At 42.2% G+C, this 144,179-nt stretch overlaps 1 protein-coding gene across 2 annotated transcripts; it reads right to left on the bottom strand.

Moving 5' to 3' along the window:
* Positions 1-27,552: 27,552 nt before the first annotated feature.
* Positions 27,553-135,070, bottom strand: LOC148477016 (atrial natriuretic peptide receptor 1-like). Of its 2 annotated transcripts, XM_088457331.1 has the most exons (23): positions 135,017-135,070; positions 134,374-134,479; positions 125,893-126,025; positions 123,845-123,968; positions 121,445-121,549; positions 118,333-118,435; positions 111,933-112,078; positions 110,078-110,150; positions 104,314-104,455; positions 99,755-99,841; positions 99,172-99,315; positions 95,157-95,278; positions 87,228-87,369; positions 84,324-84,372; positions 82,236-82,337; positions 81,162-81,281; positions 53,032-53,125; positions 50,417-50,504; positions 45,721-45,860; positions 40,102-40,254; positions 37,194-37,292; positions 28,802-28,893; positions 27,553-27,714 (listed from the first exon to the last, which is right to left on the bottom strand). In XM_088457331.1, exons 1-23 carry the CDS (start codon positions 135,068-135,070, stop codon positions 27,553-27,555), a joined length of 2,580 nt encoding a protein of 859 aa, XP_088313457.1. The 2 variants fall into 2 exon arrangements, with proteins under 2 accessions (XP_088313457.1, XP_088313458.1); XM_088457332.1 differs by lacking the exon at positions 135,017-135,070 and having other exon boundaries at positions 104,314-104,443; positions 134,374-134,389.
* Between the last annotated feature and the right edge of the window lie 9,109 nt (positions 135,071-144,179).

Raw genomic sequence — 144,179 nt, 5'->3', positions numbered from 1 at the left:
GAGCTAACAGAGCAGGAAGCTCTCCACTGACATCACTGGTGATGTCAGTGGTGCCTCCCACAAACGGCAGGCGTTCCTTCGGGAATGCCTCCGTTTGTGTAGCCACCCCCCCTCCCCGCCTACAAAACGGGGCGAGCTGTCGATCAACATCGACAGCCGCCCCTTTTGTAGTGAGTCCCGGAGCGAGAAAGACTGGGGGTTTGCACATACGCGCGGCGCGCAGTACCCCACCATCGACCCGCTTGCGAGTCGATGGTGGCTCGCGAGTGTGTCTGAATCAGGCCCTAAATCTTTTCGTGTTGACATCAGGAGGAAAAACCACTAATGTCATCTACAAGGCAATCTTATAAGACCTCGGTTAAAAAGACTATTGCCGTAAACTCAAAATTGCTCCCATGCAAAGCTGGGGTGGGTTGTTAGTATCTGTCTATGTCATAACACATCTCAGATATGACTCACTGTACAGAGGCAGTAAGTAGGCTACATTTATGTTGTTAACTAAAAATGTATAAATACACACTGTACTGTATGCAAATGTATAAATATGCATATTGTACTGTATGCAGAGTAACGTTCACAGATAGTAAATGGGATTAGTAGCAGATAAAACACTTTTTTACGATTGGCAAATTTACTTTTCAGGTAAACCCATACAAACATATACCCAGTGTCTAATTAGGCTAATTACTTATTAAAAAGCACTGGTCAACACATATTAAACAAGAATTTAAGATTTTTATACCTTTTTATAGAAATGTGTTTTTTTTGGTCTACTAACATACAGATATGTCCTCAAACACTGTTGCACGTCACAGCAAATAGCGCTCAAGGCTCTGGTCTAGAGCTGTGGGACATATCGGGGGCTGGCGCTGGGACAGAGTATCGTATCCCAGCACCAGGGGAAGTAGAGGCTACATTTGAAATTTGAGCTGTCCATGAGCCAATCAGGAGTGGCCACAGCGTGCCAATGACAGCTTGCTGCATCATCGCTCTGTCCACTTGCTTTATTTAACCAGCATGAGCGGCGAGCAGGGTGAACGCCGACGGGAAGGGTGGAGAGACCTCCAGAAGAAAAAAATAAAGAAGAGCTGGCCAAGGAAGGAGTCCATACGGGAGGATGAAGATAAGCTACGCTGGCTGGAAGAAGAAAAGAAGAGAAGGCCCCGCTGGCCAGGACGGGTGAGCAGCAATAGAAGCCATCCCCTAAGCCCTGTGGACAGCGGTGGGCTTTTGCGAAAGAGCTGCTACTAGCCCTCTGCTGTCTAGGTGAAGTCTTTGCTGGGTAAAACCCAGCTGACAGACAGCGCTCACCCCTGCCAATGACAGCTTGCTGCATCATCGCTCTGTCCACTTGCTTTATTTAACCAGCATGAGCGGCGAGCAGGGTGAACGCCGACGGGAAGGGTGGAGAGACCTCCAGAAGAAAAAAATAAAGAAGAGCTGGCCAAGGAAGGAGTCCATACGGGAGGATGAAGATAAGCTACGCTGGCTGGAAGAAGAAAAGAAGAGAAGGCCCCGCTGGCCAGGACGGGTGAGCAGCAATAGAAGCCATCCCCTAAGCCCTGTGGACAGCGGTGGGCTTTTGCGAAAGAGCTGCTACTAGCCCTCTGCTGTCTAGGTGAAGTCTTTGCTGGGTAAAACCCAGCTGACAGACAGCGCTCACCCCTGCAGAGAAGTGCCGTGGCATGGGATGCCCCCCTGTGCCTGCCAAGGTTGGCAGAGCTGGTAAGTACTTCTCCCTGCTCCAAAAATCCCCCTAGACCACCAGGGTTGTCGGGCAATAGGCCTGTAGGCACAGTCAGGCCTTATGCCTTTGACATCTGTTAGGTGGGCATTAGACCAGTGGCCACCAGATAAATTCACGCAATAGGCCCATGGGACACCAGCGTAAATTCAAGTATTAGGCCTGTGGCCACTATTATATTTGAGTGTTAGGCCCGAGGCGGCTATAGAGTGTGTGAAGAGCTGACTGACTCTTGCACAGAGCTTCCCCATTTTCCCGCCAAAATGTCACCCCTGTTTTCCTGCCTAAACAAACAATCCCCATTTTAAAGACAGGAGCCGGCCTTAGATAGGAGAAGGCAGGGACAACACTACTGAGCTACAGGTCTTGAGAAGGATTGGTTACACTGTGTTTGTATACTGTAATTCTTGTTTGTTGTGATGCTTTCATCTTCTTGCTTTGTTTTATACAACAGGAATTGCTATGCTTTGGAGGAGACTAATTTGGCTGTAGATTGTATGGTGCTATACCAGGTTGTGGTTTAGTTATTGCGTACTAGGTCAGTTTTCAGCTGTGTGTTAGTTGAGATGCCCTACCAAGTGGAAGAATATTAGGTAGTTATCAATATTGTAGGTAGGCTGCATTGTATATCTTCACAGGTGTTGCATGATCTACAAGCAAGAGGACAAGGATAGTTTAGGTGAGAACCTCTATGTTTGTGTTGTCTATCTTCTGTCCTAATGAAACCATTAATACCAATTACATTCATGTGCTCTGAATTGTGTTTAATATGTTTATGTAACATTTTATGTCCATACATTTAGACGTGTCTCTGATATTAAGTACATTTATTACATTACCATCAGAGATTTATGTGTACCCTATTCACTTCACTTAAAAAAAAAAATAGAATTTATTAGAAAAAAAAACATCCACAAGTGAACAAATAATTCCTAACATATTTTTATATACAAATACATTTGTGAAAAAATGTGTGTGGTGTCCTCCAGAAAGTCAATAATCTGGAGGATGTTTCCCAGGCTTCTGTTGATGTCAATGTGGAACCCCTGGAGGTAATCCTGATGACTCTCCACAAAGCCACTGTGGATAGCTCCATTTCCTCTGCAACAGTTGAAACACAATGTATTTTTAAAGCAGCCATGATTATGTATCAATAAGACATAATTTTACACTACATCAGTTGCCTCCATAGGGCTTGGTCGCTTCACTTGTTAACTTGATTGTTAGTCATTTTATTACAGGGTCTCACAGAATGCCACAGAAGGATATTCTAAAAAAAACAGGGACTTATTCCTTCTTAAAAAGAAATGTACACATTTACATACCTTCAGCAACTTTCACAGGAGCTTCAAGGCAATCCTTCAAGTGTGCAGCATCCACCTGACTCCTCAGATAAAGTCCCTGGATTCTCCTCAGATTGACCCATCTATGATAGCCCTGGCTCTTCTTCCTCAGATCAGCCCATCTCTAATGGCCCTGGGTAGGTCAATTTACTGTGAAACACATAAGCAAAGGAGTCATTGCTGGTTTTTATATGGAGGAACAAATAGTAACATTTCGCTAAATGATGTCCAAGGATCCTTAATGCAGAGATTTACAATTTGGAAGACATCAAGCTTTGAAGACTGGCTGGCTTACATACACGTGATGGATGTCAGGGTCAGTGACTTGTAAAGGGCTGATCATACTCAGTTTTACATAAGCCATAGACCAGACCTTTTATTGAGATTTGTGAAGATTTAAAAAAAAAAATTTAAATCATTTCTTGCCATAATGACACTATGCGTCTGTCCCCACACCCTCCATCACCAGCCTAACCCTAACCTCCCCCCACAGCCTATCCCTCACCTCCTCACACAGACTAAATGTAACCTCCTTACACTGCCTAACCCTAACCTTTCCCCACAGCCAACGATAACCTCCTCCCAGTCTAATCCTCCCGCCTACAGCCTAACCATAATGTCGACATTCTGACAATGTTGACATTTCACCTGTCTACATTCGACTCATTGCCTGTTGACATTTTAACAATGTCGACATAATAACTGTCAACATTGTGGTGTTGACATTTCTGCAATTTTCCAATGGAATGCGATGAGATAATGTTGCTCTCGGTCATCATTATGATTATGGATTGTGCCTATCCTATAGCAGATTGTACGCAGCCTTTCATGTGTATCTCTGCAAATTTGCAGGTGTGCATAGCATCGCCCGTACTTGCAGTCTCCCAGTTTGTGCTGTACAAAAGGCGTACATTCATCTCCCGATATGCGTCCAACTCTGCATCGGCCCCGATATGCGTCCAACTCTGCATCGGCCCCGATATGCGTCCTACCCTGCATCGGCCTCGATATGCGTCCTACCCTGCATCGGCCCCGATATGCCTCCTACCCTGCATCGGCCCCGATATGCCTCCTACCCTGCATCGGCCCCGATATGCCTCCTACCCTGCATCGGCCCCGATATGCCTCCTAGCCTGCATCGGCCCCGATATGCCTCCTACCCTGCATCGGCCCCGATATGCCTCCTACCCTGCATCGGCCCCGATATGCCTCCTACCCTGCATCGGCCCCGATATGCCTCCTACCCTGCATCGGCCCCGATATGCCTCCTACCCTGCATCGGCCCCGATATGCCTCCTACCCTGCATCGGCCCCGATATGCCTCCTACCCTGCATCGGCCCCGATATGCCTCCTACCCTGCATCGGCCCCGATATGCCTCCTACCCTGCATCGGCCCCGATATGCCTCCTACTCTGCACACGCCCCGATATGCCTCCTACTCTGCAACGGCCCCGATATGTGTCCTACGCTGCATCGGCCCCGAAATATGTCCTACTCTGCATCGGCCCCGATATGCGTACTACTCTGCATGGGCCCCCGATATGCGTCCATTGGCCATGATATGCGTCCGACTCAGCATCGGCTCCGATATGCGTCTGACTCGGCATCGGCCCCAATATGCGTCCAGCCCTATTGTCAGTAGTTTATAACTACCAAGATTAAAGGGTATTAATTTAATAACAAATCATCTCTCATGGCAAAAAATGTTTAAGCACAAATGAATGCAAATTATTTAATGTGTTTCATCCTCTGATGCATTCTCAATAGGGTGTAGTGTGTAAAAACAAATTATACATTATTTTCTTTCTTTGTGGGCTGAGGGTAATGAGGTTTTAATTCTCTAAGGCTGGGAATTAGATTCTCTTACAGTTTACCTTAATGATGTGCCAATTACTACAGCTGGAACCTGTCTGAAGTATGCCAGCATTGATTATATTTCTGATGAGCTCCAGAGATATTTTAGTGAATGGCAAACATGAATTAGTGCAAATAAATAGATTTTTAAACATTGCTTTCATTGCTCCAATGCAAAGGACCAGTAAACAATAACTTAGTCATTGTCTCATCCTCCACCATAAAGGCATGAAAGGGACAAGGAAAATGAATTACACACTGTCAGATTCCTGCACCGTTACATGTTTTCACAGCAAATAGGGCCAGATCTCTTCCTGAGTTGTATCGCAGCTCATTTATACCCCTTTTACACCAGAGCTAAAACCCGGGTTTTTGAAGGGTTAACCCGGTCAGCTCCCTGGTGTAATAGGGGAGAGAGTTGGATCGCCGGGTCGAGTGACCCGGCAATCCAACCCAGGTAACTAGCAGGGTTTAACACGGGCGTAGCCCGTGAAACCCTGCTGTGAGAACAGCGCACTCCGGGTCACGATGACTTGGAGTGCGCTGCTAGCCGGCCGATTGGTCCGGCTTCAGTGGCGCTTGGAGATGACGTCATCTCCAAGCGACCACTTTCACTCCGCAAAAGCCGGGTCTATGCAGACCCGACTGCGGTGTGAGCGGCGCTGACTCGGGAATATCCCGAGTTGGCGCCGGCAAAATTCCGGGTCTGATCCGGATAGGAACTTTGTTCCAACTCCGGGTCAGACCCGGAATTTAGGTGGAACAGGGGTATCACACAAGCACTTAGACAGAGGTTGCTCATGTTGTGTTCCAGATGGAATGTGATATGAATACACCACTCAGAAAATGGAGTAGGCATTGTGCTTATTGATCATGATGTTTATGTGCCTTTGACATTTGGGAGAGCAACAGCATACCATTCATAAATCCCCATTGCTTTGCTGTTACCTGCTGATTTCACTGCCCTATTTGTGAGCAGCAAAGGAGTGCAGTCTCAAGGATCAATGATCACAATCCCTTGGTGATTTTCAGAGCAGCTGCTCAAGTAGGATGCAGTGTGAACAAATTCTGACTAAGGGCCTGATTCAGGAAGGATCACAACTGCGATTCCGCACGCACTCAGCCGATTGTTGTGTTCTACGCATGCATCACAGTAAGAGCGCGAACACCATTGGGAACGGGACTGCGATTGCATTGACTGCGCAGACCTATCGCAGAGTAATTGACAGGAAGTGCCATTTGTGGGTGGTGGCGGGAGGTGGTCGGTGAAACGCAGACGTGCCAGTGCGTTTGAACACCGTTGCAGGGGTATGCATAAATTAGCCACTGCGATACCATATGCAGCCTGAGCTTGCACTGCGTCCAATGAGGTTAGCTATTCCTGAGTAAGGTCTGACCTTGTGTAAGTGTGCATGAGGCTGCGATGGTTCTCGATGTTACTGATGGTTTTGCAGTCTTATTAAACATTACGAATGTGTGTAAAATAAAGTGGGCGTCCTTATGTAGTGCTGCGGCAGCATACTATTGCAGTGAGACCGCGTGTCTAATTGCATTCGCAGTTGTGATCCGTACTGAATCAGGCCCTAAATGCTTTTAACAGTAAAGTTGCTTACACGCGTAATGATTTGTCGATAACAACATCGTTATTATTAAATCGTTCAAAAAAATTGTTCAGTTTATGAGTTATTACGATGAACGATAATCACAAATGCGCACTCCCGTTTGTAATTATCGTTCATCATCCATTTCAGACTGTCCAACATGACGATTTTCATTAAGGGAAGGAACATTATTCGTTCATCGTTCAAAAAATCGTTCATTACACTTTAAAAAATCGTTCACTCTTTCAAGGGAAAATCTGACAGAAAATCGTTGGTTACAATATCGTTACGTGTGTATGCACCTATGTAATAATGCAAAATAGCTTTTTTAATTGTTTTGTGTATACAGGGAGATGAAGCATGAAAAAGTACTAGTGAACTGAACCTATTTAGAGTATAACTATGATGACATATTTGAGTATCTTAGTTAACAATATTGTCAGAATTAAGCTGCCCATACACCAGACCAACTTTCCTCCAACCATCCAACTAGTTGATTGGTTGGAATGAAAATCCGGTAATGTATGGGAGTAACTGACAATAAGCAATCTACTCCTAAATGCAGAAAATGGATGAAAGCTGATGTTCAGACAAGTTTTTTAAATCAAACAGCTTTAACCAACTTGCCTGAACGACCTTTGTTGTGTTTTCTGGTCTGTGGGAGCAAATTGCTGATTGTCATTTGCTCCCATGCATTAACGGATTTTAATTCCAACCAACAATACAGTACGTCATAGGAGCTCACTATATTAATGATTACCTCTGTGTTGGCCCAGCTGATTCGATTTGCTGTACTTTTCTTAAGTTCTCAATTAAGGATCTTTTTCTATCAAGTTGGGGTTCCAATCGCTAGTGAGAACGAGGGTCCGATGCTTTGTTTTTCATTATTAGATATTAAAATTGATATCCGTCTCTCTTCTTCTATTTGGTCTATCTATGAGCGGGATGTACTACGCATAGCATTTTGGATACGGTACATCCAGCCAGTTATCGGGTGCATAGTGACGTTAATAACGCCAGTATGCAGTTAATATTGTAACTAAAATAGCAAAGGACAGCTCTGAAAAGCGAAGATAGGTCTTCCTCTTCCAGGTTTATGACCCAGGAGTCCCTCTGTGCATGCGCTGGTTGACGCGCGTGCCGCAGGGGACACTGGAATCCTTCTCAGAAAACATTTAGTATAGAAGCCCATAGGCTCCTATTGTTATCATTGGTGAGGGGTCGGGACATTGTATGCTGCAGCGCAGGGCCGGCTCCAGGGGTTGGAGCACCCTGTGCCGGCCCTTAATAATGCACCCTTACATTGCGATGACATTTGGGGGCGTGACCTAATTACCATAGGCCACACCCCCTATGGGATGCCTCCAAATAACGTCAGGCTGGGGGTAAAGCCCAGCACTCAGTCACTGGCTGGGCTTCCCCCAGCCCTCTCCCATCAGTGAATGGATGTGGCATCCATTTATACTCTGTGGGTCCGGCACCGCTGCACAGCTGTGGCAGTGGGGGTCCCCAACCTCCCAATTTGACCACCTGCGGGCCACTTCGGGCCGTGGGTGGAACAGCGGGACAGTGCTGTCCCGCTGAAATCGGGATGCTGGGGAGGGGTGTGCCCTCTACGTGTGGCGCCCCTGTGTGACCGCACTGGTCGAACACCCCTAGAGCCGGCCCTGCTGCAGCGCCCCAAAATGAATCAGGGAGGGGGCGATGGTTGTCATTAGATGCTCATTATACACTTATGAGTTTTTCCAGTTGCTCTTGCTTAGAGGTATGCTGATATCCATCCGAACACTAGCAGATTTGGCTGGAGCTTGCAATGGCAGTCCCCATGCCATATATCAATTTGGTTGTATTTGAAGTGCTTTGTCTCTAGTATTGACCTCTCGTCTAGCTGTTTCAGCATTCACTCATTTCGCATTGGTGCTGCAGCTTTTTCACCCCCGAGAAATTAAATCCTTAGGAAAAAAGAGCTCTAGACTTGCAGTCCACTATTGTGGATGATTTCACCCAGATTTTGTCGACTTGATCATCATGTAAACTGGTGTGGCCATTTAGAATTCACAGAAAATGACCAATGGTGGTACTGTGGTCCAGCATACTGTTAATTAGATTCCAGCATGGTTATCGATGTAGACCTGATGGTATTCACTTGCCTCCCGAGGGGATTTGTGATATACAGTATAAAATGTAAATTGGACATAATCAGTGTATTGGCCAATTATAGGTGCATGTAAGACAAGGGTTTATCTAGACAAGAAAAAACACACATAATTCTCCCAGCACACTGCAATGGGTCAGCAAAAGAGACATGCATCCTACATTATAATAAAATGTACTCAATCACAGAGCTTATCATATGTCTGCAAATATACCCGCCACGTCAAGGTTCCTTTTCTCAGGTGGTCCTACACTACATAGTAATAGTGTTCACTATGGGTCATCTATTCATGTGTTTCTAAATTGAGAGCTAACTCACCTGGAGGCATTACAAGATCCTATAATTTGTTATTACAAAGACCAGCATTCCCTCCTGCTACTGATCCCATAAATGCATCTCAGTGCAGTAATGCACAAAATGTATGTTGTTTACAATCAATTTATTGGCCCATCACAGCCATCACAGGTGTGTTTGAATGGAGGGAGTTTATGTGTTTGGTGTTCATGGGCAGTTAGGTTAGGTCTGCTATGGTAGCGGTGCAGCAATTCTGTTACCAGAGCCATGCTTTGGCAGGAAAGAATGTCAGAGTGCCGTTGTCAAATTAGGGGTGCACTCACCTTTTTTGACGGGTAGTTGACTGTACAACTGTAATGGGGACAGCATCGTCACACTAAGGGTTGGATGATGCTGCCAAGTTAGAAGGTCGAGTTGGTTACCCTATTAATAAATTTGTTTAGTTTCGGCATCCGGGCAATATCTGCCTACAATGCATGTTGTGTTCATTTGTAGTTCATTGATGGCCTGCTCAGGTTCTGGCTGTCCTTTCTTCATATATTGTTTATTACATGACATGCACACATGACAACTCTGAGCCACTAGAAGGTTTAATCAGGCGACCTCTTGCCCTTAACATCAGAATGAAGTTGTCAGCAACCAAGTTTTTGAAGCACATCATGGCATGATCAAGAAGCTCCTGAAAAGCTCCAGAGAAGACATATATGTTTATCAGTCAGGATAGAACTGCAAACCAATTTCGAGGCTCTGGGGACTAAAAAAACACATATGGAAAAAGAGATGGCTTCTCAGGGTTGGTCATTCTGCCAAAACCTCTCCAAGAGTAAAATGAAAATCTCTACATGAATTTGCAAAGAACACTAGAAAAGTCAGCTTCTGTATGTGATGACTCCTACAGAAAGACACAGGGCAAAAATTGGATCTATGCTTACTTATAAGAATACGAGTGTCCACCTGACATTTGCCACAATTCTTTCTGGACCATTACCAAAATGGTTTATTATTATTATTATTATTATTATTATTATTATTATTATTATTAGTCTGTGATGTATATAGTAACCCTAACACTGAAATAACCTTATACCAATGGTCAGCCATGGTGGTGTTAGCATTATGGTTTCAGCAGTTTTTTTTAATAACTAATAATTCTGTAACAGATGATATTACAGGAGAACATCAATCCATCTGTCCATGAGCTAAAGCTGAAACATCATGTACTATGATGATGATCACTTACACAAATAATTACTGTATACATCAAATAGTTAAAGTATAAAAAATTTAGATATTTGGAATGAATTAAAGTTCAGGCACAAACCCCACTGATATGTTTTCAGGACCAGAAACAAGCAGTTAATTCTCAAACAATACGAAATGTTACTGAATTTATGCAACTCAGCATGGAGCAGTGGGTCAAAATCCTCCAAAGAGCATAGTCAGAAAAATATTTAAAGGAAATGTCTGGCTCGCAATTATTGCTGCTAAAGGTGGTGTAACTGGTTACTGTGTTTAAGAGGGCAATTACATTTTAAAATATGACCTTGGTCTTTCATACCTGAGCAGGGGACTTTCTGCGTGGGCATGCTCTGATCTTCTGAGAGCAGGGCTGGAGTATTGGAATGGTGGACCCGGGAGTGCAGGCAAGTGGTCTGAATTGAAGGGACAAATAATATATTAGAAACTGTTTATTTAATCATTCATTTGAAATCGGTTAAATTATTTTTAAATAACTTTGACAACTACATGAAGACTAGAGATGTAATGTGCTCAGTGGTGTTCTGTCTTGCACACACACCCTGCCTGGTGATCACAGGCAAGAGACAGAGTCACCAGGAGAGCAGTGATAGTGCCAAGACATGGGCCTCATGGAAGTTGGAATCAACATAATGGCCGCTAACTGCATTACCATTAGGGTGTAGTTAGTGGCAAGAAAAAAACAAAGGCAGGTATCCTTTCTATTAAACTAAGTCTATAAAGTAAGGATGGCCATTGCAAGAAGGCTTTTGGAATAGTAGTGGCATTGCTTCATCGAAACATATCTTGCGTTGGCAAGTAGCCACCACAAGGTATCCATTCAATGGTTTAACCATCGAAGGTTAGTTTGGGTACATGCCCAGCGGAACCAATACTTTTGCAAATATGCAAAGGAGCTCTGATGTCCCGAGCAGTATGAATGTAATCAGTCATTGGATGAACCATTGGAAAGGAGCATGGAATGGTGACTACCATCACAATCCTGGCATGGAATAGAAAAAGCATTTACATTGAACCAGGAACATCGATGGTTGCCAACCACACGTTTCCAAAGGCCAGCCCTACTATAAAGACTTGTGTTTCCCAGGGTAGAAGACTCCCTCTTAGGGCCGTATTTAATTACTTTCACACCCGCAATACTTTTTTCCATGCCGGACTTGTCGCCTACTTTGCGTGTTTTGGACGCGAAAACTTTTTGTGCGCGCCTCCGCTATTCTCCGTATTCAATTCCAAAGGACACGAAAACGCCTCCCGGGGAAACTCAAACAGGCGAAAAGTGCTGTCAAAGATAGGGAAATAAGCCTAACACCCCCCAAAAGATGCACTAACATTGGGGATCAGTATAGATGTCCCCGAATAGACACCCTGAAGCTATTTGGGGTACTTAAGTGCTTTCAATTGCCTCTAAATAGCGTCTTTGCACAAGTGGTGAAGAATAGCATTAAGCAGCATTTTTTCATGACAATAAGTAGTCTGTCAAATTTGGGGTACTTGAAAATTGGTGCAAGCATGGTTTAAATTTGCTAAAGTGAAGTTTTAAGTGACGGCAAAAATGCACCTTCAGCAAGCACCTGCCCCATACTTGCATACTAAAACACCTACCCCATACTTGCAGACCCCCTAAACGTCTATTTCGCTACTTTTTATGTGTGTACCCCCACTTTGTACTTTTTCACCCCCATTTTGAAAGTAATTTTTTGGGGTCTTCCTGTTTTTTTTTTTATTTTATTTTTTTTTGTTTTTTTTAATGCAGTTATTCTTTGGGGGGCTGTCCCAAGGGTGCAGAGTGGTTTCTGCACCTTTGTACCCCAAAACTGCAATTCTTCACTTTTTCCCGCCTGCTATTCATATGCGAACAGTCTTTGCAATTGAATACGGCGAAAAGTTTCCGCCTGGCGAAATAACGTCATTCGCGATACTTTTTAGCGGATTACGGATTTTTGCCACTAATTGAATACAGCCCTATTGTATGTAGTGGACTCAGGGCAAAACTGGAGGATGTCCCATGCTTCCACAGCACTCTGGGAAGCAGGGGCACATTAGCAGCCATGACAGCACTAGTGGTAAAGGGAGATGGAGGCTGCAGTGAACGTATTCGAGAATGAGGAGGGAAAAGTCACCATGTATTATACTGCAAAGAGTCTCTGCACCATAAGGACTCATGCAGAGTACAATGTGGATACAGTGAAGATGCCATATTGGGACAGCGAATTCCTTTGAACTAAAGTAAGTGGGAAGGGGTCTCAGATTAAATGAAGTGAAGAATCCCTATTAAAGAGCCAATTGGGAAGTGCCAATATAATTACGGGGACCACCGCAAGTAAGCAATGTTTACAGAAAAGATTAATGGGTGAGAACCCCTATGTAAAAAAGGCTAGCATCGAGAGGGTTGCTGATCTTGAGATGGCTGTATGCTTGCTGTATGGGAAGAGCTGTGACCTGACATGTTGTGGAACTACTCCACCCAGCTACACCAGGTATGTGACCGTCATTGTATTGCTGCACCTTTTGATGTGTGCTGAAGGAGTAGATATTATTAGCATGTACTGATATTAGTATGTATGTTCTGTAATTCTACCATTACTTTATATTGCTATCATTTACGTGCTGGAGGATGCCTTTTAGAAGCTGTACTTGTAACCACCATGATTGTTGTGCTGGAGTAATCTAATAAACGTATTATGTTCCGCTTTTAACATGAGGTGGTCTGGTGCCCAACATTTATTTGACTTTGCACTACACCTACAGTACATTGTCCGACACCTGTTCACTACACAAGTTTTTATGTACTGAGCATCAAAATATTCAAGGGCCTTCTTGTCGTGGATACCATAGGTGGAAACAACAAGACAGTGTGCTACAGTACATCCTGGTGGATGAGCTCCTTTATGCGTGTTTCAGTTATATTTTAAATATTTTTGCATTTTTATTTCAAACTGCAAACATCTATTTTCAATATTGTGTTTTTCTACTTTAAAACAATAATTTCAAAGTGAACAGTGAACCCTGAACTCCAGCAGAAACCAGCGAATTTGAACAGGTAAATAGTCTTCAAATTATGAATCTATGGTTTGAATCAAGGTCTACTGTTAACTGAACAGTGACCATATTGAGGCATTTAAACTGGTGATATTCTATCTAAATTTAAATCATTTTGAAATTTCTGAGCATCTCCAATGAAAACCTATTATACGCAACATAAAGAATTCTAATTTTTTTTTTTAGGTCATTTCACGTAATTTAATACTTTTAATTGTGATGGTGTGATAACATTTTTAACTTTTGTGCAATCTAAAATGAGATAAAATGTCTCTGTGGGTGAGTTTGGACAAATGACAAAAAAAATATCAAATGATTAAATGCGTCTTCACAATTCGAAAGCAAGAACATTACAACAATCGAATTAGAGATCCTATGGTGGAAGGCTGTTGGCATGTAATAGCTTTTGATTGATGACTTTGGTCCTATAAAACTCTCTCCATAGTAGGTGCTTGCATTATTGTAACTTTGGCTAGACAGCTGCCTGCAGGCTGGTAGCGTAATACAGATCCAATCCACCGCAAATGTCAATTATATTGATCATCTCAAAAACTAACTGTGCAGGTCAGCTAAAAGGATTGTATACTATATTTCTGTGTGATAGGTTACATGCTCACACAGTCACCATAAACTCTTTCCTCATCAGGTTTGAATACAGGACTGATCCCTTTGTGTTCAGATACTGTAGCTGCCAGAAATTTCTAATTGACCTAATTTTCGACCTAATGTATAGCTTTGCATGAGTTACATGACTGGTAACTGAATCAAGCTCTATTTTTACATTAAGAAAAATAATTAAATAGATCATGTATTTTTTTAGCATTTATCAAAATCACCTATATAAAAGAGCTACTATACAGATGCTTTACACGGATATTCAGTAGTAGCTACATTAATTCATGTCATCGTGCCGATATTACAACAGCATGTTTGAAATGGAAAATACAAACCTTACAATTGTACTATAGCTAACAGAATGGTAAAGGTAAGCCTAGGGCGTAAATTTACTAAGTGTCAGATTTGTCAGGGTTTCTCAACCCCTGCACATCACCGGCAAATTGAAGCACAAATCCACTATTTACTATTCAGTGGTTTTGATGGGGTTTTATTTACCAGCATCGATGTCCATCTGTTTTACAGCAGTCTTGTAGCAGGGCCGAAACTAGGATATCTGTCACCCGGTGCAAGGCAGGAATTTTGCGCCCCCTCCCTTCCTGTACCTGAAGTTTGTCTTTGCTCCTCCAAAAGGCAGTGCACTACTCAGACGTCCCTGGTATAGTGACTTACATTATTCCACACACCATAATGCCCATTACACATTATTCCACACACTGTAATGCCTATTACCAAAGTGCCACTTACATATTTGCCCGACACCATTTTATACCCCACAGTAAGGCTTCTAATTACTTTAAAATTACCTGCTCGTTGTCAGGGGTTACATGCTCGTTGCCATGGGGTTACATGCTCATTGCCAGGGGGTTTCATGCTCGTTGCCAGGGGGTTTCATGCTCGTTGCCAGGGGTTACATGCTCGTTGCCAGGAGGTTTATGCTTCTTGCCATGGGGGTTTATGCTCGTTGTCAGGGGGTTTATGCTCGTTGCCAGGGGTTACATGCTCATTGCCAGGGGTTACATACTTGTTGCCATGAGGTTTGTGCTTCTTGCCATGGGGGTTTATGCTCCTTGCCAGGGGGTTTATGCTTGTTGCCAGGGAGTTTATGCTTGTTGCCAGGGGTTACATGCTCGTTGCTATGAGGCTTATGCTTCTTGCCATGGGGGTTTATGCTCGTTGCCATGGGGTTACACTCATTGCCATGAGGTTTATGCTTCTTGCAATGGGGGTTACATGCTCGTTGCCAGGGGTTACATGCTTGTTGCCATGGGTTACGCTTGTTGCCATGAGGTTTATGCTTCTTGCCATGGGGGTTTATGCTCGTTGCCAAGGGATTTCATGGGAGAAGATGCAGCTTTCAGCATCTTCTCCCAGCAGCGCCAGCGTTCCCAGTGCTGGGAACGCTGTGCACATTGCGCTGGCCTAACAGAAACTAGAGGTCCAGTAGGACCTCTAGCATCTGTCTCCTCCTAGGCGGCGGCCATTTTTGGATGGGCGTTTTCAGCAGAGTTCATGCGGACGGCATGGAATTTGCTGAAAACGGCCATCCAAAAATGTCCGCCGCCAAGGAGGAGACAGACACTAAAGGGCCAGTAAGGATCTCTAGCATTTGTCTCCTCTTTGGCAGCGGCCATTTTTGGATTGCCATTTCCTGAGTCTGCAGCCCCCAAGCCACCTCGAGCCAGCTTTTTTCACCCCCTGCAATCCGGCACCCAGTGCACCTAGCCCCCCCCCTAGTTGCGACCCTGCTTGTAGTATATATATTATTGTAATGAGAGTTTGATTATGCTACCATAAAACCACCATAAAATAATTTAAAACCACTGCATCTATCTGGCCAATTAGAAGGTGAGAAATCACAATAAACTTATAATATAGGGAATAATTATGTATTGGATAAGGATGCAGATACTATAATACCCCTTGCAGACATAAGCAAAAACCTAGGAATTTGCCTGGGCATGGCGAGTAGACCCGGGTCCTGCTTATGTCTGAAAGGGTCTGGTCCGCAACCCTGAAATCGATCAGGGTTATTCACTGGACTTGCAACCTATGTCATTGCCCTGGCTTATGTCTGAAAGGCATAACCAGGGTCTTGATGACTCAGCTCATGACTCAATGGGACTTGATTGGCAGGCACAGTAGCGCTTGGTAGCATCATCTCCAAGCATCTATATGGAAGATGCAGGTCACTGGAAGACCCAGGTCCGGTGTGAAGGGTGATGACCCAGGAACAGCCCAGGACCATCACCCAGGTGTGAAAGTGGGTAAGTACTGAAACCCTGGCTTCAAACCGTGTTCAGTGTCAAGGGTCTGAGCCGGGTTAAAGCCGGGGTTTATGTCTGAAGGGGGTAATTCTCTAATGAGGGTAATAGTATTTATTAATACTTTATTGGGAAAATTATTGATTACATTTATTAAGAGAGCAAATTATAAATTTTTTAACTAAGGGGTCATATTCACCAATTGTTACTTGGTATTTAAAACTGTTTTTAATGATGAGGCAACATTTATTATTTTATAATGTGGGTGTCATTTATATAGACATAAAATAATAAATGATTCCCTTGCCATTAAAAACTGTTTTAAACACTGATTAACAAATAAATCAAAATTACCCCTTTAATATTATTGATAAATAATATTACTCTCCTAATACAATGAAACAATAAATGCCCCCCCCACTAATATATTAATAAAATAGTATTTACGCCATAAGAGAACTATCATTGTACTAAGCATTCTTATTTACGTGATTGCCCTCATTATAAGTGTATTGTGATTTTTCTGATTCTGATTGACCAGGTAGTGCAAACATACTGCTTTTAGACCTATCTTGCCTGTCACAATCACCTCATTTATATAGGCTGATTTGACAGCAGTTTTTCTTCAGTTTCTAAAACCACCGCTTAGTAAATAAGGGGCTTCTATACTTCTCATACTAACGTCATTGACGGAGAGCCGTTTTTCTATTGTAATATAAAGTCTGGTTTTCCATCGGTTTGGACTTTAGCGTGATGCAATCCCACCTAATAAGTCTGGGAAAAATGCTGAAAGGGCAAAACCAATGCTTAGTAAATATACCCCTAAATGTTCTATGGTTAGAAATATAATCACAGCATACAGATAGCTATGAATCATTTTGCATTGTTTCAACATTGTAGGAAAATTGTGAGAATTCTATCAGTATAGATGGCATTGTGCTAAATTTATCTGCCTCTGCCATGTGCACAGGTTCTCTAGTAGTTGCTGGTGCCTAGTTTTTATAGTCATGTGTTTGCTGGTCTGATAGTTGAAAAATGACACGTGTCTCTCCTTCATCTGCTCTTATGCTGTACTCCATGGTTGCTCCAGTTCAGTAAAGGACATTGTGCTTGAGTGACGCAGTCCTCTGCCTAACAGTTACTGAAAGGTAATATGGACATGAGTGAATTTAATATGATTTATCTTATTGCTGTATACATTCATTTAAGAAAATCCATATAGCCCCATTGCTTCCTGACCAACAGCCCCAGAGCCTCTTCCACTGGAGACAAGGGGAAGGACTGATAGATGTACTAAGCCATGGAAAGAGACAAAGTGGAGAGAGACCAACCAATCAGCTCATATGTCATTGCAATTTTACAGGCTGTGTTTGAAAAATGTCAGTTAGGAAGAGCTGATTGGTTGGGACTTTATATCTCTCCACTTTATCTCTCTCCATGGCTTAGTACATCCACCCCCAAGTGACTGTTCTCTTCTAATTCAGCCCCTCTCCTAGTCTCCAGCAATATAGGCAACCTGGTTCCCATGGACAAGAGGTACAGAAATGTCCCATAGGGCATGAGACATCTCTAACAAGTCACAGTCAGAATGCAAAGCAATGCCTTGTGGTGTAGTTCAACAGACCTGAACCTGAAGAGGAATACAAAAGGGTCTGTAACACCAGGCAGTATTGTGGGCTCTGAGAGCAAGGCAGAGGGAGCACCATGGCTGCACTTTATTTGCCCCAACTGCACCTATTCAGCACTCCATAAGCAGCTGTCTGACCTCCGCCATTTACTTAACATAGTGCTCATCACTGCATACAGTATGCTATATACTTGCACAAAGTCCCTGGATGCCAGCTGTGAACCCTGACAGAGCAGCTCCTTGGTGAAAAAAAAACAGACTTGCATGTGAAATGCGAACCTGCTGAAATTCAGTTAACAAATAAAGAAAAAGGAGAAACACCAGCATTTATTCTATTTAGTATATTAACTCATAGACTGATAGCTGAGATCTTATTGTCCCTGCCTTTTTTTCTGACTTCTATGCTGCTAAGCATAATGCCGCATATCCACTAGATGATCAAATGGGTGATTGAACGATAGCGACATCATTATCTATCAATCGTTCATTAATCGTTCAGAAATCGGGCATTAAAATGTCAAAAACGACCAGTGATGCGCGCTCCCGCTGGTCGTTTTCAACATCAATCATCGCTTGAATATGCTGGTCAATCTGCCGATAACGACAGATTGGGCTTGTTTGGGGATGAGGGGGGGTGCCTACACTGAACGACATATAGGTAGGCACTGCATATAGGTAGGCACTACACATACAGTGTAGGCACTGCAGGGGAAGAGGAACGAGTGTACGAATACAATGTTGTAATCATACTGTCGTTCCTCTATCGCCTAGCGGATATGCACCTTAAGAGAAGAGATGGCCACTTACAAATAATTCTGGACTGAGGGCCTCATTCATCAATGAGTTTTATAATTCACAACAACAATTTCAAACAGATGACAGTTGGGAGTTGATTGGCTGGAGCACCATTATTATACGCAATGAGTTTTATCACTTGTTGTGAATGATAAAACTCATTGATAAATGAGGCCCTGAGTTTGAGTAGATTCACACTATAAAAAGCAAGTTCTGCATTTTTTCATTGAGGAGAAGCATGGTCAAAGTACACGTCTGTTTATTATTCAAAATACAGTAACTTTGTACAAGTATATTAAATTGAGTCAACTTAATTCTGACTATTTAGGAAAATGTGTCTATTTCATAATTAGTTTAGCCTGCATTGCATAATTACTGTACACCGTAATTCTCCTATTATTTACTAACTTCTTAGGAGTGCATATTTTTCAGCTTGTCTGTGTACATATTTTTCAGGTCTATTTTATTAAAGTGATTATATATTTTTCTTTATGCCAACCCCTTGTGCTGCTCTGTGAATTGCAGAAAGGCACAATGTATTCTTTTATTAAGTATTTTACACCAATTGTTTCCACTCAAAGATTAGTGTCTTCTTTATTTTACATGTTGATTTTGTATGGACCCTATATACTGACAGCCATTGAGTGGTTTTTGTATAATATAACAGGAGCAGCAGTGGAAAGAGAGGGCGGCCTGAGATGTACTGGCAGTGACCTCCCCAGTGCCGGATGCCATTATCCCAGACACCACCCATCTAGTAGTGGACAAACTTCAGACTCTGGACACAATTTTGGAAATCCGGACTGTCATCTTTGCAGTTCATGTTTGATTTTTGATATATGTTTTGGATGATTATTTTGCTGAAATATCCATCCTCTTTTCAGCTTTCATTTCTTCACTGACTAAGACAGTTGCATCAGTTCTTCCCTCCAAACAGATAGTATTTCCTGTGTACTACACAACCTCAAAGAATAATACCGCTTTTCCACCAAAATCCAGGGTCTGGCCTGGGATTTGGAGCATGCTGTTTTGAAGGCAAACGGTGGTCACACAAATATTGATTTGATTTAGATTTCTGTTCATTCACTTTGCATTTTGTTAATTGATAAAAATAAACTATTAACACTTCTATTTTGAAAGCATTCTTACTTTGTAGCATTTTTCCACACCCACACCTGCCTAATACTTTGCACAGTATTGTATATATCTTGCTGCAGTCCTGTACCAACCTGAAACATACACTGAAGAAGCCAACTTCACTCCATTTCATTGCCTACCACCAACTGTATCATTGTCTCTTTACACATACTGGTTTTCCTCCCTCCCTTCCCTTGATCCCCCTACTAGTACCCCGAGCCACCTCCTCCCTTTCTAGGCCTCCACTCGCTACTCTCTTAGTCGGCCACCTTGTCCCTGTCCCATATCCATCTTCACCCCTGCACTAATCTCCCCACCCCCATATCTAGTACACCCCTCCCCGCACCAGCAACCCAGAATATCTCCACTCTCACCTCCTTCCTGTTCTTCTGTGCCAACTACAACGCTAGATCCCTCCACATAAACTGTCCACTATACCCACTCCGCCATTCCAAACCCCAACCCTGGAATTCCAAACGTATCTGGTTTCCTCAAAGATGCACCTGTACCAACGAACACCCCTGAAGGAACTCTCGCTCCTTGGCAGACTTCCTCCACTTCAGACTTCCTTTTCAAGTCCTCTCTTCCTACAGCTCTGCCTTTTCCCTCGCTAAGCAATCCTTTTTCAAGTCTCTCATCTCTTCTCAGTCCTACAATTACGCTGCCTCTTTGCCACGTACAAAATACTCCTCTGCTCCCCCCCCCCCCCCCCCCATGCTATCACACTGCTTCGAACTCTTCGCCAGGATGGATCCTGTCTCCTGGGAAGGAGAACAACAGGATCACTGGGAGCCCAAACTTTTGCAGATGTTAAATTCACAGTTTATTTTTTCAGGCGATTATATTCAGCAAATTGTTAGTAATTGTGTATTCAAATGTGCAAAGTGTGATGCAGAGGTTGTGCTAATTTATTTCATTTATATAATTCAATGAATCTTGCAATGTGGCCACAAGTGCTGAAATGTGGAAATGTACACATTGGGACTGAGGCAGAGATGAAAGCAAGTCTGACATAATTATACCTGTACAGCATCGGCCCTATCCTGTAAGAGACCCATCTGTCAATTCGCTCTCTACATGCCCTCACTATACTTTACTATCTGCAAACCACCCAGTTATGCTGTTCAGCCGCAAGTGAGATGTGACTACAGTAGGTTGCATACGTCTCAGCATTGCTAGCAGGGTGCGCTTTACTACAGAGTAGCAGAAGTAAAACAAAACTTAAAACTGACTTGCATTCAATTCTCCATCAGCATCATTGTCTGGCAAGTAAAGGTCACTATTCTTGTTGCTACAGCATTGGTAATGAGAAACGCTGCACTCATCACGTAGTTTTGATATTACAGTATTCCAAATACCTTCACATTTTTATTATACAAAAACTTACACATTTCACAAAAAATATAATTGGCAAAATATAATTGTAATTAACATTTTAAATTGCACTTTGTAACAGTTAAATGCAACACTAGTTTTATGAATACACTTAAAATGTATTTCAAGTCAGTCTTATTACATACATGTGTTAGATAACTGTAAACAGATATTCATGTTTGATACACAGTTCAATATTATGTACAGTATTATATTTTATTCTTTACATTTAACTCCATGTAATGTCATTGTTTTTCATATGACCTATTACTCAAATATGTCGTGTGTTGTCCTCTATTGTTTTAAGTTACACAATTACGAACAGATAAAACACATTGCTACTGTTACCTTTGTATAGTACTGTTCCATCAAATGTCAGACTGACAGTGATGGAAGGGGACTATTGCCCAATAAGCTGACGCTTCTCTAACAAAAATGGGCAACATGTGTCAGTAAGGATTGTCTAACACTTGGTTCAGTTGGGTTTTGCTTCCCAGGCTGCAGGTTGCCTGCCAGGCTTACATTGTGTGTGTGTCTGTGTGACATGACATTAGGAAACTTGAATAAGGGATCAAATAACACTCATTTGACATGCCTGATAAGTCAAATATATACAAAGGCAAAAAAGCATAAAACCTATTTTGCAGTAATCTACATTTTTCCATGCTCTGCAGCCATTTCAAATTTAGCCCAGTCATTTCCTTTCATGCATATAAGTCTTATTTATAAATGTCACAGTTGAGATTTCATATTGCTTTATATATTACATTTCATTATTTGCAGCTCTGTCGGCTTCTTTCATCTGTTACTTCTCTTAAATAGAAAATATACAGTATCGACATCAGGGTCACCTATAGTTTTTTAAATGTGAATTATATAGTGCAATAAGTGGAAAGCGACATAATAAGAGGCTTTATATCTAGGCTATGGCAAAAAAAAGAGATACACAATGTACTTGCAATGCTGAAAAAGGTGGCTAAGTGCTCATAAGAAATTGCACCCTAATAAGGGTAATTTACACACTGCAAAAGTTCATGACAGAAAGCAAAGGCTCTTTTGTGATGTGATACAGCTATTTTCCTTTCAGTCATTGGGAAGTGTTATGGTCAGAACTGTTCCTTACTAAGTTCAGATTTGGCACATACACCCCCTTGGCTTTTTACCTTTTTTGTTACATTACAAGCTGTTATTTATTTATTTTTTTAATCTGAATTATATGTGATGGATCTGCACAAAATAGTCTAATTTGGTGAAGTGAAATGAGAAAAATATATATAAAAAAGAATCTTTATAAATAAAATTCTGAAAATTGGCATGTGCATATGTAATCACCCCCTTTGCTATGAAGCCCCTCAAAAGTTCTGGTGCAACCAATAACCTTCAGAAGTCACATAATTAGTGAAATGAAGTCCACCTGTGTGAAATCTGTCACATGATCTGTCAGTATAAACACACCCTTTCTGAAAGGCCCCAGAGGCTGCAACACCACTAACCAAGAGGCATCACTCCATGAAGACCAAGGAGGTCTCCAAACAAGTCAGGGACAAAGTTGTTGAGAAGTACAATTCTGGGTTGGGTTATAAAAAAATATCCAAATCTTTGATGATCCCCCAGAGCACCATCAAATCCATCATCATCAAAAGGAAAGAACATGGTACCACAACAAACCTGCCAAGAGAGGGCCGCCCACCAAAACTCACAGACCGGGCAAGGAGGGCATTAATCAGAGAGGCAGCACAGAGACCAAAGGTAACCCTGAAGGAGCTGCAGAGTTCCACAGCAGAGACTGGTGTATCTGTGCATGTGACCACAATAAGCCATACACTCCATAGAGCTGGGTTTTATGGAAGAGTGGCCAGAAAAAGCCATTACTTAGTGATAAAAATAGGAAGACACGATTTGAGTTTGCCTAAAGGCATGTGGGCAACTCCCTGAATGTATGGAGGAAGGTGCTCTGGTCAGATGAGAATAAAATTTAACTTTTCGGCCACCAAGGAAAACGCTATGTCTGGAGCAAACCCAACGCACCCCATCACCCCAAGAACACCATCCCCACAGTAAAACATGGTGGCAGCATCATGCTGTTGGGATGTTTTTCAGCAGCAGGGACTGGGAAACTGATTCGACTCAAGGGAAAGATGGATGGCGCTAAATACAGGGATGTTCTTCAGCAAAACCTGTTTCAGTCTGCCTGTGATTTGAGACTGGGACGGAGGTTCACCTTCCAGCAGGACAATGACCCGAAGCATACTGCTAAAGCAACACTCGAGTGGTTTAAGAGAAACATTTAAATGTGTTGGAATGGCCTAGTCAAAGCCCAGGTCTCAATCTAATTGAGAATCTGTGGTCAGACTTGAAGATTGCTGTTCACAAGCGCAAACCATCCAACATGAAGGAGCTGGAGCAGTTTTGCCTTGAGAAATGGGCAAAAATCCCAGGGGCAAGATGTGGCAAGCTCATAGACTTATCCAAAGCGACTTGCAGCTGTAATTGCCGCAAAAGGTGGCTCAACAAAGTACTGACTTTAGGGGGGGTGAATAGTTATGCATGCCAAAGTTTTCTGTTATGTTGTCCTAAATATTGTTTGATTCACAATATAAAGAAAAACACAACTTCACAGTTGTATGCATGTTATGTGAATGAAATGATTCACACCTTCAAACTATCCATTTTAATTCCAGGTTGTGAGGCAACAAAACATGAAAAGGGGGGTGAATACTTTTGCAAGGCACTGTAAATGCGCCTACTTTGTCCAACATGCAAAATGTACATTTAGTGATTAATTAAGATGAATAGAGGAAGGGATTTAGGGAGGATGCACAGCCTTTTCTCCACGCAAAAGAACTCTTCTTTATTTTTACTGAGATGAATGACAGTTAAATATCTTTAGAACATTTTGATCATAGTAGTAAAAAGCTTTAAACACACAAACATTATACTTGTATCCTCGGAGGATAATTTAAGACAAGTGAAGCTATGCTAAAGCAGTATTGTCAGGAGGAAAACTAAAAAGAGTAATTGAATAAAGGGGATGTTCTAAATTGTTTGGTGCAACTTGATTTTCTGGGAACGGTTCCAAGGACTGGGCATGAACTTTGATAGCACCAGCTGGACAAGTAGACGCACTTGAGCACATAAGAATCACTGCCATTCTGCAATTTTTCTATGTCATAAATGAGCATTAATGATCATATGCAACGGCATCTGCATTATGACATCATAGCATTAGAGGGTATTCAACATAGTTCAATTAGTAAACTGCTTACAACCAGTTCACACTATATCTAAGCTATTATACTAACTGCATTTTGTGGCATTCCTAGGTTTCGCTTTCCTGTGCTTCCCTGCCACCTATAATAACAATATGCTATGCTGTGATTGCACATCATAATATATTCCCTCACAATAATTATTATTTGTTAAACAATGCAAGTATGATAGTTTATGAAGGGTTTAAAACATGGCAGTGGCTGAGCACCCTGACATCCAGTTATAGCCCATTACCAGGCTGGACCATTGGTCATCATATCCTCTAGATTCTTGAGTTGTCTTGAAACTGAGTGATCTGGAAATAGAATAGCTAACATCTAGGCTTGTTAGTGAAAACATTTGTACATTGTAGCTCTGTGGTATATTACCCATATGACATTTCAGATAGAGAACTTGCCAGTGTTAGCTTTTAACTATTTTATTTCCAGATTGCTCAGCAGTTAAAGCCTATAAAAGTAGGATGAGGTTCTGGAGAAAAAAAAACCATTTAATTCAATACTACAGTATATTTGATATGAGAGAAAGGACAGCTATCAAACTTCATCAAATTGAGCTAGTAAGTAATGAATAATTATTTTCTTTTATTACTTTGCGTGAACAACCTTATAAGTGACAATGGTCTGCTTTGGTTTCCTCTCACTTATTTTTTAACTGCACTGATAAAGTCATTGCTGTGAAATGTTTTCTTTTCTTTTTATTTACACAAAGTATTATTATTGAGCTCAATGTGTTTTTAGTGCTTTACATGGATGTTTTCAGGCACTATCAATCTTTAGTTGGCAGGCTGTTCTAAATAGAGATATTAAATGACTTGCTCAGTATCAACTGTACTGAGAAAAATTAGCATTTTGACATAAATCTTTATATACTTATATTTCTGTTATATAACCTGTACACAAGATCTGTATAGCGCACACACTTGTGCCTATGCACATTTGGATGAGGGTGGGAAGGGAAGGTACCATTGGAGGAGTACAGTAAGGGCATGTATGGGTATACACCAACCAGGGGCATAAGTTCATACCAGAAACTCGGAGGCGAGATAGTTGTTGGTGCTTCCCTTTGCTCGCAAGCACTACCAACACTACCGTCCTAGCAGCACTCACACGCCTCCCCCAAACCCACAATCACTACCAATACCCCATTCACACACTATCCTCTCCCTGCATTCACTTCCAACACCCCAACAGTGTCCAGACACACTCTCCGCCCCCTGCATTCACCTCCAGCACTCCAGCAGCACCTAGTCACAGATGCTCCTCCTAATGCTCCTTCTACTGCATTCACTGCCAACAACCTAGCAGCAACCAAACACACAACCTCCCCCTTGCATTCACTACTAACACCCTAAAGCACCCAGACACACACTTTTTCCTCTGCTTTCACTGCCAACACCCAAGCAGAACCCACACACTCTCCTTCCCTGCATTCACTGTCATGCCAACAATGCAGCAGCAGCTAATAGACACACACTCCTCCTCCAATTAACTACAAACACCTCAGCAAACAAATACTGTCTGTTACTGATCAGGGTATTCTGTTCTTGCTAATCACTGCTCCTGCAGCAACAGCAGAGGGACCAGGTACCACTTGTGTGAGGGGGAAGAACCAACAACGGAGGGATGGGCCATGCACTCCAGCCTTTGCCATGCCCCTTTTATGTACATTGGTGTATTTCCTTGCTGGAGATCCATCCCTAGAGACTCAACTCCAGAGTGGGGGCCCTGAGATAGGGAGGACCATGGCACATGCCCCCAGGGGTCCCAACTTATTCCTGTGCATAAAGCCGGACCTGGAGCAATGGAGAAGGTCAGTGTGACTTCTTCAGGGCTGGGACCTGGAGGCGACCGCCTTCCATTGCCTTTTGTATTTATGCCCCTGGTGCCAAAAGATGCAGACACATGCAGTATAAGCCTGTCAGTGACTGAATCAGTTGCAGGTGCCTGAAGCTGGTGCAAAGATACAATGAGATGATGGTCACCAGCATAAGCTAGCAAATTCTGATCTGCTGATTGTGAATTGCAATGCAGGTGATATATGGCCAACCTGCATTCAACTCTGCATTTGCCCCTTAGACAATAAGCCTCACAGGCACGGCCTTCCTATCTCACTCTCTCCTGCTCCCTATTCCTGTCACCAGTGTTCCCTTAGCTCTGCTGTTTTGCTTCTTACTCCCTCCCACCTCTAGCACAACCCATTATTACTTGCTTCTACAGCCCATAGTGAGTCACTCTACCCCATCCCCTATTTCCTCATGCCCCTTCACCCTTTGGTTGTATTGTGTTATAGTTATCCTATATATTTATGTAAATTGTGTTGCTTATCACTGTACAGCACTGCAGACATTGGGGGCGATTAAATTCAGTGTGATGCTGAATAGCCCCAGGAGGGAGCGCCCGGAGCTATTCAAATCACTGCGCTGTTTGGTTAGACCTAAGGATTTCTTCTTGCACCCCACTGAGGGTGCGAGGAGAAATCCGACTAAAGTGCCGGCAGCGTGGCTGTTTTCCTGCTTAGCGCGGCGATGACAGCTGCTCGCCTGGCACTGTAGACTGAGAATGCTGGTTCTCGCAACTAAACATCCAGGTTATGTCACGAGGACCGGCATTCTCCGACGTAACCTCTCCCCGACTAAGCAAACAGTGCGGTGAATTGAATAGCTATGGGAGCTTCCACCTGGGACTATTCAGCATCACACTAAATGAAATTGCCCCCCATTGAGCCACCTATAACTAAAACATAATAATAATAATAATAATAATAATAATAATAATAATAATAATAATAAAAAAAAAATTCCATTGTGAACAGTTTCTTACAGATTTAAGTGCATCTCATGTCAGCAATAATCTTGTATAAGAACATAATTCTCCTGAACTTTTCCTTTCACTGCAAGCAATGCACATTTAAAATATTGCACATTTTCTCTTTTTCAGGCAGTAAATTTGTAGGTTTCAATCTTTTTTTTTAAATATGGATTTACAAATAAATTACTCTTTCCACTTGTTTGTAAATAGTTCATAGTGGACTGTTAGCTGCCATTGCCTGTTTTGCTCAGCGTCCGGACACAATATTCCCAGCTACTATCTTCCTTTCCTGTAGATCTGCATATAGATCATAACAGATGACCAACCTATTGCTGTATATCGGAATCACACAGAGGTTAGTTAAATAAACATTTTTCAGAATGAGGTTGACAGGACATCATTAGATAGTACTCCAGGTATCAAATTAAATGACTCTCTTTCATTTTCTTGAATAACTGCTGATGTATTTGGGCTGATTATCCTTGTTGATGTGCCGGTCTTGCCTTCAAGCCAGTAGGTCGTCATATCCCCTTTACCCTACGTAAAACAAATATACGTTATGTAGGTAAATAATGAAAATATGTGTAAATGTTGGTCTTTACAAATAGTATGAAGTTTGTTTAATGTGTTTTGCCTTTGTTATTGTCTGATATAAATATTAAGGGATCAATATATATTGTTATAAAAATGTACCTAGTTTCTATGATAGTGCTAGGAAGTCTGCTTAAGAGCTCACCATTCAGCAGTGCCGTAACAGGGCTCTATGCTGCCCTCTGCCCGGCAAGTAGAACACTGCTCCATCAGCTGCATTGGATGCTCTGGGCGGCTCTGCAGTGAAGCTAGTGGCTGCGTGCGCCATATGCATTAGGTGTAGATACAATATATACTGTATATATGTAAATAAGTATATATACCAGCCTCTTCTAGAACCTTGGCTACATGCACATAAGCACCCTTTATTTGTTTTAATTATTGTACTGTATTTCTATATTCCATATACTTTGTTATGCTTTAATAAATACCCCTTTGGAAAATCACCACTGATGTTGGGTCATTTCTGTTTGATGTAAAGCTTACAACAAACCCATATGACAAATTGCTGGGATTGCTAAGGGATACTGGAGGAACGATTAGGAACTTTCAATTATATGCCGTTATTCAAGTGCTATCTGGTACGCATACTATGCTTAACAGCACCATGCACCTGTTACAGGATGTACTGCACTATATGTTCTTTTCATCTGGTTCTGTTTGAGCCCCTTCACTTAAGGTTTCCTAAGTACCAAGAGCCCCGGATCCATCTCATCCATCGACCTCCTTGTGTGGAACTTCAGATAAGCATAAAAGATTTTTCATTTGGTACGCACATTCACTTTGGAGCACGTGCACCCCATTATTTAATATACTACACTATTAGGCTCATGTCTTCTACCCCCCCTTTTTGTTATGTATATATGTTCTTATACACACTCCCCTACAGAACATTCTCAGAAATCTTTGAAACTTAATATGGAACATAATTTCTATATTGTTATCCTTTTATATAATAATAATAATAATAATAATAATAATAATTTTATTTATATAGTGCTTTTCTCCTAAAGGAGAACTTGTATAGAAATACCTTGATTGATAATGTCCCGCGGCATACCAGTTTATACCCTTCAATTTTTTTTAGGAGATCATAAGCACTAGAGCTGCACTGGATTTTGAGTGCTGAAAAATAGAAGATATTTTCTTGAATACATATTAACATTATTAATGGAATCACTTATTCGTACCAACAACACTTCTTAGTAATATGTAATCTATGGCCCAACATTTTATGTTGCTTAGAGTGCCTTGTAAAGTTGTAATACTCATTGAGGATCAACAATGCAGTAGCTACACATATTGGGGCAGATGTATGAAGCTTTGGGAAGTGACAAAGTGCAGAGTGATAAACGATCAACCAATCAGCTCCCAACTGTCACACAGCCTGTAACAAGGCAGTTGGGAGCTGATTGGTTGGTCGTTTATCACTCTGCACTTTATCACTTTCCAGGGCGTCATACATCTGCCCCATTATTTTGCATTTCTGAACAATCAACATTAAATTTTTTTTGTTTGCACAAGCATTTTAAATGACATTTTGCAGATGTTTTGTCACTCATACTATGTGGAATATTGTCCTGGATGGTAGGGGGAGGATGAACCTAATAGTTGTAAGCAAAGTCAAGTAGAGAGACTGATCAGTCGGGAGCTCAGACACTGCAAAAAGGGTAATAGGCCCAGAATCGGTCCCACATGCTAGGAAGCCGATAAAGAGAAGACCTGGAATAAACATTCCAGTCTCTGGGAGGTGGCAGTCTCTAGGCTGGAGCATAGAAACAGTTTAAGGGGTCTATTTACTAAGCAGTGTTAAGAGGCAAAGAGAAATGTGATAAGGTACCAGCCAATCAACTCCCAACTGCCATCTCACAGGCTGTGTTTGAAAATGACAGTTGGGAGCTGATTGGCTGGCACCTTATCACTTTTCACTCTGTCTCCTAACACTGCTTAGTAAATAGACCCCTAAGACAGAAGAGAACAGATAGTCTTCAGTGGTTTAAGGCTTCCGTAGCAAGCAGACGTACTTCTTGTGCAAAGGAGATACTGTGTTAAGTGTGTTTGTAGATTAGAACTTGGAAAGGAGAAATGTGAATGTTGTTGGCTGTCTTTTCTCTTCACAGGTATAGGTATCTCCAACACTGGTTTATAAAGAGGTGCACACTTTTCCTGCTGCTGAAATAAAGTTTATTTGCTGGGAGAGGGTAGTGGTAGAATAGGGATAACGGCGAACACAAGATATAGCTGGCTTGTGGCTCCTTCAGATAGGGTTGCTGTAGCAGCTTGCAACAGGTAGCAGCACTGACACATTGGAAAAAGCACTGTGGGCATGTATTGCCTACACTACATGCTGTGGTAGTAGTACACATAGTACACAAACAGAATTGACTCTCGAGACAGTAAACACAGCAGACATTCAAGAGGGAAAGTTAATACTAGTTACTACTAATCCGGGACTTTTATATTAGGTGGCTTTAGGAGTCCATTTGTTTGCATTACATTAAGTGGTATCAGAGTTATGGACTCGCGGGACAGGAGCATACAGTAAGTGATCTGATAGGTTGATGAGTGATATGACAATAGAGGGTGGAGATGTAGTAGGTTAAGATGACATTTGGTAAGATAAATAATTTATGGGGGATACAGCTATCAATGCAAGTGATGTCAGCATCGCATGTGCAGGCTCCATGAAAGTAGGTCAACACTTGGGACAACATCTAGCATCAAAGGTGAGAAGAACCTACAGGAATGTTTCTCATCATTTAAGTATATACAACATTTTGATAAAGTTAAACAATTATGGATTGGAGGTCGGCGCTACACTTGGTGTAGTACGTAAAACTGACACAGTGGGTGAAGATGAAAAAAGGATATTTTATTCGTAAAATTGGGGGTCACAATGCCCCTATGTATATTACTCAGTGCAAAGTGGTGAAGCGCAGTGAGGGAACTGGGATTCGAGGCAGGGTGTAATTGAAATGGTGGGGGGTATGTATCAGCTGGGATACAGAACAGTCAGTGATACTCCCTGGGGTAGTGTACCGTGGAGAGATGCAGCTGTGAGTCAATAGAAGTCTTAAACGCGGGGTGTCCAAGTCTGTGTCTGGCGGGGCGGTGTCCCGTATCCCCCCGGGTGCACAAAACTTACACTCGACGTGCTTGTCTATTCACCCCCGGGTGAAACAAATCCTCTTCTCCCGTCTGGGGTCCTCCGGTCCTTGGCTCCGCTGTGTTAGGCAGTGCGTGTCAAGACGCGCCGCTGGTGAGCGGTGTCCCCACTGGTAGTCCGCGAGACTTCCGGGTGTATGCACTCTCACGAGATTGTGCAACTCCCGGGCTCAGCAGACACTGCACGGCGGCTCAACTCGTAGCCGCGAGGAGACTAAGGAGTGGGACTAGGCTGTAGTGATGAGTCTATGATCAGATCGGTGTGTGGTTTCCCAACTCGTATAGGCTTTTGCCTTCCTCAGGGGTTAATGCTTGACCTCTTGTTTGCGGTTTATATAGTATGTTGCAGCCGCCATCTTTGTTTAGGTCTTGTTAATCATGCATGGGCAGCGGCCATCTTGTTTGTGGGCATATAGATGTATATACAGCATCAGTGTTTGTTATTCCATAATCTCCATACGTAGGTGAGTTGTCAAAACTACACCGCGCCTAAAACTCTATACGCATATTATATATACATGCATATAAATGTATGTCAACATATACATATTCGTGGTGCCAGTCTATTGGTGTAATGGTATGCATCCTGTTTATACATGCACATAAATGTATATGTACACATACATATTTGTGGTACCAATCTATTGGTGTGATAATATACACCATGTTGGTATACGACCTCCATATTCAAGATAGAAAGAAGGGAGGGGAAGGGGGGGGGAGTGTGGCATAGTGTGATGATGGTTTATTGTGTGATAACGGACTTCACTTCGTTATCTGCATTGAGGCCATATGGTGTCAGGGTTTTAAGTGTGTAAATCCACTTTAGCTCTTCTCTATTGAGTGTACCCTCGAAATCTCCTCCTTTCCAATTTTTCTCTATGTGGACAATACCCATATATCTCATTCCTTTAGGGTCCTGTCCGTGTACTTCTTTGAAATGTAGGGACAGACAGTGTGTTTCTAGTCCTTTCTTTATGTTGCAGCGGTGTTCTGATATACGTGTTTTCAGGTATCGTTTGGTCCGTCCAACATATTGGAGGCCGCAGGGACATTGAATCAGGTAAATGACCCCAGTGCTATTACAGCTAATATGCTGCCGTACTTTGTATGTCATGTTTGTGACGTTAGACTTAAAGTGATCAATTCTCTTCGTTGTGCTGTGTCCCTCTCTACAGTTCTTACATGCACCACAAAAATAAAATCCTTCCATGATACTCGTATTGTCTAGAGTGATTTGTCTTGCAGGTTTAATCCTAATATGATTCCTAACTAATTTCTGTTTTAGATCTGGGGCTTTTCTAAAAATTAGTTGTGGTCTGTCTGGTAAAAAATCCGATAAAGTTCAATGAACCCTGACGAAACGTGTCAATGGAGGAGATATTGTGCATGACTTGCTGAGCACTGCAGGAGGTATTTACGGGCACTCTATTACAAGAATGCGAGCCAATTGCATAGGGAATGGTTTGCTTAGGATTTTAAAATTTGGTGAAGAACTTGTTTTTCTTCGGTACATATTGAAGTTGTTACAAATAAATTGGCTCAGTAAATGGACCATTTAACGTTTGTGAGTAGAATTGTTCCCTCAGTTATGAAAAAGGTCATGAAAGCGTGGCTATAATTATTAGAGGAGTATAGCGGTCATAAAATATGGAGTAAAGATAATATATACCATTCTGAGTTGCAACTATATGGTGATGTAGCGGGGAGTGATAGGCTAGGAGTATATTTTGCAGGAATACTTTGATGGTGACATTATACAGGCATTAGAGAATTACTGTTGAGATGTTTAAAGTAGATAATTTCCGTGAGATTCAGGCACATTACACTTCCTGATAAATAATGAAATACACTATCAAGATTTAAGTTTTCAGAACCTTACTCACACTGGTGGTTAGTGATCATAAGACTGTTGTTGCAGACACTGGGACACCTAAGTGGCTATCACACAGGTCAAAGGACTATGGTACCCAGGAGTTCCCCAAGTAAGGGCTGTTGAGCAATTCTTGTTGGTATGCAGAGACAGTGCTGAAGGGTATCTCATTTGGTTTGCACTCACTAGGTTTACCAGATGTGATGAGATAATTTAGAACATTGGTAGGCTCTCTCAGTTCTATATATCAGATGGCCATTCACACCGGAGATGTTTAAACAGAATACCAACAGCCTCAAAAGGGAGTACTGGTCTCAATATGAAGTACAATAGCATTATTTGGGGCAGCACTTGTGCTGGCATTAGTTGGGACTATGAGCAAAAGTGAATTGGTCAGTCCCAATAAAAAAAGAGGCAAATGAGCTGTATATAGAATGTGTCTGGTTTAGTGAAGGGAAGTTAGTCTTCGTTATTAGGAGATAAAAGACTCATCAGTTTAACAGTTGGAGATGGGTTAAGTTGAGAAAGCTACAGGAGTCTTCCATATGCTCAGGTGATAGCGTAAAAGATTTTGGCACATGTGCTAGAAAGTTTATTACATTACACTTCCTCAGAATGTAACAATGTCATAAAATATCATTTGCAAGCATGATGAAAGCTAATGTGGGTACTGCAGGTGTAGAAGCAACAATTTTGAGTACTCATTCTTTCTGTATAGGCGCAGCCACGGAGGTGGTACGAGTGGGTTTGGATGGTGCAGCCCTTAAAAACATATAGGTAGATGAAGGGCCACCAGCCATTGCTGAGTGGGAATGGCACTAAACTCAGTGTGCAAATGGAAAATGAAATGAATACAAAAAAACACGCAAAAGAGTTTGGGGGAAATGTATCAAACCTTGGAGAGAGATAAAGTGGAAAGAGATAAATAATCAACCAATCAGCTTCTAACTGAAATTTAACAGGCTGTGTTAGAAAAATGACAGCTAGAAGCTATTGGTTGGTACTTTCTCTCTCTCTTCAAGGATTGATAAATGTCCCCTTTTCTTAACAGAAATAAATTGAACAAATAAAAATAGAATAAAAGAAATCACAGCACTGCATGTTTGAGACATTGGGGCCTATTCATCATAACTAAACTTTCCCTGGCGGTATTTAGGTTTAGAACTTGCATGGAGTTCTACCTAATTACCGGAGGAATTCATCATTCCTCCTCCCTATAACTATCTATTCTGAAAAGCTGTCATTTTTGCGATGACAGCTTTTCGGGAAATAGTTATCCCTGCCTGCTCTAACTTATCACATCTGTAGGCAGTGCTGAGCATGCGCTGTTACATCTGTAAAACCAGCGCCTGCGCAGCACTGCCTACAGATGCGGTAAGTTTGTGTCCCCCCTCCGCTCACCTCCCCCCCGTTCATCACTTACCTGCTCGCGCAGCAGCCTCCGGCTCCGTCTGCTATGCGGTCATGTGGTCTCCCAGCAGCACACAGTACTGTTTACAAAAAAAAATTTTTTTTTTCTAAACTTTATTGTGTTCTGCTGTTAGAACACATGACCGCATAGCAGACGGAGCCAGAGGACGCACCAGAGCGCCGGGGGACCTGCACAGCTGTAAGCAGGTGTTACCTGCTATTCGCCACTTCACAGTGGCGAATAGTAACTACATCAAATTCCGAAAATACATAATTTTCGGAATTTGATGAATACCATAATTTCCATATCCCTATACTAATCTATGGAGAGTGTGGAAATTAACGCAGGGGGACTTAGCAAGGAGATATCAGTGTTATCTCCTGTGCTAAGTATCTTCATGAATACTAAAATAACGTTAATTAAGGAAAATGTCCTTAAAACCGTTATTTTAGTGTTGATGAATAGGCCCCTCAATGAAACAACAAGTTTCATATTGCTGGAGATTAAGCTATTCAGCCTTAGAAATGGTAAAAGATTTCAATGTATGGAATACAAAGCTTCCTATTTGGAGTGTTGATTCCTCAATTGCAGGTACAGATTTCATCATACAGTTAGTAAACTGCTCCAGTGCAGGGCCATAGAAAGCTGGCCCGGGCACCGGGGACGTGGCCTAATCATGGGAGGCGTGGCCAAACCCTCTACGAAAAAAAAAATATTTTGAGGCACTGTGCGCCGACGTGGGGGCCACTGTGAACCCCCAAGCCAGAGGGAACTCCAGGAGGGGGGTGCGATCAGTGGTCAGTATGCAATGAGTTTGTTCTCACCCAATTGGAAGTTCCTTTCAGCTTTGTGCAACTTACTATTTCAATATGCCACTGATGCTGAAAATGTGGAGTCACAAATCAGGATACAGTCTGCTGGTCACGATCACACAGGTCAACGCGGTTTGTTCACAGACAGAACTTTTTCAAGACCTTACAATCAGAGAGGCATAACAGGGGTGGGAGAAGGAGTTTGCATGTAGGCAATGTTCTGTGGAAGCATGTTCACACAAATATGGCTCATGCAGACCCAGGGGCGAATTGGGAAAGGAGGGGGCATGTGTGCAATCTCTATCTGGGTCCTCTACTTTCTCGACATTGGCACAAGCTTGTATCCTCTGGTGCTGTGCCAGAATCTACTGTGTGTGCACAGGTCTCTGGGAAAATGGTGCAGAGACCATTTTCCCAGTGATTTTTCTACTGCACATGTGCAAATCAACAGGAAAATGGCTACAGTGTGATTGTCCTGGTGATTTGTGCTTGTGTAGTGCTGCCGCTGCCACCGTGGGACTACAGAGAGGTAAGTATTAAAGTACATGGATTCAGGGTATGCAGTGTGGGCTCGCCTGGATGCATGGGCCCATGTGAACCACACACCCTGCACCCATTATAGAAACGCCACCGTACAGACCAGAAATGATAACCATATATGTCTCTAGAAGGCATATATTTTCCACAGTACACACTTATGATGATGATAATGCAGGAGCTTATACTGCAGATAGATACGGACATTTAGTTTTCATAAACTTATTGTTTTAAGTAATTTGCACCCATTTTACTACCAAATCTGGATCAGCCCCTAAATGGTCACTATTGCCTGAGGGGTTTCATCCCCATATGTATGATTTCTTCAGGGGTGTACCAGTTCAAATTTGGTATAGTCCATGGTATGCGTTCGGTGTCCCGGCGGTCGGGATGCCAATGCTTACATTACCGGTGCCAGAATATCTGGATACCGAAGGTAAGTAACGAGGTGGGGGGGAGGGTTAGGCACTAGGGGTAGGGTTAGTGTTATGTATTAGGGGGAGAGTTAGCTTTAGGGTACAGGGTGGGGAACGATGGGTTCAGGCACTAGGGGGGGAGGTTGGGGTTAGGCACCAAAGAGGGAGGGTTAGGGTAGGGAGAGGGGGAGGGTTAGCATACTGACCAACAAGTGTCGGTATGTTAACCCTGTCTGGATCCCGGCATCGGGATTCTGACCGCCAGGATACCAACTGTCGGTATTTCATACCGATTCCATACACCATTTGTCTTTACTGCCATCAGCTTATAGTAGTGAGTATTGCAGAGGAAAAAAGCCTATAATTGTCTTTATAACCATTAATAAAATATACACAAGTCTCATGTTCTAGCCTCTAACTTGCATTGGTATCAGTAGTGTTCCTGCAATTTTTGTAGGGGTATGTAAACAGAGGGACCCGCATTCCTTGTAAGCTTATAGTTCACAGAACAACCGTCAACAGACACTTGTCACATTTCACAGCACCCTTGACAGCTTTGAAGTTATGTTTGGTCTCATGGTGTAAGACAATGTTGTCAGGGGAAGAGTAAGAGTCTTTTATCTATTCACCTTGTTACAGACATTGCAGTCACCACTTCAAGTTTCACATTCATGCATTTTAGTAAGCAGGCCTCCAACTGAGTCTATAAAAATACTATCACTATAATATTATCATTTAAAAATATACTGTTTATATTTTAAATATGATGTATTTAACATTAACTGGATAAAAATTAATATGAAAATAAAGCTGTGCATAAAAAAGTATTGTTTTTCAATTTTACATGTATTAAAAATAATGTTATGTTTTTCATAAATAGAAACATAGAATTTGATGACAATACAGTGGCTGGAGTATGTTTATATATATTTTTATATATGTATACATATGTATATACTGTGTATATATACTGTATATATTAGAGACGAGCGGGTTCGGATTTACTCGGATCTCAAAAACGGCATTTTATTGGCTATCGGCTATCACAGGTTTTGGATAAATAAATCCGAACTTATGAAAATTTTGGCGTAAAGAACCGAGTAAATCCAAGTAAAACTGAACCTGCACATCTCTAATATAAATATATATTTATTTACACACACACGCACACCTATATCGATCTGTATCCATCCATCCATCTGCAATATCACCTTCACTTGTTGATTCCATTCTTGAAGCGGTGTTCACTGTGTCCCCAAACAAGCAGTACCGGGGCATTTTTGTTCCAACAACTCCAGCAACCACAGGTCCTAAAAATTATAATAATTACTTAAATTATAAATCAGTTCTTTATTGTTTACATGGTAATGTGCCCATATTTTGGACATGCTCTTCTGTGACAAGTGTGGCATTTTATGTACTCTGTTATTTATGTGGAATGTTTTTACCTCACTGTGGGGCAAATTCATTATTAAGTCTCCCGTTAATTAGATATCTTATCCTCAGGATGTGCCGGGTGGCTGTACACACTACATTGTGCATGTCAGTGTGCATGCCTGGTGCGCATTTCAGTGTGCATGTCTGGTGCGCATGCCTGCTGTGCATTTCAGTGTGCATGTCTGGTGCGCATGTCAGTGTGCATGTCAGTGTGCATGCCTGGTGCGCATTTCAGTGTGCATGTCAGTGTGCATGCCTGCTGTGCATTTCAGTGTGCATGCCTGGTGCGCATGTCAGTGTGCATGTCTGGTGCGCATGCCTGCTGTGCATTTCAGTGTGCATGTCTGGTGCGCATGTCAGTGTGCATGCCTGGTGCGCATTTCAGTGTGCATGTCAGTGTGCATGCCTGGTGCGCATTTCAGTGTGCATGCCTGGTGCGCATGTCAGTGTGCATGTCTGGTGCGCATGCCTGCTGTGCATTTCAGTGCGCATGTCAGTGTGCATGCCTGGTGCGCATTTCAGTGTGCATGCCTGCTGTGCATTTCAGTGTGAATGTCTGGTTCGCATGTAAGTGTGCACGCAGTGTGCATGTCTGGTGCGCATGTCAATGTGCATGTCTGGTGTGCATGTCAGTGTATATGCAGTGTGCATGTCTGGTGCACATGTCAGTATGTATGCAGTGTGCATGTCTGTTGCGCATGTCAGTGTGCATGTCTGTTGCGCATGTCAGTGTGCATGTCTGGTGTGCATGTCTGGTAGGCATGTTAGTGTGCATGTCTGGTGTGCATGTCAGTGTACATGCAGTGTGCATGTCTGGTGCACATGTCAGTTTGTATGCAGTGTGCATGTCTGGTAGGCATGTTAGTGTGCATGTGTCAGTGTGCATGTCTGATGCGCATGTCAGTGTGCATGTCTGGTGCGCATGTCTGGTGTGCATGTCTGTATGCTCCGAGCAGCAATTCTGGCTGCAGGATGCCGTTCCAGGCACCCTTATAACCAGATGCAGGAGCCGTTGGGCAATGACAGTGCCGCTCACATGGCTTGGTGCTCTGTGCAGAGTCACCGCTCGCACACCCCTAGTTACAGCCCTGGGGCTGATGCTGAGTTGAACGCATATGCTTCCAATAAATTAAGCTCTAAAATGTTGCACATAAAAATAGCATATGACTTCCCTAATGTTGAACAAGGGACATCGCTAGATGTGTCCAGCTCACTAGTAGCTTATGCAGACCGCGGGGATTCCAACGCTCAGAATCCCGCTGCCGACATCCCGACCGCTGGCATCCAAAGGTAAGTAGCGGGGTTAGGGGGAGGGATAGTGTTATGGTTAGTGGTTAGGCACTAGCGGGACAGTTAGGCACTAAGGGGTGTGGGTTAGGCTTAGGGTGCCGGGAGGGGGAAGTTAGGTTTAGGCCCTAGGGGGAGGGTTACGTTTTAGGCACCAGAAAGGGAGGGTTAGGATAGGGTGATGGTTAGGATACTGACCGACAGGTGTTGGTATCCTAACCCTGTCGGGATGCCAGCATCAGGATTCTGACTGTCGGGATCCCGAGTGTCGGTACCCTGTACCCAACCCAGACTAAGGGGCCTATTTATCAAAACTGGGCAATAACAAATATATTTTTTACAGTTGCTCATTACAGCAACAGAAAATCTTTTTTCATCCAGTTCACCTTAAAATTATTGCTGGGGTATGTCACTGGTGATACTGGCTGGCAGTGGCAAGAGGACTGTTACCGATTCGCCAGTCAATCCTGATCCTCTCGGCACATGTGTGATCTGAAAAAGGCTTATCTCTGTTTAATAATTAAAGGACTAATCGTTTGAGTTACAAACCAATTGTGTTCAGTCCCTCTTTGTTACTATTTCTTGTTAATAATTTTGGAATCACATAAATAGTATGCCAGTAATATAGTTGACTGTGGGGCTGATTCACTACCGTACTAGCCACTGCGATCGGAAATGCAATTGTAGAGGCTATGCAGACCCATCGCAGAGTGACTGACAGGAAGTGCCATTTGTGGATGGTGACGGGGGGGTGGTCGGATGAAGGCAGGAGTACCAGCGCGCTTCAACGCTGTTGCAGGGGCATGCATAAATTATCCACTGCAATGGCCTACGCAGTCTGAGGTCTCATAGCATGTGTGGTTGTAGCAATTCCTTATTAAGGTCAGAGCTTGTGCAAGTGTGCGTGAGGCTGCGATGTTACTCGATTGTACTGATGGTTTTGCAGTCTTACTAAACATTACGGATGTGTGCTAAGTAAAGTGGGCATCCTTGTGTAGTGCTGCAAAGGAATAGTGATCACAATGAATTAGCATGCTATTGCAGTTTAACTGCGTGCGTGATTGGCATTGCATACGCAGCGTACGGTAGTGAATTAGCCCCTCTGACTAAATTTTTATAAGTCACCAATAAAAAAAACAAAAACTGAAAGGTTGGTTTAGATTTCAGCCTATATTGTGATGTGCGGACTTCTGAAACACACTGCCAGTATAGTATCAATTTGTAACTTAGGTATTTAAAAAAACTACTCATCAATTTAAAGACATCGCTATATCTGACAACTAGTGCTGACACAAGGGAGGAGCTATGTAACCTTTGCTAAATGAGTGAATGCCATATAAATAAGTGTACACAAACAAATTATACACTGAGTTCTGGTAGTGTAATAGAACATACCTGAATGAATTCCAGCACGGATCCTTAGCTGGGTGTTTGGCTTATGTGGAATTCTAAAGGTCTTGCAAACAGCAACTAAGTCTAAAGCCATGCTTGCGATTTCACTGGCATGGAAAATACCATTCTCTTTGGGAACACCAGAAACAACCATGTCTTGTGCACAGGATTATAGAAAGAGGAGGAACAAGGAACAAAAAGCAAAGCATTATTTTTCATCACAAAACTAGGTGCATAATAGAGCAAATTAAATTATAATATGTAATAAAGCCATACACTGGAGTTTTTAGGGAAGCAGTCATGAAGACAACATTGAAAATGGCCACAGCTACAATGTCAACATGGTTAAAACTGAAAATGGAAAATGTCGACATTTGCATTAGGCTTATGGTTAGCACTAGCATTGGGGTTAGGGTCAGGGTTACCATTAGGGTTATTGTTACTGTGATGGTTACATTCCGAATGTCGACATGATGAATACTGTCATAATACACTGAACCTGAGTTATTATTAATTATAGTCTATCTGTCCATGCATGCCTATTTATAAACACCTCATCTCATATTTCATATTCCACATCACATATCATATGAGGTTTTTTAGCTGCCTTGGCAGAACTACATTTTTTATTTTAAAGTTTAAACAATTTTGTATACATTTATTTTAAGAAGAGATATGACTTCCATTAGGTAGGTTAATTCCATCACTGAAGGCATGACTTAAGTCATCCATGTGCTCTTAACTAAACTCTGACCATAATATTGAGCCCCATACTTACTGGTCCCAAATAATGTAAAAGAGTAATAGGAACCAGCAGCAGTTCCTACCATTAACTCCTGGGGGTCATTGTCCACTGCCGGTCCGGTTAATGTGTGCATGTACGGGACTGGAATCCCACGTATGCACACAAACCAACAAGCAGGCTTCAAGGGACTGCTGTTATAGCAGGGGGGTGGCTTCCCATGGAAGTGCTCTCTCTGCTAATTGCAGTCCGGACTGGCAGTCCCAGGGGGAGAAAACACTTACACCTGAGACTGCCTGTCTGGCTGTGATTAGCAGGGAGTGCTCCCAATGGGAAGCCACTGCCACCAGGGGCAGATGTGCAGGAGACAATGGAGGCGGACGCCTCCGAGCGCCAGCCCTGACGGCAGCACCTTTCCTCCATTGTCCCAGCCAGCTTCCTCCATCCCCTAATTAGTGCCCGCAGCTACCGCTACCCCCTGTATTCATAATATCTGTGTTAAATGTGGGTCATGGAATCGGTATGTAATGCAGGCTGTCGGGATGTCTGTTGTCAGAATACCTACAGCGGCTTCCCAATGGTTGGTATCCCAACAGGAGTCAGGTAAGTATACTTACCCTTCCCCCCCTAACCCTCCCTTTTTGTAGCCTAACCCTAATCCTCCTCACCCCGCACCCTAACCCTCCCTGTTAGTGCCTAAACCTGTCTCCCACCTTCGTGCCTAAACCTAACCCTCCCCCTTAGTGCCTAACCTCACCGGCTAACGCTAAGGGTGCCCCGGACTTAGATAATTCGGGCTGGCGTCCTTTGGTGTTCCGGCGTCAGGATTAAGATAGACCTCGGTATTTCGACGCCTATCTTAAGTCCCTTGTCAGGATTCCCCTGTTGGTATTGAGACCGGCGGCATTGCGGCCACCGGTCTCATAACTACATCCTGTGGGTCACTGCTGATGATTTATGCATTATATGGCAGTTACTGCGACACTCTCCGCATTACATGGCGGGCACTGCGACACTCTGTATTATATGGCAGGTGCTGCAACACTTTCTGCATTACATGGCGGGCACTGCAACACTCTCTGCAATACATGGCAGGTACTGAGACACTGCATTACATGGCGGGCACTGCAACGCTCTCTGCAATACATGGCAGGCACTGAGGCACTGCATTACATGGCGGGCACTGTGACACTCTGCATTACATAGCGGGCACTTTGATACTCATTACATGGCAAGCACTGCGACACTCTGTGTATTACTTGGCGGGCACTGCGACACTGTGAGGGTATATGAGGGTATATGAGGGAAGAGCAATGCTAGTCTAAAATTTTGCCCAGGACACCTTGCACTGGCCCTGAACATAAATGCACCATGTAACAGCTAAGTTGGAAATGTATAAAGAAGCTAGTTATGATAATCAACTTTCTTTATGGTGATTGCAATGTTGCAGGTAAAATGAAAACCACAAGAAAAAAAAACAATTATCTAAGGGATATCAAAAGCACCACATTACAAATCTGCATCTGACCTCTAGCCATTTGAAGAATACACATTGTGTGATCTATGGGCTGCAATTCTTCAAAACATTGGATAACCACCAGAAAAACTGCTATAAATTAAAAACATAGGTGCTTCCCAGAAACAGGCAGTTTGAGCTATCTTGCTTGTCAGCATGTGTTAAGAAAAAAAGAATGAACTTTCAGACCCTCATGGTGCCCATAGCCTGGGTAAAGCAGAAAATTATAATAGAGAATAGTATCCCCATATAACTTTTAACCCCTTTGTTAACCCAAGATTTGAAAGTGATGTTTTAATTAATGTGCTTTGATGTTTGGGCTTTAGAAAATTGCAGATTACAAACCATTTATCCGAGTGCCATGTCTATCTGGTTTGGCAAAACTGACCCTTAGTAAATCTCCCTGATTGAGGGCCTGATTCAGCAAGGATTGCTATTCTGCTTATACGCATGCAACGCAGTTGCTAATATCTGTGGTGATATGTTAATGTTTGCATTCGCATTGCGATCGCAGCCTAACATAAGGATGCCCACTTCCCCTTTACGCACATCCCTATACTTGGGAAACATAGCTGAACAATCGGTAACATCGAGTAACATCGGACACATACACACAGTTAAGGCAGGTCAGGCCTCACTCAGGAATTGATTACTTCAGCGCACGCTATGAGGCCTCAGACAGCGTCTGGTATCGCAGTGGCTCATTTATGCACACCCATGCAACGCCGTCCAACGCACTGGCATGCCTGCATTTACCCGACCATCCCCCGTCACCACTCACAAACTGCACCTCCTGTCAATCACTCTGCCATGGATCTGCGTATACTTTGCAATCGCAATCCTGATCAAAGCGGTACGCAACAATCGTCCGATTGCGTACGTATAAGCAACTGCGATCCTTGCTGTATCAGGCCCTGAGTTGATTGTAGCGAAATTGCACAAATGCATAGATAACCATCAATGTGCATGTGTTTGCCAAGCAAGATGGCAGTGTGGGCCTGATTCCTGGTTAATACGTAAACCAGATGGCTTGCTTACTAACCTGATAGTGAAGCATCTGAGCATGCGCAGGACCCGTTCTATGAGTCCTATGATCACGCTCGCAGAGTCCGACATAGAAATGGGGACATGTTTTTACTGGAGTGCCGAGACACAGATTTCCTGGCCTCTGCAACGCAGGTACGATGGCCATTCTGAGAAGCCTTTGACTTTTTCAGATGATATGAAGTTGCAACCAAGATGGAGTCTGATGCTGATGCTGACCTGAGTCTTTGGGCGCAGCTATTTGATCGCAGATAATGGTAGGAGGTGCTATTGTCTTCATATGCCTCCTGCAGCATTACAATATTTACACATCGCAGCTGTATCCAAAGACGCACATCAGAATCAGGCCCTATGTACAGAGGAGTAGAAATCTGCTCTGGATCATGGCAGTAGTTTAAGTAAGGAGCAAGTGCACAGATGAACCTACTTATGCTGAGCGGTAATAAAAACTAGATTCCATTTTGCACACAAGTATTACTGAAATGAGATGTGGAGAGGGCACAGGAGACACAGCCAATTACTCTCAGGAAAAGGACTTGAATTTTATACAAGATCTGAACTGGCAGAGATCGAGTCTCAGCCTACACCTAAATTTTGTGGCAATTTCAGAGGTGAAGTGCAGGGGCTTATTAAAGCCAAGGGGTCATGACAGTGGTAGTGCCAATGATGCGAAAAGCCCGGGCTCCTCCACCTGAGTGGTCATCTGCATCTCCTCTGCGGGCTTCTCCCGGATTCGGCAAGCATGCTCTAGACAGCACCAATCTCAATACTCAATTTGATTACGGCATGATCACAGAGGCTGAGTGTCCCGTGAGCTGTGCACTGTCTGTTACAGTTGGGTGGAGTGAGACATTTTCTCGAAAAGTACAACAAGTTTATTAAGCCACCCAATACCAGAAACAGACCATATTTTACAATCTAATTAACTATTCGCGGGTTGATTGCCCTTCCTTCTATAGGGTAGAAATTATCATGTCACATTACATTTCTAAACTAGTTTTGTGGAGAATCGAAGTAAAGGGCTCAAAACAAAAATTACCATAGCCTACTTACAACCACACCACCCAGCTACGACCACCACACCACACCACCCAGCATACTATAGGTGCAGCCTCCAAACTGCACAAAGACACTGGATGAATGGTGGTGACTGCAATACACATTTACTACAATTAAATCACTCCACAACACCACACCACTAAGGCACTGGCTGACTGGCATGCACCACCTACAGACTGTGAGTGATTAGTCTCAATTTCTCAAAAATAGGGAGAGCCACGAACCAATCACCTGCTGATTGTAGTAACTGTGGCACAGTTGATAGGGGCTTGCAAATCTTGTGAGCTCTCAAGCTTATAATTGATTGGTGCGGCAGTGGTGATCATAGTATGGCCACTGACGCTCCCAGGGTAATGTTTTGATTCTTGGACATGTACTGTCTGATATCACCACCTGCCTGGACTCTGGACAGTCTGGTGGATTTCTGGACTGTTCTGAGTAATCCCGGACAGGTGGTAACCCTAGAAGTGTCCTAACCCTACTATTAGCAGATGAAGTAGACTTTATTTCCCTTTGCACCATACAAAATATTGCATAAACAAGTGAACTAGTTTCAGAAAAGCTATGAAAACAAACTACTTTTGTGGTGGTGAAGTGATGAGCAAGGTCAGCTCAATATTACAGTACAGTCCACTTTATCTGTTTCCTAAAAAGATGTCTGCATGTACATTATAGATGATATAGGGGTCTATTTATTTAGGGGCACTTTAGCACGGTGTTAAAGCCGCTCCTGCTTCGCCTGCATACTGCTGCAAAACAGGAGCTGGCCACTGCGGTTGTTACTAATAATAGACCTGCCCAGGGGGGTGAACGTTAAGTCACCCCCTTGGCGGTGTAAGCAGGATAGTATAGACACTGGACTCACCAGGTCTCTGGAGTCCCGTGCAGAGAAAGCAGAGAGGAGGTTTTTTTTCTTCAACAAACTTTATTGACAAACATCCAAAATTACACAGCTCAAGACCTGCTTCTCTAATGAGAAGAAGCAGATACCAGCAGCTACAGGAGGCAATATCAGCGCTGGAGAAGACACCCGAAAGTAAGTGTCTATGGCAGCACTAAGTTACCCAGGTACAGTGTTATATCGTAGCCTGCACCTAGCGCTGGTAGGCTACAGGCAGAGAAAATCTCATTAGTAGATACTGAGAACCGGTATGTACAGGGATTTTCTCTGCCTATAGCGTTTCTAACACCTTATCTCCCCTTAGTAAATAGACCCCTTAGGATATAAATATAATGTCCATTCACACATCTTATTACTTACAGGCGTCCCCTATTGTCTCCACTTTATACACATCATAGTTGTCAATTATGTCATCAAATGTGGTGTAGAGTTTGTTGAGGAAGTCTACAACCTGGTAAGGTGTGCTGGAGCCGGACAATTGTGTGAACCCAACAATGTCACTAGGAAAACACAAATACATAATATTTAAAAAAAAGCTAACAATATGTACATGTATTTATACATTATCTATCCCTAATGCACAATTGTTTTTCATATAAGTATAATTTTCTGCAAATAGTATCTGCAGAAACGGTGAGTTTAGGTCTCATTTGTTACAGCAGGAGAATTCTAATGTCGTTCGGTCAGTGCTCATTAGGAAAACTTGAGTATTACAAAGAATAATGCACCCCATTCTATAAATCAGTACAAGTCAACTTGGATTCCTGTGACCTACATAAAATACCCAGCCTACAGTTTTGTTCTGTTTATGGTCACAGAGCCCCTTATAATATACACTAGTGAGTGCTTTATCCCATACATCCACTTATAATGGATGCTTGAAGGAAATAACCTTTATATGGACAAAGTTATCACTGGGACAGGGGTTTGTTCAGGTGAGCTCAGGACAAGGACAGTAATACAGAATAAGAATACTAAGGGAGAACATTTTCTCAGAATTCTCTTTAAAACAAATAGCATGCTTGGCACACAAGGGGAGAACCAGATTAACCAGTGTAACAGTTCTCATCTGTTCACAATCTCGGGGGGTGCACAAGCATGCCTCCGTAGCAAAGGTTTTATTTCACTGCATCAACAGTACTGATACAAATGAGCTGGCAGTAGTGTGCAGGAATGCAGATTAATGTGACTTTCAGGGTTTAATTCACACTCCTAGGTAATTTTCTGTCTCCCTGCTACTGCTTCCATCTCTAATAGTGATTACTGGTAGTTTCTGATTCACTGACCCCTCTTCTTCCCTCAATCGCTCTATACATAGAATGAGTTTTCTCTGGCTATGGGAATTTTCTTTTCACCTTTCCTTAATGTAATCTCTCTCTCAGTCCTAGGGGTATATTTACTAAAGTGAGAGTTTTTAGAAGTGGAGATGTTGCTATAGCAACAAATCAGATTATATCAATTATCTTCTAGAATGTGCTACGGTAGTTAAATGTTAAGTAGTATCTGACTGGTTGCTATGGGCAACGCCTCTACTTCTAAAAACCTTCACTTTAGTAAATATACCCCTACTCTTTGTCAGCTGTGCACTATTTTTTTCTTTTTTTTTTAAATTGTCAATAAGACAATTTTGCAGCATGCGTACAAAGACAATTGTGTCAAGTCTTCAAAAGAGTGAAGAAATGGACAAGTGGAAAAGTTAGCAAAAAACGTAACAAAACACACACAAAACTAGGTGCTTCATCTGTCGAAACAAATCAATCTTACAAACTTCAGCTTCCGAGTAAGGGGATACGGTAATCCTTTAAATGTAAACCAAGATAAGTAGAAAAAAGGAACAATGCTGATGTAACACATTTTAAAAGTAAAATGGTGTAAAAGTAATACAAAATAGTGTCTCAACAATAGATCTCTTAATAAAATAATATAAACTAATATATTATTAAAATGCTGATGATTTCTAAACATAGAAAGACTTCCACATAACTTTCAAAGATCTCTTCTGAGGAAGCCACTGACAAACAAAGTAGGCGGAGAAACGCGTTACACATTCATACCTTGGAGATGACCCTAGTGTATTGGTTTACTGGGTTTACAAGGTTCTGGCTTTGGCTTATTAGTTGCAACTTTACTATAGTCCTCTTACAGGCTGTATTAAAGGATATTCCAACAGCCAGGAGGTAAGAGACATTACCTTTACACCACAAGCCTGGAGTGGGATTTTTGGAGCTTTAATCAGCAATCCAGAATGGACCAGCATTGTAGATGGTAAGACCTAACAGATGCGATTTATATATAGCCAAGACTGAATGGACTTATACCTATTCATATCAATTACATTGAAGAGCTTTTGTAAATAATATCCATTTTTGGTCTTGTGGGCATATTTTCTGTCAGCTGCAGTTGAAAGACTTTCTATGCTAGGAAATCAGCATGCTAATAATATATCAGTTTATGTTATTTTATTCACAGGTCTATACTTGAGATACTCATTTTTATTACTTTTAAATTGTCCGTGTGTTATACTGTACAGTATGTATAATAAGTCATTTTATAATGAGCAATAAAGTTTGTTAATATTTCTGTTTATCTGAGTGGAGAAGTTGACCATAGCAACCAATCAGCTTTTAGCTAACATTTATCAAGTACACACTCCACGCTTTAGAAGTCTTGAAACATATTCCCAAAATCTCTTTTATTTTTCTTTCATAGCATATACTATTTCACCTCACTCCTCTCGCTACTCTTCCGCAACACTCCTGTCGCTTCTATTCCGCCACACTCCTCTCGCTTCTATTCCGCAACGCTCCTCTCGCTACTATTCTGCCACACTCCTCTCGCTACTATTCCGCCACACTCCTCTCGTTACTCTTGCGCCACACTCCTCTTGCTACTCTTTCACCACACTCGTCTTGCTACTATTCTGCCACATTCCTCTCGTTACTCTTCCGCAACACTCCTCTTGCTACTATTTCGCCACACTCCTCTCGCTACTCTTCTGCCACACTCCTCTTGCTACTCTTCTTCCACACTCCTCTCGCTACTCTTCCGCCACACTCTTCTTACTACTCTTTCACCACATTCCTCTTGCAACTCTTCGGCCACACTCCTCTCGCTCCTCTTCCACCACATTTCTCTTGCTACTCTTCCATCACACCCCTCATTACTCTTCCACCACATTCCTCTCGCTACTCTTCCACCACACTCCTCTTGCTACTCTTTCACCACACTCCTCCCGCTACTCATCCAGCACATTCCTCTCACTACTCTTCGACCACATTCCTCTCGCTACTCTTCCATCACACTCCTTTCTCTACTCTTCCACCACATTCCTCTCACTACTCTTCCACCACACTCCTCCCGCTACTCTTACAGCACATTCCTCTCGCTACTCTTCCACCACATTCCTCTCACCACACTCCCCTCTTCCACCACATTCCTCGTTACTCTTCCACCACATTTCTCTTGCCACACTCCTCTCACTACTCTTACACCACATTCCTCTCGCTACTCTTCCACCACACTCCCCTCGCTACTCTTCCACCGCATTCCTCTCGCTTCTCATCCACCACACTCCCCTCGCTACTCTTCCACCACATTCCTCTCGCCACACTCCTTTCGCTACTCTTATGCCACATTCCTCTCACTACTCTTCCACCACACTCCCCTCGCTACTCTTCCACCACATTTCTCTTGCCACACTCCTCTCACTAATCTTACACCACATTCCTCTCGCTACTCTTCCACCACACTCCCCCCTCGCTACTCTTCCACCACGTTCCTCTTGCTACTCTTCCACCACATTCCTCTCTCTACACTTCCACCACATTCCACTCGCCACACTACTCTCACTACTCTTCCACCACATTCCTTTTGCTCCTCTTCCACCATATTCCTCTCGCTACTCTTCCACCACACTCCTCTATCTACTCTTCTACCACACTCCTCTAGCTACTCTTTCACCATACTCCCCTTGCTACTCTTCCACCACATTCCTCTTGCTACTCTTCCACCACACTCCTGTAGCTACTTTTCCACCACACTCGTCTCGCTACTCTTCCACCACACTCCTCTTGCTACTCTTCCACCACATGTTTTCTTTCTGGAATGCCCACTGTTCAGCCAAGACTGAAGGGGACATATTTAAGCAAAGTGACTACCTAGCAGAATCAGCTCTCTAAACATTTTAAAATCCCACATCAGGACTTCTCACATGTCTTCCATTCACCACTGTGGGACAGTGCCCAAAAAGCAAGACTGTCCTGCTAAAATCGGGACAGTTTGGAGGTTTACGAATAATGTAAAATCCTTTTCCTCTCTCTTACTTCATGGTGGGCTCGACAAGGGTTTTCTATTGCTACGCACCCAATGATAGACCCAGCAGCAAGTCTTTGCCACCAATGTCTGCAAAAACTGTCCATTACCTACAGATAAAGCTATATTTACAATAAACAGAAACCAGAAGGTGGCACACAGGGGACCACAGAAAAGGGTGACAGATGAGCACACATTAGCAATTTGCAGAAGACTAATCAACATCACCCTGTTTGAAAACCACTAGTCTCTCCCTTTACCTGGAGGCCTTAACATATATATATATATATATATATATATATACACACTCAAAGTCTTTTAGAAGTAAAGGATCATAATAATAATAATAATAATAATAATAATAATAATAATAATAATAATAATATTGTAATAACAAAAGTTGTCATGGCCGGCCTCCGGTGATTCTTGTCATAACATAGTGGTTGCCAAATTATGCAAATCCTGTCATTGTGAGAATCCCAGCATTATGCAGTAGGGGAGAGCCCTTGATGAGGTGAACTGTGTCATCACGTCTCCCCAAATTCCCCCTAGGACTTATTAAAATAGAAATTAGGCATGTATGTATATGTAAAGTGCAGAAAACAAAATAGCATGAGAGCATACCATCATTTTGTAGTGGGAAAACAAAGAATAATATGTTTGCATAACTCGAGTTACAGAAGCACATATTAAATACAACCCTAGGAGGTTCATATGAATAGCATACTCATCTGCACAATCCTACCTGAAAAAAACAGTTGCACTGGTATAGCTTTGAGCTTGTGAAGATTTTCCTTGTCTCAGATCATCTGCAACCTGTCTTGGTAGCATGCCTTAAGATATGAAAGGATACGTAAACTGTATTTATCACTGCAATATAAATATTATAGGATCTGCTCTATAGATATCTGACATATTTGTAATTACTAATTGTTTATCACAAAAAAAACATGTTCTATACTAGTAAGAGTGATAATCCTATTAGTAGGGGCATAACTACACTGGGTGCTGTTGCTATGGGGCCTGTATAGATACGCCTCACCTGCACCTTGCTGGATGCTGTATATTTGGTAGACATTCAGCAAAGCTGTATACAATAAACTGTATTCAATAAGCTACAGACATGGACAGTCTACTAACTGCTTAAAATGGTGCTAGTGTAAATATACTAGATCAGTCAGGGTATATTAGGTAGGGTAGTTTGTAGACTGTCCCTACATCCCTTTCTGCCAGCATTACAGTGGATCTAGTGCATCTGCAGCATGCATGATGTGGAGGCCAAACACATTCTGAAGAGAGAGGCAGCATAGTAGATGAAGGGAGAAAGTGATAATTGGAGAGTGATAAACTTCCCGCCACTCAGCTCCCAACTGTCATGTTACAGACTGTTGGGTAGATGTATGAAGCAGTGAAAAGAGTGGAGAAGGTAACCCATGGCAACCAATCAGCTTCTACCTATCATTTTATAGAATATACTTGATAAATGCAGCCTCAAAGCTGATTGGTTGACATGGACAACTTTTCCACTGGCACACTTCTCCACTCTTTTGACTACTTCATACATCTACCCCTGTGTTTGAAATATGACAGTTAGGAGCTGATTGGTTGGTAGTTTATCACTCTCCAATGTATCACTTTCCAGAGCTTAGTTCATCTGCCCCGAAGTGAGCAGCAGTGGCACTGTGGCATACTATGATCTGGTAGGCACTACATGGCATACTGTGATAGGGGGGTGCTGTATAGCACATTATGATCTAGGGTACACTGTGGCATACCGTAATAGGGGGGTGCTGTGTGACATACTGTGATTTGGGGCCACTACTATGGGGCATTAAATGAACAAGCACTGCAGAGAGAACTGTCTCTATAGAAACTTTGGGTCCCTTTCAAAATGTTGCTATGGGGCGCCTACAGTTCTAGTTATTCCCCTGCTGTATTAGACTGCATTTTCTTAGGCTTCAGCATTACATAATACATTTTAGGTCATAATGTGTGAACTACAGTTTGCTCTTCCACTGAAAGGCAAACAACAAACAGCAACATAGGGCCTGATTCAGAGGTGCATGCAATTCCACCTTACATGTTCCAGTCAAGACTGGCAACTTCTTGTGTGAGAGGGTACACGTGAGTCTGTCCTGCAGCCTTGTACCTTATATGCACTCATACCGGGATGTAATCGGGAAATCGGCTGAGGTGATCCCGACAACCGGCTTCCCGACTGCTTTATCCCGGCGTGGGTTAAATGACAGGCGTCTATATCTAGACGCCTGTCATTTTCCCGATGCCGGGAGACAGGTGCCCGGCATCCCGATCATAGGGATGCCGGGTGCCGCGAGCGGACAGCCACCGGGGGGTTAGGTTTAGCACATCCAGGGGGGACTTAAGATTAGGCACCTCCTCTGGGAGGGTTAGGGTTAGGCTAGGGGGAGGGAGGGTTAGGGTTAGGCACCCCCGGGGGGGACTTGGGGTTAGGCCCCCCGGGAGACTTAGGTTTAGGCAGCGGGGAAGGGGGGGGGTTAGGGTTAGGCACTTACAGGGGGGATTAGGGTTAGGCACTTGGGGGGGAGGTTAGGGTTTGGCACCCCTTAGGAGGGTTAGGGGGGTTAGGTTAGTATATACTTACCTGAGGACGATCGGGATTTCCAACGCTGTCGGGCTGCTGCTGCCGGGATCTGTCCATCTGTCGGGCTGCCACGGCCGGGAATCGAATCGCCGGCCATGCGCCCGGCAGTATTTCATACCGATTCCCTCATACCTTGGCATGCTCATCTTCTCTGTCATTGACCTCTCACTAGTCTGTCACATCTGTCCTTATCTGACTCGCTCAATTGCATCTGACCTGGCTTGCTGACCTTGAGTGGACTCTTCCTTCATACTCCTTGATCTATACCAAACACTATTGATGGGACATTTTTAAATATAAAAATTAAAAAAAAAAGGAAGGTCTTGAATGTATTCAACACATAACTTAGTTGTATAATGATTCATTAGATGAAACATTTTTAATACTATTAATGTTTATTACATCCATCAATTCAACTCTGGGGTATTTTCTTTCACTGAGTTTTTGAAGTTCTGGTTACTTAAACTAGTACAAGTCCCTTGTATGACTGATTTCCATGAATTATCTTTTGGGAGCAAGGGTGCTTCTCAATTTCTTGGTATGCCTCTGAAAAGTAGCAACTATCCTGCATTAGCATTAGTTAATTAATATTCACCAACAATGCCATTAAACTACTAATAATTAAAGGGAAACATATGTTTACTTACTATATAGCACTACTAATTATTAGAGGGAAACATATGTTTACTTACTATATAGCACTACTAATTATTAGAGGGAAACATATGTTTACTTACTATATAGCAGTTGGTCTGTTTTTTGCTTTTCATGCATTAGATCTTGTGTACGTTCTGCAACCAATAGCTCCAGATGCTTACTATATTTTTCCATCTAAAGTAAACAAAAAAAGACAAAGCTTTGTTTATTGACTAACCAGTTATGAATAGACTCCTTATATTATCTGGCAACACATATATTATAAACATGTAAACCTGATATTATAAACATGTAAACCTGAAATAACTTTTTGAATGAGAAACCTAGTTAGGAGAACATAAAACTGCGCCTTGCACTGGGTTCCTTACAATTGTGTGAGCTGAAGACTAGACTAGCCTCAAGAGAGGCACCCATTGATTTTGGGGCATATATGATGACAGCATGGGATCGCTTTGATTGCTTTTAAATAAATTATTCACCCCTCAAAACCTACCATATTTAATGTAGCCTTATAAGTACAGCATCACATTTATTACAGCAAAGTGTAACAAGATAACATATCCTATCAAATGGTCCCACTTAGCATTTCAAATAAAATGATATAGCTTATTCAAGCAGTTCCTGTAAACACAGAGGTTCAAAACTTGCCTATTAATCTTCATACACCTTAACCTAAGGGATATATAGTCACAAAGGGAAGAAGCAATTCAGTGATAGCTAAAAACTGCATGGTAAGTCAAATTATAGATTTAAAGTGCATTAAGACAGACTGCAGCTCAGGTGAGCTAGTGATAAGAATGCTACACAGACTAAAATGTAGAAGTATTCAGCTCAACAGTAATCTACTATGCAATATGACAGCAGAAATAATTACAATTAAAAATAAATGATGTTCCAGCTTCGAAAATATGCATTGAGATTGATGTTAATTGTTTCCACAGAACACTCTAATTATTACTTCACTGACCCTGTGACTTCTTTAAGACTAATTTCTGCTGTTAATACAATGTGGACCCACAGAGATATTTTTCAGGCATTGCTTCCTACATGGTAGAAAACCCCCCACCATTTACCATGACTGTACATGTGCTCCTCAGGCTTTCCATGGAAGTTTTACATATATGTTAAAAACATTTTAGGTTTGGTTGAGAGTGCATGGTGCCAGGGTGCTGACACTTAGTAATCTTTTTCTTGGATATTGGGCAGGTCAGTTACTCTCCACCTCATAGCATTCTTCTCAGCTCCTCATCCCTCTTTCTCAGGGCCTTACCTAGGGTAGTGCGACCAATGCCATGGCACAGGGCACCGCAGGGCAGGGGGCGCTGTTTGGGCCGGGTCAATTTCCCTGTTTATTATAATTCTCACTTGTAACTTCCTTTTCTTTTATCCCCAGCATCTCCTGGCCACCCCTCTCTCTTTGCTGGCCCTTACTTTTAGACCCGCCACAGGGCGATCTGTATTTCCAAAGTCTCTCCAGAGATAATGGGCCACATTATCCTGACTTCTAACAAGACATATGACATAATCAATGTTGGGAATGCTGCCATCTGCTACCGGCTTCACTCGTGGTACAAACAGGATAAAAGAGAATATAACAATCATAAAATTTACATAAGTGCATAGACAGTTACAGACAAGTGACAAGTCTACTGTACATGTATGCATAGTTACATAAATACAACCCACAAGTTACACAATTAAATATATAATAGGAGAGAGGGTCCTGCTCATAAGAGCTTACATTCTAAAGGAATGGAGCTGTGTATATATTAAAAGCAGAGGACGCAAGAAGAGAGGTACACACTGAAAGTAATGTAAGACACAGAAAGCAATTGGGGCAGTGGAGAGATGAGGCAAACAAGGGGGGGAAAGGCACTTGGTAGATGCAAAGCAATGGAAGTAACATACATAGAGATGACAAAGATGAAAGCAAGGTGGCCTATAGTACAAGGAGGAGACAAGACAGTGGGCAGATATAGTGCAAATAGAGAACTATAGGCCAAATTAATAGGTGGATGTGATGCCGATGTTTGTGCAGTAGGCTGATGTTGTTTGTACTGCCCATGCATCTGAGTCGCACAGCGCATGCGTCATCATGGCTTAGAGATGGCGGTCGCAGTGAGGATTTGACTGACAGGTCCTGTTTGTGGGAGGTAACGAGGGTGGTGGTGACTCAAATGCAGGCAGGCTGCAAATGTTTTGGGGGCATGTCTGTGCTTGCAACTGCGAATTTGTATGCAGCGGTTAAGGCTCCAGTGGCTTACTTGAGATGGACATTCTGAGTGACCATAGGGTTACTCAGAACGTCAATGTTGTGACAGATGGTGGGTCTTTGTATGCAAGCGGCGGATTTGAGACGCAGCTAGTGGGCATATAAATTCAAATTCCAGTGGCTGCAATATTTGCGTAAATACGGGATCGCAGCCACGATGCGATTTGTGTGCACCTATGAATCAGGCTCTATGTAAGGGAAGGTCAGAATGAATCTTCTTACGTAGTTCTTATCCAACATGGTACATAAAAGATAATCAGATAAATCTAATAGTGTAGTACTTTACATAAAACGTTAAACACATGGTGCACTTCAATTCAAATAACAAGTGTATCTTCAATCCACCTTCAAATAAATTCATGGTGAAGTACCCCCCTTTGTGGTTGCACTCACACAAACTTCATAAAATGTAAACACATCAAGACATGCAACATATGGTCATACCTTGAAAAAGGCCACATGCAAGGTCAGAACGCGTTGGTATTTGGGGAACCTGATGCTGTTTGAACCTCTGCACAGAGGACTATTTGGTCGGATCCTGTGGTCTATACCTGAGGAACACAGAAACCTTTTAAGGGCCGTGTCTACAGCTATTCTCTGGTAGGAGACCATTTCACTTCATGTTACCATGTTATTTGTATGACTTTTATGGTCATATGATGTCAGAATTATGCTATGTAGCATTTTATTTCCACTGAAACTCTATTTGTTTCTTCTGAAACCTCATATATCTGAGGTGTCTACTAATAAGAGAGATGACGTTTGAATATCAGTGGATGTCTTGATGTGCCTAAATGAAGTTTGTGTAAGTGGTGTACATCATCCTGAATTTTATTTGAAGGTGAATTAAGATACACTTGTTATTTGAAGTGCAACGGGTGTTACATTGTTTTATTTAAAGTACTACACTATTAGATTTTTTGTATTTTTTTTATTATGTACCGTGTTGGACAGGGCAGTTTCTAGGGTCTGAGGCTCCCAGTGCGAGCAGTCAAAATGCGCCCCCCCCCCCCCTCGAAGCAGTAATATTGTGGAGTGGGTGTGGCGTCATCGTGAGGGGGTGTGGTATCACAGTAAGGGAGCGTGATCTAGAAAGATCACAGAATGACAGCCACCGTGACTACTGAGTACAGGGGTGTCTAACCTGTCAGAGGCAAAGCGCTGAAAAATATATGTAGCTAAACAAAAGATAGACAGCATGCGCGCGCCGGAGGGTGTGGCCTAGCTGTCACAAGCCCACGCCGCATTTCTGTGTGCATGCCTGTGGTGTGACATTTGCAGAAGTATGACCTTGCATCACACCCGGTTTTAGTCGCGTTGGGAGCGAGCCCAGCCAGATCCACATAAAATACAATGCAACAAACCACTTCCACATAAAATATATTGGAAAAGCCAGAGGCACATAAACTACGTTTTAAAACCACATCCACCTCAAATACATTATTAAATCCAGAACCACATAAAACACATTGAAAAAACATGATTCACATAATACACACTTCATTCCAGCCCCCTCCCTTACCATTCCATCCCGACAGGTCTTAGGCTTCCCCCCCACTGGCTCTCAGGCAAAAGTGCCCATTATGCAGTGCCCCCTGTAGTTGTCCCCATATGCAGTGTCCCCTGTATTTATGCCCCTTATGCAGTGCCCACAGTGGTAGTGTAACTTATGCAGAGCCCCCATTAGTAGTGCCCCCTGTAGTCATGTCCCCTGTAGTCATGCCCCCATCAGTAATGCCCCCAATAGTAATGGTCCCTGTTGTAGTGCCCCAGTAGTAGTGTCCCCAGTTGTATTGCCCCCAATAGTAATGCCCCCTGTAGTAGTGTCCCCTTTATAAATTCCCCAGTATTAATGCCCCTGTATTAGTTCCCCCAATAGTAATGCTCCCTTTGTAGTAGTGCCCCAAGTAGAAAAGCCCCAAGTAGTAGTGCCCCCAGTAGAAGTGCCCTTGGCCCCTGAGTAATGCACCCAGTAGTGGTGCCTCCTAAGCAATAACCCCAGTAGAAGTGCCCCCCGAGTAATGTCCCCAGTAGTAGTGTCTCCCCCAGTAGAAGTGCCCCCAGAGTAATGTCCCTAGTAGCTGTGCCCAGGTGCCCCCAGTAGTGGTGGCTCCCCCAGCAGAAGTGCCCCCAGTAGTAGTGCCTCCCCCCAAGTATTGTCCGGGCTGCCTGCACACAAAAAAAAACAAAAACAGTAACACTTACTTACCTTCAGCCCCGCTCTGGCGTTAGCTCCGCTCGGCTGCTCCTCTCTCTGCACTATGGGAAAGACGTCATGACGTCCTCCCATAGTGCACATTGTGGGAGCCGGAAGCCGGAAGCAGGAGCCTCCGTCTCCGGCTGCTCTGCTCTGCCGGGCGCCCGCTGGTAACTGAATCTCAGCGGGCGCCCGGCAGTTAACATGCTGTTTCTACAGCAGGGGTAGGAGGCAGCGCGCCCCGTGCGATTGCACGGGTCGCCTGCCCCTAGAAACGGCCCTGGTGTTGGATAAGAACTCTGTAAGAAGATTCATACTGGATGATACATTTTCACAGGGGATATTTAAAGTGGAACTCCATCTTTCTATAAGTATCATTTCTGTCAATTTATATGCAGCGCCAAGGCTGGCTTTGCCACTTGTTGTTTTCGAATATTTATTTGGAGAATGGTGTAACTCCCAGGTAACGTTTTGATCTAGGCAGCTTGGGGCGCACTGTTGCAGTAATAATAATCTATTTTTAGATCCATTCAGAACCTGTCGACATTCTGAATGTCGACTATTCAGACCACACCCAAGAAAAATACAATCAAGAGGATAATACATGAATAGATTTAAAAGAGTAATAATGCAGAGTAACTTTAAGGTAGCAAAACAATTTCTGTAATATACACGTGTGACAAGCTGTCGGCATTACTGGTGTTAGACAACAGAGAATCTGCACAACTTGTTTGTGCCAATAAATTTCTCTTACAAATATCATATAATATATATCATATACCATATATCATATAAACATGGAATTGAGTATTACACAAAACTTTTTGCAGCCTAGTTCTGCTATACTGTACATATATTACTTTTAAATAAGTAGAGAACTAGACTTTGGGAAACCAAATGGACAGATGGAGCTAGAAAGATAAATGGTGGTAAGATATGAAGGTAAGAAACAAACTCTTTTTTTACTTTTAATTCTCAAATGAACAACACAAATCTTCACTAAAAATAAAAAACAATCATACAATAAATAAATATTGTAAATAAATATGATATAATAAAAACTTGGTCAGTATGTCAGTTGCCACAGCACACCACAACATTTTTATCTGCTTTTCCTCATACTTGTAATGTAATTTTCTTCTCCTCAGAGGCAGTAAACTAAATTGTATTTCTAACATGCTGAAGGGGAGGTGGAGGTGTATTCTTCCAGGGTTTAGTTTTATATGTTTTAATTGCATTAAAATCCCTGAATTGGAAGGCAGAAAACATCAATAATTTTTGTTGAAACAGTTTTCAAACAATGGGATACAGAAAAAAAGGAGAAGTTAAAGGGAACAATAAGGGGATGGCACATGGGTTGGTAAATGGAAGAAATGAAGTATTAAAGACCATGCACACCAAGGCAATTTACAAAGTCAAACAACCAGTAAAGACATCACAAACTGTAAAAACAACAGCAAATGCATCAATCACTTGGGGCTTCATTTAGACTAAATGGAAGAGAATCAACTGATCTATACAGAAGGATAGAGGAGCCTTCACCATTGATACAAAACTGATGCCAAATAAACCATTTTACCATAGGAGAAGAGGCTAAAGTTGAAGAGGGGATACCAGCAGTCTCCATTTCAAAGTGGAAGGCGCACTTCCACTATGCTGTCACTATGCTGTCCCTTTGGCCATAGTAGACGGCAGAGGGTCTTTCCACTTTTAGGCTGAAATGGCACATGCTGCTATGAGAATGTGACCAAAGACATATCTATGGTATTTAGGACGGTGAGGGTGGTTTAGTTGCAACAATGTTACAGTACATCAAGTGGAAATAAAGGTTGCAATTTAAGGCATTTTTGGTCAATTTGAAAACCTCCAGCCAAAAGGGCTGTATCAGAAATTAGAGATGAGCGATTCGGTTGTATTAGGTTATGTTTGGATACCAAGAACAGCATCTTATCGGTTAAGCAAATCTTACGTGTTTTGGATAGCCAATAGGATCAATCCGAACTTGCACTAATTTGGTGAAAACCGAATCACTCATCTATAGCAGAAAAATGAAAAAGGTTGCCCGTTTCAGCCCAATTGTGGTTGCCTCTCAGGTGTAAGAGACAGGTAATACAACAATTTAATATGTATTTCAGAATGGTTGAGGCATTTTGATATTTTATAGGGTGCGGTATATATAAGGTCCCGCTGTGCAGTAGAAAACATTCTATGGAGATCTGCTTCTCATGTAATTTTGGAAGGAGCCTTGGTGGGCAGGGCCAAGGACAGGAGTTGATGATACCAAAAAGAAATACTCCTTTTGCATATGGCCATCATGATCCAGGAAAGAATAAGACTAGGTAGTGCTATAACATTGCCATGAGATTTGGTAAAACCTTAAGCCAATGACGGATCTGGTAAAACTTAAACAGGTATGTGGCGGACAATGAAAACTGCTCACTTAGATATTGAAATGTGTGGAGGGAATCTGCTTTTAACCCCCTGTCCTGACAATAGGAGAGATTCAGGTGGGTGATCTGTTTTGAGAGGGCCTTAAGTTACAAGTAGGTAAGAGCAGGATTGAATGAGTGACAACAATCTTATCCCAAACTCTTAGGGAGTCACGTGTATAGCATAGCAAGGAGGAAGAGAGATAGCAGGACTTAGCAGGGATCCACAAAGATTAGCTAACTAGAATTTGAGGGACATGGATTTTTCCAAATCTATCCATGGTTTACAATCTAAGGAGTGTGTCCAATTCCTCAGCTGCAGGGATGTGCGCCGAGCCCCCGCTTTTTGGTTTTGGATCTGTATCTCATTCGTGTTTTGGATATGAATTTGGTTGTGGCAAAAGCAACCTTGTGTGTTTTGGTTTTGGATCTGTTTTTTTTTTACTAAAAAATTATAAAAACCGCTAAAATCGCATCATTTGGGCCAGTATTTGTTCCTACAGTACTGTTAAATAACATTTATTTCCAGTAATTTCCAGTCAATTTTGACCACCTCACAATATTGATTTCATCCAGTTTAGGCTAGAAGGTTGCATCCAACTAGCTATCTGGCTAAGCTAAGTGACAGCAGTGGGCGACACTAACATGTGGCCGTTCAGTTTCCTACATGACAAAGTGGTTCTGCAGTGGTAGACAGGATGGCAGTTTAATAAACTATACGACCCCATAGGCAGTTTAAAAACAAAGAATGTTTTCATTAATCAAGAACTAGGTCAAAGGCCAGAGGGAGTTGGATTATGTTTAAGGACTAAAGTCAGGGAAAGAACAGAAGGATTGATTAGATTTTAATTCATTTATTTTAATGTTTTGATTCTTAAAATTTTTTTATGAGGGAAGAGCAATGTAGGAACAAGTTCTTCAGTTCATGAAAGACATCTTTGATCTGGAGGAGGTTTCTTTATACAACTAATAGAAATGCGGTGGCCTTACTTGTGGAGGTGCTGCTAGTAACAGACGTTTACTTTGTGCTCAGGGAGGTTGTTAGGGATAATGGGACCAAGACTTGCTGCTTACATCAGAGAAAAAAAGCCTGTAGCTCTTCAGCTAAACTAGAACTCCCAGCAACTGTGATGTTTTGCCAGGCCTCAGTTTACCTCTGTATGTAATTTTTGGACATATTTGGCATTCAGCAACCGCATGTAGAAGATTTCAGCGGCTGTGGCAGTTCAACTTCCAACATGGCACATTAGGAAACAAATGTTTTTATTATTCAAGAGACCAGAGGGAGTTGGAGTATGTATGCAGTTGAAGGCAGGGAAAGGAAAGGTTGATTAGTAGTAAATTTAATTTCATATTTTGATTTCGAAGCAAATTTATTAGGGAGGAGGGGAGGGAAGGAGGCATTTACAAAAAATATTAAATCATTCACATTAGTCTTTGCCCCAGAAGAATCCTTGAGTGCTATGCCTGCTGCTGCTCCTGGGAGTGGATCTTCATACCAGTAGTAGTTTAAAAAAAATTGACTGTTAAACAATCCTTTGCAAGGGGGAGCAAGTATGACAGCAGTCACAGCACAGCAGTCACAGTTGCACAGCGGATCACTGACGCCATAACATCTATGCTGGTATTAGATGTGCATCCAATATCTGCCAATAATGCAGTGGGTTTTAGTTTTAGACAGTTAACTGAGGTCATGTGTCCCCGCTACCAAATCCCATTTAGATTCGACTTCACTAGAAAAGGAATTCCCAGCCCATACAGGGACGTTAAAAAAAATTAATTAGTGTCCTCCAAAATGCTGTTGTACCCACTGTCCACTTAACCACAGATATGTGGATATGCGGAACAAAGCAAATGCAAGATTACATGACTGCAACAGCCCACTGGGTGGGTAAATTGCCTTCAGCTGCACCAACAGCAGCAACAGCATCTAAGAAACAGCAGCTCATTCAGAGGCAGACTACTCTGTGTATCGCCAGTTTCACTAAGAGGCATACCATTGACAACCTTTTAGAAAAACTCAGGGAAGTCATTGCAAAATGGCTTACCCCGCTTGGGCTCTTTCTGACAATGCCACCAATATTGTGAGAGATTTCCGCTGGGTGAATTCCAACATGTCCTATATTTTTTTAACGCAATCAACTTGGTGGTGCAATTTTTTTTTTTGTAAATGACAAGGCCGTGCAGGAGATGTTCTCTCTGCCCCGAAAAATTTATGGACATTTTCGCCATTCAGCAGGCGCATGTAGAAGATTGCAGCACCTGTAAGTAATGTTGAATTTGCCCTGCCACCAGCTGAAGCAAGAGGTAGTTACAAGGTGGAACTCCACCCTTTATATGCTTCAGTGTGTGGAGGAACAGCAAAAAGCCATCCAAAGCTACACAGCGAACTATGACATAGGAAGAGGAGGGGGAATGCACCTTACTCAAGCTCAGTGGAAAATACTTTCCGTGTTGTCCAAAGTGCTGAAACCCTTCAAAGTAATCACCTGTGAAGTGAGTTCAAATACTGCCAGCTGAGTAAGGTAATGTCAAAAGCCGCTGCACTGTGTATGCAGGGCGAGGCAAACGCTGGGAGAGCGTTCGCTGATACTCCTCCTACCTCCTGTCCAAAATGCTGGGATATATCTGGATTGGCTCCTGCTTCTATTTCCTCCTGGTGTGAACGCTGCTTCGATGCCGGTGATAGTGTTCACGTGTTGTCTCCTGTATCCAGTCAAGTACCCAGTTCTGTCGTCCTTTTGCTATCTGCCATTTGTGTCATCTAGGTGGCACGGTCCGCATATCTTCTGTCTGCCTCTTGTGTCATCCAGGCGGCACAGGCCGCACTTCAGCGTCCAGCGTACACAGTTCAGCGTGCCACTTGTGTCATCCAGGCGGCACAGGCGGCACTCCAGCGTATGCAGTCCAGTGTGCCACTGCTTGTGTAATCCAGGCAGCACAGGCCGCACTCCAGCATCCAGCGTACGCAGTCCAGTGTGCCACCTCTTGTGTCATCCAGGCAGCACAGGCTGCACTCCAGCATATCATCGCTTGTGTCAACCCGGTGGCACAGGCCACAGACTGCCAAGGCTGCTACATGGCCCAAAGACCGCATCTGATTCTACGGCCCTCAGGCAACAGCCTGGCAGGCTGCTACATGGCCCAAAGGCCGCATCACATTCTACGGCCCTCAGGCTACAGCCTGCCAAGGCTGCTACACACCCCAAAGGCCGCATCTTGTTCTACGGGCCCTCAGGCCACAGCCTGCCAAGGCATCTACATGACCCAAAGGCCGAATCTTGTTCTACAGCCCTCAAGGCTGCTCCACGGCTGCAGCTAGCCAAGTGTCCAGCCCACAAGGCTGTAGCGGGACTTTATTATACCTCAAAGCATAACACCTCCTTCACTAAACCTCCGATTCCTAACAGGTAATTCCCCTAATTAGACTGTTGGAAAAGCAACTTGAGAACCTGAAGGAGGAGCTGAAACACAGTGATTCTGCAAAGTACGTTGAACTTGTAGATCAAGTCCTTTATTCGCTTCACCAGGAACCGAGGGTTGTCAGGACCTTTCAATTGGATCACTTCATTTTGGCGAACATGCTCGATCCTAGGTTTAAGTCATATGTCGTATCTTTCTTCCCAATGGACACAGGGCCTGATTCAGACTCGCTCACGAGCGCTGAACGCTCGCAAGCGGGTCGATGTTGCCCAAGTGCGCATGCGCACGCGCGAGACCCGAATAACGATGGCCAAGCTGTCATTATGGGTCTCGCACCAAAGGGGGCGTGCTGTCGATGGTGATTGACAGCACGCCCCCTTTGGAGGGCGTGCCGGGTGGCGTGGCTGCCCAGACGGAGGCGTTCCCATGGGAACGCCTACCGTCTAGGGCCGGCCCCACTGACATCACTAGTGATGTCAGTGGGAGTGCTTTTGGCTCTGATAGAGCCAAAAGCACTCCAGGGCTTGAGGCAGTGAGACCCTACCGCAAGGGTCTCGTCGCACGCCCGATGTTCGCAATGGTCTTGACTCTTGACCATCGCGACCTTCATTTTGGCCGCTCGCTATAGCTGTGGGTGGTTAGCCACAGCTATGCGAGCGGCCAGGAGGCCGCTCCAAACAGTAAGAGGGACAGCCCTGATTCAGAGCGAGCGCTCTGTCAGAGTGTCCGGCTCTGAATCAGGGCCACAGATCTGAAGAGACACAAAGACCTGCTGGTAGGCAAATGGTCAGCTCAAGCGGCATGTGATGCAGTGATGGCTCCTCCTTCAGTTTCTCCAGCAAGGGCGGCTGCCAAGGAAAAACTAAACTGGTGTTGAAGGTAAGTCAACACAATCAAAGTTTTGACATCTGGTCGGGTCTAAAAGAATTGCGTACAATTAATGAGACCTCTACCATGACTCCATCTGATACGGCCACTATTCAAAGAATGGTTGAGGACTATTTTTAATGATACCATCCAAATAGGCATGTCAGACAGTCCATTTCACTAATAGCAGGACAAAAAAAGGCAATTTGGAGGCCCTTGCAGAAACTGGTTTTGCTTTACAAGAGCTGCCCACCCTCCAGTGTGTACTCTGAAAGAGTTTTCAGCACAGCCGGGAACCTTGTCAGTGATTGGCGAAGGGGGCTACTTCATCAAAATGTGGAAAAAGATTATGTTCATCAAAATGAGTTACAAATTCCACGAGGAAGACCTTTATCGCCAATTACGTCCAAAAATTACAGAGGCACCTGTAATGGTGGATTCCAGCAGGGATGAATTAATAGTGTGTGAGGAAAGATGTTGTAGACACTGATGAGGGTGAGGAATCGGATGATGATGGCGACAACATCTTGCCTCTGTAAAGCCAATTTGTGCACGTAGAGATCATTGCCAGCAATGTCAGCTGCCCATTGGTAGCTTGTCTTCTGGGGGCCCAAACAAACCAATTGCTTCATGATTGAGAATATTGTTGATGAAGGTGTTGGTGGTGAAGATAGCAGGTGCTTGGATCTAGCATAGAGAAGGGGGCTAGCTGACTCTGGACTACTTGTTGGTACTTTTTTAGCGAACATTTCTGAATTTTGAAAAAACTTTTTTGATGGATACGCTACAGATGACGTAACAGGGAGGAGGTTCCTAGATGGTTAAGGTTCCTACCTCTACTTATTATGGCTTTACAAAGGGTACTGATGGCTTGACAATTGTTGTCCGGATTTGGGTAGAAATAATTCCACACATAAGAAGTGTATTTTTTTGTCTTATGCCTAGACATGACAATGGGCTTTTCCTTATCATGGGCAACAACTGTTTCTTCCACTGGTACCTGATTTACACAAACAACATCCTCATTAACAACATCACCATCATCAACATCCTCATCATCAACATCCTTATTAGTGTCAGCTACACAAGTATTCTCCTCATCCTAGTGCACTTCCACAGAAGCATCCTCGATTTCTATGTCAGCATGTTCACTTGTGCTTAAATCGTCATAAGAGGCAGAACCACCAGTCATAAATAAAGGCCTTAGCCTTTCCTTGCCACTTTGTGTGGTGAAAGGCATATTGCCAATGTTATGACTTTCTGCAGCTAACTTTCCCTTTGATGTTTAATTCTTTATCACTGTAAAAGATTGGTTCTTTGAATTTAGATCCCCTTACTTAAGCCCCATATGCCCTCGGCTTTAGTAGATGATGTAGACAGACTAGTCTTGTCATGACTGGTGGCACTGGCAGCAGCTCCAGCACTAGTATGTGGTTCCTGCTCTCCTCTCAACTGATCATTCTCCATATCAACAAACACGAATAAAGTGGGGTACAGCAATTTGTACCAATTTTTAAGATTACACTGAGGTATCAATGACCTACAGTCATTCATTTTTTATGAATAAGAAAATAATAACACACTTCGTTACCCCTTACAGTGTCACAATATTTTTTATGAATAAGAATAACACACTGCGCTACAACTTAACAATTTATAGTGTCACAATACGTGGGTGATAAACTGCGGTCTGGCCAGCAGTGTCACTGAACAATAATAGTGTAGCTAGCACAAAAAAAAAAAACTGAAAAAAATATATTGTTTTCTTTTTTTTGAAATGCTAATTTTATTTAACTTTTATTTTTTTTACACTGGGGAAGAGCACCTCTGGATAAGGCAGCAGCCCCTTGATGAACAACACAGCACCCCTTTATGGACAACAAAGCACCCCTGCGGAGTGTGGACGGACCACCTGCAGAATCACAAATATGTGGATGATAAACTGCAGTCTGACCGGCAGTGTCACCAAACAATCAATTTTTTTACACTGGGGAAGAGCACCAGTGGACGAAGCAGCAGCCCCTTGATGAACAACACAGCACCCCTTTATGGACAAAAAAGCACCCCTGCAGAGTGCGGAAGGACCACCTGCACAGTCCCAAATATGTACGTGGATGATAAACTGCAGTCTGGCCGGCAGTGTCACTGAACAATAATAGCGTAGCTAGCACACACGAAAAAAAAAATATTTTTTTTTTTTTCTGGAATGATAATTAATTTTAACTTTTATTTTTTTTACAATGGGGAAGAGCAGCCCTGGATTGAAAGAGCACCCCTGGACGACACAGCACCCCTTTATGAACTGCAGCCCTAGCCCCTTGATTGACATGACAACAGTGACACAGCAGCACCCCCCACTTTATGTACTGCAGCCCAAGCCCAACAACACTTCACCCTTGAACAACTACAACACTGCACCCTTGAACAACAGAGCACGTCTGTTCTGTACACTCTCCACAGCCGGAGTGAAAATGGCGCCGATCACCGGGACTTTTATAAAATTCAAAACCCGCTAGAATCCGACAGCGGGAGGATGGCATTTTGCCTCGTTTAGGATTCCGATTTAGGTGGAAAAAACTTGAGCCGGACTCTGATCCCGGCACGGATCATGACGTATGGGTGGGTCCGATTCTCTGAGAAATCCAAGCCGGACTAGGATCCCTTATGTTCGGGTGGGTGCAGTTTTCGGAGAACAGGACCCGCTCATCTCTAGTTAAAATGGATTCCTCATAGTAAATTTAAAAGATGGGTCAAGGCTAAGCCTGCATTTCATTTATAGGGATGTCATTCGTGAGTAAGAAATTTGGGTGGATTTTTTCTTCTAGATATAGGGGGACAGAATAGAGTGGAATTTATGTAAATATTTTTCAGTTATTGAGTATGGGATTGTGCATTTGGGTAACAACATAATTTTAAAAGCAGAGAAGCGACCCAGCCAGGAGACCTCACGCAGAAGCCAAGAACCAGTCAGCTGCGTAAGTAATGCAGAGAGATTAACCTCAAAAACAAAAGAAAATGAGTAAGGGATTTGAATATCTAATGAGATGTGAATCTGATTTCTAGACATAGAGAAATGCAGACTGTGTCACAACTCACCACAGAGACCCCAGAATCAGACCTTGGCACCTACCTCTCAGAGCGCTGTGGCGCGGTGGTCTGCTGCCCCGCCAGCCTGTTCCTGCAGGCGATCTCTCTCCCTGTCTCCTGACGGCGCCTGCATCTTCTCCTTCTCAGTCTCCGGCCCGGCGTCTCACACGTGGGTCCACCGCGGGTCTCCGGTCCATGGGCGCTGCCATCTTGGATTGCCCATGTGACGCGGTTTCCACCAATGGACTTGCTCCTCCTTCTCCTCCAGCCAGTAAGCATCCAGTGCTCCCTATAAAAGGAACCTCACTTCTCTCACTAGTTGCCAGTGCAACAAGTCCCTTAGTCTAACTAAGTAAGCCTCACCACTGTGCTGCGTAGTTGTTGTCACCACTCCAAGTAGCTTCCACGCTACCACCATCTCCATACGGCTACCCAGCCGCTCCAAGTAGCTTCCATGCTACCACCATCTCCATATGGCTACCCAGCTGCTCCAAGTAGCTTCCACGCTACCACCATCTCCATACAGCTACCCACCTGCTCCAAGTAGCTTCCACGCTATCACCATCTCCATATGGCTACCCAGCCGCTCCAAGTAGCTTCCACGCTACCACCATCTCCATACGAATTCTCAGCGTCCGAGCTACTACCGTCACCATATGGATCCTTAGCCGCACCCTGCAGCCCGTGCTGCCACCTTACCATACAGCTCCTTAGCCGCACCTAGCAGTCTGTGCTTCCACCATCCATTACACGGCTTTCCAGCCGCATCAAGCAACTTCTGTGTTATATCAATCCTCTACCAGTCTTCTGCATCCTCTCATGCGGAGGAACTTCATCAAACCAAGTCTCCTCCAGCGAGCATCTGAGCTGAGTAATACAGGTCCAAGGCCCAGCCCGGGAACACAGCCTCATAATCCCACATCTGTGACAGACTGTAGTCTAGTCAAAACCTCGGCAGGTAAATTGGTAGGTAGAGCTTCTGTTTCTGTGGTTTTGAGTTTAGATTTATTATTTTTAAATAAGGAAAAGTGAGCTGACATAAACAAGAAAGCTGGGAGAGCAAATGGGAGTGGCAGAAATAATGCAACAAATAGGAAGACAGGGTTCAGCAGGCAGAAAGGGGAAGGGGATACAAAGGTAGTAAGAATAAGGAAGTAGCGTGGATGTAGATGGGCAGAGTTGAGTCAAATGAGCAGCTGGCAGGAGAAATATTGGAGTAATAGGTCAATAGGAGTGTGGGAAATAAGGAGGGACACTGATAATTCAAGTGGCACAAAATGGCAAATAAGGGACAGCAAGGAGGGCATAAAATTGAGACCAGATGAATGATGAGACAGAAACACTAAATTCTTGAAAATACAAGTTTCATGAGAGAAATCGTTCAGGACAAGGTAGGGTGCTGTACAGTATACTGTATGTGTTATTAATCTAACTTTTAGCATTCAGAGTTGCTATGCTATGCACACAGCAGCTGTGTCTTTGGACTCAGCTGCTGCGTGCATATACTGTATGCTAATGCTGCAGGAGGCGTCTGAAGGAAAAAGTCGCCTCCAGCCAGCATCTCAGATCTGATGCCTGCGTCTTTGGATCATATCAACATTGCGACCATCAGACTGGCCACCAAGACTCAGCCGAGGTTAGGAAGTCTGTGTCGGGAGACGCAGACCCTGGAGGAGACACAACAGTCCCTGTTTCCGCCCATTGCCTGCCCACAAACAACCGCAGCCTGTGATGTCCAGTGGCATCGCAGCACATGCACTGTGGCCTCAGCGCATGTGCAGACCACACACCATCAGACTTGTACGCAGTCACCTATCTTGTTCTGTAGATATATTTTGTAGCATACAATTTGGAGTAGTTCTATTATACATGAATTCCATTGTACTGAATGTTTTAAAATAGAACTGAGCTTACTCAAGACCAGTAAATGTAATATATACCAGGCGCAACTTAAAACTAATCTATCACTAATCTATCACCTGGGGCTTAGGTGGTATGGAGAAAGGAATCATTGTTTTATGTATTTAATTATTAGGACTATGGGACCCATTTACTAATTATTGGGTTTAAGACCCGATAATAATAATTTCTTATTGTGGCAATAAGAAATTATTTTCTGAAAACCCAGTTCACGTATGTCACAGTGCCCCCAATGCTGGTGATAAAACTTTGTGTAGGGGCCCCACAGTGTGTAGGGGCCCCTGGGCGACCACTGTCAAAGCTGAATAAGAGACAAGTTGAGCTTAAAATTTAATCGCGGCGACACCATCTTGCGACTGGCCGCAAGACGCCATCTTGTGAATGGCAGCAAGACTCCATTTTAGAAAAGAAAGCTTACACAAGTGCCATTTTGACAAAAATACATAGTACACAATCCACAGTGCAAAATTGCTAAAAGTAGCAATTTTGCTACTCACAACGCAAAGTTGCTAAAAAGTAGCACGAACAGCTTTTTAACAATCTTCCCCTAACACCTACCAACGGTGTTTAGCAGACATAAAATAACTTTCCAACACATTAAAATCACTACAGACTTATATTTGAGCAGTAGCAAATTAGTGGTGTTTTCCCTGCACTTCATGTTAAGCATAGGACAACGCAAAATAGCTATTTCGACGCACAGCCAGCTTTTTAGTGATCTTTCCCAAACCCATACTGGCATGCTCACACACATACACAGAAGCCTTTCCAACTTAGTGCTGGTCGCTAAGTGCCCCACAGATCCTCAAACGCACAACACAATTTAGTGTCATTTCTCCCCGCATACACATTTAAAAGCAATGGTCCCGCAGCGCGAAAGGAATGATTATTACTTGGTTTAATTGCAATCTCAGCATATAAAGAAATGAATGTTTTCTGTAACTATGGCTTAGTAAATGGCAATTGGACCGTGTTTGGTGCCGTACTGATCTACTCTGGTCCCACAGCGTTCTGGTGGCATCGGTGAGGAGATCAGAACATGCGGCTATGAAATATGAATGTTAGAGAGAATAACTTCTTGAAATGTTGTATGCCATAGTTAGATTAGATTTATTATGCAGCGGGAAGGTGAACACAATCAGGCTGTTAGAGGCTGGGTTGAGTCTTTGCAATGACCTATGAAATGTACCGTAACGGAAGAAGCAAGAAGAGGAACCAATGAGAACCTGCCAACGTATTCTATTGTATTGCTTATCCCAGTACGGGTATATATGTGAGTGCTCTGAAACGAGATCCCAGGCTGCGGTGTTCCTGTTATGCTGTTTCGACGAAGGTCTCATTACTGATGCCGGTATCTGGTCCCAGAGCGCACGCGTATGTATTGACTGTACCTTATGACCTAATGTTTGTACAATTTAGTTTGCGCTCATTGTTAGATCATAGCGTGGTAACATCTGTACTTTTACCTGAATAATAATCTTTAGCGCGTTTGACCGCTATTCAACTGTCTTAGAGTTTTATTGATGGTATAATTAAACATAGCGCTAATTAGCGACAACGTATGGTTTTAGGAGGTGTAGGCAGGTTTTGTCTGAGAGGTTCTAGGCACGTGAATCTTAGAGGTTTATAGGCAGGAATGTACTAAAGGTTCATTGCACGATTCAACACCACCCCGGCCACCCTGTTGTTAATCCGGCTCTGCAATAACACATTTTCATGTACAGTATCTCTGTATTCAGAACATACATTATTGAAACATGCCCATATTCAGTAGCGCACACGGGAGGGGGGGGGTCACCCAGAAGCCTCCCTGACAGACTGGAGAGCAGGCACCATCTTATTAAGCATCTGCCCCACTCGCCGCAAAATGCAGTGATTTGCGGGTCAATCGGGAGAAGGCGGAGCCAATATGAAGCAATTCCATTAGAATCGGGGGGAGGGGTACCTCCAATATGTGTATTTTATTCCACATTAATGGGGTTTGAAAAATATAAGAAACAATAAGGGCTGTATGTTTTTTATAACTCTATTCAAAAGCATTTGCAATCACAGAGGAAACAAATGCAGATATCTAATGAGCACATAACAAAACAAACATTTGGTGCAATAATAGTGAAGAATGGGGAACATGGGTATAGTATTTTGTTAGACTCTGGTGCTAGAAGGAGCATATACACAGTCACAGAAATAGTCCGGGGTCGGGAGGATTTTGAAGCTTTATCGTTGTCTAGAAACTACCTTTTTAGCACGTTTGTAAGTTTAAGATATTAAATAAAAATTAAGTCCAACATAAACTACTGTGTATTCCTATGAAGTTATGGGCCATAAAAATGCCGGCCCATGAACTACTGTATGAAGTGTATACCTTGTGATAAATAGACTGTTTTGGGCACAATTGTCTTTCCATGAAAATGTGATTGATATGTAATGTTGCATTTATGGGACAATATAACTTTGTGGAAAATTGGTGGGAATAAGTCAGACCGCATCCTATAATTCAAACTTGTAAAAAAAAAAGCTGCACAAATAATACTCTGTGACACTGCCATCTGCTTTTCCCACATCTCCCTGGTGTCATATATACTACATTATTCCTGTTTTATAAATGCCATAAACAATCATCACCATCTGCGCCATATAAAATAAAGACATTTTTTGTAAATATTGTATTTCAGTCATCACTTGAGAGAACTTCCATTTGTTGGGAAAATACATGTTTAATGCAGACCATGTTTTCTTCAAATACTTTTCCTGCAGGTAACCCTTAGCCTTAGCCCAGCAGTTTTTTGGGGGGGAGGTGGGGTAGCGAGTGGCAATGAGGCAATTGAGTTACTAATAGTAATATATTTTAGGTACTATTACTGTAGTCTATATAGTAAGTTCAGAATGTAAAACAATTTACTGTGTTTAGTTTAGGGTTGTGTGTATATTCAGCAAGTTAGTTTAATAAATATTTTAACATCATATGTATTAAGTGTATGACGCGTATTTGGGTGCGGCCACGGCCATTCTACACAATGCAGAGATTACCGGCATTGTGCAGCCAGGGACGGGGCCACGATGATACGATTCAATGCAAATTGCTTCATCTGCTTCCCCCAGACCGCCCACTTACAAAGGGGAGCGGATTCCGACGCGCATGGGGGAGTGGAAACCTGCAGGGGTGGTGCGCACGCTTTGGCGCCGGCCGGGAGATTTGCCCACACTTCCAGGGAGAGCAGGCAAGTATGGTGTGTGTATTTGAGTGTGCGTACTTTAGTGGTTTTCAAATAACAACTGTTCCAAAAACGTAAAAAAATGTTACATAGATTATTTAGTGAATATGTAATATGGCATGGAGCATGGCGCCAGGGCTGCCATCAGGAATTTTGGGGACTGGGACTGACAAAATAAGCAGGGCTCCCCCAGCCCCCACTCAAGCCCCCCATCCCCCACTCCCATCCCCCTTTCCCCCACTGGCTGGGAGAAAGTAACCAAAGAACAAAGCAGCTCCTAAGCCAGTCCCATTCTCCACATCTGCAACATCTGACATGCTGCAATAATGCAAGAAGTATCAGACACTTACCTTAGTAACCTCGCTCCTTCTTCTGTTCTGGCTGCTCCTCAGTCCTCACACCAGACGCTGCAGCACCCAGCGTGCTGGCTCACAAGAAAAACTTTATTGCGACTTAGGTAGGAGGCAGAGCGGGAGGGTGGCCCTGAGTGAAAAGTGACTTACAAGTCACTTCTATTGTGAGGTGGCAGGGGTAGTAGTGGATGACGTGCTGTTAGGAGCGGGCCCCTGTCTGGGCCTGTCACTCACTTTCAAGGTGATAGTAGCAGATGTAATAGGAGCGGGCGGTCTCCCCCAAGTGTCCGGCCGCGGTGTAGGTAGGAGGGGGAGTGGGAGTGCAGTCACGAGTTGGGCCTGTCAGTCACATCGATTGTGCGACAGCAGGAGGGTAGTAGCGGTTGGTTGGAGTGGGCGGGCCCCCCGGGTGTCCGGGCCAGGGACTCCAGTCCCGACAGTCCCCCCCCGATGGCGCCCTGCATGGCACATATATATATATATATATATATATATATATATATGTTATAAGTGTATTAGGTGATGAGCGACTGATGTATCTATTTACATGTATGTTTTGTGTATTTTTATTATTAAATTGTGATATTATTTTTCATCTATATACACTCTGTGTATTATGTTTTACTGGTTAAATTGCACATCTTACAAACAATTGCACTAATATACGTCAGTCGCTCATCACCTAGTACACTTATAACATTTCACTACTAAGGTCTACTCCAAAAGTCCTTTCACATTGGGCTTAGCTGACATCCTATTACACTAAGGGAGCACGTATATTTATATATATCTTAATAAATCCTCTGGACCAACTCCAAGTTGGCGCCGGCACTTCTTTGTGTATCAATATATATATATATATATATATATATATATACATACAGTCAGGTGCATAAATATTGGGACATTGACAGAACTTTCATATTTTGGCCTCTATTCACCACCACAATGGCTTTTAAATGAAACAAACAAGATGTGCTTTAACTGAAGACTTTCAGATTTAATTTGAGGGTAATTACACCCAAATCAGGTGAACGGTGTAGGAATTACAACGGTTTCTATATGTGCCTCCCACTATTTTAGGGGCCAAAAGTAATGGGGCTATCAACTCAAAAGCTATTTCATGGACAGGTGTGGGCTATTCCCTCATTATTTCATTATCAATTAAGCAGGTAAAAGGTCTGGAGTTGATTCTAGGTGTGACATTTGCATTTCGAATCAGTTGCTGTCGACTCTCAATATGAGATCCAAAGAGCTGTCACTATCAGTGAAGCAAGCCATCATTAGGCTGAAAAATCAAAACAAACCCAGAGAGATAGCACAAACATTAGGTGTGGCCAAATTAACTGTTTGGAACATTCTTAAAAAGAAAGAACGCACTGGAGAGCTCAGCAACACCAAAAGACCCGGAAGACCACGGAAAACAACTGTGGTGGATGACAGAAGAATTATTTCCCTGGTAAAGAAAAACCCCTTCACAACAGTTGGCCAAATCAAGAACACTCTCCAGGAGGTAGGTGTATATGTGTCAAAGTCAACAATCAAAAAACAAGAGAAGACTTCACAAGAGTGAATATAGAGGGTTCACCACAAGATGTAAACCATTGGTGAGCCACAAAAACAGGAAGACCAGATTAGAGTTTGCCAAACAACATCTAAAAAAGCCATTACAGTTCTGGAACAACATCCTATGGACTCATGAGACAAAGATCAACTTGTACCAGAGTGATGGGAAGAGAAGAGTATGGAGAAGGAAAGGAACTGCTCATGATCCAAAACATACCACCTCATCAGTGAAGCATGGTGGTGGTAGTGTCATGACGTGGGCATGTATGGCTGTCAATGGAACTGGTTCCCATGTATTTATTGATGATGTGACTGCTGACAAAGCAGCAGAATGTATTCTGAAGTGTTTCGGGCAATATTATATGCTCGTATTCAGTCAAATGCTTCAGAACTCATTGGACGGCGCTTCACAGTGCAGATGGACAATGACCCGAAGCATACTGCAAAAGCAACCAAAGAGTTTTTTAAGGCTAAAAAGTAGAATGTTATGCAATGGCCAAGTCAATCCCCTGACCTGAATCCGATTGAGCATGCATTTCACTTGATGAGACAAAACTGAAGGGAAAATGCCCCAAGAACAAGCAGGAACTGAAGACATTTGCAGTAGAGGCCTGGCAGAGCATCACCAGGGATGAAACCCAGCGTCTGGTGATGTCTATGCGTTCCAGACTTCAGGCTGTAATTGCCTGCAAAGGATTTGCAACAAAGTATTAAAAAGTGAAAGTTAGATATAGGATTGTTTAGTTTGCCCCATTACTTTTGGCCCCTTAAAAAGTGGGAGGCACATATAGAAACCGTTGTAATTCCTACACCGTTCACCTGATTTGGATGCAATTACCCTCAAATTAAATCTGAAAGTCTGCAGTTAAAGCACATCTTGTTTGTTTCATTTCAAAGCCATTGTGGTGGTGAATAGAGGCCAAAATATGAAAATTCTGTCAATGTCCCAATATTTATGCACCTGACTGTATATGTAATGTGGGTTATCTGTAATATATGCAGGCTAATAAAGTAATACAGGTGCTTATGAAGGAAAATATTAATGCTACTGTATTTATTTGGTGACCCAGCAAGTTGGGGAAAAAATTCTATTTGATAAATATGAATGAGATTCATTTATTGTCAGGACGGATAGTTACATAATGGGGCTAATACACAGTCAGATGCATCAGTCGCGGCTTTAGCATGTGGTTGCAGCAGTCTACTTACTAGGTTATGTTAATGTGAGTATTCATCCGACTATGCGAGTCTCTGTGTGTCCGCATGTGTCTGAGTACACACAGTGTTTCTGTCCACAGCTGCTAAATTCATCGTTAGTATTGGCACTTACACTCGCTCCATGCTGGAAGCAAAAGATCCATATGAAACAGGTGTCGCAACTGCATCCACACGCCTCAAACACGCCTTCCGTGACACTCCCACGAGATGCAGTTGTTCCATGCATCTGAATAGTCTCCCGGAATCGCCTATTTCACATTATGCTCTATTTTCTCACAATGGGATCTATTTACTACAATCCGCATTTGTAATGCAGATTGCAGTGTGATATTATTGACTGAATTCGCATTGTGAATTCAGGCAAAATCACAGGGATTTACTACAAATCCCTTGCAGGGACAGAGCTTGCGAATCCCCTCCGCACTCTAGTCACGATATTTTTGCAAAACAATACCGTGACTAGTGCCCCGCGCATGCGCCGACCGGCAGCCGCTGCTACCCCCCCGGTGCTAAGCCCTGCCCCGACACTAAGCCCCGTCACCCACAATCGCGGACCCCCCGCGACCCCCCCTCCCTTAATAGCACTTACCTGCATGATCCGGGCCTCCGGTAATGTCCTCCATGCGTCCGGTCAGGTGATATCCCATACTGCACTGGGACCCGATCACCGGATGACCAGGCCGCAGTGCAATATGGGAGACCAGCTGACCGGAGGGGAATCATCACCGGAGCCCCGACCACCGGTCCCTGGAGTCAGGTAAGTGAATTTTTTTTTTACAATTTATTATTTTTTTTTGCAGTGTATTTGTTTAGACCAAACAGCTGATCACTGGAACCGGCTCCGGGCTCTGCTCTACCTTTTAGAGCAGAGTAGGAGTCCGGTAACCGGGGGAGACCCTGGATAGCGCCACCTCCAGGTGGCGTTATTATCACAGGGCTTTCCCCGGTATTTTTTCACATTTTATTTTTAGTAACTTTGGTCGGATCACATTTCCCATTACAATTATGGGAAATGCGATCTGCTTACTAAAAATAAGTGATACTTAGGGGTTGGAGTAGAATTTTACGAATTCTACTAGAATTGCCCTGTAATAACTATAGGTGATACTAAAATAATGTGAAAAGGATGTGAAAACACCCTTTTTCACTTTATTTTAGTAAAAATAATGTTAATAAATAGAGCCCAATGAGACTTGGGGCTCTATTTACTACAATCCGCATATTGAATGCAGATTGTAGTGTGATATTATCGACTGAATTCAGGCAATATCACAGGAATTTACTAGGATTTTCTTGCGAGAAAACTCTGTCCCTGCGAATCCCCTCCGCACACTAGTCACTGTATTTTTGCAAAAAATACAGTGACAAAGTGCCCGCGCATGCGCCGACCAGCCGACCCCGGTTCTGCTACCCCTCGGCGCTAAGCCCCGCCCGCCGGTGCTAAGCCCCGTCCCCCGCGATCGCGGACCCCCCGTGACCCCCCCTCCCTTAATAGCACTTACCTGCATGATCCGGGCCTCCGGTGATGTCCTCCATGCGTCCGGTCAGGTGATATCCCATACTGCACTGGGACCCGATCACCGGATGACCAGGCCGCAGTGCAATATGGGAGATCAGCTGACCGGAAGGGAGACATCACCGGAGACCCGATCACCAATCCCTGGAGTCAGGTAAGTAAAAAAAAATTCTGACAATTTTTTTTTTTCTTTTTTTTTTTTACAGTAATTAGACCACACAGCTGATTACTGGGACCGACTCCTGGATCTGCTCTACCTTTTAGAGCAGAGTAGGAGTCCGGTAACCGGGGGAGACCCTGGATAGCGCCACCTCCAGGTGGCGTTATTATCACAGGGCTTTCCCCGGTATTTTTTCACATTTTATTTTTAGTAACTTTGGTCGGATCACATTTCCCATTACAATTATGGGAAATGCGATCTGATTACTAAAAATAAGTGATACTTAGGGGTTGGAGTAGAATTTTACGACTTCTACTCCAATTGCCCTGTAATAACTATAGGTGATACTAAAATAATGTGAAAAGGGTGTGAAAACATCCTTTTTCACTTTATTTTAGTAAAAATAATGTTAATAAATAGAGCCCTTGGACAGAGCTACTTGCTATTGTGGATTTATCATGGGATACGTGCTCAGACCCCATTTGCAGAGAGCAGTTACTGATGCATGTGTAATCAGCGAAAAATTGTGAGATGCGTTATTAAATGTGGGTGTTATTGCTTTAATGTTAGGGCTGGATACAGTGTTCACTTAGGGCCTGATTCAGACCCACTCGCGAGCGGCTGTCCGCTCGCAAGTGGGTCGATGTTATGGACTGAGCATGCGCACGACGGAGGGAGCTCCGTCGTGCGCATGCGCCAGACGCGACGAGCGAAGGAAAGTCCTTCGCTCGTTGTGTCCGATCAAAGGGGGCGTGCTGTCAATGTTGATTGACAGCACGCCCCCTTTGGTGGGCGTGCCGGGGGCGTGCCTCCCTGATGGGGGCGTTCACACGGGAACGCCTCCCGTCAGAAGCCGGCCCACTGACATCACTAGTGATGTCATTGGGAGTGATTTTGGCTCTGATAGAGCCAAAATCACTCCGGAGCTTGCGGTTGAAAACCTCAACCGCAGGCTCCGGCTCGCAAATTCGATGGTCGCGATGGTCTCGACCATCGCGACCATCACAATGCACGCTCGTATAGCCTGTGGGTGGTGACCCACAGCTATACGAGCGTCCAGGAGGACGCTCCATGAAAATGGAGCCCGGCCCTCATTCAGAGCGTGCGCTCTGCTCAGAGCGTACGGCTCTGAATGAGGGCCTTATTGCATAGGTTTCCAGGAGATTCCAAATCTGTCCCCAACATCCAGACAAAGAGCAGCTAAACATACCAACAGCAACATGTATTTAAAGCTACAAAATCAGGTATGAGAGAAAAGAATTGCTTTGGGTGATCGTCGTGCAGGGACAATCAGGAAATATGACCTGGGTTTACGTGCACTGCTCATGAATGGAATGCCACAAAGGTATATAACAATAGTGCGTGCAGCATTGCTGTCTGATACAGTAGGAATAGTGGGTCACTAGGGGATGCGAACCATACCGGGTGTCACCTTCCAAGGGGGTGAAGGTGACACCTTTCCGAGGGGGTGATACCTCCTTAGTGACAGGGAGCCGGGCGGGGCACACTAACATCACAGTGCAACGCCCTGCTCCCATTCCCTGAGGAGGAGCCGTCAGTGCAGAGAGAGTCTCTGGGGGCAGCCCGGTATCTCCGGGAGTGCTGGGCACATCCCCAGAGAGATGAAATTGGGGGTGTTTTGCAAGGCCATGCCCCTCCAAGTTAGGGCAACCCTCTCTTTTTTGGTGGCACGCCCCTTTGGCACGCACTTGGGGTTTACTTGCTGCAGTGGCGCCACTGAATATGAATACCGCTTACATGTACGTTACAGGCGTCTGTGTGACTGCACTCTCCACCAGTACACCATGCTTTACCAAATTTCCTTGACTAAATTTACTGACAATTTGCTTAACCCCACAACATGACACCAGAATATTCTCCAGTTCCTAATCCCCCCTGCTTATATGAATACATTGTAGAGGTGTCAACAGCATCATTTAGATAAGGACAGTTGCTTGCTACTCAAAAGAACATTTTACAAATGGCAGCTGGTGCTGAGAGATGAGCAGGACTTTCTTCAGTGTTGCATTCTGTGATATGTATGACACTGCATAGCCATAGGGACGAGGCTGTGCAATACTGTGCAACTAATATGCTAATGCCTGCAGGAGGCATCTGAGGGAAAAAGATGCCTCCAGGCGGTATCGCAGATTCCAGTGCTGAGTCCGAAGACGCAGCATTGGTTCAACATTGTGATCATCGGTCGTGATGTTTCTGGCTTCGGCCATCTGAGTAAGCTGAAGCTTAGTCAGACTGGTCACCTCCTGCCCGCTTGCAAGGCACTTCCAAGGAGTGACACCCCCCCCCGTTTCCAGGAACCCAGCCTTGTGACACCACCTCCCCATCCCCAAACGGCTGCAGGAGATCAATCATGCTGTGGCTAGGGAGCACTGTCTGCTAACATGCAGGACTCATTCTGCACATGCGCAGAACAGGTCCTGCTCATGTGCACATCCACAAAAATCAGATATGTAAACCATCGGGTATACGTACATATGTGAATCAGGGCTTCTATCCAAAGTGGAATATTTATCCATCAGGCCCTATAGCAACACTTGTGTAGACAGGGCAGAATTAAGGTTTGTGGGGTCCCCTACCAATGACATTTTAATAAGATATGCTGAAAAGGTTATTAAAAAGTATATGTAAATACTCCTAGTAACACAAATGGGTACTTGTGTACTTTACGTACTCATTGCAGAGAGAACCCAATGAATGTTTTAAATGGTACTTGTGTACTTTACGTACACAAGTATCGAAAGTTGTCTCCACCTAAAGAAGAAAGTTGTCCGCTCGCCACACTTTCGGCTCGGTGGCTCACTATGCTCACCACAAGGTTATATTCTCCCTCTATGCCCACTTGGGTGGTAGGGAAGGACGCTGGACACTGGGAATGATGCTGGACACTGGCTGATGACGTCAGGGTCTTCTCCGTGAAGGGGATTTAGACATTACCATGATTGATAATAATAATAAGTATTGGGTTCTCTCTGCAATGAGTCCGTAAAGTACACAAGTACCCACAAATGTATTAAACTGTAGTACCCCCAGTTCACATTATGGCACACAGAAACCTGAGTTCATAGATGCCACATTGCCACCCATGCTAGTGATGTGTGGAGCACCCCCTATGTGTGGGGGCCATGGGACAACTGCCCTAACAGTCCTGTTGTTAATCCGGTACTGTGTGTAGAAATCTGACAGTGCCATTCTACCCCCCAATTGTGGTCTCAGCTGAACATGTACAGGGGGTTGAGCAAGGGCTTCAATGGGGGCGGGAGGCACTTGGCATTACCATGCACTCATCACTTCTGCATCACATAGCAGATCATTTCACACCACATACGTAGCACCCTCTGTAGTTCTGCCCATGTGTACAGCAGCTGTTTATCATATAACAATTTTCTTTACTAGACTACATTATTTGTAAAAATATGGACGGTGCTGAAGCATGTGTTCATTATACAAACCTTTTCTGTGATAACTTGCTGTCAGTATCCTCTTATCTTAATATGATTAATGCCAACATTTAAGTATATAGTGCCAGTGTGGCCAAGACCAGAGGGGCCTAGTACACATAATACCTTGGATCCAAAACACTTTGCAAAGCCCTAACATTAATTAAAACAAAGCCAACAATGCAAGATACAATGTAAAGCAATTTCATTGCCTAAAATAATTTAAATGCAAGACTAAGAAATTTACACTGGGGACAGGGAAAATCACATCCTAAAAGGACTCTTGTATGCTGAAGGCCCAGGACAAATTCCCTTACTGTTCTGCCCATTTAACATCAAAGTGTGACATACAGTAATTATATCAATAAATCCCAGGCTGCCTCAAGTCATGGCAGCACACATCCATCTGAGTTCATCAGGATTGTCATACAATATACAGTAATTGTTTATGAACTGTTTTTAACTAACCGAGTAATAAAATGCCATGCTATTAAATCACAAATAAAAGGATGAAGAAATGCAATCTTACCAAAGTCATCATCATATCCACAGGGCTCACTTTGTGTGGATTCATCTTGTACAGCAGTTTCTTGACTTGCTCAAATGTAGGTCTCTGAGCAGGGTTTTGGCTCCTGCACCTCCGGATCAGCTGCAATAGAAATTAGATAAAGAGGAAATCCAGGGCCTTTTCCTGCTCCGATTGTATCAGTTGCAGCAAAATACAGATACATTACAGCGTGTGTTGTGTGAAGTCTCTGCTATGATACCACTGAGACAGGTCACCTTGGATTAACTTAATACACCAACACAAAATGATCTAAGTATTAGACAGAACACAAGTGCTCCCCACTGGTCCTTCTTCCTCATCCTGGAATGCAATGTATTTGTCTCTTATATTGCCAACAAATGGAAAGAAAATGTGTCACTCTGTTGGTATAATTTATCATTTAGTGCTGTGCAGTTACAATTTATCTGTGTCCTATTATATTAGGCTGCATGTTTTTATGCTCCATGTATTTCAAAACTATTTTATGCTCATTTGTACTCGACAAAGGTTTTATATAATGTTATTATAAATTAACTACAATTAATTAAGAAGTTAAATGTTTCCATTATAATATGTCAAAACAAATGAATAATTAAATTTTTGCCGTTAGAATTTTTATGTAATAGATTCATCACAATTAATACTATAATTTACTCCCTAATCAAATTAAAGATCGTCCAGTGATGCCCTGCATAATTGTATAGTGTGTATACAAACAAGACTATATGGTATACTGTATGTCCTTATGTCAGGTTATTGGATACTTGTGTGTAGCATGTGCAAGGAGAATGTACTAAGCTTATAAAATAGTGATGGCCATTCAGGTATCTATCTGTTGATTGTGTTTTTATTTCATTTAAGGTTCCATGATTTCTTAATTATATCATATATGGGTCTATAAATATTGTTACGATAGTTGTAAACAATTTGTGGTGATTTCAATGTATAATCCCTCTAAACCTACATAAATTAAAATCACTTAAAACTTCAATTTGAAGATGCAAATCATCAGATGTGCAGAAATGTGGGACAACAAAATATTCTGTAACGACTTACCTCCACATATTCTGATGGGCATGGACAGGCATTGTCTGCTTTCCCCTTAATTAGCTCTGGTAAAGGAAGACAGCAGTATTCTGCTGATCTGTTGTCATCTTTCTAGATAATAAATTGACAAAGAATTAAACCATACATATATCTTCTCATCCTCCTAATGGCATCCAAGCACTCACATTAAATCCTCTTAATCCAGCTGCGTCAAACATTTCCCTGTGACCATATGTCATGACATCTTTTTTTAAATGGACCAAAAATATGTTCTGATACCTAATACCCATATAGTGTTTTGTATCTATCTTTGTACTTTAGTTAGTCTATATAAATGTTATCACCCAATCCCTGCTATCTTGTAATCTATATTGTGAAAACTGGCATAATGAGACCACATTCCTCTTTCATGTGTAACACAAAGCACACTATTTCCTGCTAGCATCTAAATTCACTCTTTCTAGTCATTACACCTATGGGCAAGAATTCAAGGTCAGTATTCCATCACTAGCTCCCTCGATGTGAGACTCATTTAATACTTTATGTCATTTTATCTGGAATTTTCAAAACTTCCCAAGAAATACTAATGGTAAAATTAAATTAGCTGCGGTAAATTACAGTGGTTAATTGATCCCCCGGGGGTTATTCAATTGTCCCTGATTGCCGGCACTATCAGGGAACTTATCCCAGATCCTATGTGTTTTTCGCCCGAAAATGGGACATTTTTTTGTGTGGGGTAATTGAATTGCCTGAAGAAAAAAAAGTTGCGGTAAAGTCCTGTTTTTAGGCATCAAAAATTATTGTGTGCAATTGAATTCCCCTCTAAATTGTAAGACTATACATGGATTTGTTATTTCTTCTGTCAGCTTATAAAAATGGTTGTTAGCATTTAGCATGTTTTAAATAATTCCTCTTCTAAATCCAGGAACATAAAAAAGGATGCAGATACTTTATTTATGGTGCAACTTTTCAAAAGTAAAAACATTGACATGTTTACATATTATCTTTTCACTTTTATTTAGTAGATACTTGGAGGCCTGCTTATGAATAGTTATTTGCGAGATATCTGCCAAAAATACCCATGTTTTAGGGGGGCTACCCGCATATAATAAGTAAGTATCCCCCAAATGTATGAACGGGGACTGCAGCAGATATCGATTTTGATTGCAAAAGTAGCTCCAATAGAAAACTATGGGGGCTGCTTTCTGGATAAATTTACCAAGCGCTTGGTCCCAGTAGCTAATGCCATCTTCAGAAGTTTCACTTATCTGTATCCACCGAGTAAGTAAACTAGGATAAAACGTGTTGGGTTTGCTGGATCGGAGACACCTTTCCGCTGGATACCTATGCAGACTAAATTGTGTTAGTTCTTCATGAGTTCTTCCCCACATTTATCCCAGGACCCCAAATATTCTTTTATTTTTCTATGTACGGGCATTTTTAGCTGTTTAATGTGAACTAATACGGTGGTACACTATTGTGCCTTCTTTTCCACTTTGAAGTACATATGAATTTACCAATGAGAGTCAGGAGTATCATCCATCTTTGATGTTACCTATGGAAACACCCAGAGCTATCAAATAGAAATGACCTCTTCTGGAGAGAACACTTCAAAGAGATCACTAAGTTTGAGGAGCATGTTTTCAATTATTCTGTGGTACGCAGATCAGATGCACTTTACAATTTAGATAAATAATATGTTTAATGCACTATGTTTGGCACCCCTTGCCGTTTTTGTATTTATTATTTATTTATTTGCATAGGAGCAGTAGAAAATATGCAGTTCCCCGTGATTTCCAGAACACATGTACAGTGCTCTGCAGAAGCAAGATGATTGTAGCTTGTGTTTAAGGAGCTCCATAAGGTAAGTCTCCCATGTAACTTCATCTTTTTATTTGTTTAGCTTTTGGTGGCCTTAATAAGGGTCCTAGTGAGCTCTGGCTGGTATATTTGTTTTGACCTTGACTGCATGAGGTGACTAAAACTATTGTCTTATATTCTAAATTACTAGTTTTTTTTCTCAGAATTCTTCTTTAAACCCTGTAATTTCTTTTCAAGAGTTCCATTTACGGTCCTTTGAAATTACACTTTTCTTACCGATGCAGGATCATTTCTGATTGCTATTTCAAGTAAAATGACAGCATAGCTGAAAAATAAAATGGTAACATTAATTAATTTCAGTAAATAACAATACAAGTTTAATATATAAAATTATAATCTCTCAAAATCATTGATTGTTTAATAATGTTTTCACTACTGACCTTATTCAAAACAAAGTACTCCTAGATTCAAATAATAAGAGGTGGGACTACTAAGCAACTGTGAATTCTAAGGTGAACTGAACTTCCCCCTATTTATCCTGTACACCAGGGGTTCCCAACCACGGTACTCAAGGCACACTAACAGAATTTGGTGCATTCAGGGCCATTGAGACATCCACGGGCCTGGGTATTGAATGGGTGCGTGGCTAAATCCAGGAGACGTGACATGCCCCGTCCTAATGTAAAATACTATCTCGGCTCCGCACGTTGCAATGGGGGACATTTGTCCTCCTCAGCAGCTGACCTGGGCCCCTCTAGCAGGCTGGTCCTGGGTATTTAGTACCCCGTTTCACTGTGTGGTGTTCCTGTACTTGGATTAAGAAACTATAATTATCGGGTCTAAAATGTCTGCAGGGCTTGTCTGCTAATGTTAACAGAATACATTTTTTCATGAAAATAAATAAAATAATCAGTATTTTTGGGAGAAATGCAAAAACATTAATTAATATAGGCTGTGATGTTAAAGTGCTAGTAGGTGCAACTTTAAGTAAAGGCAAGTGCCAATGTCCTTAGTCTTATTAAATGAGAGCAATCATTTGTGAATGTGTACTGGCAAGGTTTTTATGCTACGTGGGTACAAGGCACTTTTTACTTATTGGTGGCAGTGATTTTATGCTGTTATGCTGTTAGGTTTCCATACAGTCAGGCAATAAATTCCATTGGGAGCATTGATTTCATGCCAGGCAGATTGGCACTTGCCTGGGCTGCCATACTGGGCAGAAAAAATCCTGCCCAACATTACTAATGCATTAGTGTCAATAAATTTCATCCCAACTGTAGCAATAATTAAATTTTTCCTTTATTAATAAGCAATATCGAGTTTAATTCATTTATGTACTGTATGTGTCTTTATGACAAAGTAGTGTTGTACAATTGCTTATCTCTATAACATGTAAACAGATCTTGGGGGAGTTCAGCTAGAATTCAGTGTGTCAGTGTTATATGTGTAAGTTTCATATTGGCTGTTGTAGGAACACAGCGGGTGTAATACAATAGATGTGTGCGCAGAGAGTTAATGAATGTGCAGTTTTGAAGGCATGTGAGTTCTAATGCTGGGCATACACTATACCAGTGTTGGAACTACATAACCCAGCATGCACTACTACAGTTTTGCTATTAGGGCATGCTAAAACTGTGGCAGGGCATGCTGGGATATATAGTTCCACAACAGCTGGAGTGTCAAGGTTAGCCAACACTGCACTATACAATAATCTGTCAGATATCTGTCCAATCTGGCTGGTTGGAATGAAAACATGGTAATGTATGGGAGCAAATGACAGACGAACATATGGTCTTAAACACTGGAAAACGGACAAAAAACAGTTGTTCAAATTGGTTAAATTTGTGTGTTTTAACCAATTTGTCTGAATGACCATGTTGTCTGTTTTCCAGTGTTTGTGAGCAAATGATGTATGTCATTTGCTTCCATACATTACCAGGTTTTCATTAAAACCAGCCAGATTGGACAGATATCTGACAGATAATTGTATAGTAGATGCCCAGCATAAGGAATGTGGATTCTATTACTGAAACTGTCCACTGCAGGGCATGCTATAAGGACACTGTTACACACCAGTTAACAGGTACTTTACCAGTCTTGTGCCTATCACATGGCCCTGTCCTGGGTTCCCATATTCAGAGAACATTAAGAATCTTGACACTAGAATGTTGACATGGTTCAGTATGTCGAAATGCACCAGGTCAACATCCCGAGAATGTCGGCGTGCTCACAATGTCGACATCTGAAATGTCAACATTCTCAAAAAGGCAACTGTTAGGGCTAGACGCTCCCCGGGAGGGTTAGAATGCTCTGGGAGGGTAGAGTTAGGCTGCAGGGGGGAGGAGGTTAGGGTTAGGTACTATAGGAATGGGTAGGTATTAGGGATAGAGCAGGTGTACTTACTGGAACACTGGTGCATCAGATCAATCTGCCGGAACCGACAGTCACATGACCGCAGGGACCCGGAAGATAGTGGAGATGCCGCTGCCGCCGGGACAAGAAAAGTAACCGCTGGACCACCAGGGATGATCGGTTGACATTCTATCATGTCATCCGTGTAGATACTATGAATGTCGACAGAGTCACTTTGGAAATGCTATACATTTTGAAATTTCTTCCATATCGACATTCACATGTCGACCTAATGCGTGTTGATTTGAGAACTTTTGACCTAACATACCACAATGTGTAACATGCCTTGGTTCTGTCACTATACTAATCTGGTAGCCAAACCATCGCCTCTGGCCCACAAGAGGACATCAGAGTAAAGGCTGCTATTTAAATAAAATAAGCACTTCTTTCATACATATAGATACATTCAGATGTAATATGTCAGTGTGGGATACACGCATGTGTATTTGAATCCCGCTGTTCCTGAAGCTTCTTAACATACACAATGGGATGAAAAAACATATCTGTTTTGAATGGGAAAACCTTTTTCTCCCAATAACTCCCCCCCACTCTCCCCCAGCTGTCTCATTATAGACACACCCATGTAATTTATATTTGTAGCATGCAGATAGCTATGAAAGTTCCTTCTCATTGTATATAATTTGAAAGTAAGTGTTTTGGTAAACCTAAACATTCAATATGTTGCCGTTAAAAAGTTGTACAATGAATGAATATCACGACCGTGAAACATCAGCCTAGTGAACCATTACGTCACTGTACATGACACACCTGTTCATGTCGGCTGCCGCAGATTTCTCCTGGCTGGACTCAGATTGAGCCTCTGGAGGTATGTACACGTGAACAGGATGCTCTTGGTATAGGTCATAATCTTCTGCAGAAATTGTTTTTCGGAAACTCTCTAAACCGTAATCTGCAGGGAGGCCGATAAGTACATGGGGAGAGGAATAAAACAAATGACCACCTCTCATGAGCCATTAGTCTTGGATGGTCAATAATAACAACATACATTATTTTCCAATGTTTTTATCTGCAGACAAATGGAGAAGACATAACACATTAAACATTGAGTTTGATGCCGCAGAGAATGAGAACATGAACATGCCTCGGGGGTCTATTTATGAAGCAGTGATAACCGCTTTTTCTGGCTTATGTAGAAACAAAGAGGGATACCACAGATAATTTGCTGATTTCTCCCATGGTCACTGTACTGTCACAGATTACAGCAGCCCATACCCTGCTATGAGGACTGCGGTGTCTGTGCAATTTAACAAGCGACAGAAAGCTTCCCTTTCCACCGCTAGGTAACACCATCTTCAGCAATGAGGGACAGGTGAAGATGGAAAAAATATGCTTTTGCCCCTGCGCCGGGTAATACATGCATGGCTGTTGGTGGCCCATTCGCATTTTACAGTGACATCAGTAAAGCAGATAAAACCATCTCAGATCTGCAGGCATTTTACTCATGTGCTGTGAGGAAATTGCCGGGAAAATGGCGTCCAAACCATTTCCCCGGTGATCTGCGCATGCGCAATAAACTCCGGGCACACTCTAGTGCCCAGAGTCTATTGATTCTGCGGTGGCCGGCCAGCGACGTCAGTTGTCTGCTGGCCGCCGGAGTGAGAGGAGGGGGCCAGTGACAGGGGATGCACACAGGCCCTCTCCTCTCCAAAGACGCCCCTGGGTTAGGGGGAGGGTTAGGCACTAGGGGGGAGGGATAGGCTGCGGGGGAGGAGGGTTAGGGGTAGGGTTAGGATGCCGGCGTCGGGATTCTGCGCCAGGATCCCGAGCGCTGGCATCCCATATCCAACCAATCATGGCAGTGCCTCTGTCACATGCAGCTCTACCCACATGTGAACAGATCACTGCCTCCCACAAGATCAAGTCATCTCTTCTGAAATATTATCTGGTGCTGTGAACATTGAGATTATTTGAGAGTCTATAGGTTATTCTATACCTGAGCGGTTTAAAATGGGCCTGTGTTACCTTTTTCCATTAATCTAGCATTTGTTTTGTTCTCTCAGTTAGTGAATCAGCAACCTGACCTTCCACAAATCCATGGCAGGACATAGGGTGGGCAGCTGTGCAACTAGCAACCTTCTAAACGAGAGAAGGAAAGGGCAAAGTGCAGCATTATGGTGCCTGCTCCTGCTGACTCCTCTCTCTCTCTCTCTCTCTCTCTCTCTCTCTTTCTCTCCAGATTCTAATAAAAATATCATCAACAAATTTTAGAGGTAATTTACAGTATGTTAAATAATTTGGTTCGATAAAAAATTGCAGGGATATACCTTGGGAAAGGCATTTTCCTGCCTGGGGTCCATCCCATGTGGTCTTAATCCAGCTCTGACTATACACAGGGCCGGTTCTACAGATACGTTGGTTACGCGGCTGAGTAGGGCGTCACATAGGGGAGGGCGCCCTGACCCTGTTGCAGCCAGCGACATCCTGATTTAAGCTGGGGAGGGGGGGCGGGAGGCGGTCAGACAGTATCACTGTGATACAGCTACCTACACCGCGCCATTGTGCTAGTGGCGGGCCATGGCCTGAGGACTTGGAGGAGGCTGCTGCATGCATCTGCTAGCCGCAGCGGTGGCAGACAGTGCCCCTTAGTAGGCCTGGCTACCAGCCCTAGAGTAAATTAAACCACCCATCGGCAGGCAGCTGGCTCCTTACCCAGGCACCCTCTAGTCCTCCTATTAGGGGGCTCCTAACTCCTCAGAAAAAATAAAAATAAAAAGCTTGCAGACAATTTCTTCATTCTCTGACAATATTATACATTTAACTATTGCTTAGGTGCTGCTTGCTGGGAAGTGCAGGTACAAAGTAGGGCTAGTGCTAAAGAGATGTGTAGATCCCTTAATACTGTAGGCGACTTTCCTGCTTTTTTAGGGGATATTACTTTGGGAACATTGCTCCTTTTCTGCTGCTTACATTCAGTCATGTCCCTGGTTCTGTGTGGAAGCAGGGTGTTTGGCTGACAAGTCAAAGGAAGTAGAAATATCTTTAACACAAGGGATGGGCTGTTCACACGGGTCTGGTATGGGATGATGGCGCTCAGGCCGATACCTACAGGTAAGTAAGCTAACCTTAACTCTACCCCTAAACCATACTTACCTACTCTCCCGATTTGGTCAGGAGCCTCCCGAAAAATCCCCGCAGCGGGGAGGGGGGGGCGATGACGCGATTCGCACTGAATCGCGTCATCCTGACCCTGCTCCCTGCTTTACAATGCCAAATACCTTGCCATTGTGAAGCGGGGGCGGGGTCATATTATGCGATATTTGCGGTCACGCCCCCTGCCCCGCCTCCATGGTAGTATCCCCGACCACGCCCCCTCTATATGCGTCACTCCTTCCTGCTTGTCCGATCTGGCTGCCCCCTCCCGGAGGGGGCTGCCAGAATGTCGGCAAGCCTGCCCTAAACCTAACCCTCCCTCCCTGCATCCTAAACCTAACCCTCATCCCCCACAACCTAAACCTAACCCTCCCTCCCGCAGACTAAATCTAACCCTCTCCCCCCCCCCAGCAGGCTAACCCTAATCCACCCCCTAGTGCCTATCCCTAACCCCTAAACCCCACCCTTTCGCTAACCCCAATACTTACAGTCGGGATGTCAGCGGTCATAATGCTGGCGCCGGGATTCTGACTGGTGTCGGGATTTCGGTGTCGGCATTCTGAGCGCTGGCATCCCAACAGTCGGGATGACAAATACATCCTGTTCAAACATGTGTCACGTTTCAATTTCCCAAATCCATTCAAACAAACTGCAGACTCCCATCACACAGAGATTAGTGATCCAAGGCAGTTTGTAAACTATATTACGCTAGCAAGTTTTCATGACATGTTTATTTTTATATAATACTGGTCTTTTGATCTAAAGATTCACCTTGTGTCACATTATTATATTATAGTGCTAGAGCACTAATCACATTGATCCACTAATACCACTTTTTACATCTTTTATAGCTATGTGTTACAGAGCTAAATGTACTGTAGTGCCAGACCCTACATCATTTATACTCACTTCATGGCTCAGGGGCCTATTCATCATCGATAAATTGCCCGGTAGCCATGCGGGGACACTAGTTTCCGCATATTTTAGTTACCGGGCCATTCATCATCAGGGGTCCAATAGGACCCCCTGATATTCAGCAAACTCCAAAAACTGAAAGTTTTCAGCGTTTGCTCACGAGAACAAGCGCCATCCTGACGATACACTGCTCATGGTCTAACACCATCCCTTCCTCTCAATTTGAACTGATATGTAATCTCCCTTTAGATATAAGTGGGAATGATTTACCAAGATTCTTTATCTTTACTTTATTTCTTGTATCCCTTATCATAGATGTAGATGCTGTATGTATCCTGCTAGGACCCAGCAGGAGGAGACTTTCCATGGGGCTATGCATGCTGGGAGGGAGTTCCTGTTTGTGCTCAGTTCATGTACTGATGTTATTTGAAGTAAATGTGTTATGCTGCACTCCTGAGTCTTATCTGATATACAACACATCTACATGGTGACAGAAGCGGGATACCATGGCTCAAGGGCTCCGCCACATTGACCCCCTCGTGTTTGATGAAACTATCGCTGATAGATGGGTGCACTTCAGGAGAGAATGGGCTGTGTACCGCATGGCTGGACTGTCCGAATAATCAAAGCAGGTACAAGCATACACATTGTTTAATCTGGCTGGTGCAGAGGCAGTCACTAAAGCAGACACATTCACATATGCAGAAGGGGAAAACAAAGAAGACCCAGATGTATTAATTGCAAAGTTTGATGAGAATTGTATGCCTGTAAAAAATGTCATAATGGACAGACACATATTCAACTCCACAAACCAGAACACTGGGGAAAATATACAGTCATACGTGTCCACCCTAAAACTATTGGCAAACAAATGTAACTTTGGAGTAATAACTGATGAGCTGATCAGAGATCGTATCGTATGTGGTACCCGAAGTGACGCAGTACGTTCACACTTACTACGAGAAAAGGATCTAACCTTACACTCCGCCATTCACATCTGCATGCTGCATGAGCAATCAGAACAGGGCACAAAAGAGTTACGGAGGGAGGCTGAAATATGCATTGTACAGCGCACACAAACGCAATAGAGGCCATGCTACAACTGTGGGGGATGCCATGCATTTGCGCGGGAGATGTGTCCTGCCTTTAACAAACGCTGCAACCGCTGCAATAAGCTTAACCACTTTGCAAAGTGTTGCAGATCCAGACAAACCGTGACACATAGTGAACCACAAGTAACACAGATGCATAATGTCAACCACGTGGGCACGGAGTCAACAGCGCATACTGATGATACAGTATATTGTGAAAGTGTCGATCTAATTGCAAACCAAGAAGAGATTTTCACAAATTTATGTGATTAAAAGAGTGGCAATACATTGAAGATTAAGATTGACACTGGTGCCAAATGCAACGTGATGTCCAAAACTCTGCTACACAAAACCAGCCTGCAAGCAACAATAGATCACACAGACACTGTAAACTTAGTTGCATATGGGGGTCAAATTATCAAGACTGTGGGCACCACCACCATCGAATATACGTGTGCACCATTGCTATTCCACATAGCAGATAGTGACGTTAGGCCATTACTTGGACTACCTGACAGCGTGCGCCTTGGGTTGATACATTTGGGGCCTGAAGTACACATGATACAACAAGACACCCCAGAGTTCTGCGACTTCAAGGATTTATTCACATGCGACACCATCTGCAAACTACCTCTCATATACCACATGCGTTTAGATGAATCTGTCATCCCTACAGTCTGTGCACCCCGGAGGGTTCCAATCGCCATGAAGGATAAGGTACTAGCTGAGTTAGAGCGCATGACTGCGCTTGGTGTCATAGCCCCTATTGAAGAAGCGACCCAGTGGGATTCTGCAATGGTTTCTGCTATAAAAAAGATGGGACTGTCAGGATTTGCATAGACCCTGTACACCTCAATAAAGCGCTGCTAAGACCCCGCCACCCATTGAGAACAGTAGAACAAGTCATTGCTGACATGCCAGAAGCCAAGATCTTCAGCACATTAGATGCCAAATGTGGGTTTTGGCAAATATCATTAGACAAAGAATCATCCCTCCTCACTGCTTTTATGACACCAGCTGGGAGATATGTCTTTCTACGCATGCCATACAGATTGACTACTGGCAGTGAAGTGTTTCAACGGTGTATGGAACAACTGTTTACTGGATACCCCTGTGAGATTATAGTTGACGACATCCTCGTCTGGGGCCGTACTATGCAAGAGCATTACGAACGTCTACGCCAGGTATTGGACAGAATATGTACTATCAACTTAAAGCTCAACCCAGATTCAGAGTGGCTGAAGTCCCATATGTGGGTCACCTCCTCACTAACCATGGTGTTAAACCCGACCCTGACAAAACGGCAGCCATCCAGCACATGCCTTTGCCTGTGGGCAAACTTAGCCTCCAACACTTCTTAGGGATGAATAACTACCTGTCAAAATTCATCCCCACTTACAGTGAGATCACTGCACCACTGCGGCATCTTCTGCACCAAGATACGGAGTGGTGTTGTTTGGAACAGCACCAGGCCGCGATGTCAAAACTTAAATGTATACTCCCCAACCCTCCTATTCTGAAATACTTCAATGTACACTTACCGGTGGTGATCTCAGCTGATGATTCACAGCACGGGCTGGGTACAGTTTGCCTCTAGAACAATGGACCAATTGCTTTTCATTCCAGGGCTCTGACGGACACAGAATAGCGTTACGGGCAGATCGAAAAAGAGCTGTTGGCGTTGGTGTTTGCTTGCAACAAATTCCATGATTTCATCTAAGGGCGGCCGGTCACCGTCGAAACTGACCGCCAACCGCTCATTACCATCCTGCAAAAGCCCCTGCACAATGCATTCAAAGGATGATGCTCAAATTACAGAGGTACCACCTAGACGTCGTCTACAAGCATGGCAAACAAATGTTCGTGGCTGATGCCCTCTCCAGAGCCTTCCTACCCCATCCTGCTCCGCTGCCGGTTGATGATGACTATGATGTAATGACTGTGCGATTCCTGTCCTCTGCCCGAATGTAGGAGCTGCATACAGAATCTTTGGCGGATGAGTTATGTCAACGCCTCTCTCAGGTTATCCTGCGAGGCTGGCCATAGTCTTCCAGGGAGCTATCCCAAGTCTTACGCCCATTCTTTGCCATGTGAGATGAGTTATCACTATCAGATGGGATTGTTTTGCGATGTCAGAGATTTGTTATACCCTACACATTGCAAAATACTACACCAAGCAACTGCACCAAGGCCACCCTGGTCTGGAGGCCACGAAGCGCAGGGCCAGGGAACTGCTCTATTGGTCTACCGTGTTTCATGATCTAGAGAAGGAGGTCTCTGTTTGCGGCCCTTCATGTACACCAACCTAAAGAGCCACTGCATCCGCATGACATACCAGACCTAACCTGGTCTGTCGCTGCTGCTGATGGAGGGGTAAGGAGTACCTGGTTCTTGTAGACTCTTACTCAGGATGGTTTGAAATCGATCACTTAACCACTGTTACCAGCACCACCATAATTACCAAGCTCAAACAGCACTTTGCCACACATGGAATACTTCAGAAACTCATTACAGACAATGCCACACAGTTTACAAGCAATGAGTTCAAGCTGTTTGTTTGTACTTGGGATTTCACACACATCACCAGCAGTCCACTATATCCCCAATCCAATGGATTCCCAGAAAGAGCTGTTCATTCCGCCAAGCATCTGTTAGAGAAATGTGCACAAGACCAGACCGACGTTTGTCTGGCACTCCTTAACTTATGTAACATAACGCGAGATGGATTACCATCCCCTGCCCAACGGTTGTTATCACGTAGCACCAGAACCCAAATCCAAATTACCAAACAACAATTACAGCCTCAATTACAGACACAAGTGCATGCAGCCCTGGCTGCTAAGCGTATGTCTAATAAAAGGAATTATGACCGTACAGCACACGCTCTCCCTCAGTTACTCAGAAGGATAAGCTGTTCAACTACAGACCACTCGAGGATATGACAAACTTGCTACTGTTCTAAAGGAAGCCGACCGGCCCAACAGCTATGTTATTCAAGCAGATGGAGCTGTGTATGAGCGTAATCATCGCCACCTCCTGAGTGTACCTGAAGAGACTATTACTGCGCCCAATGTAACAGTGGAAGGCACAAACCCCTCTCACATCACACCAAGCCCGGGGTTGTCAGAACCTGTGGCTTCCTCAATTGATAATGAACCACCATCTGACTCAACGGCACCAACAGATATCCTTTGCAATGACCAGGCTCCCATTCCGAACAGGTATACCACCAAGTGAGGACACGTATGCAGGCCCAATTCCCGATTCCGGGATTATGTCACATAAACTTCCACACCCATTCTCTCTCCTTTTGTTATTCTCTTTTTATTGTGTTACCTCTTCTCTATCATCATTATGAAGGGAGGGATGTAGATATGTATCCTGCTAGGACCCAGCAGGAGGAGACTTTGCATGGGGCTATGCATGCTGGGAGGGAGTTCCTGTTTGTGCTCAGTTCAGTTACTGATGTTATTTGAAGTAAATGTGTTATACTGCACTCCTGAGTCTAATCTGATATACAACACATCTACAATAGACAACAAAATATATTCAACATTTAATATCCACACAGTAAATTTACCTGTAATTTTACAAACCCATCGGTCATCAATCACACAGTTTGTGGATTTAAGCCGTGGATGGTATATTTTGTGTTGCTGTAGATATGCCATGCCATGTGCTATATCGTTAGCAAAAGAAAACCTAAAAGCAAAAAAACTAATTTTTATTACTTTATTGCCAATTCAGCATCAGATTTTACTTCTAAACATCCCCCAAATAAAATAAGAAATTATATTAAGTATAAATAAAAAAAACACAAGAAAAACAAACAAGAGAACACATTTATAAATTAAAATCATAAGAATTGAGTAGTTACCAATTTATAACTAGTAAGATTTGCACACCTTTTGCTATGCAAAGCATTACTGTAGGGCTCCCTTTGAAGCATAGGTCATTAATGGATCCCTAAGTAAGCAATTGCAGGCTCTCTGTAGAGACAATGGGGCGATGTGTCAACACAAAGTGCAAGGACAAGTATGTTTTGATGTATTATATTCGCTCACCTTGTCTTAACTGTACGTTTCTTATATTTTAATTTGCTAGGCAGAGATGAACATGCAACCTATTTATGACAGTACTTTGCTATATCCACATGATACTAAAAGGACCATGGTCACTAAAATAAGTTATTTTGAATGCTCTGTGTTCCTTGCTATCATTTCTCTGGTTATGCATAGTTGCAATTTTCTACTGCATTGCTATAATAAGCAAGTTTACTGAAGTAAGGCCACAGGGGGTAGCCATTTTGCTTGGTCTCATTAGATACTGCTTATAACTTGCAAACTAAAATAAACTTAAAGGAAAGAACTTACTTACAATTAACTATATTTAATATATTCAAAATCAAATTGACACAGGTCTTCCACAGTTTTTATTTGTTTGAGCTACAGTCTATGCATTTACATAACACATATAAGACCTAAATCTGAGTTGGACGCAGCCGCGAGGTCGGACGCAGTGGAGCGCTGTTTTGCATATGCGCATGTGTCTGAGTTGCTCTGTGCATGCATCCCAATTTTGTTCGTACAGAGTTGCAAAACAAATTTAGATGCACTGTAGCAGAAATGTAAGGGGCATTCCTGGACGGTGACTGGGAGGTACTGTAACAGGGGAGGAGGCTAAAAAGACACACAGAAATGTTGTGTTTTATGGCAGTGCCGCAGGCGTGGGACTGAAAGCAGTTGCAAACAGAGACGCACAGCTTAAAATACAGAAGCACTAGGCAAGAGGATGTCTCAGTCCTTGCCCATTTGGACACACATGTGTACAAATATGAGAGGGCTTTGTTATGGCATTAGCATAAAGGCACAGGCGCAACTGTGGCCAAAGACTGAAAGACGGCTAAGACTGGGCCTGACTCAGAATCAGGCTTACAATGTAATTCTTATTCTCACAGCAAACCATAGATGTGTGCAGAGGGTGTGCACCCGCACAATCCTTAGGCAGCCTCAACTCCTACCTAAAGTGCCTCCATCTCAGCTGGCTCCCAGGGAAGAAGCAGCCTTTTTTTAAATCCAAGCTGGCCAAAGTGAAAATACTGTACCAGAATAGAGCAATTTCAAATCGTTCATCTTGGATTTAAAACATGTCTGTCTCTTGGAATGGGTATGATATACCGCGGTTCGATTCCCGGCAGCGGCAGCCCGACAGGAGCAGAGTTAGAAGCAGCGGAAGCCCGACAGCGCTGGAAATCCCGATCGTGGATAGGTAAGTATACACTAACCTAACCCCCCTAACCCTCCTTAGGGGTGCCTAACCCTAACTTCCCCCCCAAGTGCCTAACCCTAATCCCCCCTCTAAGTGCCTAACCCTAACCACCCCCTTCCCTGCTGCCTAAACCTAAGTCCCCCGGGGGGGGGCCTAACCCTAAGTCCCCCCCGGGGGTGCCTAACCCTAACCCTCCCTCCCCCTAGCCTAACCCTCCCGGGGGGGTGCCTAACCCTAAGTCCCCCCCGGGAGCCCTAAACCTAACCCTCCCCCCCCGCGGCTGTCCGCTTGCGGCGCCCGGCATTACTACGATCGTGATGCCGGGCGCCGGTCTCCCGGCGTCGGGGAAATGCGGGCGTCTACATCTAGACGCCCGGCATTTCACCCATGCCGGGATAAGACAGTCGGGAAGCCGGCTGCCGGAATTTAGGCAGTCAGCTTCCCGATTGTTTCCCTGTCTCTTCCCCGGGAGCATGTCTGAATTGCACCCAGCTGAGTACTGAGGGGGCATTGGTGGATAGGGCTGGTAGCCTATGTCATGGGTGTGTGGTGAGGATGGGGAGTCTATGCCCCTGAGTGAGTGTGTGTTAGGGGTGGGTGGGGGATATTGGTGGGTAAGTAGAGCAGCCTATGTGTTCCATGCTAAATAAAATTTAGACTTTTCAGTTGTAGTTTAAGTATAAGAAATATACTACTCAACAAATTTGAACCTGAACAGTGGATCCCCTAACATGTAAAAAGACTTGTAGCATTATGACAGCAGCCATCTTTTACATTGTTGTAAAACTATACGGCAAGAATATAATATTAGGAAATTACATATTATTGTCAAAGGATTATTACAATAAGTGCCAGATTAGGGTCAGATATTTAGGAATGTTAAACTGGGTGCTGTTAGAATGGTGTTGTATATATTGTGGGATATATATCATTTAGCGTAGAGAAAGCTAGCCCCAGAGTATCCTTAATCCATGTGGTGATTTGTAATATTGTTATGGCTCCTGTGTATATAGAATAATGTAAAGACTCAAAGGGATTTTCCACTTTATTTAAGAAGTTTACTAAACCACCTCCTTTCCCAATAGAACATTGGTAAATCACTGCCGCAGGAACACCAATTTCTTCTGTTTAACACAGCCATGGCACTCATATATAGCTGTGACCTCTGCCGCTCAGGGCTGCTTGGCTGTCTTCACTGCAAATCTGATGTATTAGCTCAAGGGTTCTCAACAAGAACCCCTGTGTTGGATCGTTCCTGCTACAGAGAATGCAGAGGAGCACTAAAGGTAATCGGCAGAAGGATTAGCTAAGACCCTGCTATATAGAGGAAATCCTGAGAATCACTATGGAGGGGCCCACACTGAAGTATTGTTATTGGGAAGTGATCTATGAAACAATTTAAATAAAGTGTTTAGGCCCTTTAATAAGGAACTATGGGCCTGATTCAGACCCACTCGCGAGCGGCTGTCCGCTCGCAAGTGGGTCGATGGTCTGCACTGAGCATGCGCACGATGGAGGGAGCTCCGTCGTGCGCATGCGCCAGACACGACGAGCGAAGGACTTTCCTTCGCTCGTTGTGTCCGATCAAAGGGGGCGTGCTGTCAATGTTGATTGACAGCACGCCCCCTTTGGTGGGCGTGCCGGGGGCGTGCCTCCCTGACGGGGGCGTTCCCACGGGAACGCCTCCCGTCAGAAGCCGGCCCACTGACATCACTAGTGATGTCAGTGGGAGTGATTTTGGCTCTGATAGAGCCAAAATCACTCCGGAGCTTGCGGTTGAAAACCTCAACCGCAGGCTCCGGCTCGCAATTTCGATGGTCGCGATGGTCACGACCATCGCGGCCATCAAAATGCACGCTCGTATAGCCTGTGGGTGGTGACCCACAGCTATACGAGCGTCCAGGAGGACGCTCCATGAAAATGGAGCCCGGCCCTCATGCAGAGCGTGCGCTCTGCTCAGAGCGTACGGCTCTGAATGAGGGCCTATGTATAAAGGCACTTGTGTTCAGAGAGGTCATCTGTTGTTATGTTCTATTTAGGCTGTTAGTTTTATAGTACAGTACTATGGGCTGCACGATTGTTTTCCTGTCCAGGGAGCAGTCAAAGGGGATCAGCCTGAAGTTCATACAAGGTAATGTCTTGTTGGGGACATGCTACAACTGGAACATATGGGGCTTAGCACAGATGTGGGTGACAGCCACCAATTGGTAAGACTTTACAGAATGTCAAATGTCTGGTTCTTGTCCAAGTTGGCTACTTACAGTGTGTGCTTTCATGATAAATTTGAACAATAATTACTTACAGATTAGTAAAAGCTAGATAATTACCTGAAACCCCAGTTTAGAGGAATCTCTTCACTCAGCAACACATCGTTCAAACTTCCCTTAGGACAATACTCTGTAATAATAGCCACATTGGGAACTTCTATGCAGCCTCCCATAAATTTGCAAAGATTGGGATGATCAAGATCCCTACAGAGATGTGAGAATTTGAGAACATATAAGTCACAGTAATGCTATTCCCTGGGATATATTTACTAAAGTGCAAGATTTTAGAAGTGGAGATGTTGCCCATAGCAACCAATCGGATTCTAGCTATTATCTTCTGGAAGGTGGTAAATAAATGTTAAGTAGAATCTGACTGGTTGCTATGGGCAACATCTCCACTTCTAGAAACCCGAACTTTAGCAAATATACCCCCCAGTCTCTACATTTGTTGCCTATTTGTCTGTAATGATAAACTTTAAAGATGTGTTTTATTAATTTGATATTACAGAATATTTTGAGTTGATTAGTGGTAAGAAATCCCAAATATATCCATTTTTATTCAATCATGTATGAAAAGACACTGGTAAAAATGTGAAAGGGGTGACCAGCAATATCTAAGCTCTGTAATACAGAGTACAGTTACCGAATTTGCTTTATTTCACTCCGTACTGATTTGGTGAGGGTAAATGTCTTCTTTGGGATTTTCTTTATGGCTACTATTCTGCCATCACTAAAAAAAAAAAAGAGAATAATACTGTATGTTTAATTGTTTTGATACACTTGTTGTAGCCTTATCAGAATATCATAATATCTAGTGACACGCATTACCTACAGTAAAGTAATCTGACATATTACATGGAGAGCATCAGGCAAATTAAACATCTCAACAAACCTCCCTGTGATCCAGTGCCAGGGATCACAGCAGTTCCTGAGTTACACACCAACACTGGCACTGGTCATCCTCCAGCTGATTGGGCAGATGCAGGGTCGGATTGAGGGCTACATGGGCCTGGAGCTGAAAATGATCAAGGGCCTATTATGAAAAGCAGAAAGATGTGACCATTGCTGTGTGGGTGTGGCCAATGCCATGTGGGCATGTACACCCCTATTCTCTCAGCCCCAATGTCTCCCTAAATATGTAAAATAAAAAAAAGCTTAATTTTGTATGGTAAATAGAAATATAATTTTACTACTTATGATTTATGGCAGATGGCCAGTCAACATGCTGTCATAACTATGGGCCTATTTATTATGTGGAGGCCTGGAGCTGTAGCTCCATCCGCCCCATTATTAATCTGGCCCTGGGCAGATGTACTGCTTAGCCAGTCAACAGACATCCAGTGTAATCATAGTTGTAGAGTAGTAGAGGTATTACACACAATAGTAATGTTGCAGTTCAATTCAGTGGTGGAGTTGAATCAGTGAATGACTGAGTAGCAGAGCTAGAGTGTGGAGCTACCCAGCTTAGTGGGAGAGTTACTGGGTCTATTCATGCAGAACATGAAGTGGCTAGCAAAATATATCAGTATATATTGCATCACATCAATGCGATATATAGTGATGTTCAGTAGACATTCATGTAGACTTACCTGTCTGGCATCTTCATGAGGTGTCTGGCCCCTCCGCAATCCCTGGACGAAGTGAGAAGAATACAGACATATCAGGTGCCCGATATGTCTGCTTCTCGCTGTACATGCGCTGGCGTCTGAGAGCAGCAGGTCAGGTCAGTTCGCAGTACAGATTATGGCATCCTGAGATGGCAAATCCGTACACAGCAAAGGAATGGAAAGCTGAGTGTGAGTAGTGAATCTACAGTACAGGATCAAATGTTTATTTTTGCAATTTATAAATACTGTATGTGAGAGCCAATAGCTTGGTGGGTGATGTAACAATATTAGTTGCTGTTTCATTATATTTGGGATGGATTGGAGTGCATGCAAACAATGAAATAATATGTCAGCTAATAAAGGTGGTGATAGATGGTGAAAGACTACATAACATATGCAGTAAATCAATTCTACAGACTTCCTGTATTTGTGCATTTCAGTATCACTTCTACCATATGATTAATCTTGATGATAAAAAGCCTCTTCTTTAACTTATATAGGAGACTGCTTTGTTGTTAGAGTACATACAGATGTGCGGATCCAAAACTGGAGTTGGAATAATAAAAAAACATAAGTATGGTAAATGAATATGTTTGGAAAACAAAAACACATTGGAGTTGATGCAGAGTCTGCTCTCCAAATTGCAGACACAATTTGCACTAATTAAATATGCCACAATTGTGATCATATGTACAACGGCAGCTATATTCAGATGAGTAATTGTGTCTGGTTTTAACCATTTATTTTTCTTGCAACAAACCCTTCAATATTAGGCACAAATAAAACTGCTAAAACATCTCCAGTATAGCAAAAACAACTCATCATCCCATGTCTGCAATGAAAAAACAATCAGTTTAAACAGGTACACAAAAGCATAATATGTGCCTGGGCGACTAAGAAATCACTATCAGCATCAGTGAAGCAATCACAAACAGCCAATCACAAGTGGTTTGCTAGTGGCCATCTGCAGATACATGTAATATGGCTTTCTCACATATATACAGTATCTTCATTCTGGTCTGCATATGTGCACAACTGCTCAACACGCCATTAAGAGTAAGAGTGCCCTTCCTGTACTGCCTACCTTGATAGAGTAAGTGGCAGAATTGCATAAATCTGCATGGGCACATATGCTTATGCCCAATAATCATGGCATTCACAAGGTAATCTCACGTAATATACTGTAGGATATGCCATATGTATATGAATTTACACTGACAATGCCATTAATCTTCTGTAAAGTTTTGCTACTGGTATAAGTGAATTAAATAATTTCTACAGGTGCGATATCTCTTCAAATGTATTTCTCTTAATTGAGTCTGAAAAAAGAGAATGCATATGATAAACAGATATGTATGAAAGCTCTGTCTGCAGGCAATACACCTCATTATGGGCCTGATTCAGAGATGCTCTCTTGCAGGTGCGGCGGCGATTTTTTGCTTAGTTGTAGTGGCAATGATATGCAAATACTAGCTTCAGTCTTCCCCTTCTGTACTAGCGTGCATCGGACTGTACAAGCTCTGAGTCGCCTACTATCAATGCAGGTGAACGGTGCAACTCTGCCAGTGGTCCTGAACACTCCACCATCATGGCACCATTAACCCTTGTACCATCCCGCAGTGTCTCCTTCTGAAGTTCCCCATAGTCTCTGTGGCTGTGCATCTGTCTGAGAAGGCAGCCACTTTCACTGACACCCCGACGACACACTCATAACACGCCAATAAGATGCCCGTTTTTTGCGTTCAGTTCAGGCCACCTCCTAGCAATGCCCATGGTTTTGCCTTTCCAGTTCTAATGCCAGCGACCAGGGGCGTAACCAGGTATTTGAATTCCCCATGGCAAAAGTTTGCAAGTGCCCCTATGTACAACCCAATGCTGAAAAATGTATATAATCAGTGACATGCGGTAAGGTCAATGGCTGGGAAGGCACACATGGAGACGGGGATGGGTCTGAGTGCTGGGAGCCTGTCTCATCCCCTACTCACTATGGGGGTCTATTTACTAAGCCTTGAGTGGAGATAAAGTGAACAGAGATAAAGTACCAGCCAGTCGGCATCTAACTGTCATGTCACAGGTTGTGTTGGGAAAGTGACAGTTAGGAGCTGGTTGGCTGGGACTTTATCTCAACCCAAGGCTTAGTAAATAGACCCCTGTAACTCTTCAGTGTCAATTGATTATCCTGTCTGCATCACTGTGTCTTCTCTTGTTGCTGCTGCTGCTGCAACTGATTTCTAAACACTGCAGAGCACTTCCTGGTCACATGACACTCTCCTATTTCCTAGCTCAGATCTCTAAACATTGCAGTGCACTTGCTGGTCACATGACACATCCAAGCTGTCCATCACTGCTCAAGGCACACCCCCAAAAAGAGGCTGAGCTGTTCCTGCCTCATCTCCTTGCAGTCCCAGGGAGCTCCATAAAGCTGGTAAGTGTTAACTATAAAAATTATTACAACAAAGATGTTTATAAGTTATAAATATCTTCTTTGTATTATTCGAATCATTTGTATATCAAAGCTCAAGAGTATGACTGCATGTCCCTGTAACAAATGTAACTTTGCCAAGGAAGATGGGTCCCCCTAAGCTTTGGGCCCCATAGCACCTGCACCATACTTGCCTACCCTACCAATTCGGCCAAGAGCCTCCCGTAAATTGGGTGCTGCTCCCGGACCCTGGAAAGGCAGGCAAGCCTCTCTGGGGGCCGGTCTTCTCAGCATTGTGTAGCTGGGACAGGGCCAAAATGACTACGCCCCCGTTCCACCCACAAATGCCAGGTAATATGTCCGGCCGTGCTCCCCCGTGCCGGTCACGTCCCCCTGCTATGCCGACCTGGCTGCTTCCTTCTGGAGGGGGCAACCAGAATGTCAGCAAGCATGACCTGCACCCCTTGCACCTATGGTAGTTACATGCCAGCGAATCTGCATAAACTCAGGGAGATGCACTGTTGGGGTTTTTAGGACTTTTTGCACATGTGTAGTAGCAAATAATCACTAAACTGCACAAATGCCCATTGCGTCCACATCAGAATCAGGCCCCATGGCTTTATAACTGCTTCTACTTTGCCTTTTCTTTGATATATTTTTGGAGTTGCAACACCCACAATTACATCATGCCCATTCTGCAACTAAACCATTATACATTAATGGGATGACCACACACAAATAATGCTGACAAAAAGTCTTGGTAAGAGATAAAGGAGTCTGGTACATACTGCACACTCCTAAGCAGCAGTAGACTGTACAAACAGATTCATTAGGTCATAGATAACGTCAAATTCTGAAACTGGTATATTATAGTCATCTATCCTAATTATTATGACAGATACAAGTAAAGATAAAATAGGGCATATGTGACATTTATAGCTTTATATGTTTATGTTTTGTTGCTATTTGTTTGTGCATTCCCTATTTTATTCCCAGAGTACATATACTTAAAGGTAAACTGATTATTCTGATGTTATTATGATAAACCAGCATGGAAAGAAAGATACTATAAAGCAGATTTAATAAGACTGATGCCTGTGCAACAAAAAAGCGTTTTCAATTGAATTACTGCAGAGAATGAGAGAGAGGAAAGTAAGATTGATAAGGACATACTATCTGCCAGTCTTGGTGAAGAATTGCTTTCTGGATGTGCTGACAGCCCCTGTGCAGGAGCTCAGGGTAGTGATACAACTGGCATTGGAGGTGCTGGCAGCTTGGAGTGTGCTTCCTGTAGGGTTCCGATCTGTGGAATGATCTGAAGATAAAAATAGAATATTGAAACAACTTTTCATAAGAGCTGTTACACAGATAATAACATTGCTTAAATCCTGCAGTCGTTTATTCCGTGTATACTGCTAAATCACAAATTCTCAAAGGTTATTGTGATGTTTACAATATAAGTGAAGCCGGAACATGGAAGGCAAATTGTTATTTTTGTCCCATTATATTATGAGCCATGTTGTCCAGTATGGAAAAGTAACTGCTTTTATATATGTTGGAGAAAGATACCTTAATCTTATTACCATCCAAACTTTGCAAAGTTTCAGAAAATCATTAATAGAGTAACTTACTGTAAGGGGTAAATTTACTAAAGTGAGAGTTTTTAGAAGTGAGTTTTAGAAGAGATGTTGCCTATAGCAACCAATCAGATTCTAGCTATTATCTTCTAGAAGGTGCTAGTTAAATGTTAAGTAGAATCTGATTGGTTGCTATGGGCAACATATCTTCTAAAACTCACTTCTAAAAACTCTCACTTAAGTAAATTTGCCCCTAAGTGTTTGGGTCCTAATTATAGGTATAACACTGCTATTATGTTACAGAATACTATACAAACAATCCTGTAAACTCCCCGGATTATACCAAGGTGGGTGTCTACAACATTATTCCCCTGTTGGGCAATGGATAATAGGTACAAACAATATTAAGGAATGTTATAGTATTCCAGCTGCCCATGGGTGTTTTTGTGTCAGTGGCTACTCTTTTAAATGTGCAAACTAAATAATATGCAAGATATGTAAATTGATGCAACTATAATATTTACCCTTTAATTTAAATACAACTTTTCAATTATTCTACTTAAAATACAGTATACTGCTTATTCATTTATGGGGTGTAGTTAAAGTGTCGAAACTGTTGTTGTTGACAGACAAAATGCAAACAGCGTAATTCAATAGGAGGATGCAGATGCATTAGTAATGATATTTAAAGCATTTTAACCATATCGGGATTATAACTTTATTTATTATGACGCCGCTAGTTTGAAGACTTGTTTTATATAGTGCAATGGGCAATGTTTGATGGGAGGAAATCTAGATCATCTTTAACAAATGAAGGTTTACATCACCAACAAAGAGCTTTCAGCGCTGTGCCTCAGGCTATCATTGCACATAAGTGTAACAGTATTGGCATGAGTTTGCAAAGGGGCACAATTTAATTCAAACTAACTGGCTCTGTGATCGGGACACATCTAGGAATCAGGAAAAGCAATGCTAGAACAGACAGCCTGTAACTAGAGAATGGCTGCAGCAAAATAAGTTATTTTATTGAGAGAGATGGTTATTGGGATTAATTGGGAAGTGCTATTTAGATTTGTTAGTTAAAATGAACATCTTCTTAAGGAGTATGGGCCTGATTTATTACGGATCACTATTACGATCGCAGCTGCGATTACGCATGCAGTCTCACTGCGGAAGTTTGCTAATGATTGCAATCGCAATGCTGTCGCAGCCTAACATAAAGTGCAAGTCTGCAAAACCATCGGTAACATCGAGTACCATCGGAGCCTCACGCACACTTGCACAAGCTCTGACCTTACTCAGGAATTGCTAACTTCATCGCACGCAGTGAAAGCCCAAGCTGCGTAAGGCATCGCAGTGGATAATTTATGCACGCCCCTGTAACGGCATTCAAATACACTGGCACGCCTGCGTTTCGCCGGCCTCCCACCCGTCGCCACCCACAAAGGGTAACTTCCTGTCAATCACTCTGTGATAGGTCTGATTAGTCACTGCGATCACAGTCCGATTGCAGTAAAGTCTTCGCGCACGTGCACTGCGATGCATTTGCATGCGCAGAATGCAACAATCGGCTAATTGTGTGTGTAATCACAGTTGCAATCGGTAACGAATCAGGGCCTATATTTTTTTAAAAAATATATAGCAAAAATGTTAGTACATTCATTACATGATGAAAAAACACAAACAACATGCTGTTTGCAAAGCAAGATTAATATTGTTAAACTGGGACTGTGTCCATCTATGTCCTCATTTGATAACTTTATTATGCAACTTATTTATCAATACTAACCTCATATTAAGCATTCTTTGTACTTGAAACATTTCTTTAAACTAGGACAATTAGACATGACTTTGAATCTGTGACATATACTGTAGGGGGCGATACAAATGCTGAGCGTCTATGCAAATAGGCACCAGACTGAGCAATTCAATTGTTTCCTCATTCGGGCGCCCATTAGCATTTACTGCGCCCACAAGCACCGGCTACACCCATCTAAAGAAGAGGTTAGGCACATTTCTTCTTGCACCTCAGCAGTCTGCGAGAAGGCCCCCATGGATTTTTGTGTATGGAATGTAAGACATTGTTGTAGTAATTGGAGAAACATGGATTGTATCGAGAATCTAATGTAGCATCTGCACCTAGGGCCTGATTCTGAGATTTACGCAATGATGATATGTACGCAGATCGAGAGATTGTTTGCCATTGGGCATGCACAAATGCTGCACTACGCACTCGTAGCGATTGCATTGCGATCATGCTCGCACAAAGTGAGTGACACGTGGTCAACATCTGGGGGAGGTAACGGGGGGGTGGCTAGGGAAATGAAGGCGTGTCGGAACCATTTAAACTCTATTTCATGGGCGTGCATAAGTTAGCCAATACAATCTCCTTTGTAGCATGACAGCTCTCTGTGTGTCTGGAAGACACAGTGTTTGAGACAGGTCACAACTTACAAGCTGTGTGGCTGCCCGATCTGCGCAGTTGTTACCGATGTTTCCGCTGTTGTAGATCGTCAGACAGATATGAGAAGGCAGCAGTGGGTGTCCCTATGTTCAGCTAAGGTTTGGAAGGCATTAGCATATTTTAGCAACTGTGATCAGTAAGAGATTGCAGTTGTGATTGCATTAGAAAATCTCGGAATCAGGCCCCTAGATTCCATAAGAATGTCCTGTTTGCTGTGCCACAGGGAATGTATTCCGATACCAGGATACCTGAGTTTACCTATGGGGAGGCTTGGAGATCTGCAGTTATTGTGAGATATTGTGATAGCAATGGTAAACGAAACAAATATAATGGTTTAAACACTGATTTTGAGTCGGAAGCAAGTGTACATGGGGACGGATCATGCAGATATCTACATACACTGTAAAAGGGCCTATCCATTAGCAGATGTATTTCTGAGCGATGAAAGACAAAAGATATCCCTTGAAAATTCCGGTGGCTGTGCTGAAAGATATCTGTCATGTACATAACAGATTTTGGCAAACAACGAACGATGAACGATGAACGATATCGAATGACATCATTCAGTGGATTTTTTTCTCTCCAGCGCTCTGTAGCTGCTGCTAATATCGTTCGATGTTCACCGCATATAAACTGCACAATATTGGTAATATCATACAGCTATAGGCGATAATTGACCAACATGTTGGAGAGATGAAAGATGCAATTTATCGACTGCGGGAGTGCGCATCTGTCATCGTTCAGGACCTATCCATAGCAGATATAATGAACGATTGAATGATATATCGTTCAATCGTTCATTTTATCTGCTAATGGATAGGCCCCTTAACAAGAAATTGCCGACTGCGCAAGCACCGCACAAGGCATCCGCACATAGATGGAGGTCGCAAGTGTGGACAGATTGATCCATCAATGAAATAGGCATTTACGGGTAGTAACTGGGTGGCCAGCATTGCAGACGTACAGAATTGTTTCGTCTAGTGGGAGTGTCACGGAAGTGTTATGGGTGTGTAAGCCAACATCCGTTTGTGTGGATTGAGAGACAGTAAAAAAGTTGACAGTGTCTAGATAGACACCGGATGTTAGACAGTCAATAGGTCGACTATAGGTCGATGTCGAGACACTAAAGGTCGACATGTAGAACGGTCGACCGTTACAAATGGTCGACCGGGTCAAAAGGTCGACACAAAAAATGTCAACACAAAAATGGTTGATACATTATTTTTTTTTTTATAGCCCCAATCTTCACTCTAACCCTAACCCTCCCCTTGGTGCCTAACCCTAACCCTCCCTCCTGGTGCCTAACCCTAACCGTCGGGGTAGGTGCCTGAACCTAACTGTCCCTTCTAGTGCATAACCCTAGCCCTCCGGTAAGTGCCTAAACCTAACCCTCCCTCCTGGTGCCTAAAGGCACACATCCACTAGACGGTTAAATTGAGCAACTGAACGATAATGATATTGTTATCGTTCAATCGTTCATTAATCATTTGCACATCGTTTGCAAATCGTTTAAAAAATGTCTAAAACGACCAGCGATGAGCGCTCCCTCTGGTCGTTTAGACATCTATCATCGGGCAAACATGCTGTACAACCTGATGATATCATCAGGTTCAGCATGTTTGCAGATGATTGATGTGCCTACAATGACCGACTGCTAATTCAGTGTAGCCACATCACAGACTGACAAACGACTGCGCGATTACAATGTTGTAATCGTGCAGTGGTTTTCATGTCTGTTAGTGGATGTGCTCCTTAACTCTAACTGTCGAGGTAAGTGCCTAACCCTAACCGCCGGGGTAAGTGCCTAACTCTAACCCTCCGGTAAGTGCCTAGCCCTAACCCTAAACCTAACCCTAAAAAGAAAAAAAAGCATGTGTCGACCATTTTTGTGTCGACTATTTTTGTATTTGACCCTGTCAACCATTTTTGCCTGTTGACCTTCTTATATGTCGACCTTTAGTGTGTCTACCTTTTGTCCCTGTCAACCTTTTGTCCCAGTCGACCTATTGACTGTCTAACAACTGGTGTCTAGCTAGCCATTGTCGACCTTTTTACTGTCCATCTATAGTCCAGAACCCAACATCCGTAGTGTGCGATTAGAGATGTGAGCAAGCTAAAATACTAATGATCACAGCTGCCCCTGTGGAAAGAAAAACAATATGTGATGCAGCCTTAAACGCATGTAGAAGCATGGATGTTTGGCATGCACATGGCATACAGTAAGTAGTAAGAAGACTGTTGCGGCCATACTACAGCCTCCGCAGTTACGCTCGCCTCAGAATCAGCCCTGAAAAACCTTATAACTTTTATCAGGTGGTGCTGGCCTTTCTGCTTATCTGCCTCCTTTTATAAGTTGCTTTGTTTTATGTTTTTTGGATACACATTGGTCACTGACTAATCTATAGTCAATGATGGTGAAACAGATAAGGTGATCCTGCGTTCAAACCCAAAACCCTTATGTTGGTACTCCCTTATTGAAATGTATTAATTTATGACCAGTTATTTATATAGTGCACACATATTCCACAGCGTCTTACAGAGAATATTTGGCCAATCACATCAGTCCCTGCCCCAGTGGAGCTTACAGTCTATATTCCCTACCACATGCTCACATACACACACATACACCATGGATACTTTTTGTTGGGAGCCAAATAACCGTACCAGTATAATTTTGGAGTAGTGAAGAGCAGCAGAAATTTATGGAGATAGATCAGATATGTCTGTGGTTACATAAAAGAGAAGGCGAAAAAAAGTTTGAAGAGCCATTTTTGACTTCTCTTCCACATGATGGTAAACAGCTGTATACAGAATTATTATTTTTATATATACTGTAGATAGTGCTTTCAAAGTCACAAAACAGAAGCAATAATCCTAAATGCTCATTGTTTCCTACCTTGTTTTATTTCACTATACTTAATGATCCAACTTTCATCCCAAAACATTTTTTGTCGTTGGCAGTGAAACCCCTATGAAAAAATAAGCAATACAAAAAAATAAAATAATATATTAATAGCACATGTCAGACAAATTCTAGGGCATATACCATAAACCTTAGCTATTTATGATAGAAATGTGACTATTTACTGACCACATAATCTAAAAGTGTACATGTTACTACTATCAATTATCCTTTTCTTATACACCAATATATAAAAATTGCTGATACTTTATGATTGCCCTTTGTTTAAAAAATGCTTACTGTACCCTTTTAGTTTATTGCTTACTCTAAACCTGACAACTCATCTTACTTGTAATGGCTCAAGATTGAAAAGATTCAGATAATAATTGTTGCATTCTAGAATTTTATAAGAAACATGGCCCTTAGCATTGCACAGTTGGGGGATTACAGGTTTGGTATGTGTTTTTGCATTTTTTTTTATAGTTTTAATAAAAAGTAATTTATGAATCTGTAAAAATAGACACACCCAGCACAAATACTTCTATTTGGCCATCATGAAAAATAAATCAAATAATGTGCACTTCCTGTGTCTCCTCTGTGCATGCACCTGAGCCAGGGGAAAGGGGCCCACATGGAGATTCATTTAAATAACAAGACCTACAGACCAAATGGGCATGAATAGAAAATAGGGACACATCTAATAAACACTTGCTATGGTTCCAAAAGTCCTTCTAAATATCAGACTTATAATAAACTGCTGGTCAAATATAGAACAAAATAACTACAGTCCTAAGGTATTTTTTACAGTTACCTTCACGATAAAGGTGAATTCATACGTAGAGTTACCCAGGAAGTATGTGGGAGACAGATATATAAAGTGGAAGAAGATTCTATGGACTGAAGAAATCAAGACTGAACCTCTTGGCGTCTTGGCTATGCTATTGGCACCACGCTAACACTGCACACCACCATTTGACATTTCAGAGTATATTGACTTGATCTATGGAAGACTACAGTAATGCAACTAGTGGTCCATAGGCCAAATCAAGTCTGTGACACAATATAAACTGGCCCGTGAGAAAGTCCTGGGAGCCATTACTGAAGGTCACATTGCCAATTCCTTTAATAACAAGTGTAAATGGACTCGCTAGTTTCACTTTTTATTTTGCCCTGCTGTAGAGATTGTGGTTTTGATACATTTTTTGGTGTTGTTTTATTTTTGCACAATCACAACCAGATTTGACGTAAATGAGACTGATATCATGACATTTCATCCCCGAATTTAAGAGAGGAGCTGCCCAGCTGTGGAAACTGATAAGAAGAATGTAAAGATGAGAAGTTCATGGTACTAAATGGAAGTTTGGGTCACAGGATTAATAAAGCTATATAAGGGGAGGGACAAAATCAATATTTTCTTTGTAGTAGAACTTGAATGTCCGGCTTCTTAAATACACCGTACAATTTCAGATTAGCCCCACTAAAATAATATTTATGGTAAGGATTCCTGAAAGTACATTTTGATTCCATGATGAAAAAAAATATAAATAATGGCAAAGTGGTGAATACGTTCTATAGCCGCTGTATTACATTTTAATTATTAATAATTCAGAGTTAATTATAATATTCCATTCAAGATATACTGTACAACTTAGACAATGCGTACTTGTATGAAATAATATTTAATTATCCATAATAATTTGATTTTTTTGAGAACCAAATGAACATACGGACTAGGGTACAATTTGGGGGTCATAACCAACAGATTTAGGGCTCTTAGCTTTATTTAGACATAAATCTAATTTAATTTGAATAATTTAGATACTGAGTAAAACAAAAGTTGTGAATTTACCACAGCAGACAAAATAAAGCCTGCAATAATTACTGCCACAGGAATAGCAATCGCCATTCTATTATCAGATGGGAGCGTGCATTCCCCACAGTCTGCAGGGCAAGTAGCACAGACCTCTTCTTCTTCACACACACCATTGCCACACACTAGAAGAGAACACAAACAATTCATTACAGTGACTGTAAATATAAAACTAATTCCACTGGATTTCACAGTTATACTGTAATTTAACCAGTTACTTTGGAGATGTATCGAAACTTGGAGAGAAATTAGTGGAAAACTTGCCCAAAGCAACCAAACAGCTTCTGCCATTTATTTAGCACAGCCAATGAAACGTCTGTTTGGCGTTGATTGGTTGCTTTTGGCAACCACTCTACTCTATCTCTCTCAAAGGCCTGATACATCTTCCCTTACAGTGACAAATTTTGAGAATGATAACTTAAGTCTTGTTACCTCACCAGTTATCAGTGAGACTGCAATTCTCTATATTGCTCACTGGTCATCACCAGCTTAGTTTTATCTCATTCTGTATCAGCCAGTGTTCAGGGCTCTCTGTGTCACAATATAGGTACTTAGATCCTCTTACCCTACTCAGCGTTGCCTATTCACTGGCTAGGGCATCTCTGCTGGCCAGTCATGTCAGGATTCACCTGAAACGGTGGTCTGGCGCAACAAGCGCGCCGACATCTTGTCTCGCCATTCTGCAACTAATGGTGCATATCCACTACACGAGTGTGGAACAACTGTACAATTACAACATCGTACATCATCCTGTGCAGTAGATAATGTGCCCTCACTGAACGATATGTTATTCAGGGTTGGCAACCCTCCCTCGTCCCCGAATATGCACAACCTGACGATCTCGTGAGGTTGGCCTGCATGTTCAGGCGATGACAGATGCCAACAATGACCAGAGGGAGCGCACATCGCTGGTCATTGCCAGCATAATCACTGCACGATTAATGAATGATAATGATGTCGTTATCGTTCAGTCATTCATTTTAATCGTGTAGTGGATATGTGCCTAGAGAGTTACCATCTGCTCACCTGTTGTAATCAGCTCTACCTTACACCAGTGTGCTGTCTGCCTCCAGCAGCAAGGATTCAATCATCTATATAGTCTGCTATACTTAGCCTCCTGCATGCGGTCTCTCTCATCTATACCACCTGTTCGAAACCTGCGACTGACTGTTAGGTCCTTCATCTGTCATCTGCAGACACACATATTAATATTTAATAGTGTGTTACAGACTGATCCATCCAGTACTCATTTGCACTTACATGTACTAGGCTGTTAAAGGTATAGATACAGCACCACTTATGCAGACCTAGATTTTCTCTGTTCTCCTATATAATATAGGTAATACTGAAAGATGAGAAGTTTCAGTCAACTTACTAGTTTCATTCACTTTAGTTCACATCACTCCTGCCCTGCGGTCACAGTACTGGGTACTATACAAACTCTAAATCTGACAACATGCATATGACAACAATAACACAACAACTTTCTATAACAACTTAAATTACACAATGTACTTATTCATTTTTTTCTTTTTACAATTGTCAAAATCATCTACATGTGTATACATTACAGACGAGCGGTTTTGTTTTGGCTTGGAAGTTCGGATCTCAGGCAAAACGTCATCTTTCATTGCATCTCGGCACAGATGTCTGTGAGAAGGACATTTTGCCTTGTTCTGTTGTCGACAATGAGGGAGAGACAGGTAGTTGTGAAGACACAAGGATGAAAGACAGTGTGCTCAGTCTTGGACATATTAAACTTACATTTTAATTGAGATATCCAAGATTCGATAGTGGTTAAAATTTTTGAGAGTAAAAGGTTGGGAATGTGAGGTTCGTGGAGTTTTTAATGAGTGGCTTAACAGACATGAATGTGGCAAAACAAAAAGTCCGGGTATAGCACTAAAGTACACTTGGGAACTGTAGTGAGGCAATGGGAAAAAGTCCAGGTAGTGATAACAGAAGGCAGTATTCCAGGTTTGTGAGGCTGAAATGAATTGCAGGCTGAAGAAATAATGTCCAGGGGAAATTGGAGGCAAGGTGCAGGGTAACAGCTGACACAGGTACTCAGGCAAGGGAGACGCAATGGAGGAGGCAGGAGAATCCAACGGGGCTGGAACAGGCAGGGTGAAGTAGGTTAGGTTATGATCCCAACAGACAGGTGAATAAGCACAGGAACTCTCTCAGCTCTTGCTTAGAAACACGTTGCACTGGCAATGAAAGGAAGCTCTGCACTCCCTTAAATACCCAGTGCTGCACTGTGACAGGCCAGAGAGAGCATGTGACACACCAGGATAGGGCGACTAGGTCACATGTCCGGAGGCAAGATGGCGGCGCCCATACCAGAGCGGAACGGAAGCACCACCAGGCCTAACCAGACCAGAGTGACAGCAAGCCCGCACAGGACTACGCACAGCCAATGCACCCCGCAACACACCAGCGCCACTGCCAGACGCCCCTCGCCATAGCGTCCTCACAGGTATTACCTGCTGGCCGGCATGCCGAGAAACCCTGGTCGTAACAGGGGAAAGGTCAGGGAAGGACTTTTGGGTGTCATCAGCATAAAGAAGGCACTAAAAACCGAAGAGCTGATAAGTTCACCAAATGGAGATGAGTAGAGTAAGAAGAGCAGGGGGCATATGACTAAACTTCAGGGATTCTATGCAAAGCAGTAGTGGGGTGAACACTGTGATGCAGAAAGAACAGTTATGGGGCATACACACTAGACCACAGGTTCTCAAACTCGGTCCTCAGGACCCCAAACAGTGCATGTTTTGCAGGTCTCCTCACATAATTACTAGTGAAATAGTTATCTGTACCTGTAGATCTTTTAAAATGTGTCAGTAAGTAATGAATACACCTGTGCACCTGCTGGGTGACCTGCAAAAAGTGAACTGTGTGGAGTCCTGAGGACTGAGTTTGAGAACCGATGCACTAGACGATGTGCTGAAAGATATTGGTTGTACACACTGAACAATATTGTTAATGATATTGTTCAGTGACATCATCCTGCCATATCCTGGAACAGGCACTTTCTGACGATATCGTCAGATTGGCCTGCATGTTTGCATGACAGCAAACATTGTTAATGACCCGAGGGAGCGTGCATCGTTGGTCGTTTGGTGCATACACACTGGACGATATGAATGATATATCATTGAACGATATTGTTACTGTTCATATCGTTCACTTTTATCATCTAGTGTGTATGCCCCATTAGATAGATAAGAAGAAAACCAAGAGAGGACCATGGACCTCATTCAGACCCGGTCGCAAACGCTGTGCGCTCGCAACCAGGTCGATGTTTTGGTCCTGCGCATGCGCAGCGGCCGCACTATGCGTGCGCAAGCCCCAGATCGAGAGAGAAACTCTCTCGCTCCGGAGCTCACTACAAAAGGATGTTGATCGACAGCTGGGCCCGTTTTGTAGGCGTGGCGGGGGGGCAGTTTCACAAATGGAGGCGTTCCTTAAGGAACGCCTACCGTTTTGAGGGAGGCTGCACTGACATCAGCAGTGATGTCAGTGGGGAGCTTCCTGCTCGATCAGAGCAGGAAGCTCCCTGGGGCTTGCGGCTGCCGAGACCCAACCTTAGGGTCTCGTCGCCAGCCCCAATGGTCGCGATGGTCTTGACCATCGCGACCATCACCCTGGTCGGTCGCTAAGCTGTGGGTGGTAACCCACAGCTTAGCTAGCGACCAGGAGGCCGCACTAAAAAATAGAAACGGCCGCCCTCATTCAGAACGAGCGCTCGCTTCTTGTGAGCGCCTCTGAATAGGGCCCATGTCCCTTAAATTTAGCAAAGAGGAGGCCATTGGCAGGGGTGTAGCGAGGGTGGTTCCAGTGGAGCATGAGCTCCGGGCACCAAAATGGACAGAGGGCACCATCCAAGGTTCCCGAATTCATGGGGCACTGCACAGTATGACATCCGCTTGTTTGTTTTATCTTGGTTTGTTTTTCTCTATATCCTACATAAGTTACAGATCTGAGATCCATTTCTACATTTCATGCTCCCTCAAGCTGCCCAGATTACCTCCCCTCCGGCCCTCCCTCCTCTGTTATCATCTTCTGTCACCTCCCCTTTCTTGTGAGATTGATTACATTCACTTCTCACCTCTTTAATTCCCTCCCCTCTCTACCCTGTGATCGGCTCTTTGCCCCGTTCAATCCTTTCTTATTGGCTTCTGTCACTCTCCTCTCCTTTTCTTATTGGCTTCTCTCAATGCCCCTTTCTGATTGGCTTTGCCCCTCTCCTCTTCTTTCTTATTGGCCTCTGTAACCTCCCCTCTCTGATCAGCACTTTCCTCTCCCCCTCCCCTTCCCCTGTTTGACCCCCTCCCTCCTTCTCTCCTAATTCATTCATTGTGCTTTAATGGATTTAAAAGTGACACATCTGAGGTAGATTCCTAAACTTCAATTATAAGGTATGAGTTTAAAAAAAAGTCACTGCTTTGCTATGTAAAGTAATGGAGGTGTTCCCAGGCATGACCACAAAGTGTTATTTGAAAGGTCTTTTAAAAAATATTAGGCAATCTGAAATAATAATAATGGTGGTATACATAACATGACATGGTTAGTAGTACATTAATATAGGTGCAATGTATATTTGCTAAGTAGGAGCATAGCTGAGAAGGAAACTTCTCATAGGTGTTCCCACTCCAGTGAAGGCTGCTTGGGGCCATAATTGCAGTAATATGCTGTGGACCCTGTGGAATTTCACTCTAGCTCATGTATTCTGTCAATTTAAGTAAAATGATCAGAATATATAATACAATCTCCTCTGTTAACTAATAACAATGATCAGTGGCGTCCCTACCTCTCTTTGCACCCGGTGCGGGCAGCGGAGGGGAGCTTGTACTGCGCGCATCGGTGCCGCGTGCAGGCAAAGAAGGGGGTGTGGCCTCGCAGGTGGGGCATGGTCTCGGGGGCGGGGGCGTGGTCACCCAGCCCAAACCCCCATATTTTGTCACACCGGGGGTGCCGGCTGCCCCCGGGGACCAGCCTGTGTGAAGTGCCGTCTCCCTCACTGTGCTAGGAGCCGAGTGCTGTACGTTATGCAGCACCGGGCTCCTGTCACTGAGGGGGAGCCAGCACTTTGGTGTCATCCCTCGACTGGTAACTCCCGGGTGTGGCCCCACACCCCCCTTGTGACACCAGTGACAATGATACCTCCACTGTTTGCTGTTTTTCTCTTCACTTCAGTATTCCCCCGCAGGCTGGCCATACCCCAATGGCATAGTTCAGTACAGGGAGGGGGCGCTATTACATGCACTTTCTCCAGGCGCCATGGTTCCGGGCTACTCCTCTGGCCATTGGTAACTAGAGTAAGTACTGTTTTAGCAGAGTGGACAGGGTGAAATTCGAATTGGGGTGTCAAGTAGGGAATAAGCTTAGAGAAAGGTGGGGAGGGGGATATAGACAAGCCTCTCCAGAGTTTTAGAGACGAAGGGAAGGATAGAGATTAGATGGTAATTTGTCGGAGAAGTCGAGTTCAGAAAGGGTTTTTTGATGATGGGGAACACAATGACATGTTTGAAGGAGGAGTTTAAAATGCGAAAGAAAATGGAAAAGTTAAAAAGATAAGCTAAGTAGCTGTAGGTGATGGGGAGGGAGTGCGGAAGAGGTGGGAGGGAATGGGATCAAATGGGCAGGTAGAGTGTGGAGAAGCAGAGAAATAGACTGAATTTCCTCCCTAGTGGTGGGGAGGAAGTAGAACTGGGAGGGGGAGCTGGCTGGAGAGTACAGTAGAAGAGGGTATGAGAGTCCTTGTAGGAGTAGTTTGCTTCCTGATAGACTCTATATCGGAAATTCTATTTTATAATTAATTACATTTATTTTATAATTTGTATTTTTTCAAGATTTACTGACATTTTGTATGCACGTATTCTTGTATAATTACATTTTAGAAATTAACAAAATGTATATTTTATTTTTAATACATAGTACTAAAGTACAGTACATTTGCATTTTTTAGTATATTCATCTACTAGCACAATACTTTTTGAGAACACTACCTATTATCTTTAGACAGTCATTGAGCCCAATTAATCAGGATATCTGTGACTTGTTTTTACAATCCCCAAAGTTTCTTCATGCACTTTAGCCACCGCAGTACTCTGGAGCACCTCAAGCAGCTTCCCTAGTAAATCGTAGTCACAATTAAATCTCTGTTCACCCCAGTATCTGAGCTAAGTTTCATTTGAGTCATAAAACCTGGAATGAACCGAGAACTGGTGAGTGCCTCCTTAAGTTATATGGAAGGGGGGGCTGCTAAGTCCAAAAGAACAACTACAATAGCCTCTTTAAAGTTCCTGACATATTGATGTCACTGCTGACCTTTACACTTACTTAGCCCTTAAATAAAGAATAAGCCCTTACATACCTACTACAGGTAACACCAAGGTTTTAGCTTCCAGTGCAACTTGCATTTTGCCGATTCTAATATGTGCGATTAAGGAAGTCATACCAGCATGGACTAAGACAACCTAACAATAGCAGAAAACAAATCAATAAATAATTGTACCTTTTCAAGTTATTAATTAAAACATTTTTTTTCATTATTAAGCTATTTAAGGATGAAATATAATTATACAAATTGTATAAAAAGAACTCTATATTTATGTCTCAATGTTCCCTAAATGCTCACAAGATAACAAAAACTGTAACCAAGCCAACTGCTTCCTGTTGTTTCCTGTATCTCTCTACTCCAACACAGTCTCATAATGAACTTCCACACAGATATCAGAAATACCATTACTAGCCTTTTAGACTGGGACCACTACTGGAGTAGTAAATGTACTTCTCTGTGGGGCTCAATCTTGTTAAATACACAGGGCCTGATTCAGACCCGTTCGCTATGCTGCGCTTGCTCGCATTGGGCGATTTTTCTGAATCTGCGTATGCGTATAATTCGCAATGCGTGTGCGCGAACCAGTCAATGCGATGGGAATTTTGAGTGACAGATTGCGCCGTTTGTGGGTGGTAACAGGGGAAGGTGCTTGTGAACGGGGGAGTGGATGTGCGAACGCAGGCGTGCCCGACCGTCAGAACGGAGTTTAATGGGTGTGCATAATTAGCAAAGTAGCGTCATTGAGCATGTGACTTGGATGATTTTTCCATGAACTGCTCGCACTGCTTGCGGGAGGCTAGGTCTACCTTAAGTGCTACGAGCAGCTCCGATGGCTCCCGATGGTCCCGATTAATCCAACATTTCCCGGAGATGACGAATGTTGCGAGTGGCAAGGGGGCATCTTTAAACACTTGCGAGTGCAATAAGCCCTTGCTCGCTAAGACATAGAGGCGTCCTTACACCGCAAAGAGCGAGCGCATGTTTTGCATAGACGGCCCCTTTTTGAGAGCGAGCGGCCGCAAATAGCATCCGGGTCTGAATCAGGCCCACAGTCCTCTACAGTTTATTGGAGTTTTAAGGATTCCCAAGGCTGGTAGCCTCCTGATTGGGGGGTTGTTTTGTTGGACTTTCCTACAAGGCTTTAGCGCTGTTCTATCCAGCCTGGGGTTGATTTACACTATAGCTGAGGGACTCCGTAATGATCTCCATAATCTCACTTTTTTGAGGAAATTACCCAGGGGTTGTCTAGAACTGTGGCTGTTTCAGGATTTCTGATCTTCAGGTAGGGTAATGTTGCTTTTGAATTATGTATTTTAATTAGGGATAGCAATTGATGTGTTAACCATTGATGGTGATGAACATTGATGGCATCAAACCATCAATGACAAACCATTAATTGATTGCAGACATCGATGGCCATCACTGCTGTGTTGATTAGCAGGTATTGGGCCAATCACTAAAGTGGCAGGGCATAGCGTTGCACCCGAGAGGGGGGCTAAGCTCTGTGTACTGTGCTGAGAGTACATAAAAACTTGCTGTCCTCTCTGTCATCGAAGACAGAGAACCATCAGATCTCTGCCATTGATGGTAAATCACTGGACATTGGTGGTAAACCATTTATGGTTGTTAACCATCGATGGTGGATGGCCATCCTTAATTTTGTTTAACACAGTGCATTGTCCATTGAAAGTGTTTTGTGTCATTAATAGTGTAGGCCAATAGGTCTGCCTGCTCTGATCTGATTTTGTGTATTGTAAAGGACTTCATTTGTTTCTGATAAAGTGAGCCCTATTAAAGACATGGGGAATTAGGGATATGAATGTCAGGACAGTGAGCAGTGTCAGTGCTCTAGTTAGGGTGTTCACTTAGCTCCAAAATATAAAAATAATAATAATAATAATAATAATACAGACAATACAGTAACTGCAAGAGAACTGCAGGTGAGCTTCTATTCTACTGGCACTGTATTTTACTTTATGGGGTCAATCCATTTAGGTGCAAGTGTGCTTGTGCAAGCAGTTCTCATGGCAAACTCACACTGCGAATTGCAGTTACAATCCAATTCCAAATTCGCATTGCTGTTCCAGAGGAAATTAAAGTTTTTTAGAGCGCACTCCCCTAAGGGTGTGAAAAGGTTACAACTCGTTGGACACCTCCCCCTAATGAGTAATTTGGATGTTTTCAGTTAGCTCAATTGATCCAATAATTATATGTCATTTTTGGGTGTTACAAAATGGCCTCAAATTACCCGAAAATCTACATTTTGTTTTAGATTAGGCACCCCAAATTTAGTTAAAGTATCTTTTAAAATGAAAAATAATTGCATCTTATCATCTAAAAAAAAAAAGAAACCACTTTTTTTTTTTTTTTTACTGTTTTGCACTTTTCGTTTCATTTTTTGTGATTAAACAAAATAAGTTTACTTTTTATAATTTCTTTTCTTTATAAAAAAAATCAAAATGCTCAAATCAACCATGTGGCACCATTTAAAAACCTCCAGTACTTTCCTTACGCATACTAACAGTAGGGGTGAGCGGGTTCGGTTTTACTCGGATTTACTCGGCTCTTATCGTCACTTTACCGCAAATTCGGATTTATTATATTGGCTATCCAAAACACATGATAGGCGATAGCCAATAAAATGCCATTTAAAGATCCGAGTAAATCCGAGTAAAACCGAACCCGCTCACCCCTAACTAACAGCCTTCTGTATGATTTTGCTAACAAAGTTGTCATTTTTGGGGGGTCTAGGGTGGTCTCCCTACTATTTCATGCACTTCTCCCAGGTAGCATTTTGTAGAAATATTGCACATACTCGCGGCAATTACCGTGAATAGGCATTTCTAATCGGATCTCGTATTTCTCGGGAGTGCGCATTTGTGTGATGTATGTGAGTTTCATAAAACAAACTCGCTTTTGCAAACTCGCACCTACTGTAAATTTAAATAATCCATAACATCCTTACACCTGTGTGTTTCCTGCATACAGTAAATAAGGCCTATAGTAAACTTTATGCACGGTATTGGGCAGCCTTAGTACACAGTGGATTTTAGAGGTTTCACAGGTTTGCTGGCAGAAAAAAGAAATAGATTTTTTAAAGCTCATATTTCAAAACAAGTGAAATAAGTAGTGTTCAGCATTATACCTTTTCAGTCCAGTTCCCTTGTGTCATTTTTCCAGAGGTAGATAAGGTGTGTGTGAATATTTGCCCATCGTTTGGTATCCAAGGACCACAAATTCCACCTTTCCCCTACATAGAACAAATCAATACACACTGTAACAATATAATAAGGCTCACTTTAAAAATAGTTTTAAAAAGGAAAAAAGTTAAAAGAAAATATAAATGTACTTTATTAAGTCACCCGATTAATGGAAAATGCAGTAACTATATCCAACCGTACAAATGCGTCAGTAGAATGTACTCAGTTAGATTATACACAATTGCTGCTAATCAGTCTAGAGTCCTGTAATTTGCTTCTGCACCCCATTGAACAATTAACGCTCAAACACATAATACTATAACCAGGGCATTTGTAATGAGATAAGCTATGTAAAGAAAAGAAAATATTATATTACTGAATATAAAACTGTAGACTTGCTTCCATTATGGCTTATAGCATGGTGCTTTCACACAAGCAGTCTATAGAATACACCCTTGCTTGAATTGGTCACTGACTATGTAATGTATGATCATTAACATGTGATTGCTTTTGTGTCTGTCGATCCTTTTTTTCTAAGTTCTTTATGTTTTTGTGAAAAACTGCACTTGATGATCAGTGTTCTCCTTTATCTCAATGTTTATGACCATCTTTAATACAAATTCTAGAGTACTGAGGAAGTTACAGTATAAAACCTAGCGTAAAACAGACAAATCCCCATATTACATAGGGTTCATTCAAAAATAAAATGATTAGCAGGTATTATGGTAGCACTAATCACACCCTAGGATCTGTAATATTGCACAATTACTACTGGTTACTTGTTAGTAATTATAATCAAGTAAATTTCCGAAAGATTTCATGGTAAATGACTGCAATTAGAATAATGAAAATGTAACTGGAACGTCATGCAGATCAAGAGAAAACAAACAAACATATCCTCAAATGAGTTGGATTAAAGCATGTCTTTTCTTATAAAAATAAGCGCTTACAGTATTAGGGTTGTCTCTAATACCCCTTTTACACCAGAGCTAAAACCCGGGTTATTGCAGAGCTATAACCCGGGTAGCTCCTTGGTGTAAAAGGGGAGACAGGGTTGGATTCCCGGGTAGAGTGACCCGGCAACCCAGGTAATTTGCAGTGTTTAACACCGGAATGACCTGTGAAACCCTGCAGTGTAAACTGAGCGATCCAGGTCACGATGACCTGGTGTGCGCTGCATGCCGCCCGATTGGTGGGCTTCAGTGGCTCTTGGAGATGACGTAATCTCCAAGCGTCCACTTCCACGCCGGAAGAGCCGGGTCACTGCAGACCGGCGCTGACTCGGGAATATCCTTGGTCAGTGCCGGCTAAATTCCGGGTCTGATCCGGTTTGGAACCCTGTTCCAACCTTCAGGTCAGACCTGGAATTTAGGTATAAAAGCGGTATTAATTACCAACTTAAGCTCTGTAGATTCCAGCTACAGTACATGTCTAAAATGTCTGAAAATGTAGTTGCATGGACTCTTACATCTTCTTTCTCCTCCGTTTTTTTATATCAGCAAACAGACAGGATTACTGTTATTTTTTTGTTTTGTTTTACTATTTTAACCATTGCAGTGGTTTTAGTTGAGACTAATGCTGGGCTATTAATACTATGTGTGCCCATAGCCACATAAGTGCTGCTCATAAAGGAGAATGCAGTGAGTGAGAGGGGTTGGCAGAGTTTATTAGTAAATGCAATTTCATGGACAAGGATAAAAAAAGAAATTCTAGTTGTAGTCTATTTAGCAGTATTAACTGCAGTGTCCCAAATATATGTGACAAGGTATAGATAAAGTATGATTTACCGCCGGCCGCATGGTTCATATCCCGACAGCGGCTTCCTGACTGTTTCCCCAAGGTATTTACAGACTGATTTTATAAGCGTTTTATCATATTCATTAAATCTAATTAACAAGCAGTAGTGTAGCATAAGAGACGGTGCAACACAGGTGCTGTAACCCATAGCAACCAACCAGATCCAAGCTTTATTTTTTCAAGCCAAAAAGCATTTGTATACAAACTGTAAAATATTACAAAATATACTGTATATAGTACAAAATGCACTGTGACAATTCACCTTAATGTTTTCATTTAATATTAAAGTATAATAAACCTTAAAAATACTTATGTAGCCGGTGTATGTTGTATGATGTGTTTGTTAATATCACTATGAAAATTCTGTATAATATATCTTTCAATAATAATATAATATTGTTTGCAAAATGGTGAAGAAAGCTGCTATACTGAGCTTGTGAAAATATTATAAATATAAAAGTGTTAAAAAGTGCTGGTAATTGGTACTAGCCCCAGGTGGCCAGTTTCTTATGTAATGATTACTGATGTGAGTAACCACATGTACTTACCATGAAGGGCAGTGGGCAGGAGTGGATATTAGCGTGATGGATACAGCAGTTTTCCTCGTTTGCATCTTTCCAGTTGTCTGGACATTCTTGTTCCTCACAAAACCTTTTAGCAGCCTCAGCATCCCTTAGTCACAGACAGAAATAAATCATTCATGCTATCATCCGTTGGAGCCAGTGGCGGCACCAGAGGTGAGGCTACAGTGCAGTCCAAAATTGAAACAGGGGAGCTACATCAACTGAAATGTGAAATGCTGCCAAACATCGCTGGCTGGGACTCAATGGCTGTTAGTGTGGCTCCCCTATTTAAATTTTCTTCTGCGCTACAGCCCCACACCTGGAGCCACCACTGGTTGGAGTTATGATATTGTACAATTAGTTGATCTTTCAATAGTACTTAACCATTAAGTAAGACCTTCATGAAAACTGGTGCACAGGAAAAAGATGCTGTATTTAGCAACCAATCAGTTGTTTCCTTAAACTGCACTAGAATATTTTCCTGTGTACCAGTACCAGAAAGACTGGATTGGGGTCATACGGAAATAAGCCAGTGGCCGGGTTCATGATAAAACGACTAAATAAATGTTCGCAATCATGAACCATTAACAAAAACACAATATTTCAGTAAGGTTTAAATTTACTTTATCTCCTAAAAGAGAGCAGTAACCTATAGAAATGCAGTTAATATTGCAAGTGCTTGTAAGTTTTAGTAAATTAAGAATCCTTTTAAGACAGCATGGAATAACGTTTTCATTATTTTTCTCAAATAAGGCTTTTTGCTTTCTAAATTTATTATAATGACATTTATTAACAGTTTTCCAAGCATGTTACTGTTTCATGGTAATGGTCCATTAATACACGCGTACCCATATCCTTCATCAGTTACTTTATCAATAAATATCGGTGGATGGCAGAGAAAAACACTTAGGGGGAGTTTTATCAAATGTTGGAGAGAGATGAAGTACCAACCAATCAGCTTTGAACTGTCATTTTACAGGCTGTGCTTGAGAAATGACAGAAGCTGAGTGATTGGTACTGTGATGTATATTTACTAAGCCTTGGATGGAGATAAAGTGGATGGAGATAAAGTACCAACCAACCAGCTCCTAACAGTCATTTTTCAAACACAACCTGTGACATGGCAGTTAGGAGCTGATTGGCTGGTACTTTATCTCTGTTCACCCAAGGCTAAGAAAATAGACCCCATGGTGAGTAGGGGATGAGACAGACTCCCAGCACTCAGACCCATCTCCATAGACCCCTTTATCTATCTCCACTACATCTTTCTCCAAGAGATGATAAATGTGTTTATCATGATACAATTAAGTGAAAATGTTTTTCAGCTATAATGATGTATTAAGCACAGAGTCGGATTAAGGGCCACATGGGCCTGGGGCTGAAAATGTGCAAAGGCCTATACTGAGGAGGGGAAAAGCTGTGACCGATGCTGTGTGGATGTGGCCAGAGCCACCAGGACATGTCCTCCCCTCTGCACTATCAGCCCTACTGTCTCCCTAACCACATAAAAAAGAAAAATCGCATAATTTTTGAGAAACATTGAAAAACAATTTTAATACTTATGATTTATGGATGACTGTGTGTCCAGTTAGGCAGCTAATCATCATCAAGCTGCTATGATAATGGGCCTATTCTATGTGGAGGCCTGACATGTAGCTACATCCGCCCCCTTGGTAATCTGGCCCTTCTCAAGCAGTGAAGTGAATGAAGAAGTGGACCAGTGAACAAGTTAATCATAGCAACCAATCAGCTTCGAGGAAACATTTATCAGGTACATTCTAGAAAATGAGAGGTAGATGCTGATTGGTTGCTATGGGTAACTTCTCCACTTGTCCCTTTCTACACTCTTTTCACTGCTCGGTAGATCAACCCACGAAAAATATGCATATTTAATTATTGAACAGATTTAAATATAGGCTAACTTAATTTTAACTTGAAGGGGGTAGAATAACTCATTTGTTGAATGTTACATTAAAATGTAGCTTAAATCAGATGAAAGTATGCGGCTAATGAAACACACTGAAGAAGTTTACCGGTGTGAAAGGATTCCATGTGCAACGGCATACTTATAAAAGTCATCTGTAGTAGAAACTGAGTAAGTGACATCAAATGCTTTGCCACTGTACGATGTGGCAGGAGGCCTTCTCAACCACGTCATCTCCAGACCTGTGGGAAATGGAAGCTCTAGTGAAGCAGACATTTTGTGATGTACGTTAAGAAGCAGTCAAGGCGAGAGCCACTGTTTTGGTTGACACATCTGTCTCTGTATGTACTTAATGAGAAAGCACCATTTATTTGTTTCACTCATTTTCAAAGTGTTATTCTACAGAAATGTTACTAACAGTTAATTAATGCAATAACTTTTTATTACAGCTGTACGAAATGATCCACCCTATTAGGGAGTTTCTAACCAAAATTAACGTGTGTTTTGTCTTTGTTTTTTTACAGATGACAAAACGCATTGTGGACACTGTAATCGATTGCAAATTTAATATTTTTGCTTTAAACTTTATAAACGGTACTAAAAAATTAGATAGATTCCAATGCACAACACCACCATTGGCCTGTGCACCACTATTCAGAAACATTTCTTTGTGATTTGGTTTAGTTTGTGCCATTTGCTCATTTTACCCATTTCTTATTATTTTTAATGCAAGTATACCAGTTAGCTCGGTACATTATGAGAGGAGTGCTGTTTCCTGAAGACTTATCATACATAACATCAAAACACATCTTTAAAATGAGCTGTGCTTCTCAGCAGATTCATCTGCATAGTGTTAGCTGGCAACACATGTGAAAGAAGCCATCTCATTAGTCTGTTGCATTTACTGCAGGACCATCATTAGGGTTTCATTAACAGCCCAAGACACTGATTGCCAATTTATGTAAGCCAAAGAAATGGGGCTGTGTTCAGAGTTCAGAGTTGAAAAAGTCAATAACACAAGTTGATAATTTATTAAAAAAAAAATAATAATAATATTTTGTGTAAAAATAGTTGTTGACAGTAATCTAGTTTTTGTTACTTTACCAGAGATTTGTTATTCAAAAATACATTTTTAAATGAAGTGTATAAATAAAGACATACTGAATAATTGATATGAAATCTTTCTCTTCACATTTTTTCTTTGCGGCGCCAAAAACCAAACCATATGACTTTGATGCACATCTTCTATGCTGAAATGTTTCCTGATAGCTTGTATCTAACTAACGAGTCTCTGTATTTTCTCTTTTCTTTCAGTTTAACAGGGGAGACACTATAATCCAGTGATTTACTGACATGATGCTGTTATTCTGAATTCATTATTTACCGTAAAACGTTATATTACATCAGTTTAACAGGGGAGACACTACTCTAGTCCAGTGACTTACTGACATGATGCTGTTATTCTGAATTAATTATTTACCGTAAAACTTTATATTACATCAGGTTAACAGGGGAGACACTACTCTAGTCCAGTGACTTACTGACATGATGCTGTTATTCTGAATTCATTATTTACCGTAAAACTTTATATTACATCAGTTTAACAGGGGAGACAATACTCTAGTCCAGTGACTTACTGACATGATGCTGTTATTCTAAATTCATTATTTACCGTAAAACTTTATATTACATCAGTTTAACAGGGGAGACACTACTCTAGTCCAGTGACTTACTGACATGATGTTGTTATTCTGAATTCATTATTTACCGTAAAACTTTATATTACATCAGTTTAACAGGGGAGACACTACTCTAGTCCAGTGACTTACTGACATGATGTTGTTATTCTGAATTCATTATTTACCGTAAAACTTTATATTACATCAGTTTAACAGGGGAGACACTACTCTAGTCCAGTGACTTACTGACATGATGCTGTTATTCTGAATTCATTATTTACCGTAAAACTTTATATTACATCAGTTTAACAAGGGAGACACTACTCTAGTCCAGTGACTTACTGACATGATGCTGTTATTCTGAATTCATTATTTACCGTAAAACTTTATATTACATCAGTTTAACAGGGGAGACACTACTCTAGTCCAGTGACTTACTGACATGATGCTGTTATTCTGAATTCATTATTTACCGTAAAACTTTATATTACATCAGTTTAACAGGAGAGACACTACTCTAGTCCAGTGACTTACTGACATGATGCTGTTATTCTGAATTCATTATTTACCGTAAAACTTTATATTACATCAGTTTAACAGTGGAGACACTACTCTAGTCCAGTGACTTACTGACATGATGTTGTTATTCTGAATTCATTATTTACCGTAAAACTTTATATTACATCAGTTTAACAGGAGAGACACTACTCTAGTCCAGTGACTTACTGACATGATGCTGTTATTCTGAATTCATTATTTACCGTAAAACTTTATATTACATCAGTTTAACAGGAGAGACACTACTCTAGTCCAGTGACTTACTGACATGATGCTGTTATTCTGAATTCATTATTTACCGTAAAACTTTATATTACATCAGTTTAACAAGGGAGACACTACTCTAGTCCAGTGATATGATGCTGTTATTCTGAATTAATTATTTACCGTAAAACTTTATATTACATCAGTTTAACAGGAGAGACACTACTCTAGTCCAGTGACTTACTGACATGATGCTGTTATTCTGAATTAATTATTTACCGTAAAACTTTATATTACATCAGTTTAACAGGGGAGACACTACTCTAGTCCAGTGACTTACTGACATGATGTTGTTATTCTGAATTCATTATTTACCGTAAAACTTTATATTACATCAGTTTAACAGGGGAGACACTACTCTAGTCCAGTGACTTACTGACATGATGCTGTTATTCTGAATTCATTATTTACCGTAAAACTTTATATTACATCAGTTTAACAGGGGAGACACTACTCTAGTCCAGTGACTTACTGACATGATGCTGTTATTCTGAATTCATTATTTACCGTAAAACTTTATATTACATCAGTTTAACAGGGGAGACACTACTCTAGTCCAGTGACTTACTGACATGATGCTGTTATTCTGAATTCATTATTTACCGTAAAACTTTATATTACATCAGTTTAACAGGGGAGACACTACTCTAGTCCAGTGACTTACTGACATGATGCTGTTATTCTGAATTCATTATTTACCGTAAAACTTTATATTACATCAGTTTAACAGGGGAGACACTACTCTAGTCCAGTGACTTACTGACATGATGCTGTTATTCTGAATTCATTATTTACCGTAAAACTTTATATTACATCACTTTAACAGGAGAGACACTACTCTAGTCCAGTGATATGATGCTGTTATTCTGAATTCATTATTTACCGTAAAACTTTATATTACATCAGTTTAACAAGGGAGACACTACTCTAGTCCAGTGACTTACTGACATGATGCTGTTATACTGAATTCATTATTTACCGTAAAACTTTATATTACATCAGTTTAACAAGGGAGACACTACTCTAGTCCAGTGACTTACTGACATGATGCTGTTATTCTGAATTCATTATTTACCTAAAACTTTATATTACATCAGTTTAACAGGGGAGACACTACTCTAGTCCAGTGATTTACTGACGTGATGCTGTTATTCTGAATTCATTATTTACCATAAAACTTTATATTACATCAGTTTAAAAGGGGAGACACTACTCTAGTCCAGTGACTTACTGACATGATGCTGTTATTCTGAATTCATTATTTACCGTAAAACTTTATATTACATCAGTTTAACAAGGGAGACACTACTCTAGTCCAGTGACTTACTGACATGATGCTGTTATTATGAATTTATTATTTACCGTAAAACTTTATATTACAGCAGTTTAACAAGGGAGACACTACTCTAGTCCAGTGACTTACTGACATGATGCTGTTATTCTGAATTCATTATTTACCGTAAAACTTTATATTACATCAGTTTAACAGGGGAGACACTACTCTAGTCCAGTGACTTACTGACATGATGCTGTTATTCTGAATTCATTATTTACCGTAAAACTTTATATTACATCAGTTTAACAGGGGAGACACTACTCTAGTCCAGTGACTTACTGACATGATGTTGTTATTCTGAATTCATTATTTACCGTAAAACTTTATATTACATCAGTTTAACAGGAGAGACACTACTCTAGTCCAGTGACTTACTGACATGATGCTGTTATTCTGAATTCATTATTTACCGTAAAACTTTATATTACATCAGTTTAACAGGAGAGACACTACTCTAGTCCAGTGACTTACTGACATGATGCTGTTATTCTGAATTCATTATTTACCGTAAAACTTTATATTACATCAGTTTAACAGGGGAGACACTACTCTAGTCCAGTGACTTACTGACATGATGCTGTTATTCTGAATTCATTATTTACCGTAAAACTTTATATTACATCACTTTAACAGGAGAGACACTACTCTAGTCCAGTGATATGATGCTGTTATTCTGAATTCATTATTTACCGTAAAACTTTATATTACATCAGTTTAACAGGGGAGACACTACTCTAGTCCAGTGACTTACTGACATGATGCTGTTATTCTGAATTCATTATTTACCGTAAAACTTTATATTACATCAGTTTAACAAGGGAGACACTACTCTAGTCCAGTGATTTATTGACATGATGCTGTTATTCTGAATTAATTATTTACCGTAAAACTTTATATTACATCACTTTAACAGGGGAGACAATACTCTAGTCCAGTGACTTACTGACATGATGCTGTTATTCTAAATTCATTATTTACCGTAAAACTTTATATTACATCAGTTTAACAGGGGAGACACTACTCTAGTCCAGTGACTTACTGACATGATGCTGTTATACTGAATTCATTATTTACCGTAAAACTTTATATTACATCAGTTTAACAAGGGAGACACTACTCTAGTCCAGTGACTTACTGACATGATGCTGTTATTCTGAATTCATTATTTACCGTAAAACTTTATATTACATCAGTTTAACAGGGGAGACACTACTCTAGTCCAGTGATTTACTGACGTGATGCTGTTATTCTGAATTCATTATTTACCATAAAACTTTATATTACATCAGTTTAAAAGGGGAGACACTACTCTAGTCCAGTGACTTACTGACATGATGCTGTTATTCTGAATTCATTATTTACCTTAAAACTTTATATTACATCAGTTTAACAAGGGAGACACTACTCTAGTCCAGTGACTTACTGACATGATGCTGTTATTATGAATTTATTATTTACCGTAAAACTTTATATTACAGCAGTTTAACAAGGGAGACACTACTCTAGTCCAGTGACTTACTGACATGATGCTGTTATTCTGAATTCATTATTTACCGTAAAACTTTATATTACATCAGTTTAACAAGGGAGACACTACTCTAGTCCAGTGATATGATGCTGTTATTCTGAATTCATTATTTACCGTAAAACTTTATATTACATCAGTTTAACAGGAGAGACACTACTCTAGTCCAGTGATATGATGCTGTTATTCTGAATTCATTATTTACCGTAAAACTTTATATTACATCAGTTTAACAGGGGAGACACTACTCTAGTCCAGTGACTTACTGACATGATGCTGTTATTCTGAATTAATTATTTACCGTAAAACTTTATATTACATCACTTTAACAGGGGAGACAATACTCTAGTCCAGTGACTTAGTGACATGATGCTGTTATTCTAAATTCATTATTTACCGTAAAACTTTATATTACATCAGTTTAACAGGGGAGACACTACTCTAGTCCAGTGACTTACTGACATGATGCTGTTATACTGAATTCATTATTTACCGTAAAACTTTATATTACATCAGTTTAACAAGGAAGACACTACTCTAGTCCAGTGACTTACTGACATGATGCTGTTATTCTGAATTCATTATTTACCGTAAAACTTTATATTACATCAGTTTAACAGGGGAGACACTACTCTAGTCCAGTGACTTACTGACGTGATGCTGTTATTCTGAATTCATTATTTACCATAAAACTTTATATTACATCAGTTTAAAAGGGGAGACACTACTCTAGTCCAGTGACTTACTGACATGATGCTGTTATTCTGAATTCATTATTTACCATAAAACTTTATATTACATCAGTTTAAAAGGGGAGACACTACTCTAGTCCAGTGACTTACTGACATGATGCTGTTATTCTGAATTCATTATTTACCGTAAAACTTTATATTACATCAGTTTAAAAGGGGAGACACTACTCTAGTCCAGTGATTTACTGACGTGATGCTGTTATTCTGAATTCATTATTTACCATAAAACTTTATATTACATCAGTTTAAAAGGGGAGACACTACTCTAGTCCAGTGACTTACTGACATGATGCTGTTATTCTGAATTCATTATTTACCGTAAAACTTTATATTACATCAGTTTAACAAGGGAGACACTACTCTAGTCCAGTGACTTACTGACATGATGCTGTTATTATGAATTTATTATTTACCGTAAAACTTTATATTAAATCAGTTTAATAGCTGGGTATAAACTGTAAGTGAAAAGGAAAATACCATATTAGAACTGTCATTTCCAGATGTTCCTTTCATAAAATGGGTCAACGATGCCCACAATTCCCTATATCAGACTGACATTGTTTTTTTTACTATAACAATATCTCCATTATAGTTTATTTAACCTGGTTTTTTCATCTCTAGTTAATAGCTTACATTTTCTTCCTGATAATAATATTAACTTAATAAATAAAACATCTCAGAATAGCGCACATTCCTTATCAAATAAAGTCTTTACTGTTTTGCACTCACAAAGCTTCTGGCTGACAGAGGCTCTGGAAGTACTTTGAGCAATTGTGATGAGAACAGTAAGCTGATAAGCAGCACAGTAGAACACATCAATCAGGACCAAACCTAACAGAGACAAATACAAGTAGAAGTAAAAAAAAGTATTAAATAAATTCACAATGAGCCAATGTGAGTGTCAGATGTCACTGCAAATGAAAATGATACAGAACGTGTTTGTTTTGCCACAGTATTAAGCAGTAAAATGTCAAAAGTTATTTTTGAAATATAGAAAGTAGATCTTGGAAACAAAATAATGCTTGGTAATTGATTCTGTTATATTGTTTTTCTGTTACGCTGTTAAAAATATTATTCTATAAATGATGTACATTCTGTAGGAATACATATTAAACGCCATGTAGATCAGGACAAATGCTATTTTCTGACATAACACACTTATGTTTGCAAGGGGAATCCTGTGGCTTTGCGGAACAAGGTGTTGTAAATGTCCCTTGTAAAGGAGAGCTAATGGGGGGAAAGGAAAGCTGGTGGCTGATGGGGGGGGGGGGTCTAGAGAAGGGTGCAGGTGAGGTGCATGAATAGATTTAGTTATACACAAAGTACTGAGGAGACCTGTCTAGCTGCTCTTTACAAGAAATTTCTAGACACACTACCACCAGTGTAACAAAAACATTTGAACACAGAAAAATGACACATCTAAGAAAAACAATAATGGTGTCCCTTTAGGATATAACTAACCAAAACAGGCTAAACTAAGCAGCTTTTTTTAGAGAAAAAAAGTAAAAAGTTTCATTAATGCAAGAGACAGTCCTGGATTTGCGGGAGTTAGGACTTTACCTAACATTTTATTCTCTCAATCCACAATCCCACAAAAGCAGGTACACATTAATTTTCCCGGTACAGCTCCAGCATTGTGATGTGGGATGTAGTTAAAATGCTAGCGGACCGACGCCAGAATCCTGACCGCCGGCAAACTGCCGATGCCGGAATCCCAAATGAGATCAGGATTCCGGTTTCGGCATACCAAATGCCAGAATCCAGAATGTGTGGACACCGGTAAGTAACACAGTTTCCCCAGGGATGGGGGTGTGTGGTTTAGGCACCCACGGGAGGAGATTGTGGTTAGACACCCTTTGGGGAGGGTTAGGGTTATGCTACAACAGGGGTGTCAAACTCATGACTATCCAGCTGTTGTGGACTACATATCTCAGCATGCCCTGACACAGTTTTAGCATGCTCTAATAGAAAAACTGTGGCAGTGCATGCTCGGATGTGTAGTTCCACTGCAGCTGGATGGTCCGAATTTGACACCACTGGGCTACAGGGAGTTGCGGTTAGGGTTATGCACTTCCCGGGAGAGTTAGGTTTAGGGAGTGAGCAGGAGGGATAGGCACCACCGGGGGGAGGTTAGGGTTAGGCACCACTAAAGGAGAGTTGGGGGGAGGGAGAGGGGGATGGTTAGGGTACTTACCTCCCCTGTTGGGATCTTTAGCGTTCGGGCTTCCAGCGTCGGGATTTGAACCGAGATTTGAACCTATTCAGCCGCCCGTATATCATACCCAACCCCTTATAAATAGCTAGCTAGAGATGAGATTTGTACAAACAGACATTTTCTTATTGTAGTGTAACCAGTTGTCGTCATTATAACACCCCTCATAAGGGTAACTCATCTGTTCAAAAAGGATTTTTTTTGTACAATATGAACAATTACACAGGTCTGCTCTTTTCTCCAACACTGTTACTTCAGTCTTACCTCCACAGTCTAACATATTCATTTCATCAGGCTTCTCCAGTGGCCAGCAGTCATATTCCGTGTTATCCAAGTCATGCCATCCATCACTTATCTCAAAGAAGAAGAGCTGAAGTGATACAAAAAAAATGTATGTCAGTCCAAAATAAAGTTGCAACCTGTTTTATTTCTGTTAAATGCAGATAACATCTGTTTTGAATATGAATAACAAATCCAATATTTGCAGATATAGCAGACTGCATTGCTCCCTTTGGTGTATTAAAGGATTATTTGTTGCAATAATGAGTGTTTTCCCTGACAGCAAGTGCAAGACAAACTGTAACATTTTGCATTAAATTAGGCTATTTTTGGTTATTTGTCAGCAAAATAGTAGTCGGCTATACAGTATATGGATATTGAGCAGACAAGTGAACTTCAAAGGCTGGAAATATATATTGGAGATATACCTGTAGTAAGCAAAGTAACCTACACAATTATATGGTCTAAAACATTCTAACAGCATATTTCAGCTATGTCTTTTCTTCTACTTAAATTTGTTTATCTTACTCAACACGTTTTCAGTTGGTATTTGAGTGTATTTATATTTAAATGTTTGAATCCATTTACAGCATATAAAGTACAGTTTCAGTATAATATATGCACCTACCATTAAACTCCCAATGAGATGCAAAAGAAAAAGAAATGATTTGAAGCCTTTCATAGTAGACCGGATTATTACATCCCAGTTCTAGGTATTTACTTTTATGGTCTCAAGGGAGCTCTTTAGTAATGATGCTGTGCCTGCGATACACAGCCAGATGTGATACTGTTCTTGCTGTTGCTGCTATAATTTCTCCCTTAGGACTGGCAATTGGATGGTATGGAGGGGAAAGTTGGATGTGTTCAGCTGGAAAATCAATTTACTTTCAAGGAATCATCATTGCACTGTGTAAACCATTCAGTTTGAGCACCATCTAGTGACCATGTGTAAAATTGCATGAAGGCTTTATTAAAAGAAAGGAGAGCCCAAAATAAATGGACAATGTAGAGCTAGATTATTATTAATTATTATTATTATTATTATTATTATTTATAAAACGTTGACATATTCCGTAACATGATACATTGAGGGGGTCATGACATGCCATGAACAAATGACATATTATAGATGCCAAAAGATTTTGCAGCATTAGTCTTTGGAGCCTGACTTCAGGAGTCCAGGAAAGACTGTGACCAGGACTGAGGTGACAGTGGAGATAGAGACCTTCAGTGGCAGAATGCATAAATCCAGGTATTGAGTACTGATGATCGCTCTGCTGAACCTTATACATACTGTTATTGCAAAATGAATTAGAAACTGTGATAAGAATACAAAACGTCTTAATGTAGACAATAATATCTTGATACAACAAATGAAAGATCAGTGTATACATTTTAAATGTCTAGAAATGATCCAACCTTGACTAATAGTTTAAATTGCACCATTGACAGAACTAGCTATATCGCTCAGTCCCATATGATTGATTGACAACGGGAGTGATGCAGAACTAAATACAGTGAGATATTTCCTGTTTTCCCACTAGACATGCTGCGGAGTCCAGTGCGTGCATCTACTGGTGACAGGGGCTGGTTGGCAACTTTTAGCCTTGGGGGCAAATGCAATCAAGTGGGCCCAGTATTTCTACCAGTACACGGCAACGGCAAAATGGGCATGGCAATAAAAATCCAGGCGTGTAGTTTAAATGTGTAATGAAATATATGCAAAATTATTATTTCTAATAACTATAATCAAATACATCACCTACCAGCCCTGTCTGACAGAGACTATACTAGTGACTGATATAAAATATAGGAAGCAATATACAATAACCAACTCACAGCACATCCCCCACCCCTCCAATGTCTACCTCACAGCACAACATCCCGTCCCGTCACATATTATCCATGGCCTCACAAAGTTCGGATGCCTGCACCTACCGTTTATATAATTCTGTCCAGATTTTCTGCTGTTAGTTGTTAGAATGAACATTACTCACATGCACACAGACAGAACCACAGTAAGTAGGATGGAGTGCATTTCATATGCATGGAGGTAATTAAACACCCGAGCCTGTGGGTGTCAGCCTCTGACTAGAAGGGGCTAGTTGTTTAGTGAGGTAGTGTTGTGGGGTTAGGTTAGCCTATAGGATTCAGCAGGGGGTGGGTTTTTCAGTGCTATTCCAGAGTTGCTTCTTGGCCTCCATTTCATAGAAATTTCTCTGGTCGGCTGTTTCCTGCCCTCCCTCCCTTATTCATTGAGTTAGTGTCTGCTTTTCTTTTGTTTGGCAGGAAAGAACGGTAGCAGTCGCCATCTGTCTTTGGAGCTTGAGGTGCTCTCCCATCTATGCATGGCTTAGGCTGATTCTACCTTACTGCGGACAGCGGCAATCACCTAACCAGGTGGGCCTCACGTCATGTCATTGAGGTGGAAGGTGGATACCTTGGCCATGGTAATAGGCTCGCTGCTCGCCTCCCATTTAGAAGATCGGTGTGAGTATCCAGTTAGTGATCTTGCATTGTGGGGCCGTCCTTTCTTAAAAATAAATAAAGCTGACCTTTCTTTCCCCTCATACAAGCCTCTGTGTACCCTGCACTGTTGGAACACTCAGCAGGCGATGGGGAGTTTAGCTACAGATTGTGATATTGGGGAAATTAGCCTAGATTTATAGGGCATGCCTCAGAGGCGCACATATCTGTAATGGAGTTGCAATGTTGCTAGGAGTCACAGCCCTCCAGTTTCTGGTCACCGAAGATGGGGTTTTGTGGTGTGCCTAGTGCTGCACAGTACTATGGTGTGCCTAGTGCTGCACAGTACTATGGTGTGCCCAGTGCTGCCCAGTATGAAAGCCACAACGTTTTGCTTTCAATTTAATGAAGAATACATTTGCCTGGTCCAGTAATTTCCATTTACTTAGTGACATGATACAGATGGGCAAATTTAATTATTTGGGGGTATAGCATTATTTGACATCAATTTATGTCTACATACTGATTATAATGTACGAGCAAGTCCCCCATGTTATCCCACTATAAAAATGACATTGTATTACACGAGCATTTACCACTTATTATGACCTGTATTTCCTCCATACAATTGCATTGTATTACATATTGTACATATTATGTTAAAAGTTTTATCCACAGATTTGGATTTGGATGAAAATTTCACAAAGAGATGGCAATTGGTCTGGGATGCCTAATGGGGTGTTTGGGGTCCCAGTCGGAACTCATGACGGAGTTCTGGGCCTTCCACTGGATGGATTTGAATGACATCACATAATAAAACTTAATAACTTGAAGATTTAAACCCAGGCAATGCTGGATATTTCAGCTAGTACCCCATAAATGTGCAGCAGGGGTGCCTTCTACTCCATTCCATAATTAGGGGGAATGCATCAGGTAAAGACTATCATCAGTCACTGTGGATTGCTCTGCTCCAGGCAACCGCTATCAAAGTCAGTGTGAAGATCACTAATTAACTTAACTAAAGAAAACAACCCTTACACTGCTTGGTGATATACTGTATATATACTGTAGTGCAACTTTGGTTCATTTTTGAGGCGTGGGTCCCCCTGGATTGCCTTTGTTGATCTGTTTCAGGGCACCGCAATATAACATATTTTTCTTTTATAACACATTTTAACCCTTCACTGTTTTTTATTATATATGCACCTCACTTTTTATTTTCATTCTTTATATGCAGCAGTAGCTGCTCCTAACTATTTCTTTCACACTGCACTTTTCTTACTATGGCGGTGCCCTGGGGCAGCTTAGCTGGGCTAGTTTGGGGGTGTCCTGCGCTCTGGATTTGAATCGTAGTATGTTAGGGACCTACCCTACAGAGGTTACCTGGATATGGTGGGCAGGCCCATAACCTTGGCCAAGATTATGCTAAAAACCTCTATTAAATTGCAAAATTTTATTGCATTTATATATTATTAATAATTTGGAGTTGTGCACCTGAGATTTGTCTGTTTTTGTGCCTGCAATTAGTCTCATCAGGTAGCACCTCCCATTATATATATATTCAGGTTGTGCAGTCCAGAAATCTTTCCTATATACTCCATTTAATGTGCTTTATTGCACAACTGAGGGAAAGGAGACGCCCTCAGTCTGGATTAGCACCCCTACCTTATTGGTTTAAAAGCATGGAGTCTTGTAATGAATATGCACACTGGTATTAGGCACAATTCTAGGTAATCCTACAAGTTTTATATACTGTAGTGCAACTTTGGTTCATTTTTGGGGCGTGGGTCCCCCTGGATTGCCTTTGTTGATCTGTTTCAGGGCACCGCAATATAACACATTTTTCTTTTATAACACATTTTAACCCTTCACTGTTTGTTTATTATATATGTACCTCACTTTTTATTTTCATTCTTTATATGCAGCAGTAGCTGCTCCTAACTATTTCTTTCACACTGCACTTTTCTTACTATGGCGGTGCCCTGGGGCAGCTTAGCTGGGCTAGTTTGGGGGTGTCCTGCGCTCTGGATTTGAATCGTAGTATGTTAGGGACCTACCCTACAGAGGTTACCTGGATATGGTGGGTAGGCCCATAACCTTGGCCAAGATTATGCGAAAAACCTCTATTAAATTGCAAAATTTTATTGCATTTATATATTATTAATAATTTGGAGTTGTGCACCTGAGATTTGTCTGTTTTTGTGCCTGCAATTAGTCTCATCAGGTAGCACCTCCCATTATATATATATTCAGGTTGTGCAGTCCAGAAATCTTTCCTATACACTCCATTTAATGTGCTTTATTGCACACCTGAGGGAAAGGAGACGCCCTCAGTCTGGATTAGCACCCCTACCATATTGGTTTAAAAGCATGGAGTCTTGTAATGAATATGCACACTGGTATTAGGCACAATTCTAGGTAAGTCCTACAAGTTTTATATACTGTAGTGCAACTTTGGTTCATTTTTGGGGCGTGGGTCCCCCTGGATTGCCTTTGTTGATCTGTTTCAGGGCACCGCAATATAACACATTTTTCTTTTATAACACATTTTAACCCTTCATTGTTTGTTTATTATATATGTACCTCACTTTTTATTTTCATTCTTTATATGCAGCAGTAGCTGCTCCTAACTATTTCTTTCACACTGCACTTTTCTTACTATGGCGGTGCCCTGGGGCAGCTTAGCTGGGCTAGTTTGGGGGTGTCCTGCGCTCTGGATTTGAATCGTAGTATGTTAGGGACCTACCCTACAGAGGTTACCTGGATATGGTGGGTAGGCCCATAACCTTGGCCAAGATTATGCTAAAAACCTCTATTAAATTGCAAAATTTTATTGCATTTATATATTATTAATAATTTGGAGTTGTGCACCTGAGATTTGTCTGTTTTTGTGCCTGCAATTAGTCTCATCAGGTAGCACCTCCCATTATATATATATTCAGGTTGTGCAGTCCAGAAATCTTTCCTATATACTGCATTTAATGTGCTTTATTGCACACCTGAGGGAAAGGAGACGCCCTCAGTCTGGATTAGCACCCCTACCTTATTGGTTTAAAAGCATGGAGTCTTGTAATGAATATGCACACTGGTATTAGGCACAATTCTAGGTAAGTCCTACAAGTTTTATATACTGTAGTACAACTTTGGTTCATTTTTGGGGCGTGGGTCCACCTGGATTGCCTTTGTTGATCTGTTTCAGGGCACCGCAATATAACACATTTTTCTTTTATAACACATTTTAACCCTTCACTGTTTGTTTATTATATATGTACCTCACTTTTTATTTTCATTCTTTATATGCAGCAGTAGCTGCTCCTAACTATTTCTTTCACACTGCACTTTTCTTACTATGGCGGTGCCCTGGGGCAGCTTAGCTGGGCTAGTCTGGGGGTGTCCTGCGCTCTGGATTTGAATCGTAGTATGTTATTGACCTACCCTACAGAGGTTACCTGGATATGGTGGGTAGTCCCATAACCTTGGCCAAGATTATGCTAAAAACCTCTATTAAATTGCAAAATTTTATTGCATTTATATATTATTAATAATTTGGAGTTGTGTACCTGAGATTTGTCTGTTTTTGTGCCTGCAATTAGTCTCATCAGGTAGCACCTCCCATTATATATATATTCAGGTTGTGCAGTCCAGAAATCTTTCCTATATACTCCATTTAATGTGCTTTATTGCACACCTGAGGGAAAGGAGATGCCCTCAGTCTGGATTAGCACCCCTACCTTATTGGTTTAAAAGCATGGAGTCTTGTAATGAATATGCACACTGGTATTAGGCACAATTCTAGGTAAGTCCTACAAGTTTTATATACTGTAGTGCAACTTTGGTTCATTTTTGGGGCGTGGGTCCCCCTGGATTGCCTTTGTTGATCTGTTTCAGGGCACCGCAATATAACACATTTTTCTTTTATAACACATTTTAACCCTTCACTGTTTGTTTATTATATATGTACCTCACTTTTTATTTTCATTCTTTATATGCAGCAGTAGCTGCTCCTAACTATTTCTTTCACACTGCACTTTTCTTACTATGGCGGTGCCCTGGGGCAGCTTAGCTGGGCTAGTTTGGGGGTGTCCTGCGCTCTGGATTTGAATCATAGTATGTTAGGGACCTACCCTACAGAGGTTACCTGGATATGGTGGGTAGGCCCATAACCTTGGCCAAGATTATGCTAAAAACCTCTATTAAATTGCAAAATTTTATTGCATTTATATATTATTAATAATTTGGAGTTGTGCACCTGAGATTTGTCTGTTTTTGTGCCTGCAATTAGTCTCATCAGGTAGCACCTCCCATTATATATATATTCAGCTTGTGCAGTCCAGAAATCTTTCCTATATACTCCATTTAATGTGCTTTATTGCACACATGAGGGAAAGGAGACGCCCTCAGTCTGGATTAGCACCCCTACCTTATTGGTTTAAAAGCATGGAGTCTTGTAATGAATATGCACACTGGTATTAGGCACAATTCTAGGTAAGTCCTACAAGTTTTATATACTGTAGTGCAACTTTGGTTCATTTTTGGGGCGTGGGTCCCCCTGGATTGCCTTTGTTGATCTGTTTCAGGGCACCGCAATATAACACATTTTTCTTTTATAACACATTTTAACCCTTCACTGTTTGTTTATTATATATGTACCTCACTTTTTATTTTCATTCTTTATATGCAGCAGTTGCTGCTCCTAACTATTTCTTTCACACTGCACTTTTCTTACTATGGCGGTGCCCTGGGGCAGCTTAGCTGGGCTAGTTTGGGGGTGTCCTGCGCTCTGGATTTGAATCGTAGTATGTTAGGGACCTACCCTACAGAGGTTACCTGGATATGGTGGGTAGGCCCATAACCTTGGCCAAGATTATGCGAAAAACCTCTATTAAATTGCAAAATTTTATTGCATTTATATATTATTAATAATTTGGAGTTGTGCACCTGAGATTTGTCTGTTTTTGTGCCTGCAATTAGTCTCATCAGGTAGCACCTCCCATTATATATATATTCAGGTTGTGCAGTCCAGAAATCTTTCCTATATACTGCATTTAATGTGCTTTATTGCACACCTGAGGGAAAGGAGACGCCCTCAGTCTGGATTAGCACCCCTACCTTATTGGTTTAAAAGCATGGAGTCTTGTAATGAATATGCACACTGGTATTAGGCACAATTCTAGGTAAGTCCTACAAGTTTTATATACTGTAGTACAACTTTGGTTCATTTTTGGGGCGTGGGTCCACCTGGATTGCCTTTGTTGATCTGTTTCAGGGCACCGCAATATAACACATTTTTCTTTTATAACACATTTTAACCCTTCACTGTTTGTTTATTATATATGTACCTCACTTTTTATTTTCATTCTTTATATGCAGCAGTAGCTGCTCCTAACTATTTCTTTCACACTGCACTTTTCTTACTATGGCGGTGCCCTGGGGCAGCTTAGCTGGGCTAGTTTGGGGGTGTCCTGCGCTCTGGATTTGAATCGTAGTATGTTAGGGACCTACCCTACAGAGGTTACCTGGATATGGTGGGTAGTCCCATAACCTTGGCCAAGATTATGCTAAAAACCTCTATTAAATTGCAAAATTTTATTGCATTTATATATTATTAATAATTTGGAGTTGTGCACCTGAGATTTGTCTGTTTTTGTGCCTGCAATTAGTCTCATCAGGTAGCACCTCCCATTATATATATATTCAGGTTGTGCAGTCCAGAAATCTTTCCTATATACTCCATTTAATGTGCTTTATTGCACACCTGAGGGAAAGGAGATGCCCTCAGTCTGGATTAGCACCCCTACCTTATTGGTTTAAAAGCATGGAGTCTTGTAATGAATATGCACACTGGTATTAGGCACAATTCTAGGTAAGTCCTACAAGTTTTATATACTGTAGTGCAACTTTGGTTCATTTTTGGGGCGTGGGTCCCCCTGGATTGCCTTTGTTGATCTGTTTCAGGGCACCGCAATATAACACATTTTTCTTTTATAACACATTTTAACCCTTCACTGTTTGTTTATTATATATGTACCTCACTTTTTATTTTCATTCTTTATATGCAGCAGTAGCTGCTCCTAACTATTTCTTTCACACTGCACTTTTCTTACTATGGCGGTGCCCTGGGGCAGCTTAGCTGGGCTAGTTTGGGGGTGTCCTGCACTCTGGATTTGAATCATAGTATGTTAGGGACCTACCCTACAGAGGTTACCTGGATATGGTGGGCAGGCCCATAACCTTGGCCAAGATTATGCTAAAAACCTCTATTAAATTGCAAAATTTTATTGCATTTATATATTATTAATAATTTGGAGTTGTGCACCTGAGATTTGTCTGTTTTTGTGCCTGCAATTAGTCTCATCAGGTAGCACCTCCCATTATATATATATTCAGGTTGTGCAGTCCAGAAATCTTTCCTATATACTCCATTTAATGTGCTTTATTGCACAACTGAGGGAAAGGAGACGCCCTCAGTCTGGATTAGCACCCCTACCTTATTGGTTTAAAAGCATGGAGTCTTGTAATGAATATGCACACTGGTATTAGGCACAATTCTAGGTAATCCTACAAGTTTTATATACTGTAGTGCAACTTTGGTTCATTTTTGGGGCGTGGGTCCCCCTGGATTGCCTTTGTTGATCTGTTTCAGGGCACCGCAATATAACACATTTTTCTTTTATAACACATTTTAACCCTTCACTGTTTGTTTATTATATATGTACCTCACTTTTTATTTTCATTCTTTATATGCAGCAGTAGCTGCTCCTAACTATTTCTTTCACACTGCACTTTTCTTACTATGGCGGTGCCCTGGGGCAGCTTAGCTGGGCTAGTTTGGGGGTGTCCTGCGCTCTGGATTTGAATCGTAGTATGTTAGGGACCTACCCTACAGAGGTTACCTGGATATGGTGGGTAGGCCCATAACCTTGGCCAAGATTATGCTAAAAACCTCTATTAAATTGCAAAATTTTATTGCATTTATATATTATTAATAATTTGGAGTTGTGCACCTGAGATTTGTCTGTTTTTGTGCCTGCAATTAGTCTCATCAGGTAGCACCTCCCATTATATATATATTCAGCTTGTGCAGTCCAGAAATCTTTCCTATATACTCCATTTAATGTGCTTTATTGCACACATGAGGGAAAGGAGACGCCCTCAGTCTGGATTAGCACCCCTACCTTATTGGTTTAAAAGCATGGAGTCTTGTAATGAATATGCACACTGGTATTAGGCACAATTCTAGGTAAGTCCTACAAGTTTTATATACTGTAGTGCAACTTTGGTTCATTTTTGGGGCGTGGGTCCCCCTGGATTGCCTTTGTTGATCT

Source organism: Taudactylus pleione, unplaced genomic scaffold (genome assembly GCF_031769625.1).
Source record: "Taudactylus pleione unplaced genomic scaffold, aTauple2 ptg000757l, whole genome shotgun sequence".
Taxonomy (NCBI): Eukaryota; Metazoa; Chordata; class Amphibia; order Anura; family Myobatrachidae; genus Taudactylus; species Taudactylus pleione.
Note: the sequence above shows the minus strand (reverse complement) of the source record. Positions and strands in the feature narration are given on the sequence as shown.

Coding starts and splice junctions, on each gene's coding strand:
- LOC148477016 (XM_088457331.1), bottom strand. CDS start 135,070: ATGAAAGGCTTCAAATCATTTCTTTTTCTTTTGCATCTCATTGGGAGT. Junction 99,316..99,754: donor AGTGAAATAAAGCAAATTCG/GTAACTGTACTC, acceptor ACATCTCTGTAG/GGATCTTGATCATCCCAATC. Junction 40,255..45,720: donor GGAGACAATAGGGGACGCCT/GTAAGTAATAAG, acceptor CCTGTGCACAAG/ACATGGTTGTTTCTGGTGTT.